This window comes from Melanerpes formicivorus, unplaced genomic scaffold (assembly GCF_026170545.1).
Source record: "Melanerpes formicivorus ecotype bairdi unplaced genomic scaffold, bMelFor1.0.p_v2 SCAF_1, whole genome shotgun sequence".
NCBI lineage: Eukaryota > Metazoa > Chordata > Aves > Piciformes > Picidae > Melanerpes > Melanerpes formicivorus.
The window spans coordinates 61,091,596-61,213,491 of record NW_027142353.1 but is presented as its reverse complement, the minus strand read 5'-3'; the positions used below and the strand labels follow the sequence as shown (position 1 = coordinate 61,213,491).

The window sequence follows — 121,896 nt, the reverse complement described above, 5'->3', positions numbered from 1 at the left end:
CCTAGTATGAAAATCACAGCACAAACTCTTTGGCTTCCTTAATATCATTGGCACAGCTGGGCAAGCTGGAACAATACCTTCATTGTATTCAAATGCATGCAAGATCCTAGGTTTCTCTATCCCTCTTCCTATTACTGTGAGGTACTGGGACAGCTGTGGGGTAGTACAAGCTCTCCTTTAATCAGCCCTGTTCCAAAGGAGACCTGGGAATTGCAAGGTCACAGATGCTGGCTTGTAAAACTGCTGAATGAATCAGGCAGGAACAGGTTTGTTTACACAGAAAGCTGGTACACAAGCAGCTGGGCAACACAGAACGAGGAGAGACAAAACGCAGACACTCTGCTCCCACCAGCACTGAGATCAAATACACTCTCTAAACAAGCTCAGTAATAGATCTCCCAGATGTTGAGAACCAGATGTACAACATGATTTATATGCTTACAAATTGAACGTTGCAAAGATGGACTTTAAGGAGTTTCCCACGTGGAACGGAAACTGGACCTCACCTTAGGCACCCACCTTCCCTCCATGCAAGATTTAGGAGGATTCAGATGATCTTAAAGGGATCTAAAATGCCAGCATATAGAGCAAGAGCCATATGATACTAAGCTGGTTTGTGGGAAACTACTTGAAACAAACCAGCATGGAATTCTAGAGACAAGCACAGATTAAAACTTTGCTGTCCAGGTTTTTCATTAACTTGCTTTACTTCAGGCCCATAGCTCAGAGGCTTCCCTTGAGCTCAGCTGTCTTTGCAATTACTTTTTTTTTTCCTGGAAGAAAGGTTCAAGCTCAGTTTAGGAGAGAGAAGGTGTTTGAGGTTATTGTGATAGAGCATATTGCACGGGATCTAGCGCACTTATTCCATAACACTGCTGACCTTGAGTCATTTCTGTGTCTCGAAGTGCTCAAGTCTTTGGTTCCAGGAGTGGTGCAGTGCCTGTGAGAAAGTGAGAAGTTGTGTTCTTATGACAGCAAACAGATGCCATTGGCTGAGGATGATCCAGCCGTTCCACTGGCCAGTCAGACTCAGTAACCTGCTGCACAGTTCATGTGGTGTGGTGGACCTCACTCTGAAGGGTTAAACAAGTACAACCAACACATCTGGTTGGAATAATGCCACTGTTCACCACTTTTCCTATAGATGCTTTGACTGTTGAGCAGCCAAGGATTAGAGAGTGCTGAGGCTGAAGATGCAAGTGTCTCCTGGTGCAGGAGAGTGACAGGTATGTAGGAGATGGGTCTTCCTCCACCAAACCACCTTAACAAGCAAAGAGTAGTCAGAGTCTTTCTTTGGCTTCCTTTCTTTAGACTCATCACTAGTAATCTTTGGCTGTATTATTTTGGACTTAGGTGCTTACAAACATCTGATAAATGTAGTGCCAGACCTGGCTCTGAGTGTTAGCTCAACCTTCAAAGGTGTGTGGGTGGGATGAAGGAGGAGAAGTATGTGCAAAGGTTATCAATAGCTAGAATTTGTAGCCTTGCATCCTCTGGAGGGGAATTTTTTTCTCCTTCATTCAAAGCTGAGAGGACTTGAAACATCAGCTGTCTCTCAGATACTTCTATTTTAGGCAGGCTGTATGTGATAAGGAAGCAGCCAACATGCTGTTAAATGTGGAATTTGGGGAAAGGGTGTGTGCTGCCCTGGCTCCAGAAGAGCTCTGTCGGTTGAAGCAATGCTGTCAGATATTCCAAAGGATACTCAGCAGTCATTCAAGTGTTAACCTTTTAAACAATGTGTCCCAGAAGCGTTAGCTCTCCCCATCTCCCACCAACGTGCAGATCCCCTCTTGGAAAGGAGCCACCTCTGTCTATCAGCTCAGTGAGGGGAGACACCCAGACCCCTTGCACAGTCCAGGCCATCATGGTGGTCCTGCTGCAGAGCTGCTGCACAAGCAAATTGGCCCTTGCTTTCATTTTCTCCAGGTCTTATCTCGGCCAACAGTAAATGCTTTGGTAGAGAGACAGCGAGTGCATTTGTAAAGTAGCACAAAGGGCTCTCTGGGCTGCAGTGTAATCCAAAGAATAGATCCATAACAGATAACTCACAGGAGACAGAGCTGGCCAAAGCTCTAGGCAGAAGCATGTGTGCCAGTAAAGTATAGAGAGTATAGGTGGGGGAGTGAGTGCACTTTTACCTAATTCAACAAACTATCTTATCTGGTGCCAGGGGAAAACAGTTCTTACGTAGCCACAGCTGCTACGTGTCTTCATATATCTTCTGTGAGCAGCCAGCCACCCACAAGAGTTGGCTCCAAAAGCCCCATAGAACAGCTAGGGTGGAAGAAACACTTTGAAACAATATATTGAAGTATTTTGCTTCCCTGTGATTTAGGAAATGACCCACTCATTTACTAAATGGGGCACTGATTTGAATATAGAATATAGAATATAGAGGGTTGGAGCACCTCTCCTATGAGGGCAGACTGAAGGAGTTGGGGCTGTTCAGTCTGCAGAAGAGAAGGCTCCGAGGTGACCTCATTGTGGCCTTCCAGTATCTGAAGGGGGCCTACAGGAAGGCTGGGGAAGGACTTCTCAGGATCTCAGGGAGTGATAGGACTAGGGGAAATGGAATGAAGCTGGAGGTGGGGAGATTCAGGCTAGATGTGAGGAGGAGGTTCTTCACCATGAGAGTGGTGAAACCCTGGAATGTGTTGTCCAGGGAGGTGGTCGAGGCCCCGTCCCTGGGGGTGTTTAAGAGCAGGCTGGATGAGGCTCTGTCCAGCCTGATCTAGTGTGGGGTGTCCCTGCCCATGGCAGGGGGGTTGGAACTAGATGATCCTTGTGGTCCCTTCCAACCCTGAATGAAACTATGAAACTATGAATATACCAGGTTGGAATTTCAGGGGAAACACAAAACTGGCAGAAAATACTGTGAAAAAAAACACCTATTTCTGAGGTAACTGACATTGTCCATGGCAAATAACAGATTTTGTTTGTTTCTGTGTTACAGTTATTACAGATATTATGTTTGTATTTGCAGATCTAATGTTTTTTTCGAGTCATGCTTCAGACTCTGGGACCACACACAGTGTAACAAAAAAAACACCCCAACAAACTGATTTGGTTATGAGGTGTATGAAAGCTTCCTGAGATATAAGAAGAACGTGGGTGAGGGTAGGGCAAGCTCAGAGCTTCAGCCCCATGGTGAGACCATCACCTGCCCTGGGCACCCGTGTGTTCAGTTTAAAAAATGGTGGTTTTTTTTTTCCCTAATTTGTCCACTCGGTGGTGCTCAAGCCACACCAGCCCTTTTCTTGGCATTTCCTCACCACTGTGTCAGGCACAGCCTGTCTGCGCTCTCCGGGGATGTTCAAGTCACCAATTAAAAAACCTGCCTCCACAAACCAAATAACCAGGAAACCTAATTAGCTGCCTGGGTTGTTTCTTCAAACCCTGGTGCTTCATTTCCAGTGGACTAGAGATAAGTAACTCTAAAGAGTTGTCATGCCTAATTACACAGGAAGTGATTAGCAAACCCACAGTCTTTTTCTCTGATGTTGATTATGATTTAGTTAATTTGGGAGAAACAGTGAATGGGGTAACAACACTAACAAAACTGCTTTTGTTTTCAAAGAGTTGACAGCAAAGAATTGATGCTGCTAGACAGCTGTGGGAAAACCAATTTTTTTCTGTTAGGCAACTGAGACAAGAAAGATGAGCAAAGAAACCAAAGATTAATTTGTGACATGCAACTCCTTCAGGTTCAATGACTTTCAAACTGATGTGTGAGATGAGCCTGAGAATCAGCATCCAGCACGGTGCCCATCCCATGTAGAGTGGCACACAGTAAGAAGGTTCAGGATTTGAACAGCCAGAAATGTTTCCTGATTCTCAGACTTCACACTCACAAATTGGCAATGGCTCAGTATGTCCTGATTGTCTCTGAAGGTAAAATCATTGTCTCTGAAGTTAAAATCAGTGACAAAACCTACATAGTCTCTGATGTGATCACAGGTATTAATTCTCATAGAATCAATGAGGTTGGAAAAGACCTCAAAGATCATCAAGTCCAACCTGTCACCCAACACCTCATGACTACTAAACCATGGCTTCAAGTGCCACGTCCAGTCCCTTTTTGAACACCTCCAGGGATGGCGACTCCACCACCTCCCTGGGCAGCACATCCCAATGGCTAACAACTCTTTCTGTGAAGAACTTTCTCCTCACTTCGAGCCTAAACTTCCCCTGGTGCAGCTTGAGACTGTGTCCTCTTGTTCTGGTGCTGGTTGCCTGGGAGAAGAGACCAACCCCCTCCTGGCTACAACCTCCCTTCAGGGAGTTGTAGACAGCAATAAGGTCTCCCCTGAGCCTCCTCTTCTCCAGGCTAAGCAACCCCAGCTCCCTCAGCCTCTCCTCACAGAGCTGTGCTCAAGGCCTCTCCCCAGCCTCATTGCCCTTCTCTGGACACATTCAAGTGTCTCAATGTCCTTCTTAAACTGAGGGGCCCAGAGCTGGACACAGTCCTCAAGGTGTGGCCTGACCAGTGCTGTGTACAGGGCCACATGACTCTGTATGGACAATTTCAATGCTGTCTCTGAATCTCTGGGTTTATGAAGACACTGCAGGAACCCCCAGCATTCAGGTGGCTAAATCCTTGTAGACAAAGATGTATTTTGTTCTCCCTCTTCATATCAGTTTTTACCTCATTAACTTCCTGTGACCGGAGGCAGTGTCGGGGGTTGAAGGCCTAATTCATAGCTTATGACCTGCTGCTATGCACAGGCCTCTCAACCATTTGAATTCTGTGTGAAGAGCTCAAGAGCCAGCTCATGCTCTAGGAGAGCAGCCACATGCCAGGGATGTGACCAGGCTGTCGTCTGCACTGGGTCCCATGCTGGATGTGTGTGGGCGACACTGGCTCAGGCAGTGCCTGTGCTCTGACAGGGCTGGGCCTCTGCCAGGCTGCCCACAAAACATGGATTTACCTGAATCGTGGCCTCCTCTGTGCTGCAACTCGACAAGAGCCCAGAACTTCTCCTCTCTCCAGGGAGAGAGATGGTTGCTTGTGTCTCCTGCTTGGGGCACAGAGAGGGGGAGCATGGCCTTGTGGGGTCTGTGATGGCAGGGCACAGGAAGCGATGTGGCAAGGGCTTTGGGGACTGTGGGAACACCAAGGGGAAGGAAAAAGAGCAAGCGTCTGGTTGTGTCACTGCACTCTCTTCACGGCAGCTTTCCACAGAGGTGCATTTTCTGTAGTACTTACGATGACTGTAGCTACCCTGAGGAACCTCAGGCATGGACTTTCCCTGCTGAACAGACTTCTGCTGGAAAATCAGGTGTTTACCACAGAAACACTCTTGCTCTGCAGCAGTGGTGTCTCTCTTTTCTCTGAGAAGGGCCAGGGACATCCAGCTGTCAGTCCATGAACCCTCACATCCTTTCATCCCCAAAGTTCATTCCCACAAAATTGGAGGGTAATCTTGCCACATTTCCTGCCCCTCTGAAAAGCTCATTCCCCAGAAATCAGTTTGAGACATCACTGATGATTCCATTGAAGCCTCTTTGGCAATAAATTCCACTGTCATGCTGCATGAGAGATCATACTCTGGAAAACGCAGCCCTCAATGGGAACAGCCAGATCATTTTGATTAGCTTGACTACTCCCCTTGTGAAATTTGGCACCATGTCACACTTTGTGTGTTGAAAGTTAAAAGTTTCTATGTGTCTGAACCCACTTGTGGACTGCTTGGCTTTCCAAAATCCTGACGTGTGAAACACGCTATTGTGCTCTTCAGCAGGGCCACCCTCCCCACGAGCAACTGATTACTGTGCCCTCTCTTCCCATCTGGCCACCCAAACATCAATCACCTACAGCATTTTACTTGGACATACAGAATGAGAACAAGATGGTAGAACTGCTGCTGATGCAAGAGATGCAGCTGCCATGACTTATGATCTTCATGCTTAGAAGTGGCAGTAGGAACAGCAGTGCCCTGAGACACAGGGAGGAGCATCCCAACCCAAGAGAAAGTGCTTGCTGCTGAGCAGAAGTTCCTCCTCATGTTGAGGCGGAACCTCCTGTGTTGTAGTTTACAACCATTACCCCTTGTCCTCTCACAGGGTGTAACTGAGCAGAACCTGTCTCCTCCCTCCTGACACACAGGCCTCAGATGTTTATAAACATTTATTAAATCCCCTCTCAGTCTTCTCCAGACTAAAAGTTCATGCACAGCAGACTGAAAGGAGCATGTGGGGAAGGAGCAGCAACATCCCCATAGCTCAGCACAAAGCACCTCACCCTTCAAGAAGACCCTCTTTGGGACAAACACATGTGGATACTCAACCTGGGCTGTCTGGGCTGTAGCTTTATGAGCTCAGGGCCCCCAAATGGACATTTACTGATATTTTTTAATGCTCTACTAGGAATATGTTATTGTAACAGTTCACTATGTGTCATTATTCTAGTAAAACAATGACCCTTTCCTGACTGTCTGGAAACAAAACAAAAAAGCCCATACACCACCAAAAAACCAAACCACCCCCTAAGCAATGTATTTTAAAAGAAAATTAACTGACTCAGAAGGGAATGTTTCTGTTTAATTTCTCTGCAGTCCTATCAAATCCTGCCTTTGGTGGAACAAAGTGAAAATGAACAGGAAAAAAAAGACAATGGTGTTTGAAGATCCACTGTTTACCTAGAATTTCCTGCTCCAGAATTTCTTGTACCTATTGATGCTCATGGCAACAGCTGCAGAGTGTCCCAGGCAGACCACAGGACTGGCTCAGGAGGAGAAAACTGTTGGGTTCCTGCTTTGGATATGCAAACCACAGGCTGAAAAGCCTATAGATCTGGAGCAAACATTAACTCATCTATCTTTTTACTTCAGCCACTGATTGCAGTTACATTATCCGCCTATGATGTTAGAGAAATGTGAGATTAAAACCGGATTTGGTTTGTTATCTGCTCTAATAGCCTTGGAACAGGCTGCCTGGCAATTTAACACTCTCGCCTCCTTAGCAATTCATAGAGAGAAAAAGGCACTTCAGGGTGGTGCATGCAACCCATTTCAAATGTCTGTTTCCAGATTTAATTAAAAGAAAAAAAACCATCCTAAAAGCACCTTTTTCTTTTCATTTGACCATAAAGATGGACCAACTAAGAAATACATATGTGTGTGTGTATATATCTCTCTCCCCTACAGCTCTTCTACATTTTACTAGCTAATTCTCTTTTGCTAATTGCATCATTGTAATCTCTGTCTTTCTCTTGCCTGACATTCAAATTCTGCACCCCTTTTTTGGTGTTCCCTAAGAGTTTTGTTGATCAGCAGATCTTTTCATTTTCAGAGCTGCTCTAGCATGTCTGCCTTCTATAGCTTTCCCTAGTGCCTGTCATAGTGTTATATTACAGAAGACAAGCAGGCACTGCATTACAGAGGCTTGCCTTTTGTTTTACTATTTATTTAACAGAAGACATTGGCTTACAATGAATTTTGTAGCTTATCTTTGTCTATGAAAAAGCCGTCTGGGCACATACACTGTCATGTGGGAGGCCTGACCACCTGCAAACAATGTAGCTGACAACTTGTCAGCTGAAGAGTACTTGTGGGTAATAACTAAAGGGACAAAACAACGTTTGAAAAGCAGGATATTGTACAAATGTGCTCACTTTCTGTGTGCACAAGATTAGCATTGGTTGGAAAGGAACTGACTGGAGGGGGAAAGCGCGGTTTGAAAGGACAGAAACAAAAGAATAGCACTCACTATGTATATGTATTTCAATCTACAAAGCCTTGGCCTGTAAGTCTACATGCCTGGACGTGGGATTGAGCAGCTTCATATGTACATGCAGTGTTTCATTTCAATACAAATTAATTTTATATGACTCCACAGGAGCCAGCACAAGGAAAATCACAGTGGCTGAATGTGCTAAGCTGTCAAGGAAGCTACATCTTCTATAGTGGCTGAGAAAATGCATCTTCAGAAGTAGGAACCTCATGAACTGCCTGGGCATGAATGCCATTATTGTTTCCAATAAGAAAAACAGGCCTGCAGAAAACAGAAAACTCCTGACAGTTCTGGGCTGATGCCAAACTGTTGTATATTCTCACAGAGGAAGAGAACCTGCTTAATTTTGGATCTGTTCTCACAGTAGCTTATTTTATGCTTATAACTGAGTGTCAAGTGAAGGAGACAGTGTTCTGGAGACCTACAGCATGTGTTTAACAAAGCTCAGACACAAACCAGGTTCACAGTTAGATAACCATTAAAAACTGTATTAGGAAGAGCTTTGAGATAGGAGAAAAGTTAACTTTCTCTAAAATAAAACCAAAGAAGTAGTAAGGAAGTGGCAAATTGATAGTTCCAAACCCCAAGGCCCTGGTCCTTTATGCAGACCCTCACATTTGTGCTCCTCACTGTGCAAGTGGTGCTAGAAATGATTCTGTGTGCTTAAGGCTTCAAAACATTTGACACTGAGGCACGTGAACTTCTTCTGTGCCAGCTCTTAGGTGGTAATTTAATCTCCACTATTACAAGCCTGAAGAAAGCACAGAACCTTGGATCTCAGAACTGATGGTCTTGTCTCAAATAAACGTGTGCCTTATTCTCCGAGCAGGATAAAATCCATCCCATGTGTACTTGGGACATTAATGTTTTCTAGAATGACGAATTCTTAAAGCATCTGAGGCTGGAGCTTCATTTTCCAGATGCAGTGCAAGCATATTTTACCAGGTTTTCCATTTTTGTTATTGAAAACACACACTCATGGCTTTTATGTGTTACCAGTGGGGTGGTTTATTTTGTTTCTTTAATCACACATAATGGAAGAACAGGGAAACCTTACTTGTTCCCATCTTGACACATTCTTTGGTCCCAGTGATCTTTCAGGACACTAGTTTTCCATCTGAAAATGGTCTCTCTGCTGAAATTACTTAACACAGTAACAAAGGACCCTTTGCTCCTCCCAGGCAGCTGTATCCTTTGTCTTGGAAACACCATGGTTAATGAACTCAGCATCCAGCTCCTGCTCCCCAGGTCAACTGCTCTTGCCAGCACTCTGAATTTCTGGCCCAAGAATGTTTCTATTTGGATGAAAACTGTTTTCCCCAGAGAGGTCTGTTCATAAAACAAGGACCTGAGTGACCTTTGGGATTATCACAATTAGTAACATTGTAAGATTATTGTATTAGATGTCCAGATGGCTTCCACTGCATAAGAAGATTATCTGCTATCTGGGATGGCTGGTACTGGCTGGTACTGGGATATATGGATTTTAGGTCAGTGAGGCCACTGCTTGGTGCTGATTTAAGCCCTGCCATTATGCTCTTTGTTTTCTCATTCTGAGGTGGTCCTTCTGAATGTCCACACCAGGAATAGAGCAATTTTCCTTCATACCCCACTAATAAGAAAAAAAAAAAGGGCATTCAGCATGACAGCCAGTGTATGTTTTTTAGCCTAATTTTGGCTTCTTTTTTATGCAATCATTTTTTTTTCCTATAAGAATATATCTGTCCACTCTACCCCAATAACTTTTCAGTTGACAGCAGATTTGTCAAAACTTGACAGCAAGCTCCAACCACTGGAAACTCAGCTTTCTAAACTTTTCACTGAACAGCTATTTACAGTCACTCAATTAGCACTTGTCTCTTCCTTGCCCTCCCCTCACCACTCACCATTATGTGCATCCATTGGTTATTGGTATGTCAGTTAATATTCAACTTGTAGCTGCTAGCCAAAAACCCACTAGCTTAGCTCCTTATCAAAGGCTCATCACCCTTCTTCCACACCTTGAGTACTGTGTCCAGTTCTGGGTCCCTCAATTTAAGAAGGATATTGAGACACTTGAACATGTCCAGAGAAGGGCAATGAGGCTGGGGAGAGGCCTTGAGCACAAACCCTCCAAGGAGAGTCTGAGAGAGCTGGGATTGTTTAGCCTGGAGAAGAGGAGGCTCAGGGGAGACCTTATTGCCGTCTACAACTACCTGAAGGGTGGTTGTAGCCAGGAGGGGGTTGGTCTCTTCTCCCAGGCAACCAGCACCAGAACAAGAGGACACAGTCTCAAGCTGCACCAGGGGAAGTTTAGGCTTGAGGTGAGGAGAAAATTCTTCACAGAAAGAGCTTTTGGCCATTGGAATGGTCTGCCCAGGGAGGTGGTGGAGTCACCATCCCTGGAGGTGTTCAAGAGGGGATTGGATGTGGCACTTGGTGCCATGGTTTAGTAGTCATGAGGTGTTGGGTGACAGGTTGGACTTGATCTTTGAGGTCTCTTCCAACCTTATTGATGCTATGATTCTGTGATTCCTGTTTTCACTATGTTTTTCACTATAATATGCTCTCATAATTTAACTCAAAGTCTAAAACTTTTTTCAGTAATACATGTTAAGATTACTTTTAATTTATTTATTCCTGCCAACTCCCCAGATTTTTAGTACAACTATGATTTCTCAAAATATGCTTAAGAAACATGGTACTGTGCAGCAGGATGCAAAGGGAAAAGCCCAGCTTCTCTCTGGCGGCAGTTTTACTACCATTTGGCAGCAGGATTAATTTAAGCCACTTGTTCCTGTCACTGAATCCCATGTCTGCTACAAAAATTTGTGCCATCATTATTCAAGTAGGCTTGTTCAGTTTGCACACAGGGTTGGGGTTTTTTTGGTTGGTTGGTTTGTTTTGTTTTTGCTGTAAAGCACGGCGCAGTTCCTCATTAGCTGCATTGGGAACTCAGGCACATAGCTCAGACTTCTGGTTTTGCTTTTGGAATTAGGGCCTTATTTTGCATGTGGCAACATATGACTTAACCTCCTTTTTGCACACGGGGTTTTGGAAGTTCGTGAATTCCCATGTGCTTATGTGCCATTTGAAACTGTGATGCAGGTGATTCTCCACATCTTGTAAGGCTCGACCTGAAACAATGTGTTCAGCTCTGGGGCCTCCATCAGAAGAGAGACATGGACTTCATTGAGCAGGTCCAGGGCAGGGTCATGAAGATCAAGAACAAGGAGCATCTCCCCTATGAAGGAAGGCTGAGAGACTTGGGGTCGTTTAGCCTAGAAAGGAGAAGGCTCTGTGGTGACCTGGCTGCGGCCTTCTTTAAATGGGACCTACAGGAAAGATGGGGAGAGACTCCTTATGAAGGAATATAGTAACAGGACTGGGGGTAAGGCTTTCAGAAGGAAAGAAAGCAGATTTAGATTAGACATTAGGAAGAAGTTCTTCACTGTGAGGCAGTGAGACACTGGCACACATTGCCCAAAGAAACTGTGGATGTCCCCTACTGAAGTGTTCAAGGCCAGGTTGAGTGAGGCTTTGAGCAACCTGATCCAGTGGAAGGTTTCCCCACCCATGGCAGGGAGGATGGAATGCAATGATCTTTAAGGCCTTTTCCAACCCAAACCATTCTATGGTTTTATGTAAACACCCCAGGAAACGTCTCTTTGTATCTGTAATCTCTGAATGGATGGTAGCTGGCCTTTTAAATGGAACACTTCCTCAAGGCAATGACCTGTTTCCTAGGTTAAGTGTGATGCAATCACATTTAGCATGATTCACAAACCACTTTTATCTTCCTGAACCTCATCTTAGTATTGACATAAAAGATTCCTCACAAATGTGCATAGCAACAGCTAGTTCAACTAAAGCAAATTAAACACCTTAGGAATAATCTAACATCTGCAGAGATAATGAGGAAAAAAACCAAGGGCAATATCCAGATAAATTTTCTTACTATGACAGCAGGAAGTAACCTGCTGTTTAGAAAGACAGCTCCTTTGGAAGAACTATGAATGTGGAATTACACAATCAGATGCAGCTGAGTGGCAGACTTCATTTCCTTCATATACAGGTGGTCCTCCTTCCAAGGAAGTGTGGCTTAGTTTAGTCCAATCATCTTTGCTTCGGCATTCTTCAAGTTCCTATCTCCTGATGAATGCAATGTTTATTATGCTATGAGGAGAACAAAATGGCCTTCCTCAAAACAGGGTTTAAAGCTTAGAAAACAGAGACTCTCAACTCTAAAAAGGGAATCAAACTCAGTATTTATCAAGATCTTCCTAAACTTATGCCAACTCTTTCCTTTTTTTTTTGTGCTCCAAGTAAATAACAATGAAAGAGAGTTTCTGACTGATTAAAAAGCCTCAACTTATTTAGCATGGCTTTGATATATTCCTGAGACTAGTTATGGCTTATGGGAGAATTTATCTGAGCACTACACGTGAGAAAACAAAATCCATGACTGATTTAGGTAAACTTTAACATTTGTACTCACGTGTAGGAAGATGTGAAGCACAAAATGGTCTGGGTGCAAAGGGGATGGAAATTTTCCAGATTGTGAATGTGCTGACCTTTAGTTAGGGAGCAGCAAGATGTACACTCTGTTTTATTGTGGTTTTGTGGTTTTTTTCCCCTTTGAATATTTCAGGTTATTGCAATGAGTCATCAATGCTCTTAATGTCTAGTTTGTCTGGTCCCTTGTGAGCTTTCTCTTTCCCTCCTTTCTTTTTCCTGTATGCCCAAAAGCATTTGGGGAAGAAAAAACCCAAAAGAAAAAAAGCTAAGAGTTATTGCTGGTTTAGATGTAGATGCCCTGTTGCTGTGTTTAGTCAAAACAAAGTGGGCAGTTTGCATCCACCTAGAATATTAAAATGTAGTTTGTCTGATCTCATGTTTACAGGCTGTCAGAAGTCCTGTGCTCTTGGAATGTAGCTTCATTTGTAAATTAGATAGTGCAGCTTTTCTTACAGTTAATATTTGCTGTCTTGAGTTGGCTTTTCCTAAGTTTTCCTTACTATCTATTTTTTTCTTGTCTCATTGTTATCACACAGAATCACAGAATGTTAGGGGTTGGAAGGGACCTCAAAAGATGAGATTTAACACATCTAAGTGCTGGGTTCTACACATGGGCCACAACAACCCCATGCAGTGCTACAGGCTGGGGGCAGAATGGCTGGAGAGCGGCCAGGCAGAAAAGGATGTGGGGGTACTGACTGACAGTAGGCTGAATATGAGCCAGCAGTGCGCCCAGGTGGCCAAGAAGGCCAATGGCATCCTGGCCTGTATCAGGAATAGTGTGGCCAGCAGGAGCAGGGAGGGCATTGTGCCCCTGTACTCAGCACTGCTTAGGCCACACCTTGAGTCCTGTGTCCAGTTCTGGGCCCCTCAGTTTAGGAAAGATGTTGACTTGCTGGAATGTGTCCAGAGAAGGGCACAGGTTGGACTTGATGATCGCAACAGTCTCTTGCAACCTGGTCTATTCTATTCTATTCTATTCTATTCTATTCTATTCTATTCTATTCTATTCTATTCTATTCTATTCTATTCTATTCTACCTAGTCCAACCCTCCTGCCAGAGCAGGATCAGCTAGGGTAGGTCATATGAAACATGTCCAGGTGGGTTTTTAATGTTTCCATACAAGGAGACTTCACAACCTCTCTGGGCAGCCTGTTCCAGTGTTCTGCCATCCTCACAAAGGTCTCCTCTTATGTCCTGAAGGAGTCGATCATAGAATCATAGAATCAACCAAGAGTTGAGAAGCCACATCTTCCAAATTCACTCAGTAGTTTTTTTATGGACTACTAATTGCCATCTTAGGTCAGGTCAGCAGGCAAAACCTGCCTCTTTACTGTTGGAAAGGACCTTGATGTTTGCAAGAAAGCTAATGCTCCAAAGTTCAAAACCAGCAGATTGTGTTCCATCCAGCCTAAACCTCCCCTGGCGCAGCCTCAGACTGTGTCCTCTTGTTCTGCTGCTGGCTGCCTGGGAGAAGAGACCAACCTCTGCCTGTTTACAACCTCCCTTCAGGTAGTTGTAGACAGCAATAAGGTCACCCCTGAGTCTCCTCCTCTCCAGGCTAAGCAACCCCAGCTCCCTCAGCCTCTCCTCATAGGGCTTTAGTTCCAAACCCTTCACCAACTATGTTGCCCTTCTCTGGACTCGTTCCAGCAAGTCAACCTCCTTCCTAAACTGAGGGGCCCAGAACTGGACACAGTACTCGAGGTGTGGCCTAACCAGTGCAGTGTACAGGGGCAGAATGACCTCCCTGCTCCTGCTGGCCACACTGTTCCTGATGCAGGCCAGGATGCCATTGGCCCTCCTGGCTGCCTGGGCACACTGCAGGCTCATGTTCAGCCTACTATCGACTAGTACCCCCAGGTCCCTCTCTACCTGGCTGTTCTCCATATAGATACAGTTAAATAACATGTAATGTTTTAAGGAGTCCTTTAAGGAGTCCTAACTGAATGTTTGTCCTTAGGACAAAGAAAAGAAAAAAAACAAAGAAAAGGCAACTATGGTTTATGTTCTTGTCTAGGATTAGAGACCAGAGCAGTTCTACTGAAACTGCAGATCATGTTATATCTTACCTTTTAGTAGCAGCACTGACATGATGAATTTGCTAGTTTAAGCTGGTTGTACCTCTGGAAAACTTCTAAGATAAAAATCCTGGTTAATATTTGTGCATGGTTGTGCATGTGTAATTGGTAAAGCTGGAATCCTAGCAATATATTATGACAGTCATTTATAGTGGTGAGAGACTAGGCAACAGTATTCTTTCTGTAATTTATGGGAGAGAAGAGCAGTAGCAATGGAAAGGTGAGTAACAGTGCCTTTTCTTCCTCTCTCCCCTTCAGAGATGCTTAGGGATGCAATACAGAGTCACTATTAAAAACAGATGTTTTAATGCTGTGGAAGACAGTAAACTGGAGAAAGCACCAGAGAAGGATCACAGCATAGGAAAATGGACATTCATCAGATGTCTCAGGGAAGAATTCTGGACAAGTGGTTCCATCAGGTACTTCAAAGACCGCCTGTGCTACTTGATGTAGGCACAGATAATGCATTCATGCTGCAGGGTCATTGTGTTCCACCTCCAGAAATTCTCTGTATCACCTCTGGTGTTTCAGTCAACATTCCCATTTGGTTTATTTCCATAAACACTGGTAATGTGGCAGTGACATTTTATTAGCATGCCGACTTCTGTGATTAGGTGGGACTTAACAAGAAATCAGTTTACTTTGGTGAAGGACAGCCTTATCTGAATGCAGCCTTCTTCCCTTTCTCTCCAGAGCCACGTCTGCAAAGTAGAGTGCCATGTTTAAAGTGTATCAATCCCGAGTTTTAGATCAAGATTTTGATCTTGGAAACCTGCTACAGAAGCTGAAAGGGTTGGAATAAAGATCAGTCATACCATGATGTATCACAGACTGAGAACCAAGGCCTTCATTCAGCATCTCTCTGTCTGTTGAGTGTTACCTTGGTCCCAGGTTGAAACCTGACTCAGGGTACAGATGATAATGTGCTGTTCCTGTTCAATATTGTTATTGATAATCTTGATGATGGAATGAGTCTATCATCAATAAGTTTGCAGATGACACTAAGCAGGGAACACGTGTTGATCTGTTTGAGGGTAGGAGGGCTCTGCAGAGGGACCTCGACGGGCTGGACAGATGGGCACAGTCCAAGGGCATGAGATTTAACACATCTAAATGCCGGGTTCTGCACATTGGCCACAACAACCCCATGCAGTGCTACAGGCTGGGGGCAGAGTGGCTGGCGAGCAGCCAGGCAGAAAGGGATCTGTGGGTACTGGTTGACAGCTGACTGAGCATAAGCCAGCAGAGTGCCCAGGTGGCCAATGTGGCCAGTGGCATCCTGGCCTGTATCAGGAACAGTGTGGCCAGCAGGAGCATGGATGTCATTTTGTCCCAGTACTCAGCACTGGTTAGGCCACATCTTGAGTCCTGTGTCCAGTTCTGGGCCCCTCAATTCAAGAAAGATGCTGAGTTGCTGGAACGTGTCCAGAGAAGGGCAACAAAGCTGGTGAGGGGTTTGAAGCACAAGCCCTATGAGGAGATGCTGAGGGAGCTGGGGTTGCTAAGCCTGGAGAAGAAGAGGCTCAGGGGAGATCTTACTGCTCTCTATAACTCCCTGAAGGGAGGTTGTAGCCTCTTGACTTGGTCTCTTCTCCCAGGCACCTGCACCAAGTGAGGTTTAGGCTGGATGTTAGGAAGAAATTCTGCATAGAAAGAGTGGCCATGGGAATGGGCTGCCCAGGGAGGTGGCAGTCACCATCCATGGAAGTGTTTAAAACAAGACTAGATAAGCACTCAGTGCCATAGTTTAGTTGATTAGATGGTGTTGGGAGATAGGTTGGACTTCAAGGTTTTTTCCAACCTGATTAATTCTGTGATTCTGTTCCTCAGGAATTTCAGTCCTAAGAATAAATCTTTAGCTATGGTTTTACTTCACGTCTTTTATGGAAAGGACTACCCATTGTTGCAACTAAGTAGATGAGGCAGACTCCCTGTCTCTCCATCTGAAAAGCAAAGGGATTGCTGAGAATGGGGAACTGGGGGAACTGCTGCTATGCTCAAAGAGACAAAGCAAGCAGAAACAGCTCAGGGCAGCTTCACCTTTTTCTGCTATTACAAGCATTTTAGCTTGCCTTTTTTTGTTCCTACCCCTCCCTTCCTCATTGCGACAAGAGGCTTGTCAAAGAGAAAGGAAGATCCTGAAACTGTTTGCCTTGAGGCCTGGGAGGGGAGGAAAGAGCAGTTTATATTGCTAGATTAGTACAGGAGGGCAAAGGGCAGTTATGTGGCTAGGGGTGGAGTGGTACAAAGGAGGGAACAACATAAGCAGAGTTAAGGAGGAATACTGGATTAATTAGCCTTGGGAAAATGTGTGGTAAAAAGCCAAGAATCTGTTACAATGGATTAAATGTAACTTCTTTTGGTGAGACTGCTTGAAGTCCTCAAACTGGGAGAATCTGTAAAAGAAGGTCTTTAAGCAGCTGGAATTAAAGCCAAACACACTCATACATACAGAGCTTAGAGAACCGTTTAATGTCACATAAGGAACTATGTCCAATAAAACTCTAAAGCCCACACCTCATCACTCCTCAGATACAGTATTTGGAGAGCTGCCTCAACTTTTGCACACACAGACTTGTCTCTCTTCACATCAGCAGCTTTTGAAAAATGACACATTCATGATCTGATAACCATTTAAAACTTCCACAAGCATTTTTTCCCCTCTGCAACAGCTGAAAACAGTGAAGGTTTCTGTGTCTGTAATTAGGCAAAGCTAACTGACAGTAGTAGCTATACTGTATTAGCTCTCATTGCAGCTAGATGCTTGAAATTTGACGCAGTTTTGTTATGTAGGATTAAGTGTCATCACACATGACAGCAAACCTGACAGTTTTAGAAAAGATATGAGTGAGTCTCTTGCAAATTCATCTTACTGGAACTGTTACAGAAAATTACCCACCGCTGTCATAATGCTGCTAGGTTATGCTTCCTTGATTTCTACTCATTTCTCATTTGTGTCAGGAGCCTGCTACCATTCTGTCATCACAAAATGGGGCTTTTTAAAAGCCTTCTCTCTGCTGTTTCTTTATAGGAAATGTCAGACCATGACCACGCAGGGAGATTCTGAGCCTCAGTCACTGCTCTGGTACCTGTCGTGGCAGTTTTTCAGATTTCTGTATGCAGAAATACTGTCATAAACCCCCTGCAGTGGAAATTCATACTCGTCTTCCTCCTGTTCTTCCCCCGTGACTTTTAATGACTTAAGTCTTTCATCGGTCACGTTGTTTCCCTTTTTGCAGTCTGCAGAGCTGCCTATATTAGGAAATGTGGCTAAGCAACTGTTTTACCGGGGTCTCAACGAGAAAAGGTGAAGCTGCAGGGCTTGCAGCAAGCCCCATCCTCACCACCTCCTCAGGGCAGCACACTGTACGAGCCGGCTGTGTCTGCAGCCCATTGCAGTGCTGGCGAGAGCCAAACTGCGGTCCGAGGCATTTGAAAAAGCAGTCTCCAGAGCAGCCGCGCTTCGTTCCGCCTGCGGTACCACCAAGTCCCGCGGGCAAAGCCGTAGGCGAGGCCGTGGGCCGCTGCCCCGTGGGCCGTTACCCCTTCGCCGCGGCGGGGAGTACGGGCCGCCCACCAGCCTCGAATGGCGCCGCTCCCGCGGGGCTGGAAATCCCCACCCTGGCCTGGGCCGGGCAGCCGCGGCGGGTTTCCCCGGCCGACAGGAAAGTACCTAACGCCCCTGCTGACGGCGCCGGAGCCTCTTTCCCACCCCCACAAGACCGAGAGGTGTCCCCCCCAAGGCCGGAGGCCCCCAGGACTGAGAGGCACAGATAGCCCACAGCACCGCTCTCTCCCGTAGGTGGCCGCCACACTACCCTTCCAAGCCGCCAGCTTCCCATATAGCAGCGACGGGGAGGGAAAGGAGGTACGCTCCGCCCATCCCGTCGGAGTGCGCATGCCCTCGAGGGCCGCCGGGGCTTTCCCGGTGCCGTACGTCTCGGGGTCAGCCGGGGAGGGGTGGTGCCGACCGGAGGCGCCTCTCCTCCCGCGCCCCCTTGTCGGACACCGTATATAGGGAGGGGCGCGCATCAAGACCGGCTGCTGCCGGGGGCTCGGCCGGAGACCGTGAGTCCGTGGGGAAGGAGCGTGCGGGTGGGGCTGGGCCGCGGCCCTGCCGGGAGGACGCTGCTGCCTCCGCCGCATCGGGTCTCGGCGCCCGGCTGAGGGGGCGGCGGGCTGAGGTGTCTGTCAGCGACCGTGCGGCGCCGGCTAGCGGCCGCTGGGCTCCACCCGCGGCAGAGGAGAGCTGGGGCGGGAGGGGGTTGCTGTGCCCCAGGCCGTGGTGTCGGGCACTAGAGGGAGGGGAGAGTGGTGGCCCTGCAGGGTGGTTGCTTAGGGCCTTGCGGGTGACCTGGGACGGCTCCTAACAACCTGCAGGTGCGGCGGTAGCGTGAGGGTGGAGGAGTGGCGAGGAATATTAAACTGAGTTTTGAGGTGGCTGTACCTTAAGTATCACTAATCTGACCTTAAATAATACGTTAAGTGTTGCTCCAGGGTAGGGGAAGTAAAAAGCCATGATACAAAGGAGTGGAGTGACTCTGGAAATCAAGGGTACTCAGGGCTGTAGTGAAGGACAATATTAGAAGAGTTCGGTAGGACGTGACTACAGGATCTCGGATTTAAGTGTTCCTAAATATTTTAGGATTATCAAGGTCTCAGTTTACTGTCAGGTATCTGACTTTTTCCAGTGTGGAAACTGGCTTAATGTCTTGGACTAGACTCATTCATGTATGCTGATACCTTAGTCTCACCATTTCTGTTAAAGGAGTGGATTCATACAATGCATTTGCAACTCTTATCCTCAGCGGTTAAGAAGCTAGTAGTAGTAATACTATAACCATATCAAGAATAAGTCTACTAAGAACTGCTGAGATGAATAGGAAATGCTCTGTTGTTTCCCAGTAGTCAGTGATTCTTTTTCTAGAGCTGTGTCATCATGACAAGTGTATCTGTCTTGTTGTTTCTTGGAAGAGCATTTTAGGAACTGATACTGTAAAATAGACTGCTATATGTGAGCAAAGATAAAAATTGGACGTTTTAAAACTGTGGAATTTTGCCCTTCTGCTGGGGTGAAGTTTTTGGCGAAGCTCAGTTTTGCTGATGTCCTAGAATCATTACAGAAACCTTCCACTGGACCAGGTTACTCAAAGCCCCATCCAACCTGACCTGCCCTTCAAAGTCAGTGTGATAAAACTGGATCTTCATTGCTTGAGAAACAGGAGGCTTAAAACCGTTTAAATGGAAGCAACTCCTTTAGTACAGGATCTTACCTTTAGTTACACAGCTTGTCATCAAGCAGGGCAATTCTGTCAAAACATCTGTCAAGAAAGTTCTGCCTGTGGATTAAACAGTTTTGCATATGTGTCAGGAGCAGGGAAACCTAAGCCCTGTGAAATCCTGTCTATATGACAGTATGTAAAGTTGACTTCCTGAAACTTTCTAGCTAACATTACCAAAAAGCTTACAGTGAGATTTTCCTGTTTCAATTTTTGATTGCATGCACCTGGTTGTGTATATTTTGAAACACTCCTCTTTTTCTTCCTTACAGGTTTTGTTCCACCTGAAATAATTAAATGATTGGAACTCTAAATACTTACAGTTTCTTCTTGCGAGCAGTCAGAATCACTATGGAGGCGTAGGCACCTTAGAAGGGACTTTAGTCTGGACTCTGGGAGGTAGTTCTGTGCATAAGTAAAGAAAGTGAGGCTTCAAAAGATTTATATTTTTATTTATAAATCCAAGGATTCTGTTTGCTTCTCTATGCCATAAACATGGCCTACAGAAAAAAATTAATGCGACAGTATAAAACATTAGAATGTCCTGACATCAGGCAAGCTGTTTATGTTAAATTTGATAATTCTATACTTGTAACTAAGGCACCAGGCTAAAACTGACATTCTCTGTTCAGTTCATGCTGACCCTGCTGAAGGCAGAAAAGCCTGGGGCTGTTCCAGACTTGTTAATTAAGGCAGGTCACCCTTGTCAGAGACAGTGTATAGGATTTGTTTATCTCGTAGCTGAGTATTCGATATATGTGAAGTTGAGTATAAACTAACTTTAGCCTTAACAACAATTACAACAGTATGCAGACTTGAGATTTTTGGGGGGAAATCTACTAGTAGCAATATCTCAGACCAGTTCAGTAGTGGCAGCTTGGGAGCTTTTTTTTCCCCCCCATATACATATGCAGCTTGATAAACCATTATTTTCAGCCTCCTAAAGAGTTTTGCCGACTAAAATCTTTACCTGTGTGCAAGCTGCGTATTTATAAGTTGTCTAGGGTGAAATAGTTCTTAACTCACTTACCATATGTTCTGGTTAAAAATTAAGTCGTTTTAGTTGGCCCCATTTTGCTTGCTTTATTAATTGATAAGCCCAGTTGAGGTTTTCCTCCTCTGGATCCCACCTGCACTAGCCTGACAAAGCTCTCCCAGATAGACAGTACAAGGAAAGCATGTGATGCCTATACCATTCAAGGGAAGGTCCTTTCTGCCATTCATCCTGAGGCTGTTGATCCTGAGGCTAATTTTGTTCGCATACACATTCGAAGTTGCACATTAAAGTATTTCATTTTCAGGTTCTTACTTTTGTGCAGGCAGGGGTTATTGCAAATTGCACACAACTACTTCCCAGAGGAAGACTTGTCCCGTTGTTTTTGGAAGATAATGGAGAATAGCCCTTTCTTGGCTAGCATAATGAAGCAGAATGCTTTTAGCTGTGAACTGAAGTACGACTTGTCCTGTGAACTCTACAGAATGTCAACGTTTTCTACTTTCCCCCGCAACGTGCCGGTCTCGGAACGGAGTCTTGCCCGTGCTGGATTTTATTACACTGGTGTGCAAGATAAAGTTAAGTGCTTCACTTGTGGCTTAACATTGGACAACTGGCAACCAGGAGATAATGCTATGGAAAAACATAAACAGCTCTACCCTAGCTGCAGTTTTGTTCAAAGCATGCTTTCAGTTAACAACCTTGGACTGTCCTCTCGTTCTGCCTGTTCCCCTCTGGTTGCAAACAATCTCTTGCCATCTCTACATTCCAGAACGCTTTCTCCAAGTTTAGAACAAGTTGAATATTTCAGTGGCTCTTTTTCAAGCTTTCCTCAAGACCCCATAACTACTAGGGCAGTTGAAGACCTTTCATTCTTGAGACCTAAACTTCACAATCCTTCTATGAGTACAGAAGATGACAGACGACGGACTTTTCACTCGTGGCCGCTGACATTTCTCTCCCCCACTGATCTGGCAAAGGCTGGACTTTATTATTTGGGGACAGCAGATAGAGTTGCTTGCTTCACCTGCGGTGGTCAGCTGAGTAACTGGGAGCCGAAAGACAACGCCGTGTCAGAGCATCGTCGGCACTTTCCTAACTGCCCTTTTGTGGAAAATCTTGCCCGAGAGCAGCCCAGTTTCAACGTTTCGAATGTGAGCATGCAGACCCATGAGGCACGTGTGAAAACGTTCATAAACTGGCCAACCAGGATTCCAGTTCAGCCTGAGCAGCTGGCAGATGCTGGCTTTTACTATGTAGGTAAGAGAAACAGAAGACTTCATGTAATTCATGTGGCTGTGTCAGCGTTTCCTGTGAATTGTGTGGCTCTTTGCTGGATATTTAGCCTCGTGGGTTGGTGTTTGTTTGTTTTTCCTTAAAGGCCGCAACGATGATGTCAAGTGCTTTTGCTGTGATGGTGGGTTAAGGTGCTGGGAGTCTGGAGATGATCCGTGGATTGAGCATGCAAAGTGGTTTCCAAGGTAACTTGTAAAATCTTTATCCTAGTTTGTTCACAGCCTCAAATACTTGTGGGTTTGGAAAGAAGGCTCTGAGGTGACCTAATTGTGGCCTTCCAGTATCTGAAGGGGGCCTACAGGAAGGCTGGGGAGGGACTTCTCAGGGTATCAGGTAGTGATAGGACTAGGGGGAATGGAATGAAGCTGGAGGAGGGGAGATTCAGGCTGGATGTGAGGAGGACGTTCTTCACCATGAGAGTGGTGAAGCCCTGGAATGGGTTGTCCAGGGAGGTGGCTGGGGCCCCGTCCCTGGGGGTGTTTAATACCAGGCTGGATGAGGCTCTGGCCAGCCTGATCTAGTGTGGGGTGTCCCTGCCCATGGCATGGGGGTTGGAACTAGATGATCCTTGTGGTCCCTTCCAACCCTGACAGATACTATGATACTGTACTTAGTTTTAACTTCACGCAGTTGGAGTACTGCACTGGATAGTTACAAGCTCACAGTCTCAGTCTCAGTCACAGTCTCAGGCTGCGCCAGGGGAGGTTCAGGTTGGATGTTAGGAAGAAGTTCTATACAGAAAGAGTGATTGCGCTATGGAATGGGTTGCCCGGGGAGGTGGTGGAGTCGCCGTCATTGAAGGTGTTCAGAAGGAGATTTGATGGGGTGCTTGGTGCCATGGGTTAGCTGTTTGGGTGGGTTGGATTGGTTGATGGGTTGGACACGATGATCTTGAAGGTCTCTTCCAACCTGGTTTGGTTTATTCTATTCTAATAAAGCTCTTTAGGTGAGACAGGCGAGGGAGAAGAGGAGGAGGGTTGGCCCTGTATATTAGGGAATCTCTTGATGCCATAGAACTTGAGGTAGAGGATGAAAGGATTGAATGGCTGTGGGTTAAAATTGGAGGGCTAACAAAACTGACATCCTGGTCGGAGTCTGTTATAGACTGCCCAACCAGGATGAAGAGGTAGATGGAGTATTCTATAAGCAACTGGAGGCTGTCTCAAGATCATCAGATCTTGTCCTTATGGTGACTTTAAACTGCCAGACATCTGCTGGGAACTTAACTCAGCAGAGAGGAGGCAGTCCAGAAGGTTCTTAGAGTGTATGGAGGACAGCTTCTTGATGCAGCTGTTAAATGAGCCTACCAGGGTCAGGCCCTGCTTGACCTGCTGTTCTCAAATAGAGAAGGGCTGGTGGGAGATTTGATGGTAGGAGGCTGTCCAGGGTGCAGCGACCATGGCACTTGAACCCATGATTTAGTTAGTCATGAGATGTTGGGTGATAGGCTGGACTTGTTGATCTCTGAGCTCTTTTGCAACCTTACTGATTCTATGATAATGCTCTTCATTTTGATGTATTTCATGTACCTCTGTTTAAAAGCTCTGCAGTGCTAAGGTGGCCTTAATTGACACATTTCTTCCTTAAGCGTTTTCCAATTCATTATTAAAAGCCATGTGCATCCCTGAATCTCTTTTAGCAAGTGAGGCTACATTGTTAATGAGCATGCTTTTTTAAGAGTAGCAGCCAGGAAGTGGAATGAGGAGAGCAAAAACTGCTGAGAAATGAAGGCACATTTCACTCCCTTGATCTAGTTCTGTGTCCATGCTGAGTGCTCTTCAACCAGTTTTTCAGCTTATGCAGTTTAATTTCTTAGGTGTGGAAAGACTTGGGAAGATGGTTTCAGCAGCTGTTTAATGTGCCTCCTTTGGAGAAATGACAGAAGTAACTTTTAAATGTTCCCTGTAATTAAGTGGCACTTGCATACCTAATTGCTACCTGTGTCTGTCTAAATTGCCACCTACATTAATAACAAAAATACTTGCACTTCATTTCAGGAAAGCTCATAATGTTTCTTCACATTGTAGATCTCCTTTTAATTAGTCTTCCACTGGCAGTTTACCAGCTACTGTTGGACTGCCTGATGTACACAGTTAAATGATACCTTTGTTTTCTTCTGTTACACCTGTCAGTAAATGTACTCTTAAGTCCATTAATGGACTAAACATTAGCAAAGAGATCTAGCCTTGATGGTGGTGATAAATGTTGTCAACTTCTGCATGATTTGGATAGGAGATAAAAATGGTTATATGTGAGATAGAATCATAGAATCAATAAGGATGATTTTTGAGGTCTTTTCCACCAAGTCCAATCTGTCACCCAACACCTCATGACTACTAAACCATGGCTTCAAGTACCACATCCAGTCCCTTTTTGAACATCTCTAGGAATGGTGACTCTACCACCTCCCTGGGCAGCCCATTCCAACGGCCAGCAACTCTTTCTGTGAAGAACTTTCTTCTCACCTTGAGCCTAACTTCCCCTGGCACAGCTTGAGACTGTGACCTCTTGTTCTGGTGCTGGTTGCCTGGGAGAAGAGACCAACCCCCACCTGGCTACAACCTCCCTTCAGGGAGTTGTAGACAGCAATAAGGTCTCCCCCTGAGCCTCCTCTTCTCCAGGCTAAACAACCCCATCTCCCTTAGCCTCTCCTCGTAGGGCTTGTGTGTGAAGCCTCTCTCCAGCCTTGTTGCCCTTCTCTGGACATTTCCAAGAGTCTCAATATCCTTCTTAAATTGAGGGGCCCAGAACTGGACACAATACTCAAGGTGTGGCCTAACCAGTGCTGAGTACAGGGGCACAATGACCTTCCTGCTCCTCTCTGCACACTGTTCCTGATGCAGGCCAGGATGCCATTTGCCTTCTTGGCCACCTGGGCACATTGCTGGCTCATGTTCAGCCTGCTGTCAGCCATTACCCCCAGATCCCTCTCTGCCTGGCCGCTCTCCAGCCACTCTGACCCCAGCCTGTAGAAGCAATGTATCACTGTACTTTGTAGTGATGCTGCTGTGGTATCATTTATCATCATGTGCCCTTTTGAGTAGAAGTGGTAGCAGAATGTAAAGGTGTTGCATTTATGTATGTAAGCCTACTGACTGCTGAACATTGTGGAAAAGCTTTGTTGAAGTGTTACCAGACCCTAGGCTATATCAAGCTTCCAATTAGGAGAACTCCTTCCTTTCTGAAGGAATTGTGTATTTAAGTTCTTGTAAACTGTTTCATTCTCCTGTTGTTTTGTTTGTTTGCTTGGTTTTCCTTTGGCAAGTAGCAAGTATAGTTTACTACATTTTATCACTGTTTCAGGTGTGAGTATCTGCTTCATGTGAAAGGAGGAGAGTTTGTAAGTCAAGTTCAGGCCAGGTTCCCTCATCTTCTTGAACAGGTAAACTTTACTGCTTTGGTTTTCCCTTGTTGAAGAGTGTTGTGTTTTATGGGAGTCTGGTCTGCCTTTCTGCCTAGATTTCTACTAGGGTTCTGACACAACAAATGCTCTTTGAGCACAAGAATGAAACAAATGCTGAACCATGGATAATGTACTTAGACTAGTAGAGTTTAACCCATACAGGTCACTTACAGAAAGTATTACAAGGCAGAGAGCTCCTTCCTGTCAGGCAAGGGAAATTCTGAATATTATGTATCAGTAATGCAGATCAGTAATGATTATTTCAGAAATCAGTCATGGGCAGCTTGAATTCTTTCTCTCCATAACTCATTCTGAGACAAATAAACCAAACTTCATGGAAAGGCTTATCACTAACTCTGTATTGGTTATATAGCTACACAAATGTGCAGACCTGTGTAACCATGACTCAATGGGTTCCATTCAGATGAAAAGCTTGTCATGATTATTGAGGGAAGAATGTGTTAAAAAGATGTGCAGGGAGGAAAGCAGTACTTTGATAATAATGTAGTTCTGTTGTGTTCCACAGCTCTTGTCAACCTCTGATATGCCTGTGGATGAAAACATTGATCCCCCAAGTATGTATATTAAAGCATGTTTTTAAACTTACTCAGCATTCTTCAAACTTGGTGATTGGATGTCCAAAGCTGACTTGCTTAACAGGTCTCAGATTTGCTTGGAAACAGCAATGCTGAGATTTTCCTAACTAATGATAGAAGTTGGGTTGCTTTGACATTATATGGACAGAATACAAGGAGGCTCCATTGTGAGATCTTGTCTGTTATTTTCCTTATTTTCATACTAGCAGCTCATACTGAGAGTTTTGGTTTTGAATGCTTGGCCTCTGCTTCATTTGTGGTTTTAGTTTCATGGCTTGTTTAAAGAAAAGTCAGTGATCTATGATGCTGAACTTAGTGGCAGAGTTGCTAGAGGGTGTCATGACTAGAAGTTACACAATTCCATTTTCAGGCACGTAGCTGGGTAAATGCTCTTTGAGCAGCAGTGGACAAGGAGAGGGCAGAAAAAACTGGTAAAGTCAAGTCTTTCTCAGCTGGATTATACCTAAGGTGGAAAAACCCACTTCTCCCAGAGGGTGAGTGGGTTTTGACGTCATAGACCCTGCTGATTAAGAACAGTGAGTCAGAATACATGCCTGATGCTTAGTAAGTTGAATGGAAAATACTGAGCAAGAGCTGGAACAGAGCAAGTGTTTGTACTATAAACTCTGGATTTTGGTTTTCCCTCCCAGGCATTTTTCAGGCACAAAAATTAGAAATGACTGAAACAAAAAGCTCTTAAGACAATGGATATTTTTTTTTGGTGGTGGTGGTTTCCCCAGATTCACTTAGATTTTAGTGAAGGCCTTCATGGATTGAAGTTTATCATGGATTCAATACAATTGAATCCAAGTAACTGGCTTTGATTTATAAAGCTAACTATTTTGAAAGAAGTATCTATTTAACCATTGAAATTTTCCATGCCAGGTGTTCATGTCTATGTGCAAGTGTGTAGGGAGTGTGAGTATGTCCATCTTAGGGGTTGGGTAGGTATTTTATTATTACATAGAGTGATTTTCCTCTTTGCTTTAGTTATTCATTTTGAACCTGGAGAGAGTCGTTCAGAAGATGCAATCATGATGAACACACCCGTGGTTAAAGCTGCCTTGGAGATGGGATTCAGTAGAAGGCTAATAAAGCAAACAGTGCAGAGTAAAATTTTGACCACTGGAGAAAACTACAAGACTGTGAATGATCTTGTATCTGACCTGCTCACTGCTGAAGATGAGAAGAGGGAAGAAGAGAAAGAAAGACAGTTTGAGGAAGTGGCATCAGGTATGCATGAGGCATGGATAAATGTGAAAGCAGAGGTGGTTTATATTATGTATAGTTTAAATCATTGTTCACTAAGTCATTTAGTTTAATTGCTGTTAGGATCAGCTTCTGTCAAAGCAGAACAGTGTGGGTCTGTATGGAGCTAGCAGTCTGGGAACTGTTTCATTCCTTGTCAGGAGGCTGGTTTGTACAGGTGCCAAGGGGTCAGAACTGCCTGATTCCCTCCACAGGAACAAAGCCACATTTTAATTTGTGTGCCTTTATATTTCTGTTAATAAAATTAATGGAACCCAAAGACATCACTTGGCACATTCTACTAGTTTATTTTTCCAAATTTGACATCTCTTTAAAGTACTTAAATCATTGAGCCACCATGTCCACCTCCAGGAAGAGGCCATGAACTTCTACCAGTTTAGATTCTGTAAGATGGCCAGGGGTTTGTGTTTCTGTGTCTGACTTGGCATAGAGATCAGCTATTTAACAGTGTTTATTTGATGTCTTTTAACAGTTCCTGTTTCAATACCATGTAAGTTTTGAAGCCTAAAAAAACCCCACTATTTGTGAGATTGTGAAGCAGTAATGAAGCTGCTCAATTACAAATTGAATGAAGACTGCTTTTTATCCTACTTGTGTGTTCTGTCAAAAAAGCATCTTTAGACAACATGTTTTCATAGAATCAATAAGGTTGGAAGAGACCTCAAAGATCATCAAGGTCAACCTGTCACCCAACACCTCATGACTACTAAACCATGGCACCAAGTGCCACATCCAGTCCCCTCTTGAACACCTCCAGGGATGGTGACACTCCACCACCTCCCTAGGCAGCACATTCCAATGGCTAACAACTCTCTCTCTGAAGAATTTTCTCCTCACTTCAAGCCTAAACTTCCCCTGGCACAACTTGAGGCTGTGTCCTCTTGTTCTGGTGCTGGTTGCCTGGGAGAAGAGACCAACCCCCTCCTGGCTACAACCACCCTTCAGGTAGTTGTAGACGGCAATAAGGTCTCCCCTGAGCCTCCTCTTCTCCAGGCTAAACAACCTCAGCTCCCTCAGCCTCTCCTCGTAGGGCTTGTGCTCCAAACCCCTCCCCAGCCTCATTGCCCTTCTCTGGACATGTTCAAGAGTCTCAATGTCCTTCTTAACTTGAGGGGCCCAGAACTGGACACATGACTCAAAGTGTGGCCTAAGCAGTGCTGAGTACAGCAGAACTATGACTTCCCTGTCCCTGCTGGCCACACTATTCTTGATGCAGGCAGGATGCCATTGGCCTTCTTGGCTTGTCAAAGACTATTTTAAAAAGTATAAATACCTAAGTATGTTGTACTGTCTGTTCTGGTTGCACTGCTGGTTTTCCTATACATAATTCTGGTGGACACCTCTTTGAAAAGCTTGGTTCACATCTCAGACCTCATTTTGTCTGCCACTGACTGAAGTTAACCTGTGAGTTAACATTAGTGAGAATATTCATCTTGCTAAAGGGATGTTGGACAAGAATCCCTCAGGTAATTTAAAGTAGAGTGGGGAGCAGTAAGTTTCATTGATGAAGTTGATGAAGCTGCTTCTATGTGGTTGTCTTACATCTGTTCATTATGTAAGTACCACTGAAACTTACTGAGGACTTCATTAATGAAGGCAGGTTGTAGATAGGTGGGGTCTGGTCTCTTCTCCCCGGCAACCAGCACCAGAATAAGAGGACACAGTCTCAAGCTGCACCAGGGGAGGTTCAGACTGGATGTTAGGAGGAAATTCTACATGGAAAGAGTGATTGCCCATTGGAATGGGCTGCCCAGGGAGAGGGTGGAGTCACCATCATTGAAGGTATTTAGGAGGAGACTGGATGGGGTGCTTGGTTGCATGGTTTAGTTGCTTAGATGGTGGTGGATGATAGCTTGGATGCGATGATCTTGAAGGTCTCTTCCAACCTGGTTTATCCTATTCTATTCTCTATTCTATTCTCTACTCTATTCTCATGATGTGTAGTTAGTGACCATTGGAAGTAGATTTTAAGGAATGTATCCATTATTGTTAAGCAGAAATGCAACTTGGGGTGGTGTGTTCCTAACAAAGCTGTAATCCCCTTTGCATTGCAGATGATCTGTCCTTAATCCGGAGGAATCGGATGGCTTTATTCCAACGCCTGACCTCTGTACTTCCGATCCTTGGGAGTTTACTCTCGGCTAAAGTGATAACCAAACTTGAGCACGATGTCATTAAGCAAAAGACTCAGACACCACTGCAAGCAAGGGAACTGATAGATACAGTTTTAGTGAAGGGAAATGAAGCAGCCAGCATATTCAGAAGCTGCCTACAAGACTGTGACCCAGTGCTATACAAAGATTTATTTGGTACGTCCGTCTTTTTGCTTTGCTTTCAAGGATGTGAGTGTATAGAAGTCTAACCAGTGCTGGCACAGTAACCTAAAGATAATCAGATGTTTGAATATAGATTGGTCAAATGACTAGGATTTGTCTTTTTTTTCCCCCTCTTATTTTAGTGGAGAAAAATGTGAAGTATGTTCCTACAGAAGATATTTCAGGTACCTTCTATTTTATCTTCTTACTTAAGGGATATTGTAGAACACATACCTCATACATCATACAAAAAGAAAATTACTTTGGTTAGGAAGTAGGTTTTATGCTTTGCCCTCTCCAGCTCCTGTTTGGTAAGATGGACTTAAGCTAAAGTTCTGTGTGTGCGCAGTCTTGCAAGCAAGCCTATTTACTATAAGTACTATCCTATGCCTCACACATGCTTTTGCACCTTAGGAGGTAGAACTTTTGGAGCTTGACAAAGTCAAGCACATGCTGGGCTTGACCCTGGTACAAGCTCTCATTCAGGCATTTGGTAAAGACCAGAAAGTGAATAGTAGGTTAGCATTTCACAGCAGGTGTCATCATCTCTGCTTTTCCAGGGTGGATTTTAAGTGTCATAAGATCTAGCTTGACCATCAACTGAATAGATTAAAAACTTGCCAGACATGGGATTGAGTTTGCTCTGGTTTTTAGTCCTGTAGATTAATGTGTTAATAGACTGCAGAAAAGTACACAAGCCTGCATATACTTCACTGCCACCACTGCCACTTCCAATACCCAAGCAAGGAAAGTACAACATTTGCTAAAATGTAGAATAGAATAGAATAGAATAGAATAAACCAGGTTGGAAGAGACCTTCAAGATCATCACGTCCAACCTATCATGCAACACCACCTAATCAACTAACCCATGCAACCAAGCACCCTGTCAAGTCTCCTCCTGAACCTCCAGTGATGGTGATTCCACCATCTCCCTGGGCAGCCCATTCCAGTGGGCAATCACTCTCTCTGTGTAAAATTTCCTCCTGACCTCCAGCCTGAACCTCCCCTGGCACAGCCTGAGACTGTGTCCTCTTGTTCTGGTGCTGGTTGCCTGGGAGAAGAGACCAACCTCTGCCTGTCTACAGCCCCCCTTCAGGTAGTTGTAGAGAGCAATAAGGTCACCCCTGAGTCTCCTCTTCTCCAGGCTAAGCAACCCCAGCTCCCTCAGCCTCTCCTCATAGGGCTTGTGTTCCAAGCCCCTCACCAACTTTGTTGCCCTTCTCTGGACACGCTCCAGCAAGTCAACATCCTTCCTAAACTGAGGGGCTATTGGTTGGTCTCAAGAGCTGGCTTCCAATCCCTGAGCATTGTCTCTCAGAATTAGAAAGTACAGACTGGTTCTTTGCATGCTGCTTTCTGAGCTCAGGAAAATGTATATTTTTTTTCCCTCCCTGTCCCATCTTACATTTAGTGAATGCAGACAAGGAACTAAAGGGTGGAAGGGAAGCTGGCTGTGTTCTAATTAGAATGCACATATACTCAGGCTTCTTAAAGTGAAATATTTGTTTTCCAGGTTTACCTATGGAAGAACAATTGAGAAGACTGCAAGAGGAAAGAACATGTAAAGTTTGCATGGACAAAGAAGTTTCCATTGTTTTCATTCCGTGTGGTCACTTGGTGGTATGCAAGGAATGTGCACCGTCCCTGAGGAAGTGCCCCATCTGCAGGGGGACAATAAAGGGTACAGTTCGGACATTTCTTTCCTGAAGAGGGAAGGTTGCAAAATGCCTGGTGCCTGTCATCCTCTGACTGCTGAAGCTTAAGCCAGCAGTGTCTTAAGAATGGAAAACTGTGGTGCAGAAGATGATTAATCAGCTTCCTGGCACTGTTGTGTAATGGTGAACTGTATCATCATTATAGGTGTACTAAGTCTTCCTTGCCAAAGACTATTTATGTTCATAAAACTAAGTCAAGGCTGAGGTGAGGTTTTTGTAGCTTTACTTTCTGAGCAAGTTTTCACTAGTTCCACTAGTATGCCCTTGTGGCACTGAATAAGGAAGAAAACCTTTCTGGTTGAGTTCCTAAACTGGAGCTTGGCATAGCTCTTCTCCCGAGTTTCCTCTGTGTGGATGTGAGGAAATATGGTAAGATTGCTGTTCATTAATGATTAATATTAAGTAATTTCTGCTTTGGGTTTCCTGTGAGCTTGAGGAGAAAAGAGGCTAACTGTTGCAGGAACAGCAGGACTTGTAAGAAGTTTTGTTCATGTCTAGATACTTGTGTAATGTGTATTAATAACAGTTTATTGAAGGCTGAATTAAAATATTTCTACTTGTAAAACGAGTGCTTGTTTACTCTGTTGCCATTGTTGGATCTGCACTGACTGAAATACACAATTGTCAGGGCTGTGATGTCAGTGATCATCTAGTTCCAACCCCCCTGCCATGGGCAGGGACACTTGCCACTAGATCAGGTTGCCCAGAGCACCATCCAGCTTGGCCTTAAAAACTTCCAGGGATAGGGCATCCACCACCTCTTTGGGCAATCCTTCCAGTGTGTCACCAACATTATATGAAGAGCTTCTTCCAATGTCTAATCTGAATCTGTCCTCCTCTAGCTTGGATCCATTCCCCCTAGTCCTATCACTACCTGACCTCCTAAAAAGTCCCTCACCAGCTTTCCTGTAGGGCCCCCTTCAGATTTTTGGGAGGTCACAATAAGGTGAACCTTCTTTTCTCCAGACTGAACAACCCTGACTCTCTCAGCCTGTCCCCACAGCAGAGGTGCTCCAGCCCTCTGATCATCCTTGTGGCCCTTCTCTGGATGCGTTCCATGAGGATGATCAGAGGGCTGGAGCACCTCTCCTGTGGGGACAGGCTGAGAGAGTTGGGGTTATTGTCTGTCTGGAGAAGGCTCTGCTGTCTTGTGACATAAGTTTGGGGTGGTTTGTTTATCCACAAAATAGTTCTTTGTGTCTTTCACTCATTTTTCTGTGTCTTTCACTCATTTTTCTGTGTCTTTCACTCATTTTTCTGTGTCTTTCACTCATTTTCCAGTGAGCTGCTATGTAGCGAGCTTCCTCTGGCAAACTAGGGGGTTCAAATTTCTCTCCTTATTAAACATACAACCCTACCCCACCCCCACAAAATCCTAACAGCATCTGGTACACTGATTCTTCTCTTGACTGTTTTTTTTTAAAGATAGAGATCCTGGCCATGGATATCCTTCAGAGATGAGGCAGAGTGTAGCTTTTATGCTAGTGATTAAAATGTAAAAGCTATTCTGTTTGGATCTTTATAGTGATTGTGCAATGAAATAGTTGGACCTTTCAGCTCCCTATGAAGTCTGTTGTCTTGTATGCCTAGTAGTCTAGAGGGACTCCTGTTTCTTTACTTGACCTTTTTCTTCTTTGTATCCCTAGATACAAAGTCTCAACACAGAGACAGTCTCAAGCTGTGCCAGGGGAAGTTTAGGCTTGAGGTGAGGAGAAAGCTCTTCACAGAAAGAGTGATTTGTCATTGGAATGTGCTGCCCAGGGAGGTGGTGGAGTCACTGTCCCTGGAAGTGTTCAGGGGGGGGATTGGATGTGGCACTTGAAGCTGTGGTTTAGTTAGTCATTAGGTCTGTGGTGACAGGTTGGACTTGATGGTCTCTGTGGCCTTTTCCAACCATAGTGATTCTATGATTCTATGATTTGCATAGTAGATACCTAGAATCTTTTTTGGAATACTCCCAGAGATACTGATTTGCTCCCTGGGTGTGAGGGAGTTATGGAAAGGCCTAAGAGTCTGGGCTGGCTAGTATCATAGTATCAGTCAGGGTTGGAAGGGACCACAAGGATCATCTAGTTCCAACCTCCCTGCCATGGGCAGGGACACCCCACACTACATCAGGCTGCCCAGAGCCTCATCCAGCCTGGTCTTAAACACCTCCAGGGATGGGGCCCCAACCACCTCCCTGGACAACCCATTCCAGGGCTTCACCACTCTCATGGTGAAGAACCTCCTCCTCACATCCAGCCTGAATCTCCCCGCCTTCAGCTTCATTCCATTAGGGTCTTTAAATATTGTCTTTAAATATTTTCAGTGTGAATTCAGTAATGCTAGTGTTTGGTTTCATCCATTCTTCTATTAACCTCTACAATGCTGTTTAATCCTGTGCAGTATTTGGCACTGTAATTGTCTTAATGCTTTGGTATTATTCATTGTGGTACATTGGGTTCTGTAACTAGATTGGCTTGCTGTGCTGCTTTTAACTGCAGACTTTAGTCCAACTTTATTACATGTGTGTTACACTTTGTTTGTTTGTTCTTGCTGTTAGAAATGCAAATACTTCAGCAAGTAGGTTTAAGCAGCCTTGATTAACATACTTCTGCTTTTCTGGTTTTGAAATGTTTCTGAAGGCTATTTTGTCTTGTGTAACAACTTAAGCTTTCACAATCTTTGACAGCTTCTTAAGGAAGAAAGTACATGACTTGAAATTTGATGCTCAGATGCAGAAATCAGTAACTTTGGGACAAAGTCCTACAGATTGAGTCTGCAGGGGTAGCTGGGGAGGCCAGGCTTCTGAGTAGCATGGCATTTTTAGCATTTAAGTGCTATCTCTGAAGAGACAAGAAGATAGGGAAAAGCATAGTAGCAGGCAGACTCTAAGGAGTGCATTTTCCTTTGCATAACTCCAGGGGCTTAGAGTTTTTCAAACTCCACAGATGCTGTGTAGATCAGATGACAGGATATAGTGGGCTTTAAAAACTGAGTAATTCAGGTATTCACTGTAATTTGTGGTGCCTGAGGGTATCTCTGGACCTGCAACATACCTGTCAGCCCTGGTTGGTGTTTGCAGTGTCTTGGGCAACTTCAAAAACCACTGGCTGCCTGCATGTAGGCACCTGAACTGCTTCCTGAGAAGTGGAAGAACTTGATCTAGAAACTACTGGGTAAAAGTCTGACCTAGTTTTGGCAGGAAGGCTAATCTAGGGTATGGCTTTCTACTGCTCTTGTAATGATTGTGGTTGCCCTGCACTATACTGCTGAACATGGGAACAGTTATATTCTCAGTACTATTCTAAGAGAGCTGTATTAAGTTTGTAGTACATTGCAAACAGAACCCTCACCAAACATTAAACCATGGAGAAGACTGTATAGAATCATAGAATGCATGGGGTTGGAAGGGATCCTTGAAGGTCTTCTCGTCCAACCGAACCCTGGTAAGCAGGGACATCTTTAACTAGATCAGGTTGCTCAGGGCCACATCAAGCTTGACCTTGAAAGTCTCCAGGGATGGAGCCTCTATCATGTCTGGGCAACCTGTTACAGTATTTTACTACCCTCATTGTGAAGGACTTCCTCTTCGAGTCCAACTTAAATGTACCCTGCTCTAGTTTAAAACCTTTGCACCTTGTCCTATCACTACACACCCTTCTAAGACGTTCCTCTCCAGTTCTCCTATGGGTTCCCTTCATATATTGCAATGCTGCTGTAAGATCTCACTGGAGCCTTCTCTCCAGGCTGACCAACCCCAACTCTTCCAGACTGTCTTTGAAAGAGAGGTGCTCTAGCCATCTGATCATCTTGCATTGGAATGTACTGCCCAGGGAGGTGGTTGAGTCTCCAGCCCTGGATGTGTTTAAGGGTTGTTTGGATGCGGTACTTGGGGATTAGGGATGAACCTTGTAGAGTTATTGGTTGGACTTGGTGATCCTGATGTTCCAACCTGAATGTTTCGGTGATTCTGATCTTTGTGGCCCTCCTCTGGACCCTGTCCATCAGGTTCATGCCCTTATTATGTTGAGGACTCCAGAGCTGGACACAGTACTCTAGGTGAGCTCTCAGCAGAAGAGTGGCCATGCTTCTTGGACACCTCCCAGGATACAGTTGGCCTGGGCTGCAAGTGCACATTGCTGGCACATGTCCAGTTTCTCATCCACCAGCACCCCTAAGTCCTTTTCTGTAGGGCTGGTCTTGATTTCAACATCCTCCAGTCTGTATTGCTACTGAGAATTACCCTGACACCAGTAAACAGCCTTCTCTCCCCCAGCTTTCTGTGCAGCTCTGTTGATGAAGCAGCTCTGGTTGTTAGACATCAGTGGTCTGGGTCCCTAGCGTGTCTTGATCAGCAGTGTGTTTGCATGACTTAAGGGATGTATAAGGTGAGAACTGTGGCATCCTTGGAGTTCAGCTGTCAGACTTGCTGCAGGATGATGCTTCTATAATTTAGTAATTTCTTTACTTGACTGAAGCTTAGTTCATCTGTAAAGATCTAGCCTGGAGCAGTTGCAGTTTCTGATACCTGTTTGAGGAGCTGCAAGGTACAGTGCTTCCCAAGCTGCAGCTCTATGTTGTGTGAAGCAAGTGCCACGAAGTTTCATTGTCATTTTTTAGCAGTTTCCTCTGTGTGTTTTGGTTTAGGTTTTTTTGTTGTTTGTTTTTGGTGCATGTAAGTCTGTTACATTTTCAACTGAATGCACATCTTTCTCTTGACTGCTTTTGAGCATTGACCAGCCAGTCCTGTTGTTGTTCAAAGTGAAGATGGCACAGTCCTAGTATCCACAAGTGATCAGAGCACCACCTGTCAGAGCACTGCACTTACATGCTGCAAGGAATATATGAAGTACCTAGGAATTGCACAGGTCCATCCTCATTCTGTCTGCTTCTGTATCACAGCTCCCTCCTTAACCTCAGGAGTTACCTAGGCAGCTTTCAGTCTTTGATGCCATTTCACTTTGCTTTTGGCAGTATGATCACGTTGTGGCTTATCTTAACATGCTTTATTGCAAAAGAATGCTGTGCGTGTCTTCAGGGCAGAAACAGAGTGGCATGGATATAGAACAGCTTTAAGAGGCTCTGAACACAAAGGGAAGGTGTGAGAGTAGATTTACAAAGGGACACCACTCAAGTTACTGAATATTACCACAGTAACGTGATCTTGCTTCAGTAGTTGTTTCAAAAATAAGCTCCCAACTAACAGCACTACAGCACTCTTAGATTGCTTTGGGGCCATTGGTGCAGGGCCTCATAAAACAATTAAAGCTAGGAGGGCTATGATTTACTGCTAGAATACAGGCCAAAGGAGAGTTGCATAAAAAGAGGACTTGTGTCAGGAAGGCAGAATGCTGCAGGTCTGAGATGTGGTTTATGCTTATCTTGATGCCTTTGAAGGGCAGAAGTAAGATTCATACCTGACCTGAGGAGGCTATTTAGAATTCTGTAGTCACTGGAGGGCTTCCCAAGGCCTGTAGTATTACATGATATAAATTTTCAGGTAAAGCACAAAGCCATGAGTTTTAAGGGTTAAAAGTAAGTACAGGGGTTGTCTGAAAGAGCTGTAATAATCAGCTGAAGGCTGGTGATGGGTTTAAAAACACATCCCTATAAATGCAGTTCTGTGATATGTCACCAGAGGGGCTCCTAATCCAGACAGAACTAGGAACTGCATTGCTCTGCCCCTCACTACTAGTAAGAAAACAGACATACTGTCTTGTTGAGAGGATGAACTATCTTGACTCATCTTTACAGTATTGACACAGCTAAGGAACAGCTGAAATGCTGACTTCAACATAAGTATATCTAGACAAGGGGAAGAGATCTTTATGTTACTTTTATGCTACACATTTTTCTCATAAAGAGATTATAAACTTTTTCAGCCATAAGTAGCCACCAGAGAAGGGAGAGGGAAGAGACTTCCAGAGGAAAGGGATGGTATTTAGGAATTTATTCACCAAGAGTGTGGTAAAACAGTTGAATAGGCTTCCTAACAAGGTATTTGAAGCCCCAAGCCTACCAGTGCTCGAGGGGCTTTTGGGAAATGCTCTGAACGTGCTCTTTGTCACACCTGAAATGGTCAGACAGTTGAACTGGATAATTGCTGTAGGTCCCTTCCACCTATTCTGTGCTAATTCTATTTCCCAGTTGCCTGGGATAGTGCTGGACCAGTTAAAGGCCTTTTACTGTCTTTTGATCCCCATTTCAGCTTTATACTTCCTATTGGTTTAAAATGTAGTGGACACCTGTGTCAAACTCTTTAGAGAAATGAAGTGTAAACCTTTAGTTAACAGCATCAGTAACTTAGCATTCAAAAATCCTATTTCAGTTATTTAGGACAGTCAACCCTTCCACATGTGTAGAACAGAGCTAAATTCAGTTCCAGTGCTTGTTCCAGTGCTGCAGAGACACCTCCAGGACTGAAGTCTAAATAGGCACTGAGTGGTGGTCCTATATGTGTAACTTAAAGTTGGGTTTTCACTTACCTCTAGCTTTATACTTGCTTTCCAACGGTAAGATTTAGCAATTGCACCTCACTTCAGCATCCAAGCACCTGAAGGTAGGCCAGGTTTTATATTTCCACTGATACCTTTAAAATCTTAAGCTTCAACATGAGTTCTCAGTGTGCACTTGCAGCCTGGAAAGCCAATCAGATCCTGGGCTGCATCTAGAGAAGTGTGGCCAGCAGGTCAAGGGAGGTGATTCTCCCCCTGTACTCAGCTCTGCTGAGACCCCACCTGGAGTACTGTGTCCAGTTCTGGAGCCCCTATTACAAGAGGGATCTGGAGGTGCTGGAAGGTGTCCAGAGAAGGGCCACGAGGATGATCAGAGGGCTGGAGCACCTCTCCTGTGAGGACAGACTGAAGGAGTTGGGGCTGTTCACTCTGCAGAAGGCTTCGAGGCGACCTAATTGTGGCCTTTCAGTATCTGAAGGGGGCCTACAGGAAGGCTGGGGAGGGACTTCTCAGGATCTCAGGTAGTGATAGGACTAGGGGGAATGGAATGAAGCTGGAGGTGGGGAGATTCAGGCTGGATGTGAGGAGGAAGTTCTTCACCATGAGAGTGGTGAAGCCCTGGAATGGGTTGTCCAGGGAGGTGGTTGGGGCACTGTCCCTGGAGGTGTTTAAGAGCAGGCTGGATGAGGCTCTGGCCAGCCTGATGTAGTGTGGGGTGTCCCTGCCCATGGCAGGGGGGATTGGAACTGGATGATCCTTGTGGTCCCTTCCAATCCTGACTGATGCTATGATATGTAGTTATGGAATGATTACAAAACACATTACAAATGAGGGAGATGGGCAAAAATGCACTAGGTCTGATACTCTAGTATTTGAAATAATATGGAGTCAACACTTCTTATTCAATGGTTATGACCATGGAAAGAGTTGAGGGAATTCTGAAACTAACCAAATAAAGATCCAACTGAAACTGATGTAGTAACTCTAGAGATTCAACTTTATTGATTCATCTGTACAACAGAGGTGAGAAAATCCCAGTAACTGAGTTGCACTGAATTGCCTTAATTTCTACAAAATAAGGAATGGCAGCTCTATAGAAGAATGGTTTGCAAACACTTCAAGTCAAAAATTAGAAGTTTTCAACCAAAGAATGCAATTCAGTCACAGAAGTTAGTTCAAATCACTCTTTACCCCTATAGCTCAGAGTCAAAACCAGAACAGTCCTGTTACCCCCACTTCAGGTGTGTGGCTGGTGCAATTAAGCTTACTCATGAGCCATGGTTTCCTGAAGTCTGCTGTGCCAACATAGCAGTTTTACTACTCCATGTGAAAAAGTAAAACACAAATAAAAAGAATCCCTACTGCCACTTGAACACTGCATGTCAGAATAAACCAGTGCTCAACAACAACCCTTAACCTGTGCCAGAGCTGTAGTCTTCTTTCCCCTGATGTGTTGTACCCCAGCCCCCTGACAGACAAATGTTCAGTTCCTTCCTGTGACCTTTCTCTGCTGTAATCACCCACTCTGCCCTGCATGATATGACTACAAGCAGTAAGCAGGACAATCAAGTCCCACCACACCTACCTCCTCACTAGGGAGAGATCTCAAGTGGAGCCTGAGCAGGACTGAATGACTATTTAGAATCAGAGTGGTCCAGGCTGGAAGGGACCTCTAATGGTCACCTAGTCCAACCTCCCTGCAGTCAGCAGGGACGTCCAACTAGACCATGTTGCCCAGGGCCTTGTCAAGCCTCACTCTGACATCAGGAATTGCAGGCCAGTGTTCTTGATCCTTGCTCCAGTTTCCCTTACACCAGTGTAAGCCAGGAGTCCAGGGGCTGAAATTAAGCAGGCTTACCTCAGTGTAAAGGCAGAAGTGATATGGAAGTAGCATCAGCTATCTCATACAGAACTGTCCAGTGTATAGGGGCCTTAATCTAAAGGCCTGAGCTTCCCTATTGCCTTCAGTGGGCTTTTGACCAGAGCTCTGCACACATGTACAGCAATGCCAAGTTCTGAAAAGAGTTGTAAAACAAAATGCAGATTATATTCTTCTAAAACCCTACCTTACAGATTTTTCTGCAGAACTTTCAAAGCTTACCAGATGCAGCTAAAATATTACATACAGCTTCATAATGATATAAACCAAGAGTGAAGCAAGTACTGCATTAAATTTAAAAGCCAATTTGCAGAATCAGTTTTAGTACTTCACTGCATTTATGTTGGTGCCCTGAACTCTATCACTTTTTGGTTTGCATGCTAGGGAAAAAGATGCTATGGATCACAGAGCCTGTTGTCTTAGAAGGATCCATTTAGAGGAAAGAGTAGAGGATGGATATCTCCAGTCTGCTCCAAGATTCCTGGAGCTAGAAAGTTTCTGCAGGTCACCGGTGAGCTCATAACTGAAGTTTACAGTACTCATTATCACCTTCTACACAGTTAGCAAACCATATCCCTTTTATAGCCTAATAAAAAGTAACTGAATGGTTCAAAATCCCAAACTGCCTAAACTGAAGCTCACACCTAACTTCAAAATAAATACAGTTTCATAAAAAAAAATACTACCAAACAAAAATGTACTTGCAAAAAACCTATGCCTGGTCTCAAAGGTCTCCTATTTAACCTACTATATCCATTATGGAACATACTGGGTTTATGCAGTATGTGAGGAATAACAGAGCTTAGAATTGCAGTGATGTGATCCACCCTGCTAGTCGTTACCCACTCCAGAGGCTTGTGTGTGTACCTTAAAATGACTCAGGATTTGTGTTTCTTTCAATTTGGTTATAAATCCTGGAAAAAAACAAAATACTGTCTCTACAAGGTGCTGAGTTCCTCTTCTTTTGAAAGCCAGTGCAAAAGACATCAGGATGTTTAAAGAGTTTATCATGTTCTGCAGGATCACACCCAAGAAAGGCTTGAAGGCTGGGACCATCTTTATGAAAGGCACACTTTCCAGAAGTACTTTACAACAGCTGTGACAGACAGGGTGAGTTTCCAACAGTCTTCCCTGAAGTCTCTCTAAATGATGGCATCATGTTCATCACTGTAACAGAAACACAGTTAATGAATGTTCTCCAGAACAAGCAATGTGAAAAACAGCAACACAACTGCTGTAAGAAGATTATTATGTGAGGAGAAGACATCCTGCTGAGAAGGGCACATTGATCTGGGAGCCACAATGCTCTGTGAGCCCAGCCTGAAGTTAACAGGACAACTTTGTTTTGTCAACACTATGCCAGGTTCTTAACGTTTTGGCCTCTGTATTTCATTCAAGTACATATTTTTAGACTGGCTGTATGTATTTGTACACTGACAGGCATTTTTATCCCTTCTATCTTACCTATGTCTAGTAGTAACAGCCAGGCAGCCAGTACCACAACAAGAGGACACAGTCTCAGGCTGCGCCAGGGGAGGTTTAGGTTGGATGTTAGGAAGAAGTTCTATACAGAGAGAGTGATTGCCCATTGGAATGGGCTGCCTGGGGAGGTGGTGGAGTCACCATCACTGGAGGTGTTCATGAGGAGACTTGATGGGGTGCTTGGTGCCATGGTTTAGTTGTTTAGGTGGTGTTGGATTCGTTGATGGGTTGGACACGATGATCTTGAAGGTCTCTTCCAACCTGGTCTATTCTATTCTATTCTATTCTACTCTACTCTACTCTACTCTACTCTACTCTACTCTACTCTACTCTACTCTACTCTACTCTACTCTAAGCCAGTTCACAAGCTCACCAGCAGGTTTCCTTTGTTTTAAGATACTGTTGATCTACATTCTACAATACCTATTCCAACACTGCTAAGTGCAGCAGGGAGTGTTCTCCCAGGCAAGCAGCACCAGAACAAGGGGACACAATCTCAAGCTGCGCCAGGGGAGGTTTAGACTCGAGGTGAGGAGGAAGTTCTTCACCGAGCAAGTCAATCGTCATTGGAATGTGCTGCCCAGGGAGGTGGTTGAGTCATCGACCCTGGAGGCGTTCAAGAGGGGATTGGACGTGGCACTTGGTGCCATGGTCTAGTCATGGGGTCTGTGTTGATAGGTTGGACTCAATGATCCTCGAGGTCATTTCCAACCTTAGTTATACTGTGATACTGTGACTGGTTGAATTCCATGACCAGTGAGGAGTCATCAAGATGGAGAGGAAGAAACAGGCCTAAACATGAGCATTCCAACAAATCTAATGATTTTGCCTCTGTTGTGGTTTGAGGCAGGACAGATCCTCTATTGCCCTGAGAGGGACAAAAGAATGACACTCACACGAATGGATTGGATAGCGAGGCAAAGTTTAGATGGAAATTGTGTTTTACAGAGATTGCAAACCATAGTGGCAAAGATAGCCCAAAGCATAAAGAGTCCCTTACATCTGTTAAGCAGAAATAGCACAGAATTTACCAGGTTGGAAAAGACCTTTGAGATCATCAAGTCCAACCTATCACCCAACACTATCTAATCAACTAAACCATGGCACCAAGCCATCCAGTCTCTACCTAAACACCTCCAGTGACAATGACTCCACCACCTCCCTGGGCAATACATTCCAGTGGCCAATCACTCTTTCTATGAAGAATTTCTTCCTAACATCCAGCCTAAACCTCCCCTGGCACAGCTTGAGACTGTGTCCTCTTGTTCTGGTGCTGGCTGCCTGGGAGAAGAGACCAACCCCCACCTGGCTACAACCTCCCTTCAGGTAGTTGTAGAGAGCAAGAAGGTCTCCCCTGAGCCTCCTCTTCTCCAGGCTAAACAATCCCAGCTCCCTCAGCCTCTCCTCACAGGGCTGTGCTCCAAACCCCTCCCCAGCTTTATTGCCCTTCTCTGGACACATTCCAGCAAGTCAACCTCCTTCCTAAACTGAGGGGCCCAGAACTGGACACAGTACTCAAGGTGTGGCCTAACCAGTGCAGTGTACAGGGGCACAATGACCTCCCTGCTCCTGCTGGCCACACTATTCCTGATACAGGCCAGGATGCCATTGGCCTTCTTGGCCACCTGGGCACACTGCTGGCTCATGTTCAGCCAGCTGTCAACCAGCACCCCCAGGTCCCTCTCTGCCTGGCAGCTCTCCAGCCACTCTGCCCCCAGCCTTTAGCACTGCATGGGGTTGTTGTGGCCAACATGCAGAACCCGGCACTTAGATGTGTTAAATCTCATGCCCTTGGACTCTGCCCATCTGTCCAGCCTGTCAAGATCCTTCTGGAGAGCCCTTCTACCCTCTAACAGATCCACACCTGCCCCCAGCTTAGTGTCATCTGCAAACTTACTGATCATAGACTCAGTGCCCTCATACAGATCATCAATAAAGATGTTAAAGATCATGAGGCCCAGCACTGATCCCTGGGGGACACCACTGGTGACTGGCTGCCAGCTGGATGTGGCACCATTCACCACCACTCTGTGGGCTCAGCCCTCCAGCCAGTTCCTAACCCAGCACAGAGTGCTGCTGTTCAAGCCACGAGCTGACAGCTTGACCAGGAGTTTTCTATGGGGGATGGTATCAAAGGCCTTGCTGAAGTCCACACTTTATTCTCCCCACCTGAGGGCCTACCCAAAAACCTACAGGCCTCTTTCTCCCCTTGACACTGCTAGACTAGTCTCAGGCTGGCCTGAGCTACTACAGAAGACAAAAAAGGCGAGGGGCAGAAAACCACCAAAGAGTGAACAAAGTCTAGGAGAAAGTTTCAGAAAGAAAGTATAGCAAACTGCAGCAAGCATTTCAAGGAATGTTTTCAAGGAAAGATTAGCTACTTAAGGAAATACTATTCAAGGAAATATTAGCTATATAAATATAGCTTTTCCCTAACATTGATAATGGTCTTGGTGGTGGCTGCTGGTTCAGACTGCTCAGGTTTATTTTCTTTCCAAAATATGTCAGGTCTCTCAGGTTAAGTGAAGCCTTATTTAAGTAAGTAGAATGCTCAGAAAGCAATCCCATGCTCAAGAGCATGGAATAGCTGAGGCACAAGGATTCTTTAAAAAACACAGTATTATTTTATATTAATAGATCAAAGGGGGAAAAAACCCCAACCAACAACCCAACATAAAGTAAAGCAATACAGAAGACAGGCGTGGTAATAATGAGGAATATCCAAAGGGATGAAAGACAAGATCAAAGAGAAGAGAAGAGCAACGAAGTTGGTGAGGGGTTTGGAACACAAGCCCTGTGAGGAAAGACTGAGGGAGCTGGGGTTGCTGGGGTTGCTCAGCCTGGAGAAGAGGAGACTCAGGGGTGACCTTATCACTCTCTACAACTACCTGAAGGGAGGTTGTAGACAGGCAGATGATGGTCTCTTCTCCCAGGCAGCCAGTACCAGAACAAGAGGACACAGTCTCAGGCTGCGCCAGGGGAGGTTCAGGTTGGATATTAGGAAGAAGTTCTATACAGAGAGAGTGATTGCCCATTGGAATGGGCTGCCTGGGGAGGTGGTGGAGTCACCGTCATTGGAGGTGTTCAGGAGGAGACTTGATGGGGTACTTGGTGCCATGGGTTAGCTGTTTGGGTGGGTTGGATTGGTTGATGGGTTGAGTGTGATGATCTTGAACGTTTCTTCCAACCTGGTTTGGTCTATTCTATTCTATTCTATTCTATTCTATTCTATTCTATTCTATTCTATTCTATTCTATTCCATTCCATTCCATTCCATTCCATTCCATTCCATTCCATTCTAAATATCACAGTTAAATCTCTTAATGACATTAATATATATTAAACAAATCTATGCATCAGAGTTCATTCTTTGTGTTTGCCCTTGTTCCCCCCAAGAAAGCAATAAATGGACAAGGGACTTGTCCTTGGGAACTTACATGGTTCTGTACTGAATGCCTCTTCTAGAGTGGTAGGTTTTGCACCCAATGTAGAGAACAACTAGGACTCCAAGTGTCAGCACAATGCCACCTACAAAACTGCCCACATCAAATCTCGAGGTTTTGGCTCCAGCAGCCTCAGATTTAGATGTAGCTGAAAAGAAGAAAACAAAGCACACTTTTTACAGAGCTTGCAAAATTGTGTTTTGAGGAATCAAGATTGTGACTGTAGCAATTATGGGTCAAGACTAACTCTGGTGCAGCTGTGCTTACAAGGATCACATGTATTTTGGCACAGCCTGGGCAGCTATGCCAGAGTCGTTTGCCATTGGAATGTGCTGCCCAGGGAGGTGGTAGAATCATTGTCCCTGGAGGTGTTCAAGAGGGGATTGGACGTGGCACTTGGTGCCATGGTTTAGTCATGAGGTCTGTGGTGACAGGTTGGACTTGATGATCTTTGAGGTCTCTTCCAACCTTGGTGATACTGTGATACTGTGAACTCCTCTATGTATCTTTCCCTCTCATTGACATATCATCTAAATACCCAATTAGACAAATCTAAAATAGATCAGCTGGCAAGATATCAGCCAAGAAACCAGAAACCTAGAGCTCTGGTTTTAAGTGTCAAATTCTGGTGATGCAGGAGCAGCTGATCCAACTACTTGCTGTTGCTGAAAGACTGACTGCCCCCTCTCCTTTCCACCTCCCTTTTTCCCCTGCCTTATTTCCTTCCTGCTCTCCCTTCCTTCTACACATACAGTTTCTGCCCTTCTTAGGCTAGAGCTAGTGTTTTTTATGTTCTTCATGAACCAATTTAACTCATTTAAGCTGGTCTGAGATTAACTCAAGCAGAAAAGGAAGTTGGTTTTAAGTCAGCTGAGCATACCGAGTCAGTGGTGGGTGTAAAATACATCTGGTGGCAATGAACTATGGTCTCGTGGAATTGTACCCTTGCTCTCCAAGTCAGATCAGCTCTTCAACCCAACACAAATATTAACATAGACAACATGACCTCAGATAAGCTATAGCAGTTTCTGTGTGAAAACTGGTTCCATCTGCTACAGACTCCCATGAAAATAACCATTCTGTATCCATCTCTATTTGTAGTTGCCACAGGGAGCGTTATGTAGCCAACTAAAAGCTCTGCTGATGACAACTTCACCTATCCAGTAACACTGCACTGACATGTGAGCAACAGATCTCTTCAGAAGTGGAAACATGAAGTGGCACTAACAAGCACCTAACTGCAAGGAAATACTGAATGCTGCACTTGCTGGTTTTGTATTAAAGGGTACTGTCAAACTCTGTGTGGCAACTTTCACATGAAGTATGATTCATTCATAGTCATACCCTATCCTCCACTAAGGATAATATGAATTGCAACACCACAGATGTAGCTAACAGAACTCACTCTTTGTACTAAGCCAGCAGAATTTCTTTTGAGCCACAGGTCAGCTGAGAAAAAGGGAAGTATTAGAGGTGAGTTCAAGTAAGCTGTAGGAAAGCTGAACAAATACAGAAGTTGTGCCAGGCTTCTTCCCAACACTGCTAATTGCCTTGGTGGTGGCTGCTGGTTCAGACTGCTCACATTTCTTTTATTTCTCAGGTTAAGTGAAGCCTTATTTAAGTAAGTAGAGTGCTCAGAGCAGCATTACTGTAGCCAACTCAACAATAAGCCTCCCACCTTACTCTAGTTTTCCAGCAAATGCCTCCTTTGCTACACAACTCCAACACTGCCATTGTAAAATTACAACTGTACAACACATATCAACAGGTATACAAGACTTTATGAGCTTCCTGAAATGTGAACTCACCTGTTACAGAAGTGAAAGAAATCTTGAACGTGGTCACCACTGTAATATTGGGTTGGGATGTGACTGATGAAGCTGTGGTGGATCCTGTTGTCTCGTTGTTTTTAGTTGGCTGAGATGTGAAGGTGACAGACACAGCAGTGCTGGTGTGCTGTCTGGTATTGGTCAGGTGAGTGGTATCGGTGGTCGTACCTGGGAAATTTTTGTTTGTGATAGCACACAGAAAAATAGATGAAACTGTATGAGCCCTGAAGAAGATAGCATTTACAAAGCTCAGACAGAATGACAGAGTAACAATGAAAATGCCACTGCACGGAGACCCAGGCTTGCATACAGACTCTTCCTCTATGTATTGCCTTTGGAAAGCCCTAACTTGGGATTTCTGGGGCTCAAGAGCAGGAATGGTTTTAAAGGGAAAGCTGTAAAGAAAGGCTAGACAGTAATTAATGACTTTTAGAAAGGTCTTCGCTTTTTTTTACTAACCCTATCCAAAAATCAACAGAATGACACCAAACTTACAGGCTTTTAAAATGTGGTAAAGTTTTGGATCAGGAGTAACTTTCAATTTGAAGCACTCAATTTTTCAGCTAACTAAGTTTTTCTGGTAAGAGTGGATATTGCACAAAGCCCCACCCACCCAACTTCAGTTAGGATTGAATCTCTAATTTGCCATTGGGTGAAACACTGGCTTTACTGTGGCATGATGTATATTATACTTAGCAGAGAGAATTTTGTAGCAAGCTGTCTTACCAAAGTGTAGTGGGTTGAGAGAGAAGGCCTAGCTCTCCCTCCCCCACAAAGAGGAAAAGAAACCACAGCTAACTCAGTCGGAAGGGGTGGACTGTGACTGTTTGAGGCTGTGCCTTTAAGAAAGGGACAGTGCTGGGACACTCTGGCTGAATATTTTGTAAACAAAGACAGGTCTCAACGAATTTCATTGGTAGATTGGTAGAATGCAGCTTTAAGTTTTAGTGCAGTTGGAATATTTCTCAGTTCCTTTAGCATCCCTTTTGCTTTTCCAACTGAGTTAGCTGTGGTTTCTTTTCCTCTTTGTGGGGGAGGGAGAGCTAGGCCTTCTCTCTCAACCCACTACACAAAGTTAAAAGGAAGATTATAATGCTATTTCATATGCTTAATTGACACCTAACACCTTTACTTCATACTTTTTTTACCTCACACTTCGCCTTCCCACCTCAGAAAGCAGTACTAAAAACACCATGGAGAGCAAGTCAGGAATAATAGAGACTGACATTCAGAGCAAAACCCTTAGAACCTTATTGGAAGAAAGACAGCTAAAATGATCTTAAGAATACTGACTTATTTTTCTAGGAAGGAATTAACAATAAACATAAGCCTGTTACTCAACTAATATTTCTCTAAGCAGACAATACATGCTTTTGTGTAAGAAGGAATGTAGGGAGAAAAAGCTTCCTTAGCAGCTCTCCGCTTGTGTATTGTTTCTGTGACATCACACAAGCTGGGCTAATTTTAAACACCACAAAAGCTTTTAATTATGGACATTTAAATGTCTAATTACACCCATGTTTTCTTGAAACATGTTTTCTTTCTTTGCTGTCTACAACTACCTCAAGGGAGGTTGTAGACAGGCGGAGGTTGGTCTCTTCTCCCAGACAACAGGCACCAGAACAAGAGGACACAGTCTCAGGCTGCGCCAGGGAAGGTTTAGGCTGAAGGTTAGGAGGAAGTTTTACACACAGAGAGTGATTGCCCATTGGAATGGGCTGCCCAGGGAGGTGGTGGAGTCACCATCACTGGAGGTGTTCAGGAGGAGACTTGATGGGGTGCTTGGTTGCATGGTTTAGTTGATTAGGTGGTGTTGGATGATAGGTTGGACACGATGATCTTGAAGGTCTCTTCCAACCTGGTCTATTCTATTCTATTCTATTCTATTCTATTCTATTCTATTCTATTCTATTCTATTCTATTCTATTCTATTCTATTCTATTCTTTAAATCTAGAACAACTGAAGACCAGATAGTTTCATCTCAATTCCACACTAAATACTCAATTTCTTCTTTTTTTTTCCCCCATACAGCGTCTAAAATGCTTCCATAGAATAATCTTCCTGTAAGTGTGGTTAAAAGCCAGAGTAGCAAAGACACCATTCTGTGTGTGTAGCTAAGACTTAAGTATCACTGCTTCCAGTACAGACATGAACTTCAAAAACTTGAAACCCCCAAACAATACAACAATGTAAGCATTCAGAAGGGAAGTGGCTTACACAACATTTCTATGGGTCATTTAACATTAAACCTGATACAGCCCAATACAGGCCCTGCAGTAAATGTTATTTATTTTCCTGTTCTTTGATGTCTTCATTGCATTGTGCCATAACCCTAGGAAACACTTTGAAATGAGCATTCATTGAGATGAAACAGTTGGGAGTACTACATTTATGTGCTTACCTTTTTTACAGTTAGGAAATTCAGTTCCTCTCTGAAGCATGTGTAAAACACATCAGACAAAATTCAGGGCACATTTTAATGCTGTCAACTCCCCAAAAGGTACAATGATCTATACATATGAAATGGTTGCTCATTGAAGGGAATAAACAAGGAAATGTCTACATGGAAACCATCTCCAGTTTTATGACACGAAACCACACCTGGTAACTTCATTCCTAATACAAAATACACCAAATACACCAAGACAAAATAGGTGAGTGACAATCAGTCAGTTTTCTGTGGGGTTTTATTGGTTTTTTAGGCATGATTGTTGAATATCACACTGTCTGAGCAGCATAATGGCTAATTGTTACTTGTCTAACACTATGAAATGACGTTACACAAAGGTGGTACTTACCCCACTGGCATTACACTACAGAAAGCATGAGTGGGAACAAAAAATATCCAAGCAGCTATCATGAGGAATTTCAGAACATTCACATATCCTCCCCCCTCCCCCACCTTTTTACTAGCTATTGTTTTATCCTGTTGATGTAACATTAGGAGTAAAATCTGGCTAATCTCCTACAGATTTAACTTTTCATGATGTATTTAGCATCAATCATTTCAAAACATCAGTGGAAGACTGAGGCAGACAGTGAATTTGGGAAGCTAACAAGAACTGGGCACCAATCTGTTCTCCCTGTGTCTCTGAAAAATCTCAGCCATCCCATTTTACCAACTGAGTTAAGATGAAACAGTATTTGCTACTGACATCTGTACACCTTGAGTCCTGTGTCCGGTTCTGGGCCCCTCAGTTTAGGAAAGATGTTGACTTGCTGGAACGTGTCCAGAGAAGGGCAACAAAGCTGGGGAGGGGTTTGGAGCACAAGCCCTATGAGGAGAGGCTGAGGGAGCTGGGGTTGCTTAGCCTGGAGAAGAGGAGGCTCAGGGGAGACCTTATTGCTCTCTACAACTACCTGAAGGGAGGTTGTAGCCAGGTGGGGGGTTGGTCTCTTCTCCCAGGCAACCAGCACCAGAACAAGAGGACACAGTCTCAAACCGTGCTAGGGGAGGTTCAGACTGGATGTTAGGAAGAAATTCCTCACAGAAAGAGAGATTGGCCATTGGAATGTGCTGCCCAGGGAGGTGGTGGAATCACCATCACTGGAAGTGTTTAAGAAGAGACTGGATGGGGAACTTAGTGCCATGGTTTAGTTGCTTAGATGTTGTTGGGGGATAGGTTGGACTCAACGATCCAACCTGGTTAATTCCATTCTACATCTGTTCTTTTATCTTTTATTTCCCTAATTAATTTTACCCCAAAAGACCAGCTGGGCTTTACTGAGCATCACACTAAACAAACCCAGACTGCCTGAGTTCATTTTTATTATTCAAAAAGGCTCCAGTTTATGATGTTTTATTTTTAGGAGAGATGTGTGGTTTACTTTGTAGGCTACCTGTGTTTAAACGTCACATACCTATGCCACATCCATCAAACTATATGTGTAGCAAAATTGTAAGCATTCTGATCTGCGTGCACTACTCTTTGTCCTAACTCAGCAAGAACAAACAAGTCAAACTGCATAAGCACCAGGCTACACAGAAAATAGTAATCACTGAATGCTCTTTCTAAAATAAACAAATACTCTCTTTTGCATGGGAAAATGACTGAATGAAACAGACTTCTGCTCCTGTTGTGAAAAGCTTCCCAAAAAAAACACAAACAAAACCACCAAAAAACCCCAATGACTCTTAAGAAAAATTGAATACATGTATCCAGTAGTCCTTATGTTGGTCAAGACAGACAATCAAAATGGATGAACATTGTCTTGGAACCTATGAAGTTTCTAACAACAACAAAAGAGATGGAAATTAATCATGAACTGTGTGAAGCAAGGCATTGCTGTCTGTTAGGTCTCTACTGTGCCTAACAGTAAAGAGTTCAGGCCTCTTTTCAGTATCTTTATGATTAATATCCAGACACAGCAAAGCTCAGATCTCCGCCAGAAACCCATAGTCCGGATTAGAGAGAGGGCAGAAGGGCTGAAGCCCAGGGTGAAAGAAAGAGAGTGGTGGTGAATGGTGCCACATCCAGCTGGCGGCCACTCACTAGTGGTGTGCCCCAGGGAGCAGTGCTGGGCCCTGTGCTCTTTAACATCTTTATTGATGATCTGGATGAGGGCATTGAGTCCATCATCAGTAAGTTTGCTAACGACACCAAGCTGGGGGCAGGAGTTGATCTCCTGGAGGGTAGAGAGGCTCTGCAGAGAGACCTTGACAGGCTGGACAGATGGGCAGAGTCCAACGGCATGAGATTTAACACATCCAAGTGCTGGGTTCTACACATTGGCCACAACAACCCCATGCAGTGCTACAGGCTGGGGTCAGAGTGGCTGGAGAGCAGCCAGGCAGAGAGGGACCTGGGGGTACTGGTCGATGGCAGGCTGAACATGAGTCTGCAGTGTGCCCAGGCAGCCAAGAGGGCCAATGGCATCCTGGCCTGCATCAGGAACAGTGTGGCCAGCAGGAGCAGGGAGGTCATTCTGCCCCTGTACACTGCACTGGTTAGGCCACACCTCGAGTACTGTGTCCAGTTCTGGGCCCCTCAGTTTAAGAAGGAGGTTGACTTGCTGGAATGAGTCCAGAGAAGGGCAATGAAGTTGGTGAGGGGTTTGGAACACAAGCCCTATGAGGAGAGGCTGAGGGAGCTAGGGTTGCTTAGCCTGGAGAAGAGGAGACTCAGGGGTGACCTTATCGCTCTCTACAACTACCTGAAGGAAGATTGTAGACAGGCAGATGATGGTCTCTTCTCCCAAGCAGCCAGTACCAGAACAACAGGACAGAGTCTCAGGCTGCGCCAGGGGAGGTTCAGGTTGTATGTTAGGAAGAAGTTCTACACAGAGAGAGTGATTGCCCATTGGAATGGGCTGCCTGGGGAGGTGGTGGAGTTGCCATCATTGGAGGTGTTCAGAAGGAGACTTGATGGGGTGCTTGGTGCCATGGGTTAGCTGTTTGGGTGGGTTGGATTGGTTGATGGGTTGGACATGATGATCTTGAAGGTCTCTTCCAACCTGGTTTGGTTTATTCTAAAATAAAGGTTTATTCTAAACACCTGGGGCTAACAACAGCTTTACACATGGGGAAGGTTCTAAGGCAATAAGGAGATTACAAAAGTCTCTCCTCTTCCTAGTTAGACATGCTGAAACTGGTATGCTGCAGGCAACAGAATGAGATACTGTAGCACTTCCTTGCTATCAAAAGGAAGGTCTTTGCAGAGCTGGTTTGTTTTTTCCTGGTATTTTACTCTCAAATGAGTAACAAACAACTGTTGAGTGTTGCAATTCAGAGGTTGGAGACTACAGAGAAACAGTTGTACTGGAAACAGCATGACACAGCTGGGACCATATGATCAGCATAAAAATCCACAAATTCCCAAAGTATCTTAGGGTAGGCACAGCATTTCTGCCCTGCTTTCACATGGCCCTTAGCACAAAGGGGACCCAGTTTCTCTTCTCTCAGATACAATCTTCTATCTGTGCATCAGACCACACAGCTGCATGACATGACTTCCTATCCAGTCTTTCCTTATGTGAAATAAGGTTGTGCAAGTCCTTCCAAAAGGTAATTCTTCTTCATTTCCTTTTTTAATAAGCTCACGTTGACAGAGCCAGCAGATGGAACACTGCCAATCCATGTGGATGAACTGCTTGTGTCCCAGGTTAGATATCTGCTTTCAAACTACTAGTTAATCTAATCCTGCTATTTCTTCTTTCCACAGAGATGTGTTTTGTAAATACATTGCTTGTGTTGGAGCGTTGTGGCTACAGCACTGCTGCCTTGGGAAATAATTCTTACCTACAGTTCTTTTGTCAAGTTGGGAAGGACAGATGGCAGTGCTAGAACAACACAAAAGTCCCTGTGACAAACTGTCACAGATCTGCTACTTACATCTCACTTGAACTCCACTGTCTTGTTCTATGAGCTCTACAAGGAGTATTTTATAGAATAGAATAAACGAGGTTGGAAGAGAACCTCAAGATCATCGCATCCAAACCATCATCTGACATCATCTAATCAACTAAACCACGGCACCAAGCACCCCATCCAGTCTCCTCCTAAACAGCCCCAGTGATGGTGACTCCACCACCTCCCCAGGCAGCCCATTTCAATGGGCAATCACTCTCTCTATGAAGAATTTCTTCCTAACATCCAGCCTAAACTTCCCCTGGCACAGCCTGAGACTGTGTCCTCTTGTTCTGGTGCTGGTTGCCTGGGAGAAGAGACCAACCCTTGCCTGGCTACAGCCTCCCTTCAGGGAGTTGGAGAGAGCAAGAAGGTCTCCCCTAAGCCTCCTCTTCTCCAGGCTAAACAACCCCAGCTCCCTCAACCTCTCCTCACAGGGCTTGTGCTCCAAAGCCCTCCCCCCTCAACGAGTGACAGAACAAGAGGACACAGTCCCATGCTGTGCCAGGGGAAGTTTAGGCTCGAGGTGAGGAGAAAGTTCTTCACAGAAAGAGTTCTTAGCCATTGGAATGGGCTGCCCAGGGAGGTGATGGAGTCACTGTCCCTGAAGGTGTTCAAAAAGGGATTGGACGTGGCACTTGAAGCTATGGTTTAGTAGTCATGAGATCTTGAGTGACAGGCTGGACTTGATGATTTTTGAGGTCTTTTCCAACCTTATTGATTCTATGATAGGATATTCTTATGACAGGAATGGTGAGACACTGGAGTAGATTGCTCAGAGACACTGTAGATGTAGTATCATTGGAAGCAATCAAAGTCAGGTTGGATGGGGATTTTGGCATCCTGATCACAGTATCACAGTATCACAGTATCACTTAGGTTGGAAAGGACCTCGAGGATCATCGAGTCCAACCTATCAACACAGACCCCATGACTAGACCATGGCACCAAGTGCCACGTCCAATCTCCCCTTGAATGCCTCCAGGGTCAATGACTCAACCACCTCCCTGGGCAACCCATTCCAATGACGAATGTCTCGCTCGGTGAAGAACTTCCTCCTCACCTCGAGTCTAAACCTCCCCTGGCGCAGCTTGAGACTGTGTCCCCGTGTTCTGGTGCTGGTTGCCTGGGAGAAGAGGCCAACCCCTTCCTGGCTACAACCACCTTTCAGGTAGTTGTAGAGGGCAATGAGGTCACCCCTGAGCCTCCTCTTCTCCAGGCTAAACAATCCCACCTCCCTCAGCCTCTCCTCATAGGGCTTGTGTTCAAGGCCTCTCCCCAGCCTTGTTGCCCTTCTCTGGACACGTTCAAGTGTCTCAATGTCCTTCTTAAACTGAGGGGCCCAGAACTGGACACAGTACTCAAGATGCAGCCTAACCAAAGCAGAGTACAGGGGCACTATGACCTCCCTGCTCCTGCTGGCCACACTATTCCTAATGCAGGCCAGGATGCTATTGGCCCTCCTGGCCACCTGGGCACACTGCTGGCTCATATTCAGGTTGCTGTCGATCAGCACACCCAGGTCCCTCTCTGTTTGGGAGCTCTCCAGCCACTCCGACCCCAGCCTGTAGCTCTGCATGGGATGATGTTCCCCCCCACAACAGTGGGGTTGTACTACATGACCAACTAGGTCCTTTTCAACCCCAAAAATACTGAGATTCTGTGATCTGTGCTAGGTTTGAAGCTAGTTTCTAGAGTCATAGTAATGGACAGATGAATAGATACATACCTACTGTAGATGCTGTAGGGTGTGTGGATGATGTAACAGGGAGGCTGTCATTGCCTTCAAGGAAAAAAGAAAACAGAAAAGAAAATTACTGATTTTTGTTTTAACATACTGCTATTATAGTAGCCACAACACAATACTCTCCTTAGGGTATCTATGTTTGCAGGCTATGAGTGGTACAGAGAAGAGCACATTCCAAACCAAAGCAGCTGGTTTTATCCCTCTGCAGAACACTTCCAGATCTCAGTGCAGCAAGAACACAGTCACACTGCATGCACAGCAATGCCCAAATGGCCTGCCTCTGAATTCTTTACCTCTCCTCTTTTTGGTCTATTCCAGTTGCTATGATCAGCCATATCATCACTGACTTTCTTGACTTGCCTTGACTTTTTTTTCCCCCTAGCTTCTATTCCTCTGTTTCAGTTCCATTTCCTGTTTCTCAATCTTTTCTTTCATTTTGCTGCTGTTAGAAACCAGGGTCATGCTAGGAAGACACTGTAGTTGTGACAAGTAGGGACAGATAGATACCCTGTGGAACATCTCTCTCTGCACTTATGCTCTCTACACAAAAAAGGTCCTAAGAATCAGCCTGTTTCCAAATACTTAGAGTATAAACCATTTTTCAGTCTTAATGGTCTTTCCCTCCCTCCTTTCTTTCACTTCTACTTCTCCAGTTCTCTACTCCCAACCCCCTTCCTACGCACATTACTTCTAGGTTCTCAGGCACCCTCCCACTCCCACTTCTGTCCTCAATGCTGCATCCTTCTTCATGGTTTCTGACAAGCTAATGGTCTCTTCCTCCTGGCAAAGACCTACTGGGCTGTTTAGTAACTCTCGTTCCTGGGAGCATCACTGCCCATATTTCCCTCCCCTCATTCTGCCTTGTTTGTGCCCATTCTGTGACTGCTCTTTTCTGTGAAGTAACTGATCTTTTACAGCTTCCTCCCACACTGCTGCTGCTGTGCACTTTGCAGCAGCTCTATCGCTTTTCAGCATGGCTGGAAAACAAACTGCATAACCTCAGACAAGACAAGAACACCACCACAGCTACCAGAATCAAGAAGCTGACTTACTTCCTTTGGACAGATTGCTGTTGCTACTGGTAAAGTCTAGTCTAAAACAGTTTTGTCAATGCTCTTTGCAGTTTCATACATGTTATAAGCAAGATCAGGTTTAAGAATAACTGCAAACAAATTTACACCTTCAAACCACCTACCAAAACAGAGTGAATTACTTTGCCTTTTCTTTGGTATAATCATAGCCAACTACCCCCATCCCTGCATAGAGTGCACACAATCCATATACTGATGCATCTTGGATATTATGTTGAGGATTTAATTGCCTTTGAGAAATAGTCTATGATGTCCAATTACAAACATATTCTTCCTTGGATAGGTCGACTTTCACACCAGTGCAAGACATGGATATGCCTGGGGCTAAATCTTTCCCACACTGTCCCAATACTGTAACCAGAATACAGCTTTGGGTTTCCTCCAAGTTCTGAGTGCTTACTTCTGCAACCCTGAGAACATGCCTGGATGTGGACTGCATGCCCACACAGGTGAAAAGAAGGCACCTACACTGCCTGGAGTTTGGGTGTGAGTCAGCAATGAAATTAACATAAGACAGAGTAAGTCAGTGAGCAGAGTTTTGGCTATACATCCCATTTGTTGGCCAACAGCAACAGGGAGAGTACAGGGCAAGAATGACTGAAGGAATATGACTTTTGCATAGCACAAAGGTACACAGCTTAACACAGCAGAAATGTGATAACATTATGAAATAAACATGACCTCTAGCAATGAGCTCAAATGAAGTGGACCCAGAATCCATCTTAATGTTAAAAATCAGTTTAACAAGTGCCTTGCCTTTTTCCCCCAGGAGCACTGAATTCTGGCCTAGTAGACTTGAGCAGGCAGTTCTCTTTTTAACTGTAAATTAATTTTGGCAGGTATTTCTAGTTCTACACATAGCATTTCCTCATTTTATTTCTCCTCTCTCTGTTGTTTGGGCATACCCAAGCATATGAGGATTCAACTGTGCTCTACTGTTCTTGTTAAATCTCTTTAGTTGTCCCTGAATAGACACAAGAATTGCACTACCTCTCTGCTGCTCACAATTCAGTAAAATAAAATAAAGGGTAAACCATTGCAGGACAGCTTAAGACACAATAATATTGCTTTTCTCACTGCTGCTGAGGAACAGTAACAGAAATACCATGAGTATTACCTTGTAACTTATGGCCTGAAGTTGCATTAATGGGTGTAGTACTGTTGGAGCTGTCCATCTCTTCATTTCCTATATAAATCCAAAGAAGAATAAGGTAAGTTTTAGGTGTTTTATTAGTATGAAATGTGTGTGTGGGAAGTTAGTACAGCATGCCACATACTTTGGGCATATAAATGACTAAACTACCACGGACAGGACTTAGATATAATGATACAGACTCATATGAAAGCACAGTACCACAACAGTCTGCTCTTAGCACATTAAAAATGACAACATCTGTACTACCTAACCACCAAAATGACCTGGAACTCTTTCCTGACTTCAGTTTTATATTCCCCATCACAAGTCATCCCAAGTTCTCTTCTTCTTTGAGATGAAATGAAAATATGGTACCTTCCTTGGGTAATAGCACATGACCTGCCTCACCTACAGCAGAAGGAAAAAACTTCTCATGCAAATCTTTTCCTCTGAAGTCAGCAAGGCTTTTGTAGGCAGATGGGTGCTTGCTCTGCCCCTACACTGACAGCATGGTAAGAAAATAAGCTCCACTAAGAAGCTATATTGCTTAGAGACTAACAGCAGGTTAATACATCCACTGAGCATTTGGCAGATGGAGAGAGGGGTAGAGAATGATCACACTTCTGCTGACGGATCATAGTATCATAGTATCAGTCAGGGTTGGAAGGGACCACAAGGATCATCTAGTTCCAACCCCCCTGCCATGGGCAGGGACACCCCACACTACATCAGGCTGGCCACAGCCTCATCCAGCCTGCTCTTAAACACCTCCAGGGACAGCGCCCCAACCACCTCCCTGGACAACTCATTCCAGGGCTTCACCACTCTCATGGTGAAGAACCTCCTCCTCACATCTAGCCTGAATCTCCCCACCTCCAGCTTCATTCCATTCCCCCTAGTCCTGTCACTACTTGAGATCTTGAGAAGTCCTTCCCCAGCCTTCCTGTAGGCCCCCTTCAGATACTGGAAGTATCAGTCCTGGTCTACAAACAAGCGGTAAAAATTCAAGACAAAACACACAGCATGAAAAGTCTATCATTCACATGCATGCAAGAGGATCAGTTGTGGATTCTGCCTTTGCCAAAGAGAATTTAGTTTTGGTAACTTATAACAATATTCTACTGAAGGCAAGCAAATAATTTAAGCATCACAGAAATAGGGCAATTTCTTAGTAGTTAAAAAACCTTAGTGAAGACCTCAGAATGGTAGTGTGCAAGTACAGAAGGCAAACTACTCATTGTATCTTACCCCTGCAATACCCAGACTGAGGGCAGCACTGCAAGATCTCAGACTGTTTAATTAATGAACTTAGGGAAAACAAACAAAGCCAAAAAAAAAGGAGGATGTGACACAGCTAAACTAAGCTTTCCCAAGAAGGACCAAATCCTGAAGAAAATTATCTTCATCAGAGCTAGCCCCACTGCATTGAACAGGAAGAAGCTAAGCCAATAAACATTACTCTTACCCCCAACTGCACACAACTGCTGTGTTAAGCAACAGAATGGCTTCCCTGTAGGATAAAGTGAAGGGAAGAGCCAGGAAACAGAGGGGGAAGGGAAGAAAGGACTGTATTAACCCTAGTTCAGATCAGCTTGGACTGCACAACTTGAAAGACCTTTTCTCACAAAAACCACCCCAAACAGATTAGTTTCTCAACTTGGATAACAAGCAGTTGAAATAGAATACAGATCATTTTAATATGGGGCACTGTGTAAGCACATGTCACATGGGAACACATGGCAGTGAATGGCACAGGTGTGAGAAAGGAAAATCCATAATGACACTATTCCCAAACTTTGGTTTTGGATTTGAATCAGTGTGCATCACTGCAGTGACAGCTGGAGACTTCAGCCAAGGGAGCAGAAAGAACCTGTGGGTTAAGGCAAAGGGAAAAGCAGCACAAAGGGAAAAGCAGCTCACACTTCTGTGCAGATGGCTCTGACAACTGGAGACTCTCGAGACCACAGACTGCACAGTGCAGCCAGCCCTGGCCTTCTCCAGGAAGCAGAAGTGCAAGAGTTAGAAGTCTGCCCTGACCCAGGTGCACATGTGCAGGCATGAGTACAGGAAGGAAGAGGGGAGAAAGCCAGCAGCCAGCTGCAGCATGATAGGCCCTGCGCATGAGCCGAGGTAAAGCTCTTTGGGCCGCAGGATTAGTTGCAATATTGGGCAAAGGGATCAACAAATCTTCATATCTTGAGCAGAGAAACTCTGTGCTGATGCTTTTTCCCACTGTGATCCAGAGGAGAGAAGAAGGGGGAAAAAAAGAAAAAAGAATCATAGAATCATCCAGGCTGGAAAGGACCTCCAAGATCATCGAGTTCAGCCATTTCACCCACCCCACCAAGTCTGTCACTGCACCATGTCCCCAAGCACCAGATCTATATGGCTTTTAAACATGTCCAGGGAGGGTGATTCAATGATCCAGTGCCTCACAACCCTTTTTGTGTAATTTTTTCCAATGTCTAGAGGATCTCTGTGTTTATTTTTCATGAAGAAAACTGAAATGTTTTGTGAATTTTCCAAAGTAAAGAAGGCAGACAGATAGGTACCAAAAGTAACCAGGCATAAATAACGTTGAGGAATGTCGATCAGTTCATCAGTGTTAACACACTGTGGTTTAAACTGATGAAACTATAATATAAGTTGGTACATAAAAAGTAAAATGAGGAATGTAAACAGGTTTGTAGTTGCCTTTACAAAAGCAGGCTTTCTTGGAAGAAGTTTACCAGTAACCACTTTACTGCTTTGCTGAGATCTTATGGTCTCCATTTTACAATGACAAACTGTCATTTCCTCTGATATACCCTAACCAAGGAAGCATCCAACTTAAAGCAATGCACCAAAGCACCATATACTGGAAAAGGACATGGAAAGCGAATCAGTAACATTTTTGTCAGACAGCTCTGTTCTGTTTGTGTATCTGGGTCGAGGCAATCCCAAGCACAAATACAGGCTGGGCAGTGACTGGCTGGAGAGCAGCCCTGAGGAGAGAGACTTGGGGGTGCTGGTGGACAAAAAGCTCAACATGAGCTCTCAATGTGCACTTGCAGCCCACAAAGCCAATCAGATCCTGGGATGCATTGGGAGAAGTGTGGCCAGCAGGTCAAGGGAGGTGATCCTCCCCCTCTACTCAGCTCTGGTCAGACCCCACCTGGAGTACTGTGTCCAGTTCTGGAGCCCCTATTACAAGAGGGATATGGAGGTGCTGGAAGGTGTCCAGAGAAGGGCCACGAGGATGATCAGAGGGCTGGAGCACCTCTGCTATGAGGACAGACTGAAGGAGTTGGGGCTGTACAGTCTGGAGAATAGAAGGCTCCGAGGTGACCTAATTGTGGCCTTCCAGTATCTGAAGGGGGCCTACAGGAAGGCTGGGGAGGGACTGCTCAGGATGTCAGGGAGTGATAGGACTAGGGGGAATGGAATGAAGCTGGAGGTGGGGAGATTCAGGCTGGATGTGAGGAGGAGGTTCTTCCCCATGAGAGTGGTGAAGCCCTGGAATGGGTTGTCCAGGGAGGTGGTTGGGGCGCCGTCCCTGGAGGTGTTTAAGACCAGGCTGGATGAGGCTCTGGCCAGCCTGAAGTAGTGTGGGGTGTCCCTGCCCATGGCAGGGGGGTTGGAACTGGATGATCCTTGTGGTCCCTTCCAAACCTGACTGATACAAGATACAAGAAAAATGAGATAGGTACCAAAAGTAACCAGGCATAAATAACGTTGAGGAATGTCGATCAGTTCATCAGTGTTAACACACTGTGGTTTAAACTGATGAAACTATAATATAAGTTGGTACATAAAAAGTAAAATGAGGAATGTAAACAGGTTTGTAGTTGCCTTTACAAAAGCAGGCTTTCTTGGAAGAAGTTTACCAGTAACCACTTTACTGCTTTGCTGAGATCTTATGGTCTCCATTTTACAACGACAAACTGTCATTTCCTCTGATATACCCTAACCAAGGAAGCATCCAACTTAAAGCAATGCACCAAAGCACCATATACTGGAAAAGGACATGGAAAGTGAATCAATAACATTTTTGTCAGACAGCTCTGTTCTGTTTGAGGTCAAATGTGGGTGCAGCTAAAGCCGTGACTGCTTGTGGCCGTCCCGGCTGTATCTGAAGGCAAGCATGCTTCCTGTGAAACGCTACGGCCTAGTCTGGTACACTGCATGCTTCCAGGGCTGCGCACTGTTTTGTTGCTGCAGTGCGAAACAAGTCCTAGCTGGAGACAATTTGGATAAGCAAACTTTCAAAACGGGCAAAAATCAGGTCAGGTCTTCCAGCTTTATAGCTGGAATTGACTTTAGTCTAAAGCGGCATTCAGACACAGGAGCTGAAGATCTGTGCTTGGGCTAAACATACAAACAGATGCAGGGCAAGTGACAGGGATAGCTCAGATACCTGTTGAAAACAAACAGGGTAAGAGCCTGAAAAAAATCAACACAGTGGATCACACCCATGAATATTTAGTGTCGGGAATCTGTAGTCTCCAGCTCAGGTATGTACCAAATTACTATTCTATGTAGATGAAGCCTGGTAGGAGAAACACACACTGAGGAGTGGCACTACTCACTCAAATTCTGACACGTGACAAAGGTCAATCTGCCCCCTCCCTCGATCAGATTCACAACAAAGACATTTTAAGGGCTCCTTTAAACCTCATGCTGCACAAAGACACTGGCATACACATTCACAGTTTTACTAGGCACAATTTTACAGATTAATTCTGGGGACATTTCAGAAGTCATATACAAAATTCTGTCTGGGCATCTTCTCTCTTCTAGCTTGATGCACGGAATGAGATTTAACACATCTAAGTGCTGGGTTCTACACATCGGCCACAGCAACCCCATGCAGTGCTACAGGCAGGGGGCAGAGTGACTGGAGAGTGGCCAGGCCAAAAGGGACCTGGCGGTACTGGTTGACAGTAGGCTGAACATGAGACAGCAGTGTGCCCAGGTGGCCAAGAAGGCCAAGGGCATCCTGGCCTGTATCAGGAATAGTGTGGCCAGCAGGAGCAGGGAGGTCATTCTGCCCCTGTACTCTGCACTGCTTAGGCCACACCTTGAGTCCTGTGTCCAGTTCTGGGCCCCTCAGTTTAGGAAAGATGTTGACTTGCTGGAATGTGTCCAGAGAAGAGCAACAAAGCTGGGGAGGGGTTTGGAGCACAAACCCTGTGAGGAGAGGCTGAGGGAGCTGGGGTTGCTTAGCCTGGAGGAGGCTCAGAGGAGACCTTATTGCTCTCTACAACTACCTGAAGGGAGGTTGTAGCCAGGTGGGAGTTGGTCTCTTCTCCCAGGCAACCAGCAAGAGAACAAGAGAACAGTCTCAAACTGTGCTAGGGGAGGTTTAAGATGGATGTTAGGAAAAAGTTCTTCACAGAAAGAGTGATTTGCCATTGGAATGGGCTGCCCAGGGAGGTGGTGGAGTCACTGTCACTGGAGGTGTTTAGGAAGAGACTGGATGGGGTGCTTGGTGTCATGGTTTAGTTGATTAGATGCTGTTGGATGATAGGTTGGACACAATGATCTCAGAAGTCTTTTCCAACCTGGTTAATTCTATTCTATTCTAAGTAGGATACTTTTATGCTGCTGTTGATTTAAAAACCAAAAAAGTACAGAGGCACTAACAGTCCCTCAGAAAGATCCCTGACTTGCACAGTAACCTCTAAGTAATCCAAGTGAGCAATGCTTGAGGTGCTGGAATGGTTAAAGCAGAGATGTTACCATCAGAAAAATTGTTCTCAGATGAAACTTAGATTCTGGAAATGATAAAAACAATCCTCTGACCCCAAATCCCTTGTAACATATGGCAGGCAATTTTGACAAATTATAACTTCAAATCTCTGCTATCTGGAAACTTTGGGGGTTTCCCCCTCCCCTTTTATTCAATAAGGTCTCTTGGTACCTGTTTTTTAAGTGGTGTTCCTGACTTACCATGAGGGTAGGTCATCCTACAACAGAGTTATCTCAGCAACTTTTTGCACAAGGTCCTAATTCCTTAATACTGTGAAATTATCTCAGAGTCTTGCAAAGGAAAGCATAAACAGCATTGCACAGATGCTTAAGGAAACAACACAGACCCAAGGAACCGCTTCTCAACCCTGGTTGATTTGAGACTGAAAAGCCACACCACCTTTTGTAAGAAGATACCCTGAAATCAAAATGCCATGTCTGTATGCAGGTCTGGAGGCTGCTGCTCATGTACAGAGCACAGTTTTGAACATGGGACACCTCTTGGAAGGTGTTGTTAGCTATCTTTTCTGAACAGAGCAGGAAGGCGGGGGGGGGAGGGGGAGCTTCCTGCCAGAAAGCATGGATTCTCCTCGCTCTCTCACATACCAGGAAGGCAGCTGCATTTTACATAACAGTGGGAAGGACTTTTCCTGGATCATAGTATTTTGGTGATGTTTCTTCCACCGACTCGACCAACTTACAGCAATAAACTTCCCAGCAGAGTACAGTATTCTATAAAAGAACAGGATTACACTGAAAGAACCAGCCTGCCCCCCAAAAATCTTAACTGGAATGAGGACAAATCTGCTGCCACTTTCACTTTTTGCAGTTCATAGTATTTGATGGGTTTCATGCTTTCTCCTGTAGAGCTCATTAGTGAATCACAAACGTCTGCTGAAACCGACACAAATCTCAGCAGCAGTCCCTGCAAGTTTCTGAGTAAGTAAGCAGACAAAAAAAGGAGACACTTCAATAGATATTTTAGACTAAGCTTCACAGTTTTTCTCAATGCATTGTGACTAGAGTCTAGACAATAAATTCACTTATAGAGGAAGGACCAAATTTGACTGGTCAAAGTTAGGTGAGATCATCACAGTCTCAGGAGACTGCACACCAAGTTAAACCAGCATATGCGCTCAGGAAGCAGCATGATAAAAGACAGATCAGGGTTAGGGTATATCAAAGGAAATGATGGTTCGTTGTTGTAAAATGGAGACCATAAGATCTCAGCAAAGCAGTAAACTGGTTACTGGTAAACTTCTTCCAAATAAGCCTGCTTTTGTAAAGACAACCATAAAGCTGTTTGCATTCCTCATTTTACTTTTTGTGTACCCATTTATATTATAGTTTCATCAGTTTGCACCACAGTGTGTTAACACCGATGAACTGATCGACATTCCTCAACGATATTTACGCCTGGATGCTTTTGGTACCTATCTGTTTGCCTTCTTTACTTTGGAAAACTGTGGGGAACTTCACAGAACACTTCAGTCTTCTCTAGCAACTCAGACTTGTGTCTTTCATTTTATTTGAGTGCATGTTGACGATCATCCCCTGAATCTGGCCTCCTACCAGCGGAGTTAAAGCACTAGAAAACGGGAGCCTGAGTATTTACTAGAATCAGCCACTGAAAAGCGGCATTGCTACAAACGCCCAACAGAAGCGCGACAAAACACACCATCTGTCCTAATAGCAAAGCCAGGATGACCCCAAAGCTACGAAAAGCCCTTTGCCAATGTTACAGCATGCCTCAAGAGAACAGCATCAAGAAAGCGAAAGAAAGCACTTCCTTCCAGTCTAGACCTGTCTGAAGTACCGTGGCTCCCCCAGCTCCTCTGTGACGACCCACTCATCCGTGCATCTACTACGGGAGGTCCTTGGGACACTGGCAGGGTCTGGGGAACATTTGCGCTGGCTCACACTTTCTCCTCGTCTCCTGCTCGCACCTGCAGGCGCGCCCATAGACGGAGCGAGGCGGCGTGGATCAGCAGGGCGCATTTGCGCATCCCTCGGTTGCATTCACACATCGTCCCCCCCAAAAAAACGCACTTCGATTTTGGGGGGGTTGTTCTTCATAATTACTGTTTCTACTTCAACATCACCCAGAATATTAAGCCTCCCACTGCCTGTTTCTGTAACAGGCCCACCCTAGAGAACCTATCCATGTGCACGTGCAATTTCGGCTCTTGTTTGAGAATGTGGAAGGAGAAAACCCAGCAGACAGCTGAACGTTCCCGCACCTGGAAACTCGCCCGAAGGGGCGCTCGGCGGGGCAGCGAGGGCGCAGCCCTCACCCCAGCCCCGCTCCCCGTCCCCAGCGACGTGGCGAGGCCTGCGTCTGCTCGGCGGAGATGCTGCAGCAGGCACCGGGCGGACCGGCGGCCGCCTCCGTGCCGGCAGAGAGGAGCAGCGCCTCCGCCCGCTGTTCCCAGCCCGCCCGTCCCCCCCGCGCACGCTACTTACGAGAGCCGGGGACGCGGAGCAGGAGCAGCAGCAGCGCTGCTGCCCGCAACGTGCCGCACGCATCGGTGAGGAGCCGCATGGCCACTGAGAGAGCCGCGGGACAGTGGGCTCGGAGCTGCCTGAGCACGCCACGCGCTGCCCGCTGGAGCTGGCAGGGCGGAGCGAGGCGGGGCCAGCGCACTGCCAGTGGGCCGGGCTGGACTAGGCTAGGCTACGCTGGGGCTGCGTCCTACAGCTAGGGTAGCAGCCTCCCGAGGGTCGCTCGTGGCTAAAACCATTACCCCAGCGTGGACGCCCCCCCTCCAAGGGCTCCGCTCAAGCGCGGTTTTATAGAAGGCTGGGCGGCAAAGTGTTGTTGGATCTGTAGGAGAGACTAGCAGGCGGAAAGAGGTCCATCCTTCAGAACGCCCAAGTGGAGGAGAACCCCAGGTAGCATTCTGGTGGGTCCGCAGGCACCTGTGGAACTGGAGCTCGAGCAGTAGGAGTGCTGCCTGTGCTCATCGCCAACAGTTGTTAATGTAAGCCCATTTTCTGAATTTCATTTTAATGGCTCCCACCAGAGTCCACACACTGAGGATTCCTCTACCTTGTTAATAACATTGATGTGTATAACAGCTGGTTATCCATGTTCTCTGTTTGCAGCTTATTGTGTGCATCTTCGCACGGTGATGCTGGAGGCTGTCACAGCTGTACCCTGCCCAGTTCATTTACATGATGCTGGTCACCACACAGTCCCTGGGTTGTGGTTTATGCTGTTGTCATGGTCCAACAGCAGGTAATGTGGCAGAAATTAAACTCCCTCTGCGTTCCAGCTTGTCCTCAGAGATCAGAGGGGCTGGAGATGGATCTTTAATGTGACTAATTTACACACTCTTGGGAACAGAATTAAGACTCAAACGGAGTCAAGTGCCAAACCGGTTTAGTTGACAGGCTGCTGATGTAAATACTGCTGTGGTCAAGTGGGGATGACATGAACAGGGGTGGCAAGCGGGGCCAGGCGGGATGGCAGCTGGGGAGGCTGGCAGCATGGCAGGGCAACACGGCAGGCAGCACGGTGGTTCGCAACAGCCCTGGTCTCTAGCCACTGACCTCTCAGCAACCGATTCTTTGCATGTAGCTCCCTCACAAAACAGCTTTCCCCTGTCAACTTCTCCTCATGGCAGGCAGTCACACACACACACACACCCACACACACCCCGCAGCAGATCCCCAAGCAAGTGACAACCAAGCAGTTCTTTCAGCCCACCGTATTATGATGCCTTTTATAGTTTCACACTGTTGCTAAAACCAGACACGCTAACCCTAAACCTTCTACTTCCAGATCCCCAAGCACATGACAACTAAGCAGTTCTTTCAGTCTACCATACTGTAATGCCTTTTATAGTTTCACACTGTTGCTAAAAATAGCACACCCCCCCAAACCCGCTCAGATTCGACAGTGGAGCAAATGCCTGATGGAGTCTCCTGGGCTCTAATCTGTGTCCTAAAGACCTTCAGTCGACTCCGGGGGCCCAACACCAATCTCCCCATTTCCCAAACGATTCTCCCAGCGATGTTGAACCACATATATAGTGATTTCAGGCCTCTTACAGCTTCTAAGTCACCAGAGAAAATTATGAAGCCAATGATGAAGTTGATAAGTGAAAGTGAAAGGTAAACAACTTCTAGGATAAGTTTGATGTTAGAAATTTCTTTTTCAAATGGAATTTATTAATATGTTCTTCACAGTGAAAATAGTTTGAAAATTACTTATCAAAGCAAGGAAAACTATGTGCTGCTACAAATTCCTCCCTAATCAAATATAGAGAAGTACCTTTAACACAGATAATTGCAGGATCATCAGCAAAGCTGCAGTACAGTATTTATCACATGATACTACATTTGTGCTCACTGCAGCACAAGGCCATTTCTATGCCAAGTGATGCATCTGAGCCAGAGAGGGAAAGTGACTGGTGTGGGAGCCACAGGCAGGCTGAGAAACTGTTTGGGTACTGCATGAAACCTAGTTTAGACTAGACTAGACTAGACTAGACTAGAATAGAATAGAATTAACCAAGTCGGAAGAGGCCAACCTATCACCCAGCACCATCTAATCAAGTAAACCATGGCACCAAGCACCCCATCCAGTCTCTTCCTAAACACCTCCAGTGACAGTGACTCCACCACCTCCCTGGGCAGCCCATTCCAATGGCCAATCACTCTTTCTATGAAGAATTTCTTCCTAACATCCAGTCTAAACCTCCCCTGGCACAGCTTGAGACTGTGTCCTCTTATTCTGGTGCTGGTTGCCTGGGAGAAGAGACCAACACCCACCTGGCTACAACCACTCTTCAGGTAGTTATAGACAGCAATAAGGTCTCCTCTGAGTCTCTTCTCCAGGCTAAGCAACCCCAGCTCCCTCAGCCTCTCCTCACAAGGCCTATGCTTCAAAGCCCTCCCCAGCTTTGTTGCTCTTTTCTGGACACGTTCCAGCAACTCGAAATCTTTCCTAAACTGAGGGGCCCAGAACTGGACACAGGACTCAAGGTGTTGCCTAACCAGTGCTGAGTACAGGGGCAGAATAACCTCCCTGCTCCTGCTGGCCACACTGTTCCTGATCCAGGCCAGGATGCCACTGGCCTTCTTGGCCACCTGGACACACTGCTGTCTCATGTTCAGCCTACCATCAGCCAGCACCCCCAGGTCCCTTTTGGCCTGGCCACTCTCCAGGCACTCTGCCCCCAGCCTGTAGCACTGCATTGGGTTGTTGTGGCCGATGTGTAGAACCCAGCACTTAGATGTGTTAAATCTCATGCCCTTGGACTCTGCCCATCTGTCCAGCCTGTTAAGGTCCCTCTGCAGAGCCTCTCTACCCTCTGACACATCAACACCTGCCCCTAGCTTGGTGTCATCTGCAAACGTACTGATGATGGACTCAGTGCCCTCATCCAGATCATCAATAAAGATATCAAAGAGCATGGGGCCCAGCACTGATCCCTGGGGGACAGCACTAGTGACTAGTTTCCATCCCTAGAGACAGAATTATCTTTTTACATGCATTTGCTCTGTAAGTCTCAGCAATCAAGTGAAAAACTAAACTGCTGAATGTTTTTATTATTATTATCCTATCTTCATTAGGCCCCACAGGTGCCTTCAGTGAAGACAGGTTCATGCCTTAGACTTTTGACATTGTCTTGCACCTTTGATCTGCATTGCTTCCTGTGTGGTTCTCATGACAAATGCACCTAAAGACCAATGTGTGTCCTTTTGTTGTGGATTTTCTGAGATGATCCTCCAAAGCTTTTCTTTCTGATGGCAGTAGGGGGAGTATCCACAGCTAGTCTAATTCCAGTGAAACTTAGAAATACCAGCAATCCATATGTTACAAAATATAAGAGCCTCCATTTGTATATAAAGGCAGACCTTACAGTCTGGTTTTGTCATTAAACTCACATAATTCTGGTGAGCAACAGGCATAGAACAGACTGGAAGCAATTTATTTTTGAACTGCCTAACTAACATTGCTCAACTTGTGTATCTGCAGGAAAAGAGGAGTTGAGATACATGGAACAAAGAGAAGCCATTGGCTTGTGGGAGGTAGTTGTGCAACTCCCATAGAAGTGATGAGTTAACAGGAACTGAGGCATGTTGCAAAACAGTACAGATTCTTTACTGGGTAAAAGTGTTGGAATGAAGGTGTGTGAAATTCAACAAGGCCAAGTTCCAGGTCCTGCACTTGGCTCACAGCAACCCAACTGGTAAGTTACAGACTTGAGCATGTGTGGTTGGAGAGCTGTGACTTGGAGAGACACCTGGAGGTATTGGTTGATAGACAACTGAATACAAGTCAGCAGATAACAGAAAGCTGATAACATCTTGGCTAGTATTAGGAAGACTGTGGCCAGCAGGAACAGTTTGGTGATCATCCCCCTGTACTCAACACTGGTGGAGCCACACCTCAGTATTGTGTTCAGTTCTGGGCCCCTCAGTACAAGAAGGACATTGAAGTTCTGGAGCATGTCCAGAGAAGGGCAATGAGGCTGGTGAAGATCCTGGAGCACATGGCCTAAGAGGAGGAGTATCTGAGGGAGCTGAGGTTTTTCAGCCTAGAGAAGAGGAAGATGAGGGGAAAGCTTATTGCTCTCTATGACTACCTGAAGGGAGGTCAGAGCAAGGAGGGGAGGGGTCAGCTTCTTCTCTGTGATGACAAGTGACAGGACAAGAGGAAATGGTTAGAAGCTGTGCTAGTGGAGGTTCAGGGTGGACATTAGGAAATACTTCTTCACTGAAAGGGTTATCAAACATTGGAATGGCCTGCCCAGGGTGGTAGTGTTGGAATCATCATCCCTGGAGGTGTTCAAGCTTAGGGAATGCTGTTTAGTGTTGACCCTTCAGTGCTGTGTTGAAGGTTGGACTGGATGATCTTTGAGGTCTTTTCCAAGCAGATATATTCTGTGATTCCATGAAAATCCAGGACCAGAGCAGGGTGGGCTGGTGGTAATAGCAGGGTCCATTGGCAGTTTCTGGCAAGACAGGGTAATGAGTCTGATCCAGGGAGTCCAGCTGGTAAGGAACAGCAGGAGATGGCTCAGAAACTAGGCTATGTCAGAGGTCCACTGTCAATCCAGGGTAAAGGATGTATGGCTACTGCCTTGTCAGTCTGGAGTCCCTCAAGGAAAACAAGCCACTAATCAGGGCAGCTGGGGAAGGGCATAGCTATGATACAGCCTTAGGCAGGGACTGAAGGCTTAGGCCAGAACAGAAACAGAGCTACTGGCATCCTGGTCTCCCATAGATTTGATGGGTGAACCATTTAGTGGATAAAAAAACTGGCTCGATGGCCACATCCAAAGAGTGGTTGTGAATTGCTTGAGAGCAGCCCTGAAGAAAAGGACTTGGGGGTGCTGGTGGATGAGAATCTGAACCTTAGCTACCAGTGTGTACTTGCAGCCCAGAAATCCAATCAGATCCTGGGCTTCATCAAGAGAAGTATAGCCAGCAGGTCGAGGGAGGTGACTCTCCCCCTCTACTCTGCTCTCATGAGACTCCACCTGGAGTACTGTGTCTAGTTCTGGAGCCCCTATTACAGGAAGGATCTGGAGGTGCTGGAGCATGTCCAGAGAAGGGCCAGGAGGATGATCAGAGGGCTGGAGCACCTCTCCTATGAGGATAGACTGAGAGAGTTGGGGCTATTCAGTCTGGAGAAGAGAAGGCTCCAAGGAGGTCTTATTGTGGCCTTCCTGTATCTTAAGGAGGCCTACAAGAAAGCTGGGGAAGGACTTTTTAGGGTGCCAGGTAGCAATAGGACTAGGGGGAATGGAAAAAAACTAGAAATGGGTAGATTGAGATTGGATGTTAGGAAGAGGTTCTTCACCATGAGGGTGGTGAGACACAGGAACAGGTTGCCCAGGGAAGTGGTTAGGGTGTCATCCCTGGAGGTGTTTAAGACCAGGCTGGATGAGGCTCAGGCCAGCCTGATCTAGTGTGGGGTGTCCCTGCCCATGGTAGGGGGGTTGAAACTAGATTATCCTTGAGGTCCCTTCCAACCCTAACAATTCTATGATTCTGTGTTGAATGAGCAGAGTGCAAGGGGATGGAGGACCCAGGTGAGGTTGATCATGGCTTATTATGAGCTAAGGCTTACTAGCACATTCATGGCCCCAACATTCAGCCAGTTCATTCAGAGGTACAATCTGAGCTCCTAGAGGAATGTCCTTGACTGGTGAAACTTGTTCTTATGTTGGTGAGGGAAGTGTATAACTGCTAGGATATTCACATGAGTTTTACAAAGGGAAATCCCACAGCACAATCATCAAAATCTAAGCTTCTCAGATCCATTTTGTCCATGAGATATTAAAACAGCTTTGTGGAGATGGTGCAGGTGAAACCAAGCAACAGATCCAGAGCAGGGTTCACTTGCAAAGATAATAAAAATCAGAAACACCCAACTGGAACGAGGAAAACTTTTTATTCACATCTGAAACCTGATCCTCATGAAAGACCCACAAAGGCAAAGCCAGGAACCAGAAGTACTAATTCCACTCAGTGTGGAAAACTGGACTCAGTATTTGCTCAGTAAAAGTTTTATGACCCCTGTGGGTTTCTGTATATCTCATCAACTAGTAACCCATTGTTGTTCCATCAAAGTTTACTTCTATAGGCTGTCATCTCTCCTAGCTGGCATATTTGATCAGCTACCTTCCTCATTTAAGGTGTTTGCAGAGTATTCATTTAAGTTACACCCAGAACTGTCATTCCTAGCCTGCACTTAGCTTGATGTCTGCTGTGCACAAATCCAATTTGTAAACAAGTTTTCATTCAGTACCCCAAAGTGTGTTGCTCCAAACATGACAGATGACACCTCACTTTACAAATCATACTATTTTTAGTCTCATTTTACTCTCAAGACATCAGAGGTAGGTCAGCACTACTAGCTAACAGCAAAGCATTTCTAATCAAGAAGAGACAGGAATATATAGTATGTTTTGCTGAAGTGCTGGCAAAAGTAGCTTTAATTCATGCTTCTTGGTAATGCAAAGTTGACACTTGAGCTCTGTAGAAGGAGAAATAAGAACCAAGAGTGACCAAACTGGCAATCTCCTCAACTGGGGGTATTAGCATGTCTGCATTAGTCTGAAATTTTTTAATGCATGCTTTTTAATTGAAAAAGTAAGAAATGAAGTTCTAAATTATACTGCCTCTATCAGGAGTAGACATATTTGTTAGGCAGAAGGGCCCACATGAAGCATCAGAACTCTTTGAATGAGTACTGACATTACCTTGGGCTCTGTACTGGCCCAGAAGTAAGCAACTGTAGTGGGAATCATCCATAATTCAGTGATTTCAGTTAGAGAGATCTGTGTACACTGAAAAGCCTTTAACTCTATGACAGTCTCAAGCTGCACCAGGGGAGGTTTAGGCTGGATGTTAGGAAGACGTTCTTTATAGAAAGAGTGATTGGCCATTGGAATGTGCTGCCCAGGGAGGTGGTAGAGTCACCATCCCTGGAGGTGTTCAAGAGGGAATTGGATGTGGCACTTGGTACCATGGTTTAGTAGTAATGAGGTGATGGACTTGATGATCTTTCAGGACTTTTCCAACCTTGGTGATTCTGTGATTCTGTGACCTTCAAGTCATAATTGACCTGATTTGAATGGGCCATTTAAATGGTAAAAAAAAGAGGGCTATCCTCTTATACAGCAGTTTTTCCACATGGATCAAAATGCTTTGTGTAGTGGACTTCCTGACTATTTAGTTTCTAGTGGAAGTGCACATATGCTTTAGTCATGATTGGGAGTATAAGATGCTCAGCAGGTTAGCTAGCTTCTCTCTTGTTGTCCTGAGGAGATTGGATGTGGCACTTGGTGCCATGGTTTAGTCATGAGGTCCGTGGTGACAGGTTGGACTTGGTGATCTTTGAGGTCTCTGCCAACCTTGGTGATTCTGTGGCAGAAAGAGATTTTTCTGGCTGAGTGCAATGTAGCCACCCTACAGAGGTGACACCAGGATTGTATGTTAATGGTGTAAACCAGAAAACAGTAAAAAAAATCCAGTCCAACAACAATAACAAACCCAAACCCCCTAACTTCAGGCAAGTTTCAGTGGCCTTGAAGTTGAGTAGTTTAATCTGAAGTATGGCAGTTTAGGGTGAAGAAACAACTGTTCTGACAAAATCAATTACAGGAATATAATGGCACAGCTCTTGGTGCACTGGTTTATTCACCACAGTATCACAGTATCACAGTATCACTAAGGTTGGAAGAGACCTCAAAGATCATTGAGTCCAACCTGTCACCACAGACCTCATGACTAGACCATGGCACCAAGTGCCACGTCCAATCCCCTCTTGAACACCTCCAGGGATGGTGACCCCACCACCTCCCTGGGCAGCACATTCCAATGGCAAACAACTCTCTCAGTGAAGAACTTTCTCCTCACCTCGAGCCTAAACTTCCCCTGGTGCAGCTTGAGACTGTGTCCTCTTGTTCTGGTGCTGGTTGCTAGAGAGAAGAGACCAATGCCCTCCTGGCTACAACCACCTTTCAGGTAGTTGTAGAGAGCAATGAGGTTACCCCTGAGCCTCCTCTTCTCCAGGCTAAGCAACCCCAGCTCCCTCAGCCTCTCCTCATAGGGCTTGTGCTCAAGGCCTCTCCCCAGCCTCCTTGTCCTTCTCTGGACACATTCAAGTGTCTCAATGTCCTTCTTAAACTGAGTGGCCCAGAAATGGACACAGTACTCAAGGTGTGGTCTAACCAAAGCAGAATACAGGGGCACAATGACTTCCCTGATCCTGCTGGCCACACTATTCCTAATGCAGGCCAGGATGCCATTGGCCTTCTTGGCCACCTGGGCACACTGCTGGCTCATGTTTAGGTGGCTGTCAGTCAGCACCCCCAGGTCCCTCTCTGTTTGGGAGCTCTCCAGCCACTCTGCCCCCAGCCTGTAGCTCTGCATGGGATTGCTGTGACCAAAGTGCAGCACCCAGCACTTGAACTTGTTGAATGCCATCCCATTGGCCTCCGCCCATCTGTCCAGTCGGTCGAGGTCCCTCTGCCCTTATGATTCTTTCTGACCTTTTCTACTGCTTACTCCATTCATACAGAGAACAACTAGAAAATGTTACAGGAAGCTGGAGGTAAAAATGTTTGTGATAACCCCAGTTACCAACAAAAGCACCATTCTTAAACACTTTCCTATTGTTAATTGTTTTAAGCAATGCCAGTTCATACTGCATTTCCCCCTAAGTATAAAAGAAGAAAACAAAGACAGCATTTGAAGCATGAAAGTGACATTAGGAGGTTTCTTTATGTCTTTTGCAATAACTTTCCTTTTCATCTTTAACTGCTATCAGTTACTATAATCGTCATGAGAAAGAAAGGCTCTGCTAGTCATCAAGACTATGATTATAATAGAATCATAGAATCATGTGGGATGGAAAACACCTTTAAGATGAAGTCCAACACATTAAGTACACACTGCCAAGTCCACTGATAAATGATGCCCCTCAGCACCATGTCTTACCATATGGATCAGCCCCAGGTGGCAATGTACCTCTTGGCCATGGCACTTCTTATCTAAGGCAATGACTATTTTGAGATACTCCAGAGTCAGTTTTATTAGAGCTTTTGATCATAAATCTAGGTGGACATGAAGGAGAAGAGGGATAATGCCAGGCTTACCTGTGACAAGCTGAAGGATGACACACCATGGTTAGAAGGATGGGGTGCTACTACTGGCCCTCAGCCTCTTGCTGTGAGGCATGCTGGGGACACTGCAGCACACTTAAAGTCTTATGGAGGCGAGCCAGGGGCTCCTGAGGTAATAGGATCCAACAAGAAAACACTGGAGAAATACTTCAAAGAAATGGAGGAGTGGCCCTCTACAAAGATGACATGGCTGAGAGCCCAGCTGAAGTGCCTCTGTACCAATGCATGAAGCATGGGCCACAAATGTTAGGAGCTGGAAGCCACTGTGCTGCTAGAAAGCTATGACCTGGTGCCCATTACTGAAGGTTGGTGGGATGAATCCCATGACTAGAGAGCAGCTATTGATGGCTACAGGCTGTCTGGAAGAGACAGATGAGGAAGGGATAGTGGAGGCTTTGCCCCCTACTTCAAGAAATGGATAGAATGTGAAGGGCTGTTCCTGTGGAATAGCCACCAGCAGTTTGAGAGCCTATAGGTAAGAATTAGGGACCGAGGCAACGAAGTGAATCTTGTGGCTGGTGTCTACTACAGGCTGCCCAGTCAAGATGATCCCATTATGACCGGTCAGAGGGTCCAGAGAAGGGCAACAAAGCTGGGGAGGGGTTTGGAGCACAAGCCCTATGAGAAGAGGCTGAGGGAGCTGGGATTGTTTAGCCTGGAAAAGAGAAGGCTCAGGGGAGACCTCATTGCTCTCTACAACTACCTGAAGGGTGGTTGTATCCAGGAAGGGGTTGGTCTCTTCTCTAGCAACCAGCACCAGAACAAGAGGACACAGTCTCAAGCTGTGCCAAGGGAAGGTTAGGCTCGAGGTGAGGAGAAAGTTCTTCACTGAGAGAGTAATTCGCCACTGGAATGGGCTGCCCAGGGTGTCACCATCCCTGGAGGTGTTCAAGAGGGGATTGGACGTGGCCCTTGGTGCCATGGTCTAGTCATGAGGTCTGTGGTGACAGGTTGGACTCGATGATCTTTGAGGTCTCTTCCAACCTTGGTGATACTGTGATACTTCTCATCCCTACTAGATTCCAACAATTTTTGTCTCAATTTTTTTGCCCATCAGTAGTGCATAAAAAAGGTTCTGGGGAGACTGCTGAGTTGCTGCTATCATTTAAAAAGGGAAGGATGGCAATGTCAATGTTTTGTCATTTCCTTATGTTACCATGCACTGAACTTAGCTGTGAATTATTTCCAGTTTACTCCATAAATGCTTAATACTGCAAAGTTTGTAAAGAATGTCAGACTACACATGGAGTAAATCTAAGCAGACAAAGGCATCTCCTAGCCAGATGTGAGAAATGGACATTTGGGGGATATTTCTTTCTCATTTCTACTGGACTTCTGCATTAGAATGAGATTAACTGCTCCTGAAAGTACCACATAGAGAAGGGATGCCACCATGGCACTGTTCTGTAATGGAAAATAAAAGATATTCAACATCAGAGACTCCAATTTATCTTCAGAATTTTTGCACAAGCAGCAGTTAATGTAATGGGGAAATGCTTTTGGCAGTGTGCAGTTAATGTAATGGGGAAATGCTTTTGGCAGTGTGCTGTATTCTGTAATTTATGCCTGAACATTCCTGTTGAATGCAAACTGGGGTTTTTTTGCCATCACCTTGCTTTGCTCCTAGATAGCTCTGCTTTGAGTGCAAAGCTCCATCTAGAGAGAGCCCACAGTAATACAATTATCCTACTCACTGATAGAGACTTTAGGGCAGGATGGTGTCTCTAGATGGTAGGACAGTAATTCTGAAAAGAACTTAGAAGTCTTGGTAGGTAACTAGTTGCACTCATAGCGTGGGACAGTAACTGAGATGTTTAATGCAATCCTTATGGAAATACATATGGATGTCTGAGAAAGGAGCAGGAGGGGCTGGTGGGATTTTTCTGGGGTTTTCACACTTTTGTTTCACAAATGACTGCTGGAACACATCAATTGTTTAGCACAACAGAAGGTAAGCTCTGGAGTGAAGGGAGAGAAGCCATCAACAGCATCATCAGCTTCTGTTAAGGTCTTGGGATGCTGGCAACTCATCATAACATTCACAGAATCACAGAATCAGCCAGGTTGGAAAAGACCTCAGATATACATCAAGTCCAACCTATTACCTAATACCTAACACCTCCAGGCAACTAAACCATGGCATCAAGTGCCTCATCCAATACTTTTTTGAACACCTCCAGGGACTGTGACTCCACCACCTCCCTGGGCAACACATCCCAATGGTCAATTACTCTCTCTGTGAAGAACTTTCTCCTTGCCTCGAGCCTAAACTTCCCCTGGTGCAGCTTGAGACTGTGTCCTCTTCTTCTGGTGCTGGTTGCCTGGGAGAAGAGACCAAACCCCACCTAGCTACAACCTCTCTTCAGATAGTTTTAGACAGCAACAAGGTCTCCCCCGAGCCTCTTCTTCTCCAGGCTAAGCAACCCCAGCTCCCTCAGCCTCTCCTCACAGAGCTGTGCTCCAGACCCCTCCCCAGCCTCCTTGCCCTTCTCTGGACACGTTCAAGAGTCTCAATATCCTTCTTAAACTGAGGGGCCCAGAACTCAAGGTGTGGCCTAAGCAGTGCTGAGTACAGAGCAGAATGACTTCCCTGCTCCTCTTGGCCACACTATTCCTGATGCCATTTCCCTCAGGCTGAACGAGAACTATATGATGCAGCAGGGCTGGGAAAGGATGAGCGCAACAGCAGAGAAATGGGGTTAAAATTAGGACTTGTGCTGATCATTTTGGCTATATAATTATTCTGACTTTTTCTGTATTAGTATTTTCTTTCTCCCCTTCCTCCCCACTCCCCCCTTTTTTTTCCCTATAACAATTACATCTGAAATAACAGTAAGTCTTTCATGAAACTGCTAAGTTAACAATTCCTTTGCTGATAAGTTTGGTTGGACGCAATGATCTTGAAGGTCTCTTCCAACCTGGTTTGTTCTGTTCTATTCTATTCTATTCTATTCTATTCTATTCTATTCTATTCTATTCTATTCCATTCCATTCCATTCCATTCCATTCCATTCCATTCCATTCCATTCCATTCCATTCCATTCCATTCCATTCCATTCCATTCCATTCCATTCCACATTACTGTTTGACGTACAATGAATATCTCACTCAATACACTCAATACATCAGCACTGTCAGGTCCTGCCATGTGGTGAAGCTGAAGACCTCTAGTGTTTCCTGTTTTCCTGATGTGAATGAGCTTCCACATTTTCCTGTATCCCTGATCAGACAGCTGCTTTTCTCTCTCGTTCTTATTTTGTTGCCTGTCAACTTTATTTTCAGGCTTGGCAGAAAACAGTAACAATTTCCACCCCCAAATAATTTTTCTCAGTCTTTTCCAACAAACAGTGTGTACCTGTAGTTTTCTGGCTTGCAGTGGCTCCTGCTGTAGTAATAATCAAAGTAGATAATATTTTCTTGTGCTAACTTTTTAACCTTTATAAGATAAATCCAAAGTAATTCTTTTGACGTCAGTGGAGCTACTTCAGATTGACATTGCTGAAACTGAATACATAATTATGATGCCCTTAAGGAAGTGGGGGATGTTGAAGAGAACATTTTGTAAAAACAGAGGGGGGAAAAGTGCATCTTTAAATTGGATGAAATTTCCAGTTAACACTCTCCAAGGAAAAGTCAAAAGGATGATGCTGTGACAGGCCATGCTTCATAGTAGCTCTCTATGACTACCTGACGGGAGGTTGTAGCCAGGTGGAGCTTAGTCTCTTCTCTCAGGCAACCAGCAACAGAACAAGAGGACACAGTCTCAAGCTGCACCAGGGGAGGTTTAGGCTGGATGTCAGGAAGAAATTCTTCACAGAAAGAGTGATTGCCCATTGCAATGTGCTGCCCAGGGAGGTGGTGGAGTCACCATCACTGGAGGTGTTTAGGAAGAGACTGGATGGGGTGCTTGGTGCCATGGTTTAGTTGATTAGATGCTGTTGGATGATAGGCTGGACACAATGATCTCGAAGGTCTCTTCCAACCTGATCTGGTCTATTCTGTTCTACTCTATTCTATTCTATTCTATTCCATTCCATTCCATTCCATTCCATTCCATTCCATTCCATTCCATTCCATTCCATTCCATTCCATTCCATTCCATTCCAATCCATTCTATTCCAGAGGGAGCAGATGCACTTGCACTTATATGTCCACACATATGTACTAGAGAGAGCATCTGAAAACTTACACAGAATTCATTAGAATGATGAAGGAAGAGGCTGCAGCACCTTTGTTATTTTTCCCCCTATCTGTCCCTATTTTCCCCTGATGATAGAATAGTAGTAACTGCTGTGGGCTTGTGGACAGGTAAAGTGCATTTACAACAGGGTGTTAGCAGTGCAGTTTGCCAAGCTGTGCCACTAGATGGAGGCATATATTGCAGAGTTCACATCTAGTGTGAGAGTGGCAGCTGCTTTCCCAGAGGACAGGTCCTCTGTGTGAGTGGAACCACAAAAGGAACTCAGCAAGAAGTAAGATCCTGCAAACGGCTCATCAGTGGTACCTTTGCCGTGAGTACTAAAATCCTGGCTCCTACTTGATTTCACATGCTGTGGAGATGCTGGCAGAATTGCTACTGCCTCTTGGAGATGTCTCCTTCAAGACACAAGCTTTTCTCCCACGTTTTTTCTGACCCCAGTCAGCTTGTGTGCTGGAATCTGTCTTGTAGATGCATCCCATGGTCAGGACAGTCTTTCTAGGAATACAGCTCTGGAGTTTTATCCCCTTCATCTCAGTTCATATGGAAATTAATTGTACACTAGGAAACATATCTGCTACTTTCAGTCAAGTATTTGTTCTCATGCTTTTCTCATTTCTCACTACAGTGCCTCCTCTAGAATGGTGTTTGGATTGTCCCATGTGTCCTTAGGAATGGTTCTTTCTGCACAGTCTTTCCTCTGATGACTGCTGGCTTCTATGGCCTTTTTCTCTTTAAGAAGCACTAGTGAGTGACTTGAGCTCAATAAAGAGCATGATATGTCTCTATTTGGTGCTACTTATGTGTTGTATCCCTCTGAGAGCCAGCCAAGAAAACAGTGTTTTCTGTCAGCATTGTATCTCTCCAGGAGGAGGAGGTTGACACAAGTTGGTCAAACACCCCTAGAGGACATGTAGTTCACCAGCTCATTCTTCATAGTCTTTAATGCCTCTGTTGTGGGACTCCCTGTTGTTCTCATACTTCCAGACACCTGTAACTTCAGAGTAATATCCACTTAGCACTAGCTACTTAATTTTTGAGCTTTATGTGGAAAAAGTGCTGGTAAATGATGGGAGTGTTTTCAAATTTCTGTGTTACCAGGGGGCAGGAACCTTTCTGAAGGGGCAGCACTTGAAGGAACCACACTTTACACCTCTCCTTAAATATCGGCACACTGGATGTGTCAGTGATATGTTTCAACCATCCCATCGTCTGGTGCATCTTGCAGCAGATATTTTTAGGTTGAAATGGGCTAACTGGAATTCTTTATGGAATGCTGTCTATCTGGTGGGTCTGGAGCTCTAATTATCTATCCTCCCTTCTTCAGCTACTGCTCCCTATCCTCATGGAGGAGGTGGCTGTAGTGTTGCTCCCTTGCTATTGCAGAAAGGCACTGCAAAGGTAATCATGGAGCAGTGGGGATGCCATGGATGGTGGAGATCCTTTCTCCCATGTACTCCCATCTAGTAAAGGAGTGGTTAAAATAGACCAGAAGGAAAGCAGGTGTGACCGTTTGAGGCTGTCCCCTTAAGAAAGGGAATATGGTGGTCGGATGTTTGTAAACGAAAAGATGGATCTAAACTAATTTCATTGGTAGATTGGGAGGAAGCACCTTCTGAACTGGGAGTGCAGCAGAGTATCCTGGGCATTCCTACAATTTTCTGGTCAGTCTTACTTTTTCTCCTTTGCAGGTCACAGCGTTCTGGGCTTTCGGCCAAGGCTTGACCTTGAAACTGATTAGCTGCAAGGCCTGTATTAACTGCTTTCCAATTAACACATAACTGCTTCTAATCTTTTTCTCTTTTCTCTCTTTCTAACCCTCTCTGGGGAAAGGGGGAGAGAGAAGGGGGAGCAGAGGTGGGGAACCCCCTCAGCAGAGAGGGGGAACTCTCATTTCTGTGCTACTTTATTCTATATTTTTGTATATATTGTAAATATTGTAAATTCTGTATATTCCCCTGCATATCCTATATTGCTTTGTAAATATACAGCACCCACTGCTTTGCTAATTCAGATGTGGGTTTTCTTTTCTTCACTTTCCGGGGGGAGGAGGCCTTTCCCTTCCAACCCTTGACAGCAGGGAAAGGTAATTTCTCAGTATGGCAGAGAGGAATTAACCTTTGTTCCTCAGAAATTGTTTCACATCCCTTCCTGCTCTAGGGAGCCAGGAGGAGCACACCCAGAGATCAGTCAATACCCAGAAACTTGACTGGGAATTAGGCCTACCTTGGGAATTGTATTAGTGTTTAGAAGTATCCTAGGAAATACTTAAATTGGTAGCTGAGAGAGCAGGACATGAGCCTTCTGAGTATAGGCTGATTAAAATTTCCTCTCCTCCTTTCCACCCAGCCCTTGAATACAGAAAGTGCCACCCATGTTGCCCACCAGCAGACTTCCTTCTCTCAGATGTCCTGTGCCAAACCTGGGATTGAGCATAATTTTTTCCTAGTATGGGGACTCAGAGTCCTTGCATCATCAGGCAGTAGCTCTTGGACTAGAAAAGGCTTTTGGATAAAGGCCGGGAAATGCTAGCAAGCTTTTGAGAGGCTGTAATGTTGGAGGCCAGTGACAAGTGGAGTCCCTCAGGGATCAGTCCTGGGACCAGGCTTGTTCAACATCTTTGTGGGTGCCATGGACAGTGGCATTGAGTGCACCCTCAGCAAGTTTGCTGATGACACCAAGCTGTGTGGTGCAGCAGACACGCTGGAGGGAAGGGAGGCCATCCAGAGGGACCTTGACAGGCTGGAGAGGTGGGCACAAGCCAACCTCATGAGGTTCAATAAGAGCAAGTGCAGGGTCCTGCATCTGGGTCAAGGCAATCCCAGGCACAAATCCAGGCTGGGCAGTGACTGGCTGGAAAGCAGCCCTAAGGAGAGAGACTTGGGGGTGCTGGTGGACAAAAAGCTCAACATGAGCTCTCAATGTGCACTTGCAGCCCGCAAAGCCAATCAGATCCTGGGCTGCATCAGGAGAAGTGTGGCCAGCAGGTCAAGGGAGGTGATTCTCCCCCTCTACTCAGCCCTGGTGAGACCCCACCTGGAGTACTGCCTCCAGTTCTGGAGCCCCTATTACAAGAGGGATATGGAGGTGCTGGAAGGTGTCCAGAGAAGGGCCACAAGGATGATCAGAGGGCTGGAGCACCTCTCCTATGAGGACAGACTGAAGGAGTTGGGGCTGTTCAGTCTGGAGAAGAGAAGGCTCCGAGGTGACCTAATTGTGGCCTTCCAGTATCTGAAGGGGGCCTACAGGAAGGCTGGGGAGGGACTGCTCAGGATCTCAGGTAGTGATAGGACTAGGGGGAATGGAATGAAGCTGGAGGTGGGGAGATTCAGGCTAGATGTGAGGAGGAGGTTCTTCACCATGAGAGTGGTGAAACCCTGGAATGTGTTGTCCAGGGAGGTGGTTGAGGCCCCATCCCTGGGGGTGTTTAAGAGCAGGCTGGATGAGGCTCTGGCCAGCCTGGTCTAGTGTGGGGTGTCCCTGCCCATGGCAGGGGGGTTGGAACTAGATGATCCTTGTGGTCCCTTCCAACCCTGAATGAAACTATGAAACTATGAAACTATGAAGTGATGAAGCCTTCTCTCCCTGTCAGGTAGCATAAAAAATTCCTCATGGAGAACCCATTGATTCCATAAGGGTTCATCCTGTTAAATGTACAAGAAAGCCCCAGTGTTTGTAGACCAGTGCCTGTATGCAAAGTAAGCTATTTTTATCACATCCCACCTAGGCTCTCCAAGGACTAAGCCCAGTGGGGGCTTTCAAGTTTCTCAGGTGATTTTCTTAGGAAACCAGGAAGGCACAACCATTTTCTCCTGAGATTGAGAGACATGAATGCATTTCCTCATGCCATTTCAGCTCTTCAGGTCTGGCAGGAAGACAGGTACCCTACCCTTCAGTGGAGAACAGCTCAGGTGCCTGGGGCAACTGACAAGCTCCAGGAATCAGGAGGTCATCCTAGATTTTCCAGGGTTATGCCTGTGCTTGTTTTTGTTTTCTGGCAACACAGGGTTAGTCTTCCAGAGGAGGGAAGGAGAATTCCTGGGGTTTTTGTTTGTTTTGTTGTTGTTTTTCATTTCTAAATGCCTGAGGCTGAGTATCTGTGCTGGGTTACACCCACCCCACCCAGGTGGACAAAAGAAACTTGATCCAGGTGGGCAGAGAGAGACTTGGTTTTCCCCCTCCCAGGAGGAGGGGGTCCCCTGGGTCTATTCCACTCCCCCTTCCTGTCCAGCAAGCCTATAAAAACGCCAGACATCTTTTACTTCCCTCTCTGTCCCTGCTTTGCCTGCTTGAGAGAGAGGTCATCTGCTGCTTCTTGCACTGACCCTATGTGTTCATCCATGCTTTCTAAAGAACTGAATCCACTTACATCTAGGAATACAAGGCCATTTGAGCTTTTAAACTCCAGTTAAAGCTCAAACCAGCACAGTGTCAGATGGACAATGGGAATCCTGGTCCCCTACTTCTCAAAGATGATGATCTGATAAGGCAGGGAGGATGCAAAGTTGAAAAGCTGTTCCCTTTGGGAAAACATCCCAGCCCATGCTGAGGGAGACCTTTTTGTCTATGTGTGAGCCATATGGGAAGCAGACTGGAATTCTGAGGAGATAGCAGTAGGTACTATGAAGGGCCAGAACATGCATGGGAAATGAAAGCAAGCCAGGAACAAGGTTTGTAACTCCAGCAGTTAAATGCATGCAGGCACTTTAGGTATACCTGTACCTCTGTTCAGTCACCTGCCTGTGACACATGTCAGAGTTACTTATCATCCATCAAAATGCCAGGAAACCCCCTCCCCCAACCCCCAAAACAGTAGACAACTGATTATACAAGTTTGGGGTATTTTTAATTATTGAGTGGAATTATGTAAAGTGCAACTAAATCAATGTAATAATTCAGGGAGAGAAAGTGCAGTCCAGGAGTTTACCACTTTAATTAGCTGGAGAATTAAAATGATTTTGGAGCACCAAAACAACCACGTGGGAATTCTTTGGTCTTCATGATGAGTTTTCTTCAAAAGTTTGATGACTTTTTCCCTGTGGAAAAGAAGCACAAAACATGGAGACCACACTGGAAATGGACAATGCAGACAACCACCTTTTATCCCTAGTTTTCCTCTAGCATGCTCTGAAGAAGGTGGTGCCTAGAGAAAAGCAAACCTGGGAAAGTCTACCTCATGATGTCACTTATGGTTTTGCTTTACTCTGAGTGCTGAGTATTTCCTGCCTTCCCTGAACTGTCTCACTGATTTGGTTAAGTAGCACAGTACCTCTCAGTTCCCTGTCAGTAGTCCTACTCACTGAAACAGCTCCTTGGTAGAACAAGGTCCATAGGATTTGTTTGGCAATAAGCAGCTATGCAGGAGGACACTGCATCCAGCTTGCTACACTGCTGCCCTGTCACCTCTTGGTTGCAGTGTTAAGTAGCACAGTATCTCTCAGTTCCCTGTCAGTAGTCCCACTCACTGAAACAGCTCCTTGGTAGAACAAGGTCCATAGGATTTGTTTGGGAATAAGCAGCTATGCAGGAGGACACTGCATCCGGCTTGCTACACTGCTGCCCTGTCACCTCTTGGTTGCAGTGTTAAGTAGCACAGTATCTCTCAGTTCCCTGTCAGTAGTCCCACTCACTGAAACAGCTCCTTGGTAGAACAAGGTCTGCAGGATTTGTTTGGGAATAAGCAGCTGTGCAGGAGGACACTGCATCCAGCTTGCTACACTGCTGCCCTGTCACCTCTTGGTTGCAGTGTTAAGTAGCACAGTATCTCTCAGTTCCCTGTCAGTAGTCCCACTCACTGAAACAGCTCCTTGGTAGAACAAGGTCCACAGGATTTGTTTGGCAATATGCAGCTGTGCAGGAATACACTGCATCAGGCTTGCTACACCGCTGCCTTGTCCCCTCTTGGTTGCAGTGGACATGCCAGAAGGAATATCATGGGTGGAGTGTGCAGGAATGTGTTTTTCCCAAGTTTATTCTGCTTCTTTCTTTTTGGTAGTACCATGAAGCCCTTAAAAGGAGAATAGTGAAACCTGTACCCCAGCAGTCTTAACTTCAAAATCAAATCTCATCATGAATTTACCATATAACTTCTGAATTCCTCGCCTGTCATCCTCTGGAAGTCTGAAGGTTGCTGGGTTCTGGTATGAGTAGAGAGGGTACATGAGAGCTCCACGAACGTTTGAATGAGCAAGTCCCAAAGAATGGCCAAATTCATGAGCAGCAACAAGGAACAAATTAACTTCTGCAGCAGAAAAAGATAGAAAAGTATGTTAAAGGTGCAGCATTTCTTTTTAGTATGCCAAAAATCCATGTAGCAGAAGAATTTGTACATACATTTCATTCCCTTGTAATGAAACCTCACTTTTGAGCAGTTATTTCTGAGCTTTCTTATGTAACTATAATGTTTTAATAAAACATTACTGATGCCTTGCATTCACATGTAGAGACCCTCAGTCTCCTTCCAACTCTGCTTTTAGTCAACCTTATTCCTACAAGCAATTAATTTCACCTTTTCATAGTGTATGTAGAAAACAGAGGCTCATAGTCCTTGTTTAAAAGCACTTTAAGATATGGACAGAACTACTTAAATAGTTGAAAGGAACAGAAATGTGGGTACTGAAATGGTACTAAAACATGAATTGTTATGTCTAGCCCTTTGAGTGTTCCAGGAGCCAAAACCACAATGGAATAGAATATAGGGATTTAGGGATTATCCCCTCTTCCCTCTCCCCTTCCCCTGTGTGGAAAAGTTAGGCAGGACAAGACAAAGAGGTAAACAACCAAAAGAACGGCCATGCACCAACTTGGAAGTTAAAAAGGTAATTTTAACAAAAATAAGAGGTATTATGGGAAAGGAAGGTTACAGGGTGTGGCAGTTTTAGGCTATGCCTTTAAAATTCACTATAATAAATAATTCACAATTGGGTGCAAAAAGGAAAACAAAAGATTATTCTAAACAGATTCATTGGGCAGTTGTTCCATAATATTTTTTCACGTTTCACTTCCATTCTCATTTCCTTTTCTCCCGTGGCCTTGGCTGTTCTGCTTTGCTGGGGAGAACATAATTGCTTCTGGATGGCTTTGAGAAAAAGATAAGAATGCTAACATTGCCTCTTTGAGCTAACATTCCTTCCATCTCCTCTTTTCTTCTATTACAGGAGGGGGGAAGGAAGTTTTGGGGTGAGTGGAGCAGCTCCCCTTCTTTCTCTGGGGAACCCAGAGCGGGGTACAGGGGGGTTTCCATGCTATTTTCTGATTGCAAATACCTGTATTATATTGTAAATACTGCATATTTTGTACATATTCATTGCATTCCATTGTAGAGTGTAGATTTTGCTTTGTAAATACAGCTTCTATTTGCTTCCAACCGAGTCAGTCGTGCTTAGATAATGTAATGGGAAATTTCAACCCACTACACAGAGATACAAGAGAAGGAGATAGGTACAGGTATATACAGAACCAAATCACAGATGGCAGTGAATTCTCTTTGGATGCAGGGCCTCGCTCCCCACAAGATAGCAGGCCTAGACCATGTTGAGCCAGCCTAGCCACATGGTCAGCAGCAGCAGGAGCAGAGTGATGAAGGCAAAAAGAGCAAAGCAGGAAGTTACTCTCCCTTTTATGGAGTCCAGACAGGAAATGGGAGCAGAACAGACATGACCTGGGGACCCCTTCCCCAGGGTCAGGCTTCTCACCCATCTGGGACCAGTTTCCCTGCCCCCCTTGGGTACAATTCCTGGCCACCTGGGGAGTCAGATTTCCATCCTGTCCCCCAGCGGGCCTTAACCCACAACATTATGGAAAACATTTGCTGTGTCTGTGTTCTGCTAACATGTACAACATTTGCCTTTCCCCTGCATACAAACATGTGAGTTTTACCTCGATTGGTGTCTGACCATCTTTCATCCTCATCAAAATGAGCATCTCCACCAATCCCATCTCCAGGTTGAAATGCGTGAGCTAGTGTGTTACCTCTTCCATCAAAAGGGTATCCGTCGCCATGCTCTGCATTCGAAAGGAAATAAATGTCATCACATGCCATCAGCTGCAATGTTCAAATTCAGCAAAGTGAAGCATGTTGCTTCTTTGTTCTAGGTTGTTTTTTCCCATTACCAGTCCTTGAAAAAAAACAAACCACCCATAATAACACTAAGGTTGCAAAAATGAGGAGTAAAACTTAGGAAACACACTCCAAGTTCATGACCTAACTTCAAATCTTCTGTTTGACAACTCAGGCTGCTGCATATTTCAGAAGGAGCTGAACACTGGTTCTGAGCTTTTGTTACACATGTGGTACACATGGACAGTAATCAGGGATTATTGCAATAAATACTACTTAACACTTGACAATATTATAGGAGCACCTGAATTTTTTTCACTGTTGAAAAGTGCTGGGCAAAATGAGTTGTAGATATTTTCACTCGTACTGATTTTAGTGGAAGATAATAATTTGGGATTGATAACCATATTCCTGAGGAGCTCTAGAGAACAAGTCATCCAACCCTAAAGTAGGCATTTAGTTTCACTAACCCAAGTCAGTTTAGGTGCAGGCACAAGTTCAAAGTATGGCTAGATTCATACATAGTCTGGATCACAGGTGAGCTTCTGAAGTGACTCAACTGGTCATCCACATTTACTGTGCTTTGACTTGCACTTTGGTGCAGTCTTAGAGTGCACTAGTGGGAGTCCTTGTAGAAGAAATTTAATGCATCCCAGCCTCCAAAGACTGTTTAGTCCATGGAACCCCATTAGATCTAGACTAAAATAAACCTGCCCGAATCTAGCCTTTGGAGGCTGGATCTTCAGAACCTGCTGGTTTGCTCTACAGATCTGTTCCTGATAGTTATCACTTCTTGTCAAGTCGGGCAGACCCTTGAACATCCAAATGTAGGTATCTCATTCTGAAGCAGAATTCTTCCCCCATTTCAGGCTTTTAACTCTGAAAGAAGTTTCTAATGCTTTTACAGGAGTGAAACCTCATCATAGCACATACATTGGGTGACACGATAAAGAGCAGATACAATTTATGCAAACTCCAGAGTAATTCCAAACTCTTTGCTCTTTCTTAAAGCTGTGCCTTATAAAAACACACGGCTTGAGTCAAATATGGACCACTGCACTTTGAAAAACGACAGGCATTCTCACCACGACGTGCAAATGCAATCTGAATGTCTGCATTACTCGTGGACACTCTTCGGAACGTCAGTGGAGTCACGTCACTCCATACCATAAAAGCCCTTTTAATTGCATCATCCACTTTATTTCGGGGTAGATCAGGTGTATAATTGACGATCCTGGGAGCAAAAGGAAACAGATTAATGTCATTCAGGGTGTGAAGGAAACCCACACACTTAAAGACAAGGCAACCCCTTTTCCCATAAACCCTGGAACATCACCAACTTGTAAGTCAAATGTGTCTTTCTCCATCTTGGACTTCCAGGAAATGTTTTGTAATCTGCTACATCGGGGAGTCCGCATCTGGGCATCTTCAGGATTTCTTCTGTTTCTGTATTTAATTTTCCAGTAATAGTCAGGTGAAAAAACCTCTGCATTTCTTTAATCCTCTCTTCTAAGTCTAGCTTTGGTGTTTTTGTGTGACTTGGAAAAAATCTATCGAGATATGCCTGGAAGAAGAAAAGGAAAGTAAGAAAAGGGATACATCTATCTGTGACCTTTTGGTAACTGTATGTTACATTTGATTGAATTGTTTCATTGTCCTGCAGTCATGGCTAGTTTTAGAGATATTTTTTAACTTCCCATTTCAGTTTACCAAGCTCTGTTCTTCCTGTAGTATAGATTAGCATACCCAAAAAGAATTGCAATAGCAACTAAACACTGTAAGTAAACACAAATTACTGAGCACTCAAATCCATAGCCTTCCAATACAGCCTATGTAATGTTTTTGATGTGTTTTAAAAAATACCTGCTCCCCTTTATTTACCAGCTGGAACTTCGTCCTTTTTGTATGCTGGACCTAGAATGTCTAAGCTTAGTCAGCAAGTTTAAATTGTTTTATATCACCTCCGCAAAAATGGTTGTGGTAACGTAAGGTAATATAAACAGACAGGAAAGTAATGTAGAAGATGAATAAAAAACCCAGGTTATTCACAATCAGGTTATTCATGTTGTCCCCCTGTTAGCATACCTTTATAGTCTCCAAGGCTGTGTTGTTCCATAATTCTGTTTTAGATTTTAGTGGAAAAGCAAGACTCTCAGGTAGGAGGATGGCAGCAAAAAGGAGGAGGTATTGCATAGTGCTCAGCTTGCCAAGGAACCTTGCTACAGCAGGAAGGCTTAGACCTTCTGTCTTCCACGCCCACAGCTGAAATGCTTATATAGATCCTGATAGCTCCAAGCAGTGATCGTGACTCATTTTTTTTGGTGGTATTAATGTAATGTCATCATTCTAAGAAGTAAATGAAAGCTTGTTAAACAAATCTTTCTTTTGACTTCCCTGTTGGTGTCATGTCACAGCTAGCAGCCAGATTTGTGTTTCTCTTTTTATACTATTCCAATAGTGAAACCGCAGGGTCACAGGGAAGTTCATTTTCTGTAACTTCATCAGTGTAGTTACTGTATAATCACTTCTTGCTGTGCTTTCCTTGAGTTACCTATACACAAAGGCACACTCAAGTTCCTTATACACATAGGCACCTTCAAGTTCCTCATACACAAAGGCATTTGCAGCAGCCTTTTGGTCAGACAGTCTGCCTGTATCGCTATAAGGCAGAGATGAGATGGATAGGAACATTGTCTCACAGAGACTACTGCCATTTCCTAGGGAGCATGTACAGCACTGCCCAAGTAATTTTTCTGATTCATGTTCTTTTGTGAGGTATACTATGCTTTCAGTGAAAGAGGTTTCTGCTGTTTTGACAAAGATCAGGGGAGAGGTCTTTAAATGTGCCCTCCAGAAACAGGAGACCATGGGAAGCCTTTTGTCACTTTCCTCACAAGTGAAATGGCCTTTCAGGAGAGTCTCTTTACACTGGAGAACTAGATATAACACATAAATTACCAGAGTCATTGAAACACCTCAGTGAAAAAGAGAGACATAAGCTTCTGTTAGGGTAAGCCCTAGCAAACTGTCTTTGGATAGTTTGGAGCTATCTTCTACCTCTGGCTGTGTAATGCAATCTGACAGAGATCCATAATGCCCTGGTGCAGAAAAACAAAGGTGAGCAGCCACAACCTCCTGTGTTCCCTGATACCAGTGCTGGTCTCAGGTTTGTGCTGCCAAGCCCCGCTGGAAGGGATATTTTTTGAGGACCAAAAGCACCATTCCACAGGTGGCTTGTGATTTTTTTTCCCCCAGGTGTGCAATTTTGTGGCTGTGTTCCCTCTAATCCAAAAGCAAAGGTGCATAAATGGGGAAAGACCATTGCTGTTTCTCACAGTAGGACAGCTTATGTGGGTATAGCTGAATGTGTGTGAAGGAGGTTGTGAGTTACTAGCTGAAGTCCAATATGTGATTGATGTGATGAGAAAGACTGATTTCAGAGAGAGATGATGCTGAATTATGGAGGAGAGGATATTACACAGTACTGTCTGAAGCAGTTGCTAAAGGAATGATTCTTCCACTTGGTATTGAAAAACAGCTCAGATACTAACCACGTGATCATTTCTGTACATTTTGGTAGGCTTATAGGAAATCATTTCACATCCAAGTTTTAAATCTTGTAGCAAAAATTGTTCTATTATTAGGAGCAGCTGCATCTGTTTCTTTCTCAAGAAGCGACTGTGGCAGTAAAGTAGGATCTGGACTAGGGTTTGGATGGCAGGAGATGAGGATGTGTTTAACCACTTTGAACTCCATGACTCTTGCATGTGGTGCTGATTATTTCCTCATATACACAAAAGGATTTGAAAGCTTCCAAAGCCCCATTCCAGCTGACATACTATTGAGCAACTCACATATATCTTTAACTGGGCCATGGGCAAAACTGAAAAAGAAGAGTTTAAACACAAGAGCTTGCTGAGAAAGGACAGAGAGCACGTTCCATTTTGCTTTCTTTTGGAAAATTGCTAACTCCTCCTTGAGAAAAAGAAGAAGAACAAAAAGAAGAACAAATAAGAGAGGGTTTGAATGAACATTGGGCTTGCATTAAAATGAAAAAATAACTGTGAAAAGGTTTTCAAATGATTTGGATTCAAAATCAGCAGCAATCAATCTAATTCTAACAAGATCAATGTCAAAAGCAAACATGATGATTTTGAGATTTGGCTGTGTGAATTTGATAGGCTTTATTGTTTTGGGGTTTTTTTTGTGTCTTGATCTTGCATGACAAAAACTGTGGTGGGTCAGGAAAAATAATGACCTGACCAAACTTCTCAGTCATATCATTTACATTGAGCAGACAACCTGTACCTGTATCATTTCCATTGAGTAGACAACCTATGTCTATGCCAGAGGGTATGGCCTGTGTGGAGAAATGTCAGGAAGGCCAGAAGAAAGACCATTAGAGATATTCAATAATAGCCACACAGTGAAAATAACAGTGCTCCATGATGTAAAATTTTATTAAGAAGTCTCACAATGTCAGCACTGAGATGTTTCTACTGTGACATTCCTTGAGGTAAGTAAACCTGCTGTGAACAAGGATGCCTCATGAAACTATGGTGTGGAACTCAGGCATCAGAGTTTTGTGATCTAGAGAAAAATACATATATAGAAATTAAGACCTTAGCCTCCTTTGGACATGAGTGGGATGAAAAAGTGAAGTGGAACTGAGTGATTCAGTGATGAATGATCAATTTCTCTTGGTCATTTGACTTGGACATGAGGCTCAGATGGTTTCTGCCTAACCTGTGGAATTAATGCAAGTCAAGAGCTGCTTAAATATCTTTATGATTATTACAGCTCTAGCTGGAATGGAGTGAACTTTCTTCTTAGCAGCCTCCACAGTTCTGTGTTTGGATTTGTAGCTACACCAGTGTTTGTAACATACCAGTGTTTTGGGTACTGGTGGACAGTGTTTGCACAGCATCAAGGCCTCTTCTCTTTCGCACTGTGCCCACACAGTGTATGGAACAGGCTGGGGGAAAAGAGACTGGGAGGGGACACAGCTGTGACAGCTGACCCAGATTCTCCAAAGGGGTATTCCGTATGACATAATGTCATGCTCAGCAATAAAACTGTACTAGCAGAAGGTGAAGTGAGGGTTGTCTTTCAAGGCAGTCATTGCCTGGAGACTGGTGAGACTTTGCATCATTCCCCAGCTTCTTTCACTTAATGAACTGTCTATATGTCAGCCTATGAGTTTTCTGTCTTTTGCACTTCCTAGTCTTTCACCCATCCCACTCTGCATGGGGGCTGAGTGAGTAGCTGTGTGGGTGATTAGCTGTAGCCTGTGGTTTACCCACTGCAGTGAATATCAAGTGAAAAGAATGGCCAGAAATTCCTGGGAAATGTTTTGTTTGGGTCAGTTGTGAATTACACAATCCTGTATTTAAGTTCCCACCAAACTAGACCTGGGTTCTTATGGTCTCCAGGATACCTGATTTGTATTGTTTTGTAATCTGCCCATTCAAATTGATTAACAAAAGATACTTTAAATTGTTTTTTTCTATTGTGATTTCTTGAGGCTGAGCCCTGGGAGGCACAATCTGCACCAGAACCTCCCTTGTTTTTTCCACAAAAATGAACCTTCATCCTCACCTCAGCTTCATGTGCCACACTGCTTTTGAATGCAAAATGGCCTTTGAGGAACACAAATTTGAACTCCCCTTATGGTTGTTATGGACCATTTTTATTGGCTGGGGCCTAGACTCTAGAATAAGGTACACCTCCATGGCTTCTGCAGTCCGTTGTCATAGATTTTACTTCTGAAGGGGCTGTCTTCAAATGAGTCCCTTGGCACTTGGAATCCAGAGCTATATATCCCTTTACCAGGCAACATGAGGGTAAAACAGGCTGGAGAGGTGGGCACAAGCCAACCTCATGAAGTTCAATAAGAGCAAGTGCAGGGTCCTGCATCTGGGTCGAGGCAATCCCAGGCACAAATCCAGGCTGGGCAGTGACTGGCTGGAAAGCAGCCCTGAGGAGAGAGACTTGGGGGTGCAGGTGGACGAGAAGCTCAACATGAGCTCTCAATGTGCACTTGCAGCCCGCAAAGCCAATCAGATCCTGGGCTGCATCAGAAGTGTGGCCAGCAGGTCGAGGGAGGTGATTCTCCCCCTCTGCTCAGCCCTGGTGAGACCCCACCTGGAGTACTGCTGCCTCCAGTTCTGGAGCCCCTATGACAAGAGGGGTATGGACGTGCTGGAACGTGTCCAGAGAGGGGCCACGAGGATGATCAGAGGGCTGGAGAACCTCTCCTATGAGGACAGACTGAAGGAGTTGGGGCTGTTCAGTCTGGAGAAGAGAAGGCTCCCAGGTGACCTAATTGTGGCCTTCCAGTATCTGAAGGGGGCCTACAGGAAGGCTGGGGAAGGACTTCTCAGGATCTCAGGTAGTGATAGGACTAGGGGGAATGGAATGAAGCTGGAGGTGGGGAGATTCAGGCTGGATGTGAGGAGGAAGTTCTTCACCATGAGAGTGGTGAAGCCCTGGAATGGGTTGTCCAGGGAGGTGGTTGGGTGGTTGAGGTCCCATCCCTGGAGGTGTTTATGACCAGGCTGGACAAGGCTGTGTCCAGCCTGATGTAGTGTGGGGTGTCCCTGCCCATGGCAGGGGGGTTGGAACTAGATGATCCTTGTGGTCCCTTCCAACCCTGACTGATACTATGATACTATGATACTAAAACCCTCCAGTCATCCTCGCCTGAGCACTGAGGTCTTGCCCCTTGTCACTGAGTCAACCCATCCCTGGAGAGGGACAATCCAGTTCTTCCCTCCTGTTTGGCTGTAGGTGCATTGAGCTATTTCCAAGCAGGATCTACCTCGCATCTCATTGCTTTAGGCAAGAAAAGGCCCGAGGAAGGGATTAGGTGTTCAGGTTCAGCACAAACACCGTGACATACAATCATTTAAGCAATCAAACTTAACACATCTCAACTGGTGGATTGACCATCTTACAGTGTCTAGAATTGCTTTGCATGTAATCACTTTGCATTTAAAACAGTTAAATTGGGACATCACGTGGGAAAATGATGGGAATACGGAGATAAGTTGTTAGAATAATAATCTTGAGCAATAAACCACAGGAAATGGCAATCCTGTAAATGTTGCTTACCTGTCTTAGCTTGGACACCCTCCGTTTTTTAATTTGTCCACACCTTTGGTCAATGATCAGGAGTGTCTCTTTCCTCCAGCTAGCAGACACATGTGGATTGCTCTGAATTTTCCATAGAACAATTTCCTTTACCAAACTTTAATTGTAGTTCTGAGATACATCCTTTAGGTGCATGCAGTCTTTCCTTCCTCAAGAAGAACAGCAATGTGCTCTTGTGGCCAAGAAGGCCAATGCCATTCTGGGGTCTATTAGAAGGGGTGTGGTTAGTAGGTCCAGTGAGGTTCTCCTCTTCCTCTACTCTGCCCTGGTGAGGTCACATCTGGAATACTGTGTCCAGTTCTGGACCCCTCAGTTCAAAAAGGACAGGGAACTGAATTGATGATCTTTGAGGTCTCTTCCAACCTTGGTGATTCTGTGAAAGAGTCCAGTGCAGAGCCACAAAAACGATTAGGGGAGTGGAACATCTCCCTTATGAGGAGACACTCAGGGAGCCGGGGATCTTTAGTTTGGAGAGGAGGAGACTAAGGGGTGATCTCAATAATGTTTATAAATATGTAAAGGGTGAGTGCCAAGAGGATGGAGTCAGGCTCTTCTTGGTGATGCCCAGTGACAGAACAAGGGGCAATGGTGGGGGGGGAAGTTGAGGCACATGAAGTTCCATGGAAACAAGAGGAAAAAATTTTTCACTGTGAGGGCAACAGAGCACTGGAACAGGTTGCCCAGGGGGTTTGTGGAGCCTGCCTCTCTGGACATATTCCAGACCCTCCTGGACACATTCCTGTGTAATCTGGTGTGGGTGATCCTGCTGTGGCAGGTTAAACTAAATGATCTTTTGAGGTCCCTTTCAGCCCCTAGCATTCTGTGATTCTGTGTGATTCTGTGAACACGTACAGAACATGGGGAAGAGAAGAAAGCAGAAGGTCAGTCAGCTGTGTTTTACTGTAGTGTTGATCCAAACCTTGCTGGACAGGAGCAGTATCATAACCCCCTATAGTCATCTTTCATTTATGAATTCCCTTTTTGTATCTGTCTGTCCCTTTTTGTATCTGTCTGTCCCTTTGCATCTGTTTTGTATCTATTTGCAAATCTGGTTCAACACTGCCTTTAAAGTAAAGATGCAGTCTAAAGCCCTATGCACATCTTACCTTGACAAAATAATCCATTCATGTTGGAAACCTTTACCTTAGTACTTCAACTAAAGGCAGCCGCAGTGTGGCTATAATTCTGCAGCAAACCTCCATGTTAAGCTGCAGAGTCACATTTAAAACTGATCAAGTAATGGTGTTGCAAGTGCAGGCAGGGTAGCTGTGACAGCACTCAGTCTGTCCACATTAAATATAACCCAAACTAAGGAGCAGTCGATGTCTGAAGTTTTTCCTGACTCATCCAAAGGTTCTGTACGTGTCTACATGCTGGGACAGCATGGTGAATTTGGGGTTCAGAGATGACAGAGGCCAGGGTTTGAAAGGTGGGGGAGACACTGGAAGACCTTGCCTTTGTATGCCTTTACCTGTGTTGTGCCTCGTGGATGTGTATAGTCATTGGAAAAAAGTGTTTAGAACATAAATGTTAACCAAAGGTTTGCATTTAGCCTGATGTGCAAAATCCTGCTTCTATCACAAAGTTAAATCAACCCTGAAACACCAGAGGGTTGGTAGACTTCCTTGCAATTTGGTATGCAGTAAAGCAATTTCAGAGGAATTACAGACTTACCACCAGCTTTATGAATTTGAGTGAACACAAAACCAGTTCAGATGCTTGATTTACCTCGTGTGTGTTAGAGGCAGCTGAGATTCATGGAGGAGGATTGCAAAAACCCAAACCAGTCATATATGAAGTCATAGTTTTTTTACACCATTATTTTCTCCTAGAAGTTGCCAGGTATGATCACATTATTGTTTCTATTCAAGTGATTATTGGTTTTTAGCACTGATTCAGGGATGGAAACTGTCTGCTGGTCAGAGAAATCCTCTGAGCATCAGATGTGTCCTCCTTCTATTCCTCTGGTTTTCACTGAATATAAAAATAACAGCATTACCTTCTTGGTAAACTTGGTTGTGCCACTGAGATGTTCCTTCCCAAAACTTCTTCCCCTGATCAGAGTTGCAGCCTCTGTTTCACACAAAGCCAGTTATGCTGAGTTTTCCAACACCGTGAAAAAGCTGCACAACCATATAAGGTTTGCCTGCACTTGGATGGCGAGGAGTGAGTCACAAGGAAGCCACACTAATTTGGAACAGTTGTTCATGTAGCTGCTTACCAGCCTGAGTGGTTGCTTAACCAAACCCCATGTGAGTAGCTATTTTTCACTTCATTTATTTGACACTGAAGGATACCACTGGGCTCCACTGTGTGCAATGAGATTCCTAAAGTCACCTGGGTTGGTTGTAACTGTCTTAGGGAGCTCTTGGCTGAGCAGTCCACATGTTGCTAATTATGTTAATGTCCACACCTGAAGTGCACTATTTCCCACCTCAGACATTGTCATCCTTACTTATGAAAGAACTTCTTACTGTTACTGCATATATATATATATATATTTATTGCACAAAACTGCAAGGAGAAATGCAATCAGATATAGTCGCAAGACTTCTTACTGTTCTCTCTACAGTGGTGATGAGTACATAATGTAAAGGTAGCAAATTTGCCATTAAAAAATGTTTGTCTCATTAAAACAATATAAGAGTTCTTACATCATTGCCTCCAAGAGATCCACAGAGCATGGGAATATCCTCTCAGCTTTTTTGATTTGTCATTTCTTTTTTATGGTCTGGTATTTTACTTTTCCATCCTGTCTGCTTTTATACCTTGCTGTCTACAACTACCTGAAGGACAATGGCATCCTGGCCTGGATCAGGAACAGTGTGGCCAGCAGGAGCAGGGAGGTCATTGTGCCCCTGTACTCAGTACTGATTAGGCTACACCTTGAGTCCTGTGTCCAGTTCTGGGCCCCTCAGTTTAGGAAAGATGTTGAGTTGCTGGAATGTGTCCAGAGAAGGGCAACAAAGCTGGGGAGGGGTTTGGAGCATAATCCCTGTAAGGAGAAGCTGAGTGATCGGGAATTACTTGGCCTGGAGAAGAGGAGGCTTAGGGGAGACATTATTGCTCTCTACAACTACCTGAAAGGAGGTTGTAGCCAGGTGGATGTTGGTCTCTTCTCCCAGGCAACCAGCACCAGAACAAGAGGACACAGTCTCTGGCTGCACCAGGGGAGGTTTAGGCTGGATGTTAGGAAGAAGTTCTTCATAGAAAGAGTGATTGGCCATTGGAATGTGCTGCCCAGGGAGGTGGTGGAGTCACCATCACTGGAGCTGTTTAGGAAGAGACTGGATGGGGTGCTTGGTGCCATGGTTTAGTTGATTAGGTGGTGTTGGGTGATAGGTTGGACTTGATGATCTCAAAAGTCTCTTCCAAGCTGGTCAATTCAATTCAATTCAATTCAATTCAATTCAATTCAATTCAATTCAATTCAATTCAATTCAATTCAATTCAATTCAATTCAATTCAAGTTTGTGTTTTATTTTCCTCTCAGAGTCTCTTCTCTGCATTATATAAAATTTACCTAATTATTAGAACTACTTCCAGCCAGGCAATATTTGACAAAAGAGTATATTACAGTAGCATAGAAAGATTGTATATAGGTTGATGGTATTGCATCTGATTATAGCAGGAATTTGACAGTGTCTAATTCGTAAAAAGCTTAATAAATGCATTAATATACACATATAAAAAAGGACTTTGTTGTTCATTTTAAGAAATACAGTCTAAATGCCATTTCATTTCCTGTGAGTATACCATTTCATTTCCTGTAAGTACCACCTTCTGCCTTCTGTCAGGTAATAACCTCAGGCAAAGCATTATTCAAGTGAAGCTCTGTCCTGGTTCCCCTCTTTCTTCTCATTTCTCTTTGTTCCAAGAAATGATTTTTTCATTGTTCACACCCTCCTGAGGAGGCTACAAGCCAGAATCAGACATCTGAAACAGGATGTAGGCTGACAGTGCATTGGGTTTGTGGCAAGGTTTTGGTAATGGTGAGCCTGCAGGGGTGACTTCTGTGAGGAGACACCAGGAGCTGCCCCTTGTCAGATACAACTAGTTCTGGCATCTTCCAGTAGATCTGTTGCTACCCAAAGCTGAGCCCATTTGTGATGCTGTTGGCATTTTTCCATTAAACCAACATTCACATGCTTGCACCAGAGATCCTGCAGATGAAAACTTGCATCAATATTTGACCAACTGTTTTTATGCCAACTGACAGTTTTCTCTGTTGGACCCAATGTATGGCTGGCCTGTAACATAACTTACAGCATCTTCTATACCTCTGCAGAATTTGCCTCTGTGGTAGTAAGACATTTGGCATTTCTTGTGACTCTTTGAATGAGCCATTTAGTGTGAACTACAAGTATCATGGACAGAAGTGGAGAAACCTCCTGGAACTTGCAGGTGCACATTGAATCAGACTGTGATATCACCTAAGTTGGAAACATAACATTTGAACTTGGAGACCTACTTTGTTTAGGGTGCAGTTTCACAGGAATTGAAATCATGTGCTCTGGTTTTGGTTAAATAGAACACATTACCACACACGATGAGGAAGTAGTTAATAGTTGATCATAAGCTGAATGGAAGTAAAATTAAAATTGATTTGTTCTTTGGAAAAAGGCAAATGTCCTTCTGGAAGTAAAGCAAATTAAATCATTATTCTCCTCCCACAAGTGCTGATGCATCCCCAAGGAGAGATTTGCATACAGTTTTGTGCATCTTGTATTTAGAAAGATGGGGAGAGACTGAAAGGAGCAAAGAGGTGAGCCACAAGCATGTTATTAAAGCATAACTTTTGTGGAAAGGTTCAAGACAATGGAGTCTAGAGAAGAGAAGGTTGAAGAAAGACATTATCGCACTCCAAGCTACATAGATCACAGTGGCAAAGGGGAAAGAAGTGTCTGCTATGGATAGAATTAGCTTAGCAGGAAAAATGCTCTAACACCAGGATAATTGGGGTTGCAGCAGATTGCTTGGTGAGACTGCAGATTCTACATTACAGTAAACCTTTAAGAACAACTTTAAAAACATCACTCATTCATCTACCACTCCCACTTGCACTGGTTAGGCCACACCTTGAGTCCTCTGTCCAGTTCTGGGCCCCTCAGTTTAGGAAAGATGTTGAGTTGCTGGAATGTGTCCAGAGAAGGGCAACAAAACTTGTGAGGAGTCTGAAGCACAAGCCCTATGAGGAGAGGCTGAGGGAGCTGGGGTTGCTTAGCCTGGAGAAGAGGAGGCTCAGGGGAGACCTTATTGCTCTCTACAACTACCTGAAGGGAGGCTGTAGACAGGTGGAGGTTGGTCTCTTCTCTCAGTCAACCAGCACCAGAACAAGAGGACACAGTCTCAAGCTGCAGCAGGGGAGGTTTAGGCTGGAGGTTACGAAGAAATTTTACAGAGAGAGTGATTGGCCATTGGAATGTGCTGTCCGGCGAGGTGGTGGAGTCACCGTCACTGGGGGTGTTCAGGAGGAGACTTGATAGGGTGCTTGGTTGCATGGTTTAGTTGATTAGATGGTGTTGAATAATAGGTTGGACATGATGATCTCGAAGGTCTCTTCCAACTTGGTCTATCCTATCCTATCCTATCCTAGCCTAGCCTAGCCTAGCCTAGCCTATTCACTGGAGAAATGGAGCTGTGTTTCAAAGTGCCACTCAGGCACTTTGAAGAGGACAGGAGCAGAATAACCATAATTCCAGACTAGATTTGTGATATAAAAGGCAGTGAAGGATTTTTCAGGGGCTGCCTTCTTTGAGCAAACATATGTTGCATGCATCATTTCCTGGCAGTACCACAGGTGCTAGTGTACCAAAAGATTTAATATAAAACACAAACAAGCTCATTTGCATTTATGCAAAGGTGTGCTCAGTATTCAGATCTGACAGTGTCCTTTTGATGGCTCTGGATGTTAACACACAGGAAAGGCTTTTTCCTTTTTATGATTGTCTTCATGATCTTGAGAGTCACCACACCTAGAAAAAAAATTCTTTATTTAATTTTGCTTGCTCATAATTTCTATGAAGTATGTGTAAGACTGTGAATATTGTTGAGGTTAAGAAAATAGATGTGCTAGACCGTGGCCAGCATTGATGTTCTGGACCACAGACCAATGTGAAGGCAAAGGAAATGGCAGACAGACATCTGGTTTTCCTTCTTTGTGCTACGTAGTAATGACTGCAGGATGTTGGTGGTCTCAGCAGGCTCTGCTTGTCATTTTATGGCTCTAGAGCCATTGTAAAATACCCACAGTTCTGTTTCAAGCCTCATGGAAATGATTTACAGGCAGAACTGATAGCTGACTGATGGGGTTAGCCAGTATATTCTGCAAAGTGAAATGTACATGTGAAAAACTACTCCATTAAAAAAACCTTTTCTTTTGGCTCAACATCATACTTTTAAACCCTCTCCTCTTTCAAATCCTGCATTTTCTCAGTTCTTAGTCCCAGAGAGAAATTCTTGTACTTCTTTACTTTAAAGTACTTTGTGAATTTCATTGAAATTGAATGAAAATGTGTATATGTCCCAAAGTGCTGATGGCTCTCAGGAGAGGTTTCTGCAGAGCTAGCCTGCTGTCAGATCCCAGTGGTGTGAAAAGCTTTTTTAAATGATTTTTTCCTTATTTGTTTTTAAAGAGGACCAGTATTAATATATTCCACTTGCCTATAATTACTCTGCTCTTTTCAGGCCTCAGCAAGTTGTTAATCAAATTTTAGACTAGAGTTAGTGTTGTTTTACACAAGCCTTGTGAGCAGAGGCTGAGGGAGCTGGGGTCATTCAGCCTGGAGAAGAGGGAAGACCTTATTGCTCTCTACAACTACCTGAAAGGAGGTTGTAGCCAGGTGGGGGTCAGTCACTTCTCCCAGGCAACCTGCAACAGAACAAGAAGACACAGTCTGAAGCATGACAGGGGAGGTTTAGGCTGGATGTTAGGAAGAAATTCTTCACAGAAGGAGTGATTTACCACTGGAATGGGCTGCCTGGGGGGATGGTGGAGTCACCACCACTGGAGGTGTTTAAAAAAAGACTGGATGAAGCACTTAGTGCCATGGTTTAGTTGATCAGATGATGTTAGGTAACAGGTTGAACTTGATGATCTCAAAGGTCTTTTCCAACCTGGTTAATTCTCTGATTTTCTTATACTACATTAAAGGGTGGGTGAGAAGCTTAGCCATTCACACAGGAATCATTTCAGTGAAACTCACAATTTACAACTCGCCCTACAAGGATCATGTTCTACTCAAGGGTAGAATAGAAAGAGTAGGATTCCTCTGAGCTGAATGGTCAAATTCATGAGCTCTTGTTCTCTGCTGAACCAATCATATCCTAACAAAAGAAAACAATACCTGTTAGGCTTAATGTCAAATCTAGTTTAGTTTTCCATATGAAATTTATATTGTTGGTCAGATGAATAATATCTGACTCCTTTGATATATTGTAATAAAACAACCATATGGAACATAGCATTTGGACCAGAATTTACAGTTGTGACAAGCTATTTTGCATTTCTTCATAGCACAACTGAAATAATTTGTTTATTTTTTGTCCTTGAATCCTGTTATGTTTTCACTGCAGTTTCCTGGTCCTGTCTGCAGTCATTTCCTTGGGAGGAAGGGAGGTTGTAGACAGGCGGATGATGGTCTCTTCTCCCAGGCAGCCAGTACCAGAACAAGAGGACAGAGTCTCAGGCTGCGCCAGGGGAGGTTCAGGATTAGGAAGAAGTTCTATACAGAAAGAGTGATTGCCCATTGGAATGGGCTGCCCAGGGAGGTGGTGGAGTCGCCGTCATTGGAGGTGTTCAGGAGGAGACTTGATGGGGTGCTTGGTGCCATGGGTTAGTTGTTTAGGTGGGTTGGATTGGTTGATGGGTTGGACACGATGATCTTGAAGGTCTCTTCCAACCTGGTTTGGTTTATTCTATTCTATATCTGAAACTCAGCCTGAAATCAGGGACATATCTGGAAAGGGATTTGACAGAATATACATGTTTCAGTGGTGAGTACTACAAAAGAAATGGGTAGTTTAAGGCAGATGCAGCAGCACTATGGATGGGGAGCTGAGAGGGGGCTAATGAGTGACAGCTACTGAGAACATATGTAATAACCCTAAAACTTCCTTGTAGATAAACCTGTTCCTGGGCTGAACTAGTAAATGGAAGGAAGCAGTAAAAATCCCTATTAAGAGGGCTCTTATGAATTGATTGTTCTTCAACCCTTTGGCATGTATCACACAATACTAAATCCTTGGCGAAATAAAAGCAAACAGTTTTGACTGAAGGGCAATGTGAATGTGCCTGTTGAGTGGCAGGGTTATTAGCTGCTGCACACAAATGGTGTGAGATTTTCACACTTCCTGGTCAGCCACATTATTCTTCTGGGAAAGCTCGTAGAAATTAGCAGAAAGATTTATCTGGGAGGAGGTACATTACTGAGTTTGTGGGACATAATTCATTGGCCAGAATTCCTCCAAATCTTCATGAGTATCATAGTATCATAGTATCAGTCAGGGTTGGAAGGGACCACAAGGATCATCTAGTTCCAAACCCCCTGTCATGGGCAGGGACACCCCACACTACATCAGGCTGGCCAGAGCCTCAGTCAGCCTGGTCTTAAACACCTCCAGGGACGGGGCCCCAACCACTTCCCTGGACAACCCGTTCCAGGGCCTCACCACTCTCATGGTGAAGAACTTCCTCTTCACATCCAGCCTGAATCTCCCCACCTCCAGCTTCATTCCATTCCCACTAATCCTATCACTACCTGATATCCTGAGAAGTCCCTCCCCAGCCTTCCTGTAGGCCCCCTTCAGATACTGGAAGGCCACAATTAGCTCCTGTTTCTTGCCCTTCACATCCTTATACATGACCTAGCACAACATGGCCTCCATCAAATGGGGAAAAGCCCCCTCACTGTGGCAAAAGGCTGACTGGATTTTAGCTGTCAGTTCTTATACTCAGGTAAACAGTTCAAGGAGAAACTGCTGTCATTTGAATCCAGAGCTTAATGACCCTTGGATTTTCCTTCCCTGTTAAGTTGACTTTCAAATCCCCTGTACACATTAAGTCAGCGGGTCCTATATTCCCACCTAGAGTATAAGCAACATGTAGGGTTGCAGGAAGTTAAATTTATATGGGCTAATTAAAGATTTCTTTCCCTCAACATAGAGAGCTGCCATGGGTTAACTTCTAAGGGCAGTGGTAAATGCATTCTCCTAGGAGGTCTTCTAGAAAACAGTGTGAGAATGCATCACACTCTAGCATGCTCATGACATGTCCCTCTCTCACCTCTGTAAGCCCAATCATATTTACACAAGCAATCACATTTTATTTCCTTAATGTACATTTTAATTGCCTTGTGCCATTCAAACCTACACAAGTGGTTCAAGAGAAGAGAGCCTGCTAGAAGAGCCAGAAACATGTAATGTAAATATTTCTATCATCAGGCTTTAGTCGTCTGAAATCCATCGTATCTCACTCATCAGGTTCTCTGTACAGTCAAATATAAAAGGACAGTCACTTCCAAGAAGGAAATAATCCTGTTGTAAGAGGTACAATAGATAGGATGAAGGATCCTCTGAATCTCTCATTCTCTCAGTAGTGGCCATTGCTGGAGTCTAGACTAGAAGCCACTCTTACAAGTCTGGAATGGAGTAGGCTCTTGGTGCCACGGTTTAGTCATGAGGTCTGTGGTGACAGGTTGGACTTGGTGATCTTTGAGGTCTCTTCCACCCTTGGTGATTCTGTGATTTTGTGAAGATGACTAAGACTGAAGTTAAGTAAAAATTTCAACCTTTAAAAAAATCTGATTTTATAGATACAGCACATATGGGTTTCTAAATATCAAAATCAATTTGTGTGAGCTCCGAGGCTTAAGTAACATATATAAATGTCTTCCCATTAAGCTACGTCTTTGTGTAAATAATTCATTCTGACCAGCACTTCTGAGAGTCAAAATATATTTAGACATATTAACTGTTAAAGGGAACATGTGCTTCCACAATGCAGAACTAGGAAGCAGTGTGTAGGTGTAGGTTGATTTCCAAGAAAACAGCTCAGTAGAACTAAATGCCCTGGGTCATCACGGAATCATAGAATTAGAATCATAGAATTCTTAGGGTTGGAAGGGACCTCAAGGATCATCTAGTTCCAACGCCCCTGCCATGGGCAGAGACCCCTCACATTACATCAGGTTGCCCAGAGCCACATCCAGCCTGGCCTTAAGAAGTCCTGGGCATGGGGATTGTACCACCTCCCTGGGCAAACCCTTCTAGTGTCTCACCACCCTCATGGTGAAGAATTTCTTCCTAACATCCGATCTGAATCTACCCATTTCTATTTTTTTTTCCATTCCTCCTAGTCCTGCTGTTACCTGACACCCTAAAGTCCCTCACCTGCCCCATTTCCTCCCTTATTCCCCTCAAATCCCAGAGCACCTGGGCTCTGTTGGGGTCTCCTCCCACCCCAGGTGTGGCCACTTGGCCCTCCCCACCCACTCCCCTATTTAATCCCCCCTAGGAAAGGCAGAAGCCCTAAGCTGAGCCCATCTGGGCTGAGGATCCTCCTCTCATCTCTGGTGAGTGCCCCTGGTGCACACTGGGTGATGGTGGTGGTGACAACAAAGGCCGGGGGGCCTGGTGGCCCCCCGGTTGTTAGGGCCATGATCCATTACAACTCCAATAGCATCCACGGGTGCTGTATTGAGGGCTTCAGAGCTGGACACAGTCTTCCAGGTGAGGTCTCACTAGAGCAGTGGCAGAAACGCCTCTTCTGATCTCCTGGCCACACTTCCTTTGATGAAGCCCAGGATGCAATTTGCCTTCTGTACTGCAAGTTCACATTGCTGGTTCATGTCCATTCGCATGAAACAAGAGGAGAGAGAGGGCTGCTATGCCTTCTAATCAGGGATTCCACACTGAGACCATGCATCTTTGCCACTTTCTGAGCAGCCAACTTTCCACAGATAAGAAACCCAAAGGAAGTTTACACTTCTTTAATCTTCTTTCTGACACAGTGAATGTGTTTACCCTCCTTGAAGAGCTGTGGTCTAAGCTATAAACTTACTGCAGATATTTCTGTATGACAGTGGAAGGGTCAGAGGTTCTTCATGCCAGGAACAAGATAGTCAGACCCAGATGCAATATGCATAGCATCTGAAAGAAAACTTAAGAATATGGATGTTTTAGGGGGAAAAAAAGTCAAATGCAAATTCAGAAGCAAATGCTTTGTCATTACTATTTTGCATTGGCACTGACTGAGAAGAGATGAGTAGGAAATATGGCATGCAGGAAAATGTTAACACAGACTGGAGAACAGAGGAAACCTCATGCCCATGCTGTGTGTGCATGTCTCAGACTAGCTTGTTAAAAGACACAATGAGAGCTCTAGATGCAAGTCACTGCTCAGAACAAGCACTGAAGGAAACTGGAGGACATTGCAAGCACAGGATGGAACCAGCAAAACCCAAGTCTGCCCCAAAGTAAGCGCATGTTGGCGTCAGAAGACACAGAAGCCAGTCTGGTAAAGATTAAGAGAAAAATCCTGCCTCTACCCTGTGTTAATAAGGCCATGCTACTGATAGATATCATAGTATCCTAAGGTTAAGCCTGAAAGTAAGATTTTTAAAATTCAATGGTTATTCCAAAATCAAACCGTGACACTTAGAGGGATGACCAGAAATATTCATCATACTGTTGTGGTGATTCAGTCTGAAGCTGATGCCCTTGTTACTTGTGCTGCTTTTTCATTTCTGTAATGTGCCATAGACTTCGACTTATGTGAGCTTTGACTGTCTTTCTCACTAACCAAAGTAACCCATGGGAGTCAGATCCTGGGAGCTAATTCAGACCCATTCCTCCATATTCTCAGGAGTTCTTGGTTTGTCTGAGTAAGTACTGAAGGCATTGCTTCACAGGTGCTGACAGCTTCACTCTTATTGACAACAGATTCTTAACTGTGTTTCTCACTAACTTTTCTGTTTTCAGAGTCCTGCACTTAGCTGGGGTAATGAGATCAGGATCTGGCCCATGAAGTATGCAGCACTCCTTGGAGCCTGACATCGCACTTGTGGGACACAAGATACACAAGATATTGCCACCTTTATGTTGGTTCTTCTGAGACTGTGAAAGGTTTTGCACCTACTTAGGCTGAGGGAAAATCATAATAGAATAGAATTAACCAGGTTGGAAGAGACCTTTGAGTTCAAGTCCAACCTATCATCCAACACCATCTAATCAACTAAACCATGGCATCAAGCACCTCATCCAGTCTTTTCCCAAATGCCTCCAGTGATGGTGACTCCACCACCGCCCTGGGCAGCACATTCCAATGGGCAATCACTCTTTCTGGGAAGAACTTCTTCCTACCATCCAGCCTATACCTCCCCTGGTGCAGCTTGAGACTGTGTCCTCTTGTTCTGGTGTTGGTTTCCTGGGAGAAGAGACCAATCCCTACCTGGCTGCAACCTCTCCTCAGGTAGTTGTAGAGAGCAATAAGGTCACCCCTGAGCCTCCTCTTCTCCAGGCTAAGCAACCCCAGCTTCCTCAGCCTCTCCTCATATGAGTTATTCCTTCAGGCTTGTGTGGCAAGGTTAAGCAAAAAGTACAGTATGAATTTTAAGAAAATGAAGAAAACTGGTATACTAACTTTACGTCTTCTGACAGAACTTCCTTCTCATGACCAGTTTCTGCCACTGCCCTTCTCCAGCCCTGTGGATGTGATTCAATCTTCCTGTAAATGACTTATGCTTACTTACACTTTGTGTGTAGAATCTAGTTCTGAGCTCAAGCTTATTCTGGAAATGGCAACATGATACTAGATAGATCAAATAGTTTAGGAAGAGTGTTGTTGTGAGTGTACTTTAAGAAGCACTTGGACATAACAGATAACTAACTCCAAACACTGATTCTTTCCTGTCAAATTTCCACCTTTGGCTCTTGTCACTAAAACTTGCTGATGTTTGGATAAACATTGTGCAAATGTGCCTATAATCACAGAATCACCAAGGTTGGAAGAGACCTCAAAGATCATCAAGTCCAAGCTGTCACCACAGACCTCATGACTAAACCATGGCACCAAGTGCCACATCCAATCCCCTCTGGAACACCTCAAAGAGTGTTTTGTTAATACATTCCACAGCCACAGAGTGGAGTGAACCTTCCCAGGGAAATAATGTTGAAAAATGCAGTTTCATATTAAATAGAACAATTTCTGAGGTCAACTTGAATTCATTAAGTAATTTCAACCCTTACCAGAAGTTTGGTTATTTTACAACTTTCAGATAAAAATAGAATCATAGAATCAATAAGGTCAGAAAAGATCTCAAAGGCCATCACATCCAACCTGTCACACAACACTTCATGACTACTGAACCATGGCATCAAGTGCCACATCTAATCCCCTCATGAATACCTCCAGGGACAGTGACTCCACCACCTCCCTGGGCAGCACATCCCAACAGCTAGCAACTTTCTCTGGGAAGTACTTTCTCCTTACCTCAAGCCTAAACCTTCCCTGGTGCAGTTTTATTCTTTCTTACAAAATAGTGTTATAAAGCTTTATGTACCTAAAAAATAAAGCAAGTGAACCATTTCAGGCCTGACAAAATGTCTTGCTTGACTAAAATACTAGGACACTTACAAAGCTGTTTCCTTGAGTATTGAAACAAATAATTTTATTCATAGTCTGCTGTCCAAATATAGGTTTCTATTGCTGAGAGACTTCAGGTGAAGTACGTTACTCCAAACTCATCGTGCTTGTTACCTTGTGTGGTAATCTTACCCCTGAGGCAATTTGATTCTTGAGTAAAGATATTTACCTTGGAGTAAATCTCTTCCTTCAGATATGTTCTTTATGCTTTGAAAAGGAAGAAACTTCATTTTTCTGAAGGAATCTAACTGGGAAAATGATCCTGGGACTTTGAATATTTTGACCAGGAAACTAAGGTTTGTATAACCAGTTCCTTGTGTTTGAAACAAGATAACATGGATGTCACAACTTCAAGAGGCTATGTCAACACATGGCTTGAACACTTAACTCCTTGTGGTCTTACAGGCTCATCACTGTACATGGTGTACATCTGGCACTGACTTCAGCCAAACCAGAAAGGATGGTATATACAAGATTAACACCACAGAAAAGGACAACTTTAAGTTGCATCTGGACAGTCAGCCTTAACTTGTAGTTCCTGCAGTTCAGCACATCACATGTACTGACCTACTTGTATAGCAATGTCTGTTAAAATATTTGCATTTACCATTTTTGTTGGATGAAATTGCTGTGGCTGAAGGCATTTCATGATAAACTAAGTGTTTTTGTTTGACTGCCCCCCTACTCAGTAGACCCAGAACAGTCTTATTTCCCACTTAATGTATTGTCTCCAGAAGAATGTAATCCACAGGAATTAGTGTATAGAATTTTAGTGGGGTTTAATTGTAATTTAGTGGAAGAGGAATAACAATCCTTTCTTCTTCTGCTGTCCCAATAGGCCCAGCAAGAATGAAACAAAGAAGAAATAATATGACAATTAGCTGTTAATCAAAATGCAGTCCAGAAAATTCAATAGATGTGCAGCTGTGTTATACGAAACAGTGAAGCAAGCACTTCCTCCAATTAGGCCCTAATTATGCAAAGCCCCCATTCCCTCCTGAGAAATCCCAGCACTTCTTAAGTTAACCAGTATTTATTGAGGATGCCAACCTCCTGTGATCAAAAGAAAAGATTTCTGAGATTAATTGCCCACTGTGAATCTTGGTCGTGTTTTCAAATCAATTTTTTCCAGCCCAGTTCCGCAACTGCAGGTTTGACAAGAGTTACACAAATGTGCCCAGACTAGAGATTTCTAAATGACCTTGTTATGGCCTGTGTACAGACCTGCAGCAGGCTTAGAGCTGACCATTAGATTGCTAATGAATGTGTTCATTATTCACAGACTGATCGAAGATGCAGTTACAAACCATGTTTGCTTCCCAACTGTTTACTTTGACTAATCTCAGTTTGTCAAATATGATTTGTCACACCACTCATAGTCCATGAATTGTGCTTCCTGACTTGGCAGTGAAACTTTTGGAGGACATGGTGATCGAATTACCTTGAGTTTTGTGTTAAAAGAGTCACAAGTATAATTGTATGCAGCATCTGATAAAAGCTTTGCTGAACTCAAAGATGAAGATGAGAGATACTCTTTTGTATGTTCTGTGAAGCAGAAAACGCATTCTTCAGAGGGGAATGTTTGTTTGCATGTGAATGCACAATGAACAGCAATTAAATTGTCATTGGGCACTTACTGATTTGCATTAAGCAAAAGGAGAAAGCAAGCAGCTGTTTAGGAATGTTAATTATAATTAAAGCCTAGCACTTTTGACAAACTTATAACAATGAACTAAAAGTTGCCATTTCCCCTCTAAACATGTAGTTGCTTATTTGTGAGAAATTATCATCTCAGCTCAGAACTACAGGGTCATTAAGCTTCAAATGCTCTGTCTTCTTGTTGAATGTGCTGAAGAAGCAATATGGGATTTTCACAGTATCACTAAGGTTGGAAGAGACCTCAAAGGTCATCAAGTCCAAACTGTCAACACAGACTTCATGACTAGACCATGGCACCAAGTGCCACGTCCAATCTCCTCTTGAACACCTCCAGGAATGGTGCCTCCACCACCGCCCTCAGCAGCACATTCCAATGGGCAATCATTCTTTCTATGAAGAACTTCTTCCTGATATCTAGCCTAAACCTCCCCTGGCGCTGCTTGAGACTGTGTCCCCTTCTTCTGGTGCTGGTTGCCTGGGAGAAGAGACCAACCCCTTCCTGGCTACAACCCCCTATCAGGTAGTTGTAGAGGGCAATGAGGTCTTCCCTGAGCCTCCTCTTCTCCAGGCTAAACAATCCCAGCTCCCTCAGCCTCTCCTCATAAGGCTTGTGCTCAAGGCCTCTCCCCAGCCTTGTTGCCCTTCTCTGGACACGTTCAAGTGTCTCAATGTCCTTCGTAAACTGAGGGGCCTAGAACTGGAGTACTCAAGGTGTGGCCTAACCAATGCAGAGTGCAGGGGCACAATGACTTCCCTGCTCCTGCTGGCCACACTATTCTTGATGCAGGCCAGGATGCCATTGGCTTTCTTGGCCACCTGGGCACACTGCTGGCACATGTTTAGGCAGCTGTCAATCAGCACCCCCAGGTCCCTCTCTGTTTGGGAGCTCTCCAGCCACTCTGACCCCAGCCTGTAGCTCTTATAGCAATGAACTTATAACTCTTATAACAATGAACTGAAAATTGCCATTTCCCCTCTAAGCATGTAGTTGCTTATTTATGAGAAATTATCATCTCAGCTCAAAACTACAGGGTCACTAAGCTCCAAATGCTCTGTCTTCTTGTTGAACGTGCTGAAGGAGCAATATGGGATTTTCTCTCTTCCCATTCCTTTATACTGTTCAGTGCAATGAGCGTGTGGCAGTAGCCCTTTGATCTTGTGTGATCTGATGTCACACCTCTATTCTAAGCAGTTCATCTTCACTCTGTTTAGGAATCTTGTTTCACTTGTTCATGGACAGAGGTACAAGACAATCTCAGGAACTGATGGGATGTTTAAATTTTCCACTTGTTTCCCATTGGCCATTGTAGTATTCATTCACATTCATTCTGCAAAATATGTTATCTCTACATTCTCACCCCAGCTGTTCAACATTATGCCAGTTAAATTTGCTTTTCCTTTGTGGATACATCAGGAGAGAAGGGGGCAGATGAGCATGACTCAGTTACAAAAGCGCACTTCCCCTGCCTGATTGCTGCATCGGTATCTACAAGCTTATGAGTAACTTATGTTAGCTGATCATGTGTGCTTTCTCTACTGCAAGAATGACAAAAACCAAAACAAAGTAAAAACCATCACCAAAAAAAACTAACAATCCACTAGGAAATGATTTATCCTATCTTAAAATAGGCCATAGAAAATGCTTCAGTCACCTCAAACATACACCAGAAAACACTAAGTCATGGATCATGCTTTCCTTCATAACAGTGATTGTATCATCCATTTCTGGTCCACATCTCAGAACTTTTTCCAAGATTGCAACATCTTTCAACTGTTACTATTGAAGCCACACTTTAAGATAAGAGAGAAGACAAGGTGGTTACAGTTCTCTAGCCAAGAGATTACTTCATGAGTTAAGTAAGAGGAGACCTTTTGCACCTAGAACATGGGAGAAACACGTAGCTGCTAGACACAGTCAACACAGAGAAGTTTATGGACATATTCAGAAGCCAACTTTTAACTGGGGTGTGGATTTCACTTAGACATCTACAGTGGACAGAGAGAGGCACCTCTTACCTGCCTCCTCAGCTGAGAATAAGTAAAAGTCTCTGTGTCCATTTCCACAGTCATCACCTATAAGATCTCTCTGTCTCCAGAAACTGACAGTGAAGTATTAGGTTAAAGGGTAGATGAAAGATTTCAGTGTTCTTTGCAGATAGAATTGGTAGCTCTCCCCCAAAACTCTGGGTCTGAATCACCATAGGACTGAACTGGGCCCATGGCATTTTGAAAACTTTCACCTTGCTTGATAGTTTCTATGACACAAGGCTTACAAAATGTGTGAGAGAATGCTTGTATATAGAAAAAAGTACCTTCACATCTTGCGTGCAGTTTAAGTTTCTCAATACAAAACACTGAAGGTCACTCTTAAGTGATAATTGTTTAGAGTACAAACAACAGAGAGAGTCTGTTTATGTAAAGTTTCATATGAAAAGAAATAAAGCTACATACATTTTCCTTTGTCTGTATTATACAGAGAGAATGATTGCCCATTGGAATGGGCTGCCTGGGGAGGTGGTGGAGTTGCCATCATTGGAGGTGTTCAGGAAGAGACTTGATGGAGTGCTTAGTACCATGGTTTAGTTGTTTGGGTGGGTTGGATTGGTTGATGGGTTGGATGCGATGATCTTGAAGGTCTCTTCCAACCTGGTTTATTCTATGTATTCCATTAGAAGAATGATTTGAAAACCTCTTGCTGAAAGTCATAGAACAAACTATATAAAGATCAGAGGAATGCAGGTTTCTTTGCTTGCCTTCTTAAAACAGCCATGAGATATAAATGCACGTTACTTAGCATTGAAGAGGCATCCTGGCTGTAGGATTCAGAGTTCAGAGGAAAGTCCAAAGCAGGTGAAAGAAATAATTTCTCCTATAAAGAATGCTCAGGTAAAGATTGCCTTTGCTTCCTCACTGCTGAGAGGAATCAAGCAGAAAGTCTTGTTTCTGCTATAAAAAAAAAAATGTTTCTTGTCTCTCTTTCCCAGAGTTAATATGGTACAATATTTACCGTACCCATTTCTGAAGAATACAACACTTTTCTCCCAAATTACTGAGGAGATTAAATGCCTGGCGAGTTTTACCTTGAATTGGTCATTCCCAGGTGATATAGAGTGAAATCATGAACATATTTGTTCAAACACTGAAGATAGTTGCCAGGGCAAGGCCTACTGTCTACATGCTTTGCCTTGTACTGTACAAGCATCTGCCCCTAGCTGACATAGAAACAGAGAAGAGAAGAGAAGAGAAGAGAAGAGAAGAGAAGAGAAGAGAAGAGAAGAGAAGAGAAGAGAAGAGAAGAGAAGAGAAGAGAAGAGAAGAGAAGAGAAGAGAAGAGAAGAGAAGAGACCAGACCAGACCAGACCAGACCAGACCAGACCAGACCAGACCAGGTTGGAAGAGAACTTCAAGATCATCGCATCCAACCTATCATCCAACACCACCTAATCAACTAAACCATGCACCCAAGCACCCCATCAAGTCTTCTCCTGAACACCTCCAATGATGGTGACTCCACCACCTCCCTGGGCAGCCCATTCCAATGGGCAATCACTCTGTGTAGAACTTCCTCCTAACCTCCAGCCTAAAAAATGTCATCTAGTAAGGTATTATCATATGTTTCTTAAATTCAGAGGTGGCTTTGCTGGAGATTTTCAATGAGGCCAGGATTGCAACCCAAGATGGCTTTGATTCCTTAGGAGATCTGTTAAGAAAGGAGAAAATGGTTTCTTGACTACATGTCCTGTTGATGCTGGACTGCAGCCAAGGAGCGTAGAGAGTATCTCTCACTCTAAGGTCAAGCTAACTGTGCTGTGTTTACAGCCTGAGGTGCTGTGCAGAGGATCTATGGCAGTGAAGAACTTGAGAAGAAACTGCATCTGTTGAGTCTGACATTTGTGTCTATTGAAAGCTGTTTTCTTTCACGTGGTGGGGTTTTTTTTTCCTTCTGGTCACTTCCACCTGTATTATTTCAACTCCAATGAGGTTGCATGAGATGTACAGTACAATAAACAAAGAATTAAACAATCTTTTTAAAAGAAGATGAATAGTCTTCACATTTCTTCATGCTTGCTCAGCTTTGTGCACTAAAGCATTTTCAGGGCAAACTGCAAGACTGCTCTGAGAAAACGTTTTTTTTTTTTCCCCCTGTGTAGGAGAGTTTCCAGAGCTGAAATCTGAGCAAGAACACTCCTTGGAATTACGGGTATAAAGAGGTGTGTACAAGGAGGGCTTTGCTGGGTTTGGCACTGCTTTTTGTTTCCTCAAACTTCACATTGGCTTTCAGAATGAACCCCCTGGGATCACAAACATTAGCTTTGTATTTAGTGTTCCCTAAAGCCCTTAAACTCATCTTTACATTTCTGTATTAAACTAGATAATGCTGTTGGCAGCAAGCTCTGTTGAGTAACATACAGTTGCTTTGATATGCTTAGTACTGTTGTGGTTTAATCCCAGCTGGCAGCTAACACGCACAGCTGGTCACTCACTCGCTTCTGATGGGATGGAGGAGAGAATTGGAAGGGTGAAAGTGAGAATTTATTCACTACTTCCATCACTTGTGTCATCTACTTGGGAAGACAAATATCAGCACTCCAAACAGTCCCCCCCACACACACTTCATTCTTCTTGGCCAGATTTATATGCTGATCATGACATCATATGGTATGAAATATCCTTTTGGTTAGTTGGAGTCCACTGTCTCATCCCAATTCCTTGCCTATTCGCTGGTGGGGTAGTGAGAGAAGCAGAAGAGATCTTGATGCTGTGCAAGCACAGCTGAGCAATGACAAAAGCAAACCTATATTTTCAGTGTTGTTTTCAGCATAAATCCAAAACACAGCTCCATAGTGTGAAGAAAATTAACTCTATGCCAGCCTAAGCAAGAACAGTATAGAACTGTAAAATATGGCTTGTGTCAATGTCATTTGTTCATGTGGATCCTCATAGATGGCCCAGAAATGCTCTTGCTTTGGTATGTAGGTGCTTCAAATATGCTTATTCTTTGAATAAGGAAGTCAGAGTAGTCAAACTCATGAGCAGCACCAAAGTGCAAGTTAACACCTTTAGAAGGACAATACAGTAACTGAAGGAGAGAAATAGCAGTTTCAAAAGCTGAAGAGTGCGTCACAGGGAAGTAGAACACGGCTAGGATCAGGAAGAAATATGAAACAATGGCTGGGGAAAGTTTTGTTTTGATACTGAGTGTCCCTTTGATCAAGACATGTTCTAACCAAGCTGAAGCAAAAAAAAACCCAACAAACAACCAGAGTTCCCTCCCATTTTTTTCACTTGTTTTCACACTACAAAGGTATGTATAAAAGCAGGCTGCATGCTAATTATGCTCTTGAATTAGCAGAGTAATCCATCACTGCATTATCAGCAATATGTGCTTAGGAACTGCTGAACATAAAATTTTGCAAGTTCACAGAGTGAGGAAAAAAGTATGCCCCTTTCTTAAACTCTCTTCCTCAACACAAGAAGGACATGAACTTGTTGGAGTGCATCCAGGGGTTGGCTACAAAAAAATGAACTCAGAGGGCTGGAACACCTCTCCTGTGAAGAAAGATTGAGAAAGCTGGGATTGTGCATCCCAGAACAAAAGAGAAGGCTCTGAGTGAGACATTATTGTGGCCTTTCAGTACTTAAAGGAAAGATGGACTCAGTCTTTTAAATAAAGTCTGTTGCAGCTGGACAAAGGGTAATGCTTTTAAACTAAAGAAGAATAGATTCAGACTAGATACAAGGAAGAAATATTTTACAGTGAGAGTGGTGAAACACTGGATCAGTTTGCCCAGAGAGGTAGTAGATACTCTGTCCCTGGAGAAAGGTCAGGTTGGATGGACTGATCAAGTTAAAGATGTCTCTGCTTTCTAAAAGGGGTTTGAACTAGATGGCCTTTAAAGGTCCTTTCCAGCCCAAACCGTTCTATGATTTTATGATTCTATGATGTCTTCTGCACCACTTACATCTGTGGCCCCCTAGGCTCTTCTGGGGGTTAAAACGTTATGTGTGGGGTTTTTGTTTGTTTTCTGTCATACAAGTACTGCATCAGAGGCAGAGAAGCTCTTGCTTCAATTACTTTGAGTGCAAGTGTTTTTTACACAGGTCTGTCTTCCAGCAGTGATCTAAAGAGTGCTACCTGGAACAGTTTCTGCTGGAGAAAGTTTCTGATTAATATACAAAGGCACAAAGGAAGCAATATGCAAGTTAGGTATGTTTAAATATTTTTGGCTTAATACAAACAACTGTGGCAACAGGGCAGCAACAAAAAGGACCAGACTTCATGCATATCTATGCTTTATCCATCCCCAGTGTTTTAATGAGTGATATTCAAGTCATCTATCATTGCTTTCACCTAAATGATTTTACAGTTGCTGTGTTAGGCCACTTTCATAATATCACACAGTAAGTTCTTTCAAACTATAATGGCCAAGTGGCAGTTAGCTTCTGCTCTGTCATCACCTTTTCCTTGATGAAAATGGATTGTGTTGATGAAAAGTTGTACTATAAGTTTGTGTGTTGAAGACAGAACTCCAATGATTAACACTGGATGGGTGCGAATATTTACTGGTCTCCTCATCTGTCTTGTATAGAACTGCTTAAACAACAAGGACAATTCTTCCTTCAGAGAGCTGCTGTCTAGGGAATATTTCACTAGTTCTGTTGAGAAAAGGTCTGGTTAGCACATCTTCTGCAATGATTTCACAGCATCACAGAATGTGAGGGGCCAGAAGATCATCTAGTCCAACCTCCCTGCCAGAGCAGGATCACCTATACCAGGTCACACTGGAATGCATCCAAGCAGCTCTTGAATATCTCCAGAGAAGGAGACTGCACAACCCCCCTGGGCAGCTTGTTCCAGTGTTCCATTGCCCTCACAGTGAAATTGTTTTCCTCATGTTTATGAGGAAACCCCTATGTGGGGATTTCCACTCACTGGAATTGAATTCCACCTCAAAGTCCAGCAATTAAGCCTTAAGCTACAACACAGATAAAGAAGAATCACTCCCTGCGTTTGATCAGTTCCTCAGGTTCTTCCAGTTGACTAATTGACATGTAGACAGCCTTGTACACTCCCAGCTTCCTCTAGCAAGGCAGCATGAGAAGCTGAAAAAACTTTGCCTTGATATAAACATTGCTTAGCAGCAACTAAAATATCAGTATGTTATCAACATTGTTACAGTATCACAGTAGTATCACAGTATCACTAAGGTTGGAAGAGACCTCAGAGATCATTGAGTCCAACCTGTCACCACAGACCTCATGACTAAACCATGGCACCAAGTGCCACGTCCAAACCCCTCTTGAACACCTCCAGGGACGGTGACTCCACCACCTCCCTGGGCAGCACATTCCAAAGACAAATTACTCTCTTGGTGAAGAACTTTCTTCTCACCTTGAGCCTAAACTTCCCCTGGTGCAGCTTGAGACTGTGTCCTCTTCTTCTGGTGCTGGTTGCCTAAATCAAAAACACAGCACTATTTCAGCTACTAGAAAGAAAGTGAATTTTATTTTATCCAAAATCAGAACACAGTTAGCACAGGCTTGGCTAGCTAGGCTCCACCAACTGTAGCACTTGATATATTCATTGTCAACCAACTCTGATTCATTGTCAAATCCATTCTAAAATACTGATGTTAGTACAAACTAACATCACTTCCTATTAACACTTGTGAGTTCAGTGTGGACCACCTTCTTCTTCATTATGGTAGGTCTTACACCAGAATGGAATTGAATGGAATGGCATGGCATGGCATGGCATGGCATGGCATGGAATAGAATAGAATAGAACAGAATTTAATAGAACAGAATAGAATAGAATTAGAATAATTCAGTTAGATGGGACCTGCAACAGTCATCTAGTCCAACTGTCCAGACACTTCAGAGCTGACACAAAGTAATCACATGCTACTAAGGGCATTGTCGAAATATCTCTCACATGCTGACAGGCTTTAGTCATTGACCATAGTATCATAGTATCATAGTCAGGGTTGGAAGGGACGACAAGGATCCACCTCTTTAGGAAGCCTGTTCCAGTGTTTGACTAACCTCTCTGTGAAGAAATGCTTCTTAGTGTTCAGTCTCAGCCTCTCCTGTCACAGCTTTGGACCTTTCCCACACGTCCTGTTGCTGAATTCCATGAAGAAGAGATCAGCATCTCCATCTCCCCTCCTCAGGAAGCTGTAGAGAGCAGTGATGTCACCCCTCAGCCCCCTTTTCTTCAAATGAGACAAACCCAGAGCCTTTAGCCACTTCTCATAGAACATGCCTTCAACCCCTTTCACCAGCTTTGTTGTTTCTTGGACCTCCTCTTGCTATTAATATATATTTAAAAAATTCCATTCTTGTCTGACACAGCACTAGCCAACTTCAGCTTTAATTGGCTTTGCTTGTCTTCTCCCTGCATATATGAACCACTGCTCTGTACTCTTACTCTGCAGCCTAACCTTGCTTCCAGAGATCATGCAACTTCTTTTTCCTCTTGAGCTCCATGAGGAGTTCCCTGTTCAGTCAAGCTGGTCTTCTGCCCCACCTGCTTGACGTACAACACTGCTCCTGTGCTTTGAAAAGATGGTTCTTACAAACTGACCTGCACCTGTGAACTCCTCAGCCTCTGGAAGCAGATTTCTAGGGGACTCTGCTAAGTAAGTAGATACCTAAGCACCTTGGAGTGTATTCTCTTGAAGTCTGGAATAGCAATGCTGCTCCCCATTGCATCAAAAATTCTAACCTCAACCATTTCATGATCTCTATGGCCAAGAAAGCCACCTGCCATTGCATATCCCATGAGTCCTTCTCTATTCACAAATAACAAGTCTAAGCAGACATCTTTCTGATTTGACTCATAGAATACTTGTGACAAGAGATTATGTTCAACAGACTTCAGGGGTTTCCCAGCCTTGTTTATCACAGCAGTGTGACATTCTAATCAAATCTAGTATTTTGATTCAAAACTTTCCTGATGGAGCTATAATGAGGAAAGAGAGCTTAAACTAGCATGGAGGGAAATGCTAAACTATATGCAGAATTATATCTTGGGATTTGAAATCATATGATGATTTCATGGAATGGAATGGAATGGTATGGAATGGAATGGAATGGAATAGAATAGAATAGAATAGAATAGAATAGAATAGAATAGAATAGAATAGAATAGAATAGAATAGAATAGACCAGACCAGGTTGGAAGAGACCTTCAAGATCATTGGGTCCAACCTATCATCCAACACCACCTAATCAACTAACCCATGCAACCAAGCACCCTGTCAAGTCTCCTCCTGAACACCTCCAATGACGGCGACTCCACCACCTCCCCAGGCAGTCCATTCCAGTGGGCAATCACTCTCTGTGTAAAACTTCCTCCTGACCTCCAGCCTGAACTTCCCCTGGCGCAGCCTGAGACTGTGTCCTCTTGTTCTGGTGCTGGCTGCCTGGGAGAAGAGACCAACCTCTGCCTGTCTACAACCTCCCTTCAGGTAGTTGAAGAGAGCAATAAGGTCACCCCTGAGTCTTCTCCTCTCCAGGCTAAGCAACCCCAGCTCCCTCAGTCTCTCCTCATAGGGCTTGTGTTCCAAGCCCCTTACTAACTTCGTTGCCCTTCTCTGGACTCGTTCCAGCAAGTCAACCTCCTTCCTAAACTGAGGGGCCCAGAACTGGACACAGTACTCGAGGTGTGGCCTAACCAGTGCAGTGTACAGGGGCAGAATGACCTCCCTGCTCCTGCTGGCCACACAGCATGCAGCCCTTACACTTGCTAACTCCTGGTAGCCCTGCTATGGCTGACTAACCTTTTTCCCTCAGCTCTATTATTGGTTTCATACAATTTCGCTTGAATTGTGCAGTTTAGTGTAGCCTGCGTGAATTCAGTTAGACAGTCTCACACCTTAAAAAAAGTAACTAAAAATTAAACATGGACTACACAGGCCAAAAAAGAATATATTTGAAGATTTTGGCCAAACACACTAAGTAGACAAACTATAGGAAGGCATAGGAAACTACTTGATCTAAAAAGAGAGCTATGAAAACTGCAAGTAAGAAACATTATTAGCTTTAGGATAAAGGAAATTTCCTATGACTGGTAGACAAGGCTCATGAAAACAAACTTATGGGGTTTTTTTTTCCTAAGACAGTATCCCTCTGTCAAGTCAATAAAATGGGAAATCAGATTAAAAGCTTTGATGTTACTTTTAATGTTAGTCTTTAAGGAAAGTCAGGTGCTTTCCATAACAACTGTGCTAAGTGCTAACTACAGTAGCACAGACATTTGGTTGAGTCCTATCTGTATTTTATTACCCAGCATAGACATTTGGTTTAGTTCTATCTATAGTTATTTTATTACCTACACCTATGCCAGACAACACACATGCTCTATATTCACCAAGTCCAATGAATTGAATGCCTTCTATCAAGATTTTATAGCTTTTGCTGAGTGTGGCTTCTTTAGAATGAATCAATGTGTTTTATGAGTGGTTTGAACAGCTGTAATAATATTGCACCCACTCTGCCAACTGATCTCATTTGCTTAGTAATGGAGAGATGACTTGAATATAGATGGGTTGGAAATTTCCAGAAAAAACATTGTTGGAAAAGACATGGATTTTTTAATTACTTTTTATTTTGAGTTGCAGTCTCTTCTGTTTTCAGTTAGCATTAATCTTTTCTCATTTTATTAAGAAAAGGGGGAAAAAAAGGGGCAAATAATTACTCAGATCAGAAAAAAAGCATTATGTTAGATAAGAGAGAAATAACCCACTGTTTTTCCATTGGTTCTCTTATCATTGTGCTAATTTTAAGGTATGAGCAAATGTGGAGTCACCATCATTGGAGATGTTTAGGAGGAGACTTGATAGGGTGCTTGGTTGCATGGTTTAGTTGATTAGATGGTGTTGGATGATAGGTTGGACACAATGATCTTGAAGGTCTCTTCCAACCTGGTCTGGTCTGGTCTGGTCTGGTCTATTCTATTCTATTCTATTCTACTCTACTCTACTCTACTCTACTCTACTCTACTCTACTCTACTCTACTCTACTCTACTCTGCTCTACTCTACTCTACTCTACTTGTACAACTTTGCTAGCAGCAAGGAGAACACTAATGTAGACCACACGTGAGTCCTGGTCATATTGTCAGAAGTAGGTTGTGATGTCAAGTACAGGTTTCTCTCTTTTGAGTCTTCCTTTCTCCTTCAGAATTAAGCATATCATACCCCAAAGAAGCTTGCTTTTCTGCACTGGCACAAAGGATTAACTTTAATAGATATCTATCATCAAATTAAATGAATTCCACCCCTGATGTTCTGCCAGTTCTTCACCATCTGCTCCTATGATGGTCTAGTCTGAGACTCTTCATGACAGAGAGTCTGGGGCAGCATGAAGTTCTGGTTGAGAAAGCATCTTCCTCCATGCTTGAATTAGAACATGTGGTGTAAGTGGAACATTCATAGAAGACTGATTTTCACCTGGCAAGCATGAACCAGATTTACTCTAGAGAGAATATATTGAGAAAGGTCACAGAAGATCTGCACTGAATTTGCTGCAACAAGGACTGCTGCCTTGGTCACAGTAAAGCCATAACTACCTGGATGAAGGATGAAGGTGGTGTGGGAGGAGGAGCAGAAGAGAGACAAATGGCTACAGCTTTGCCAAGGGCAGCTTCCCAATGTACAGCTACCCACAGACTTACCACACCTCTGCAGTATGTCAGCTGGATCCTCCTTGAAGTTATCTAAATATATGCATATATCAATATATCTATCTCTATCTATCTATAGAGATATAGATAGATAGTTTCTGTGTGTATCTATAAATGTTCTGTCCAATTTCATGGGGCCCTCCAAAATAGTTGTGTATCTGTTCATCCTACCACTAGACCAATGTGTTTCACATATGTTTTGAATGAGCAACAGCAGTCTCTGAAAGATATCTTGCTTTATCATTCCTTCCCTTTTTTTATTGTGGTGTTGTGGCTGTCTGTAAGACACTGATACTTTTCTTCCTGTGAAATGGTTCCAGCAGCTGCAACTCTGATTCAAATTCTAGTCTAAGTTGTCTAAATTCACTTGTCAGACTGCCAGGCACAAAATGAAATGGGAACTAACGGAATGGGTATAAAATTAAAAGGAAAGAGACTAGGTGAGTAAAATCATTTTGCCATGTAGGCCTCATGGGAAGCTGCTGCACCAGCATCTGAGTTTGCTGGAGTTTGAAAGAGACAGATGCTATGGCTGGTATTAGTAAATTTTGTGGTACTGAGAATCATTTTCAGGCATTAGATCTCCATCCTCTATACTGCTAAAGGGCTGGAGCAGATCCTACATCCAAACCAGTTATTGGGAATCATCCTTGACACATGCATAATATTGCCTGGGAACCATTCATAGGGTTGGTCTGAAATTAAACCATCCAAGAGCCACGCCAGCAACTTGGGAGGAGTATAAGGTGGCTGTCAGAGGATGTAGGGAGGCAACTAGGAAGGCTAAGGCCTCCTTGGAATGCAACCTTGCAAGAGAGGCCAAGGACAAGAGAAAGGGCTTCTTCAAATACTTTGCAGGAAAATATAACACTAGAGGCAATGCAGACCCACTGCTGAATGAGGTGGGTCCCTTTGTGACAGGGGACACAAAGATAGCAGAGTTACTAAATGCTTACTTTGTCTATACTGCTGGAGATTGTCCTTAGGAGCCCCAGATCCCTGAGGTGCCAGAGGAAGATATGACAAAGGAGTTTTCCTTGGTTGATGAGGACTGGGTTAGGGAACAAAAAAGTAATCTGGACATCCATAAATCCATGGGTCCTGATGGCATGCACTCATGGGTGCTGAGGGAGCTGGTGGAGATCATTGCCAGACCACTCTCCACCAGCTTTGGTAAGTCATGGCTGACAGGAGAGGTGCCTGGGGACTGGAGAGAGGCAAATGTCACTCCAATCTTCCAAAAGGATAAGAAGGAAGACCCAGGGAACTATAGACTGGTCAGCCTCCATCCCTGCAAAGGCAATGGAACAATTTATCCTTGGTGCTGTCCTTAGGCATATCAAGGACAAGAGGGTCACTAGGAGCTGTCAACATGGTTTGAGGTCCCTTCCAGCCCCTAACATTCTGTGATTCTGTGATCTCAGAGATTAAGAGAGCTTAATAACATGGACACAAACTGTTTCATGCCTGTTGGTCTCTGTGTCAGAGAATGGTCCCAGTCACAGAAGTAGTCTTAGGCTTATGCTTCAGTCTAGTAGCTGCATC

General features: G+C 44.4%; 3 protein-coding genes across 4 annotated transcripts; 1 reads left to right on the top strand and 2 right to left on the bottom strand.

Moving 5' to 3' along the window:
- The first annotated feature begins 20,888 nt into the window (after positions 1 to 20,888).
- BIRC2 (baculoviral IAP repeat containing 2) lies at positions 20,889 to 31,747 on the top strand. 2 transcript variants are annotated; one of them, XM_068145062.1, is made up of 8 exons: positions 20,889 to 21,846; positions 21,968 to 22,067; positions 25,186 to 25,264; positions 25,812 to 25,860; positions 26,872 to 27,114; positions 29,205 to 29,459; positions 29,609 to 29,650; positions 30,981 to 31,747. In XM_068145062.1, the coding sequence occupies exons 1-8, from the start codon at positions 20,982 to 20,984 to the stop codon at positions 31,172 to 31,174; spliced, it is 1,827 nt and encodes a 608-aa protein (XP_068001163.1). In that variant the 5' UTR covers positions 20,889 to 20,981; the 3' UTR covers positions 31,175 to 31,747. The 2 variants fall into 2 exon arrangements, with proteins under 2 accessions (XP_068001163.1, XP_068001169.1); XM_068145068.1 differs by lacking the exon at positions 29,609 to 29,650.
- A 6,851-nt stretch (positions 31,748 to 38,598) lies between these two features.
- TMEM123 (transmembrane protein 123) lies at positions 38,599 to 64,915 on the bottom strand. Its single transcript, XM_068145047.1, has 6 exons — positions 64,769 to 64,915; positions 56,558 to 56,626; positions 54,332 to 54,385; positions 46,235 to 46,423; positions 44,421 to 44,574; positions 38,599 to 40,668 (listed from the first exon to the last, which is right to left on the bottom strand). The coding sequence occupies exons 1-6, from the start codon at positions 64,845 to 64,847 to the stop codon at positions 40,644 to 40,646; spliced, it is 570 nt and encodes a 189-aa protein (XP_068001148.1). The 5' UTR covers positions 64,848 to 64,915; the 3' UTR covers positions 38,599 to 40,643.
- Positions 64,916 to 82,994: 18,079 nt separating this feature from the next.
- MMP7 (matrix metallopeptidase 7) lies at positions 82,995 to 88,473 on the bottom strand. The gene is made up of 6 exons (XM_068143060.1): positions 88,296 to 88,473; positions 87,551 to 87,774; positions 87,296 to 87,444; positions 86,030 to 86,155; positions 84,231 to 84,392; positions 82,995 to 83,187 (listed from the first exon to the last, which is right to left on the bottom strand). Exons 1-6 carry the CDS (start codon positions 88,401 to 88,403, stop codon positions 83,165 to 83,167), a joined length of 792 nt encoding a protein of 263 aa, XP_067999161.1. The 5' UTR covers positions 88,404 to 88,473; the 3' UTR covers positions 82,995 to 83,164.
- Positions 88,474 to 121,896: the final 33,423 nt, after the last annotated feature.

Coding starts and splice junctions, on each gene's coding strand:
- BIRC2 (XM_068145062.1), top strand. CDS start 20,982: ATGGAGAATAGCCCTTTCTTGGCTAGCATAATGAAGCAGAATGCTTTT. Junction 25,861..26,871: donor TGAAAACATTGATCCCCCAA/GTATGTATATTA, acceptor TCTTTGCTTTAG/TTATTCATTTTGAACCTGGA. Junction 29,460..29,608: donor GCTATACAAAGATTTATTTG/GTACGTCCGTCT, acceptor CTCTTATTTTAG/TGGAGAAAAATGTGAAGTAT.
- TMEM123 (XM_068145047.1), bottom strand. CDS start 64,847: ATGCGGCTCCTCACCGATGCGTGCGGCACGTTGCGGGCAGCAGCGCTG. Junction 54,386..56,557: donor TTCAGGCCATAAGTTACAAG/GTAATACTCATG, acceptor TTTTCCTTGAAG/GCAATGACAGCCTCCCTGTT. Junction 44,575..46,234: donor TTCTTTCACTTCTGTAACAG/GTGAGTTCACAT, acceptor TCTTCTTTTCAG/CTACATCTAAATCTGAGGCT.
- MMP7 (XM_068143060.1), bottom strand. CDS start 88,403: ATGCAATACCTCCTCCTTTTTGCTGCCATCCTCCTACCTGAGAGTCTT. Junction 87,775..88,295: donor CAGCCTTGGAGACTATAAAG/GTATGCTAACAG, acceptor TTCTTCTTCCAG/GCATATCTCGATAGATTTTT. Junction 86,156..87,295: donor GATTGCATTTGCACGTCGTG/GTGAGAATGCCT, acceptor TTTCGAATGCAG/AGCATGGCGACGGATACCCT.